We start from the raw sequence: 139,136 nt of genomic DNA on the forward strand, positions 1-139,136 counted from the left end.
ACAATCTACTACTCACTCCTAGGCATTAAACTACACAATGGGGCAACATTAAATTCAGCGGCAATTTGAGAATATAAGTACACCACTTTAATGTCTTACACTTTTTTTTCTTGTTAGTTTAAGGGTATCAGTAGTAGACCCGTAACAGACCCAATGACTTTCCTATAATTTATGCACCTCAAATAATAGGATAATTGACCCAAATATTTAAGATTGTATTATACCAAAAGATAGAAATTGAACCCATTTTCTTTAATAAATCTAGTTATATCTGATTGTAAACGGTACGAAATTTAATGCGTAATTGGTAAAGTAAGAGAGAATGAGAGAAAATGTGGTAAAAGTAGTGTTTGTGGATTGTAAGGTCCACATTGAGAATGATGTGTAGGATTAATATTGGTTTAAAACTTTCTATTTTTAGAATTTGTCTAATTTTGGCGGATGGCCCAAAATGGTCAAACTAGTCTATTTTTTTGGACAGATGTAGTATATTTTATTTTCTTAATTTTAGAGTATTTTTTTGCAATTTTATATTACTAATACAATTAAAAATTAATACATGTATAAAAATATTATTAAAAAATGTGGTAATTGTACCCTTTGTTCTTAACTCTTGAAACTCTAACTTCAAGGGCCCTATATATCCGGCCGATAGTATTGTAAGGAAATGAGTATTTAATCAGGGTAGATAGTGTCCTGCCAGAAGTCCATCTCCCAAAGTCTCACACTTATGTCTAAAAAATATTGCAACTACACGGCAGTTGTAGGAATCGATCCTTTGTTCTTCACGTTATCTGGCTGCGAGAAATGTCCTTCAACTTGCACGATCATATAAAACTTTAATTTTACGCATGAGCACAAACCATTTATATTTTATTTTATAAATAAAATAGTCCGCACCACACAAAAATATCTACTAGATTTTATATATGTTTTCAACTTTGGCAGCTATATGCCTATATATACTCCTCTTATGCGTGTATATTTTCACACATTAATTTCCATTTGAAGTGAAATTGATGGAGTTCAACTTACAACCCCAAAAGGCTGACACCACCGTATTTGAAGGAGAAGGTGGCGGTTACTATGCTTGGACTGCAGCCAACACTCCGGTGGTTGCGGAGGCGGTGATCGGCGCCGGTAAACTTGTTCTGAAGCCACAAGGCTTCGCTTTGCCTCACTATGCCGACGCTAGCAAGATTGGTTATGTCATCCAAGGTAAGTCCATATTAATATAAATAAAAGTATAATAAAATATATATATATATATATATATATTGAATATGAATTTCCAAGATATACATATACGTTCTATTCACTTAGCTACACAATTAAACTATTTATTTATTATTTTTTAATGGTTAAATATCTTTAAATTTTAAACAATTAAACAATTTATTAATACTAGTGCAAGAAGTGAATTCGGCTTTTATCACTTTTATTATACATGGACGTGGATGGAGTGAGTAGTACTAGTATATGTTTAATTTTTAAATGATCATTTATTTATACTATGAATACTGTTGTAGGTACTTGCACCGTAGGCCTTATATCGGCAGAATCAGACAACCCTCAAGAGAAAGTCGTAATCATCAATAAAGGAGACGCCATTCCATGTCCAAATGGGACAATTTCTTGGTGGTTTAACGGCGGAGATTCCGACCTCACCATAATATTCCTAGGCGAAACCACCCAATCGTATACTCCCGGCCAGTTCGACTACTTACTATTGACAGGTACCGTATAATTTATTCGAATGCACTCTATTAAATTTTGATTTATTATTCATTATCAAATGATTAATATAAAAGGTGAATATATGTATATATACTCATTCGACTATGAGTGATCACGTTCGACTTCTTCTTGATAGGAGCCGTGGGCATGCTCCGTGGATTCTCCACTGAACTCATCAGCAACGCATTTGGTCTCAGCCACGACCACTCCAAACAGTTGGTAGAAAGCCAATCTAACGTACTGATCATCAAGATCGACGATCACTTGCCTGAGAAATCTAACTACAAGAAACAAGAAGATGTCATCGATCTCAATGCTATGTTTGAACAAGGAGGATCCTCCAGTGTTGAGATCACATCGCGGGATTCTCCCCTGGTGGATGGAATTGGGCTTAGCCCGAAATTGGTGAGGCTCGAACCTGAGACCGTGCTTGGCCCTTATTATAGCACGGCACATCAGATCATCTATGTGACGAAAGGTGGTGGTCGGGTTCAAATTGCTGGGTTGAATGGTGCGAGGGTGTTGGAAGAGTTCGTGGAGGAGGGCCACCTCGTTGTTGTGCCCAAGTTCTTTGTGGCTGCGCTCATGGCTACCGATGAAGGGCTTGAGTGCTTCTGTGTTTCCACGTCTCCGAGGTACGTATAAGTTTAAGGGTGCGTTGTCTTTGGTTGTAAGAAACGAATGAGATAAGAAAAGATAGATAATATTTTTTTTATCTAGTCCTGTCTTTTCTATCTCGTGTTCTCTAAGGTGAAAACTAGAGTAATGTCATAAAATTACAACTCTACCCCTTAATAAAGTATAAAAAAACTAGTATTCACTTGTTATTCGTTCACTTTAGAGTGCAAATCATTAAATCTATGTCCTACCAAGATTATGTTCAATATTTGCCACTTGGATTAATGATAAGTAATTTTATAATGTTGGATTCTAAATTGTTATTTCTTGTCAAACTAACATAGTAAATGATTTATTTTATATTTGTTGTAGGCCTTTATCAATGGAGATAGGCGCAGCTTATAAAGCCTTGTCTTCATCAGTTGTGAAGGTTGCGTTGAATGTGTCCCCTGATTTGGTGAAGAATTTCAAGTCCGAAATTTGAAACATGCTCTGATCAGTTGGGTTCTAGCTGTTGAACGAATAGAAGAATTGATGTTGAATTTTAAATAAATTTTGGGGATAGTTTACTCACCCTTTATGGAAATAAATTTGTCATTTAATTTAATATGTACTTTGAAGCATAACTTAGTTGGTAAAACGTTTTATCTCCAACAAACAAACTAAAATTCGAGTCACCACAACAAAATTTTTATGTTCTTTCTTTCTTCATTCAATTTCAACCGCAGTTTAATCTTTAGTAGCGACAATTAGCAAGGATGGAATATAGTAATATTCAACAATTTCAACAAACTCCGTAATCGAAAAAATATGAAGAGAATTAGTAGGGACTTAAACCCCTCCCCTTACACGCCACGATGCAAGCTCACGGAAAGAGAAAGGATAACTAAACATGGACTATATCATAAATCAAGGGGTTCAAAATGAACGAAATAGGGAGGCCCTTATCACTCAACTTGATACAATTTACATAGATAGAGCAGTACTAAATTTTACCTTTGAAGAAATTGACTATATAGATTAGGACACCATTTTTCAAAATAATATTCACTAAAGTAAAAACAAAGGTCACAGCAAGCATCCAAGGACATAAACAGCAACCAATTCCAAGCAAGCCATCATACATTCCAATATTTCAAAAGTAATAAGATACTTAGAAGAAAACGAAATGGGTAACAATGATGTCTCCATCTCTTCCTTCTCTTTCAACAGCATGAAATGCTCATATTTAAAGAAGAAATTTATCGGCTGCTTTACCATGGTCGACTGCCCTATGGATCGAGATAAATGATCTCTGCAAACATGGAAGCTCGTCGAAACCGGAGTAACTCCTTCACTAAATCCCATCCGCTATCCACTGAGGATGGTTTAACAGTCATTCGTTCAAGAACGGGTGTATTTGCAAGCAAGAAGTTGATGAAACTGAGTTCTTGTCTAATGCCAGAAATTCCAACAATCTTAATAAGCCTCAGTTGATTGAAAGGGAAGTTCTGAAAAATGTCTGAGATGTTAGAAGCCATTCTAGCAGTAACCTGTTCCTCTGGGCGAGCCTGTAAAATGAGCAACGTTTCAATGTTGCGACGTAAAGGCTTTGTTTGGTCCTAAATATTTGCAAAAGGCCACGAGCCTTGTAGCTTAGAGGTACATCCACTTTAAAAGGGCAAGAACAGTACGAACTAATCCCCACATCTCGAATTCAGAAAAATTGTTACAAAGAGAAGAAATGTATATCCACTTTTCTATATTGTCATTCTGAAGGGCTAAAAGGAACTAAAACATAAGAACCGGAAACTAAAAGGACAGAAAAGAAAACAAAAATGAGCACGTTATATTGATATGATGATTTGAAGCTGAGTAAATATGAAGTATACAAAGACAAATGAATTGAAAGAAAACTGACCAGTAGCTCAAGCTCCTGAAGATTGGGAGAACTTCTCAAAAGGCAAAGAGCAGCCAAATTCTCTTCCATATCATTAAAATTGATGCGAATTGAAAGAAAACTAAGCTCAAGACATGGAGATGGTAGTTTCCCAGGAATAATACCAGCAGCCAAATACTGGAGATAAACATTAATGAGAGAAGTAAGAAAATAAAACATTAATGACATAATTACAATTATAAGCTGAGATGAACATTGTATGACTGCATGCATTAACTCTTCTGATAAATCTAGTTTTGTGTAAATTTTGGGGTTACATTAGAAATGCTTGGAAATAGTACAACAAATATCATCATATTCTGCTATCAAAATGCAAATGCCACAATGATAGAGCACTCTGAACAATGACAATAAAAGGAGATCATACCTTTAAGAAAAAGCTTTGCACCTCAAGCCGTTGAATATGGGGTAGACAAGCAAAGAACTTAATCAAATTCCCCGTGCTGCCAAAAGCTAGATTCCTCTCAATTCCAGAATTAACATACAAACCAATAGAAACAACGGCAAGATGGAGAGTATCCTGGAAACTGACGTCTTCGAACACACCTCCAACATCAAAGAAAAGGAGATTTGGAGCGTGAATATTAAGAAGGGCAAAGCCATCAAAGTTCATTAATGTCAGCCTCTCCAGTAAGGGGCAGCTTGATATCATATGCTCAAAGGCCAATTGGTCCATTGTGATGTGTTGAAGATCAAGGCTTTTCAAGCTCTTAAAGCCATTGAAGAGTGGCGGAGGTTTTAAGAGGCAGTTAAAAAGCTCCAAGTGTACGAGCTTTTGACACGAGTATATAGACGATGGAAGCCTGTATCGATGACCTTTCCATATTTCAAGAATAAAGTCTTTCACAGAACCCCTTGATAGGTATAGAATCCATCTATCGATATCGCTAACACCTTGGAGATCTTTATGGGAAAGCTTAAATTTGTGTATCGGACCATTGTGAAGTAGTAAGACATGGTCAACAATACTCACTAGTTTGTTCTTTGTAAGTGTTTGATCTTGGGTGGAGACTAAAACAGAGTGATTATCGAACACGAGATAAGGTAGGGTAACCCATCTGTATCTCCACTTGCTTGCCAAAATACTTGTTCGAACAGCATCCCTCAGAGGTAAATGCGACAGGATTTTGTCAACAATGTGCCCCGGTAAGTTGCTTATTGTGTCAACCTCTATATTTAAACTGCAAGGAATTTCATGATGTTCTCTTTGCTTCTGTAAATTTGAACTAAACAAGATGAGTAATATTGTCACCCAAAAACTTATGATAGCATGAACCTGATAAAACATCAACCTACCCTAAAAAACCACAGCAAAGATGCATGACACGTAACACCGATAAACATAAACATTTTTTATGATACAAGCAAGTGATGACTAAAGTACAGAAAATTAAAGTACTCAACCATATATATGTTTTGTAAATCAAATGCAATGCATACCATTTTATCACTTTGTCATTGCCTAACAACATCCAGAACCATAATCGAACCCATGAAGAAACCAATACAGGCTTAGTGAAACATAGAAAACTAGCACCCAGTGAAGGTAGAAACATACCATATTACTCATGAAGCACAATAAAAGTGCTCGGTGCTTCGTCTAAAGAAGGCTAAAACTCCAGCTGGATGATTGTAATGGTCATACCTATTTTTTCAAACAAAAATTTATGTGACGGATCAACACGAGTGTCCAGGAAACTCTACATTTCTGAAATCTCTACATAATATAATACACAGAGCATATACTCTGAATTCTTGCTACATTAGTATTAAACTGAACATCACTTTTTAAAAATCAAATTGAGGAGTTTAAACAAAATAAAGCCCTCGATTCCTCGTGAATAACATACAAACTCACAACAAAAACATCAAAACTATCCCATCACCATTAGTCAGAAAGTCAAAACACTCTAAAAATTGAACACGTCACAAACAATATCTTGAGTTTTTACTTTCTAAATTAGGTCCCAACCACAAAATTAAACCCCTAGCAAGTTCTTTCAGAAGTATTACCAAATATATTGAGAAGAAAAGACAATAATTTTAGGGTTTACCATCAACCTAATCTCATGAATACTTCAATTTCTCTTACATTTCATCACGATTTTGCGAATTTACCAAGATTAATGAAACTGGTCTAGTTCATCAACAATAAAATGGCCCAAAACATGTCTCCCAACATTATTTAAGCATAATTGTTTCTCTACACACCACAAAACCCCAGAAAGAGGAAAAATTTAGAAACGAAGTTATAGAAATTCTAGAAGTATCTACCATGCCGCCATTACACAGAAACAGAAAAAATTGTACTGTACTCCAGAATAATTAGAGCAAAAACGGAGAAGCAAGAACAGAGGAAGACTAACAGAGTTGAATGTTTCACATTACGCCCAACCAACCCGCATATTTTTAGGGGTAACAGTAACACTGAGAAGATTATGAGCTCTGGTGGGTTTTATCTGAATCGGTGAGGCGTTGATGATTTTACACAGACTACGGAAAAGATCATATTTTTCACTCAAAGCAGAAGTTTTTAACGAAATCGCAATGTCGGCCGGCTACAAAATCGTTGTTCATTGTTTCACCCAATTTTTATTATACTGTTCTCATCAAATTCTTGAGCAATTGGATTCAGCTCCATAGGTCCACTAAAAGCCCATTTTATTTTTGTTTTTTACTGTTCTTATCAAAATATGAAAATTAAAATTTTAATTATCTTGGATTTTGTATATCAATTTTTAAGATATTACCTACAAGTTACTAAAATTATTGATATGTTTAGATTTTACAATGGATTAAGAAAAGTATTAAGTTGACTTACTTACGTGACATTATTTGACGTAAATGAAAACAACGTCTCATTATAGACAATAAAACACCGTTATTTTATTATTGAAAAATAATACTTCTTCTGTCCCAAGATATTAGACTTCTTTTTTTTTTGAGCCGAAACGTCAGTTAATATTGTTCTAATAGTAAGGTTGAATGCAATGCTTAAGAAAATATGGGGAAAAACTAAAATAAAATATGGGACATGTGCAAGACATTAATTCAACAAATATAAACTCAAAGTTGACCATTAGTATTGCGTTATCTATACTTGTAAAATGGGCATGATAAAATATTTCTCCTTTATTATGTTTATCAATTGAACAATAATTGGACATAAATAAATTATCTTTCTTGTAAGATTGGACATATCGAATCAATTATTATGTTCAAATTTACAAGTAAACGATTATGCAATATTTGATTTGATATACTATTTTGCTAATCACGTGTTGGCTATATCACATCTCGCTTGCTTATTGTACGTATATATATTTTTTATTTTTTATAGTTTGAACATAGGTATACCTAGCGGAATCAGACTAATCCTACTCGATTAGGTTTGTGGATTAAGACAAAAAGTCTTTCAACGGGGGTGGGAAGTTTAAAACCCGTGATCTCAAGGTCACTACAGCTCTGTGGTGCCAAATATGTTACGACCGTAGGTATTGTATTTTTTATTTATTGAAATTACTTGTACATTTACGAATAGGGTATGTACAATGATTTAATTTGATGGCAATTTATAGCAGTTAAATCCTTTATTTTCCCCCCTTTCCTTTTTTGTTTTTACTGTGGAGAAGACCACTTGAAAGTAATTATGCTGTAGAATAGTTATTGAAATCACGGCCACATGTAGATTTAAAGTTCGAATAATTTTTCAAGCAAAATATCACACTTATCTCTTTTTTTTTATTGAATAATAGGAGTATCACTTAATGCGATCTTGCAAGTAAATAAAACTTGCATAATTGGTTTTATTTAGACACAAACAAAAAACCTTAATAATCACATGATGACATAATATAAGATGTGTTAGGTTAGTCTATCGATATCATATGTAGGGAACATTCGTGGGTTTCTTAAATTGGGGAAATACAATCAAAATTGTGGAATAAATATGTTACGCAATAGATTTTATTTCAAATATCTGGATTTTAAATACTTCATCCATCCCACAAAAATGTCATACTTGTTGGATGGCACGAGATTTTAGAAAGTTTTGTTTTGTGTGTTAAATGGAGAGAGAAAATATAAATTTTATATTCACGTGAGAGAAAACTTTTTTCAAAAAGGAAAATGTGACATCTTTTGTGAGACAAACTAAAAAGGAAAGTATGACATATTTTATGGAACGGAGGGAGTACATGTTACGCAATTAACATTTTTAGAGCTCAAATAGTTTGTATGTTATTGTTGTACGAGAGTTATCACACATTAAAAAAATGAGTGAAAAATGATTTGAAAAGAGACTAATTTAAATATACAGTAAGGTACTTTTTTTATTATAAATTATTTTCCTGATTAAATTTATTAGAGTTTGGTTGCTCTTGTACATATATTAGGTGTGTTTTAGTGAATGAGACCGCATTTAGTCCTTATATATAAGAGCTTTATACGGTATCAAGACAAAAGAACATGAAGTAAAAAGAGATCAATTGCAAATTCACGTATTGGATACTCTTCAATCAATAAGATCGAAACTAATCCCCATAAAATCAAACAATCATTAAAGAATAAATATCAAATTGAACTAGTATCTTACCAACTCCTGCCACTACACGTTATTATATAACCACACAATATAAACACAAAAGATATACTTATTAAAGAAAGAAATACCAATTGTGGTAGTATCCTTCCTACCAACTAATGCCACTACACATTATATATTTAAAGAGCAACCAAACCCTATAAACACAAATTAAGAAAAAAAGATTGCAAGTGATCACAAAAAATGTCTACACTCAACATGCATGCAACTATCCTCGGCAAGCCAGTAAGTTGTCTCCACAACTGGAGAGCTTCGAAAGCATGGCCCGTCTCGTGCACTGCACCTGTGGCTCGCCTCCGGGCTTCTTGCTCCGTACAACAAGAAGTTCGTCGATCCGGAAACTACCAGCCTACCCGTTGGGATTTTAGTTACATTCAATCTTTAAACTCTCCATATGATAAGGTATATCATTATCCTCAAATTGCTAATTTAATTAATACTCTTTTCATTGCTGGTAAAAATTATACATACTCCTATATCATATATAGGAGGAGAAGCACTTAAGTAGGAGAGAAGAGCTGATTGTGCAAGTGAAGATATTGCTGCAAGACGAAAAAATGGAACATGTTCAACAATTGGAATTGATTGATGACTTGAAATATTTGGGATTGTCTTACTTTTTTCAAGATGAGATTAAGGAGATTTTAGGTTTTATACATAGCCACCACAAATGCTTCCACAATAATGAAGCATGTGATCAAAGTGGTTTGTATTTCACAGCTCTTGGATTCAGAGTTCTCCGACAACATGGTTTTGATGTGTCCCAAGGTACTAAATATTGTTAATTATATGATCATATTTTTTTCTATTACAATAACTTAGAGATATTTGTCTGTAAATTCATAAATTTCGTTAAATTTTGATTTTGCACTCCAATTTTATAACGTACATGTAAATTGTTTAGTTATTGATTTGTTATGATTTTGGAACCAATCAAGATTTCAGTGTGACGTAGCTTCATAACTTGCTAATGCTAGCGAAACATCGTTATATTATTGTCATTTGGCATATTTCCTTCCATCTCGTTTCTCATTTTCTCCCTCCCATCTCATTCTTTCTTAATGGAAAGCTAGTATAATATGACCCCATTTTGATCCCATAATATGACCTTGTTTTAATTGACATTTGTTACAAAACTAGGTTAAGCAAAAAATTAGGAATTGACAGGCATATGATCATATAACTAATTGATATTAATTGCAGAAGTATTTGATTGCTTCAAGAACGAGGAAGGGGGTGATTTCAAGGCAAACCTTGCTCAAGATACCAAAGGGATTATACAACTTTATGAAGCATCTTTCCTTTTGAGAGAAGGTGAAGATTCATTAGAGCTTGCAAGGGTATTTTCCACAAAGTGTTTGCAGAAAAAACTTGATGAAGGTGGTGAAGATAATCTATCATCATGGATTAAACATTCTTTGGATCTTCCTCTTCATTGGAGGATTCATAGACTAGAGGCAAGATGGTTCTTAGATGCTTATGCAAGAAGGGCGGACAATAATCCACTTATTTACGAGCTTGCCCTACTCGATTTTAAAATTATGCAAGCAACATATCAACAAGAACTCAAAGATATATCGAGGTATAAAATTAGAAAAAAAAAACTCCTTCCGTTTCTTCATAGTTGAGGCGGAACTTTTCGGCACGAAGTTTTAGAAATGAATATTGAGTGTGTTAAATAAATAGATAAAAAAATTAGATAGAGGAAAAGGTAGAGAGAATAAAGTATAAAGTGAATAAAGTAGAGAGAATAAAGTAACAGAGAGTAAAGTAAGAAAGAGAAAATAGTTACCATATATGGAAATGACTCAACTATGAAGAAACTTCTCGAAATGGAAAAATGACTCAACTATGAAGAAACGGAGGGAGTATTTTTTATATGTCCGTCCCTGTATATATATTGCCAAGCTGACTTATTTGAGCCTTGTTATAGCTGGTGGAATAGATCATGCCTTGCTGAAAAACTCCCATTTGTGAGGGACAGGATTGTGGAGTCCTACTTTTGGGGTGTTGGGTTGTTTGAGCCAAGTCAATATGGATATCAAAGAATAGCATCTGCCAAAATGATTATGTTGGCAACAGTTATAGATGATATTTACGATGTATATGGTACGGTGGAGGAGTTGCAACTATTTACCGATACATTTCAAAGGTTAGTATATTATATATTGTTTTCGTAATACGTATTATTGGGCGTAACACTGAGCTTTTGCTAGATTCATTTTCAAATCAAGCCAAATAGTTTGTCGGTTCGAGTCAAACAATTATTGATTGATTAATTTAAGATTAACTTTCAGATGGGATACTGAATCAATAGGCCAACTTCCTTATTACATGCAAGTTTGTTATTTGACACTCTACAACTTTGTTTCCGAGATGGCATATGATACTCTCATCAAAGACCAACATTTCATCAGTTTCCCATGGTTAATAAAATCGGTACCTTTTCTACTCTCTACGCTATCTCTAATCACTTGTGAAAGCTAGCTCCGAGGCTTTCGCAAGTAATTAATTGTTGCTTTTATTTATAAGAACAATCACTTTTATCTAAATGTACAATGAAGAGAGCTCATACGAGATTTTTTTTTGTTTTAAATTTGGCAGTGGTACGATTTGGGTGCATCGTATTTAAAAGAGGCAAAATGGTACTACAGTGGATATATTCCAACCCTAGAAGAATATATGGACAATTCAAAGGTTTCTGTGGCATCTCCAAATATAATATCCCAACTTTATTTCACATTGCCAAATTCAAGTTATGACAAATCAACCATCGACAGTTTGTATGAATATCATGACATACTTTACTTATCAGGAATGATTTTGAGGCTTGCCGATGATGTTGGGACGGCACAGGTAAGTACCTAACGTATTAACGTATTCAAATTTTATGCAATTTATAATCCGAGTAGCATATAAATTATAATTTTAAGTAAAATTTAAAATCCAACCACTGCTAATATTATTTTCTGTATCCACCCCTATTCGCCTGCCTCCCCCTAATCCGCCGCTATTTGCAATCAAAGAGGACATGCCCTTGATTAATAAAACTAGCTCCATTTGGAACCAATTTATTTATATTTACTATTTACTATTCTTTGTTGAATTAATCTAGTTTGAGCTCAAGAGAGGCGACGTGCAGAAAGCAGTCCAATGTTACATGAACGACACAAATGCTTCGGAGAAAGAGGCGAAAGAACATGTGATGTCTATGTTGAGGGAGTCGTGGAAGGAGATGAACACAGCCATGGCTGCGGATCATCCATTTGAGGATATTTTGGCGGAGTCTGCAGCTAATCTCGGAAGAGTGGCACAATTTATGTACCTCGAGGGTGATGGTCATGGCGTCCAACATTCTGCAATTCATAAACAGATTGCCGGCTTGTTGTTAGAGCCATACGCCTAAATATCTATCTATCTATCTATCTATCTATAGATCGTTGGCCTGTTGTTAGAGCTATACGCCTAAATATCTATCTATCTATCTATCCATTTTTGTTGCTACATTTTGTCACTTGTCTACCATAAGATGGCCTTGCAATAAAGGTGGTGGAATTAATTTTTCTACTCCGTTTCTTAGTACATAAACTTCACTTTTTTATGTAATTTTTCTCAATGAAACTTAAGAGCTTGTTTATCACCAGAGTTATGTTCAATTTCAACTACATTATAAACATTAATTAATACTGTCATCCAAAGAAACATGTAATATAATGTTTTAGAGTATCTGCAGCGGTGCTCTTACCGCCGTCCGTCCGTCCATGCCGCTGAGCACCTATCGTCCGTCCGCCGCTGCAGTTCGTCCGTCCGTGCCGCTGAGCACCCTTACGTGGCAGCGTCTGATTGGCCAACGGCATAGCCATTGGCAAATTCGATTTTTTATTTTTTATTTTTTTAAAAATTTGAAAGTTATTTAAAAAAATGTTTTTAAATAAAAAAAAAATATTTTCACACTTCCCAAAAAATTATATCCATTTTCTACCCACTTTTAATTTATTTTTCATTTTTTTCCCCAAAATTCACATTTTCATCTATAAATACCCCCACTTCATCACCAAAAAATCACATTCTCTCATCTTTTTTCTATCATCTACATTCTCTCATCTTTTTTCTCATATTCTCATCTCTGTAGGATTTAATTATGTATTTTTTTATTTTCTAGGATTTTAATTATGTATTTTTATTTTTTAAGATTTTAATTATGGAATTTTTATTTTTTAGGATTTTAATTATGTAATTTTTATTTTTGAATGTAATTTTATAATGTAGAAATGTTTTTAATAATTGGAGTATTTAAATTGAATAATAGAATGGTGGGACCCTTGAGCTTGTCCTTAGCTAAGAGCACGGATGTGGGTGTTGTGCTCTTAGCTAAGAACAAGGAGTACAAGTGGGTCCAGGCCCACTTCCGTGCTCTTAGCTAAGAGCACGGATGGGGATGCTCTCAGTGTACTAAGTTTTACTAATAATTTTGATTGAGAGCCCCCATATTATTGTGTAGCAGAATGAGTCGTATACTCGAACAGTTGATCCTGAGCTGAGTATTATCCTACTAAAGCTTGGTTAATTTGAAACACATGGTAAGTTTTCGTAATCGAACCAATTAATAATTCAGTTATAATACCAATTAGTTATTTAAATTGTGATCAATTAACCTATGCTCAAAATCTTAACTTTCATTGATATTTTCCAACAAGATAAGTACTAATATACAAGGAATCATAATCCATGTAATCATACACTCCTTGATTAATTGTAATACTTTAATTATTAGAGCATCCGCAGCGGTGCTCAACGCACCGCTCGTCCGTCCGTGCCGCTGAGCACCAAGCCGTCCGTCCGTCGATGGAGCTTGTCCGTCCGTGCCAGCGGCACGGCGCTGCTCTTAGCTAAGAGCACGTCCGTGCCGCTGAGCACAATTACGTGGCAGCTGCTGATTGGCCAACGGCATAGCCGTTGGCAATTTCATTTTTTTTTAAAAAAAAAATTCGAAATTTATTTTAAAAAATGTTTTTAAATAAAAAAAAATATTTTCCCACTTCCCAAAAAAAATATATCCGTTTTCTACCCACTTATAATTAATTTTTCAATTTTTTTTTCCCAAAATTCACATTTTCATCTATAAATACCCCCACTCCAACACAAAAAAAATCACATTCTCATCTATTATCTATACTATCATCATCTACATTCTCTCATCTTTTTTCCTCCTACTCTATCATCTAAATTCCCACCACACTACACAATGTCCGGCTCCGGCGATCACCCCTCCGGCAATCGCGGTTGGAACCACGATTGGTTCGACTCCGAGGCCGGATATAGTCCGGAACCCAATTTACGGCCCCTCCTCAAACCCCGAGGTTCGCAAGCTCCGGGTGGCTACCGTCCTTACCCGGTGCACGACCTAAACGCCCCCGGGTTCGGGTGGGCACCCGAACCCGGATCGGGAGGGAGCAACAGCTCTACTCCTACTCCTACTTCCAGTCCTACTCCTCCCTGTTCCGTGGCACCCGCACCCCGTACACTCCGGGTGAGATGATGGCGATGTTCAAAGCCTACTTGGCGGTCTCCGAAGATCCGGACGTCGGCACGAACCAAACCGGGGAAACTTATTGGTGGCGCATCACTCGCCTCTACAATGAAACCCGGCCGGAGGGAACCATATATTGCAATGATAGTATGGTTCGCAATGCATCTGGATGCAACGAGGCAATCGGGAAGTTCCAGGGGATTTACCTCCGGGAAGAGCGGTCGGCGGGGGAGCGGCACGAACGGGCTCGACATCATCACTGCCGCCGCTTGGCGGCGTACCAACGGGAGGAGTACAAACCGTTCAAGTACCTCGATTGTTGGCAGGAGGGCGCCAACATCCGAAGTATAGGGGCGGCATAGCGGCATCCTCCTCCAGCTCCTCCAGCCAACGGTCGAGGTCGGTAGCTCTATCCTCCTCCGATGATGTGGCTACCCAGCTTGCCGGAACTAACTTGGGGTAGCCCCGACGCTGGCCCGAGCGGTTCCGCCGGGCCGGTCGGAAGGAAGAAGGCGACGACCACCCGCCGCCGCGCCCCGACTCCATCCGCCGCCGCCCCCGCCCGCCCTTTGTGCCTCCTCCACCCCCGACCAACTCGTTGTGGGCCATCTTGAGTCAACTTCATATGACCGATACGTCTCACATGACTCCGGAACAACTTGCAACACATGAGCAATTGATCCGGGGTCTCAAGAGGCAATTGGGGTTAGAGGAATAGTCTTCCACGTTTGTAATTTTTAATTTGTAAGATTTTAATTATGTATTTTTATTTTTAGTATTTTAATTATGTAATTTGTATTTTTTAGGATTTTAATTATGTAATTTTTATTTTATAATGTATTTTTATAATGTAGAAATGTTTTTAATAATTGGAGTATTTAAATTGAATAATAGAATGGTGGGACCCTTGAGCTTGTCCTTAGCTAAGAGCACGGATGTGGGTGTTGTGCTCTTAGCTAAGGACAAGGAATAAAAGTGGGTCCGGGCCCACCTCCGTACTCTTAGCTAAGAGCACGGATGGAGATGCTCTTAGTTATTACATTGATTAGCTAGATAGTTATTTAAATTTATTCCATTAACTAAGTTTAAAATTTAACAACTTTCTTTGATATTTGTAACACAGGGTACGTAATCCATCAAGAATCATATCTTCAGAAATCATAATACATAACACTAGTAATATTTTGCATTTATTTTGCACTTATTCTTATGGTTTATAATTCAAAGTTCTTTAGTTTCTTGAATTTTTTTTGTGTTTCTAAATTTTCACACACAAACCAAGATGAATCAAACTTTCAACATTTGATTAGATTAAAATCATTTTCCAGTTTTACTAATTAAATTATTTTAAAACTCAAACTCTCAATCTATTAATTAGAATAGAATTGTTTTACTGATTAAATTATACTTTATTGTTAAAGATTTATTCATTTTTTAGGAATGTATAATACGAGTAAATCCGAGTCCTAGATCCGTAAGCAATATAACTTAACATAAGATATGATAATGAAAAAATATGCATATCTTATACAGCAATTTTGATGATATATTTTATTTTAATTATAAATTTAATATTACATAAAAGTGAGACAGTAAGAGAATATAAGATAAATATTGTAATTAATTTTAACATTTAATTGAAGTCTCCCCAATTTTAGGAGTACAAGTATATATGTTGTTATCCAGCCATTGCAATTCAACAACCCAACGAAACGCCCACCTGCGTTTGATATTTCTTAGTCAAACGTTTATGGGGTTTTAATTTAGCATAAATCAGTCAAAACATGTTCATCTATTTTGACTTGGAGCAATTTTTCATGTGATCGCACTATTATAATAGTAGAATTTTCCCGAAAGATTTTGTTTTTAGCATCTTGGTGGGCTGCCTGAATTATAGAAATTTCTGGGTGTTCATCAATATGCAATTTTGTTTCGCAATTTTGTTTTAGTTGATGAAAACTTAATTTATTGCCGAAGAATTGAGGAGGAAAATACATTAGAGTCGAGTTTCTTTTGTTTGATATAAATCATTAAAAAAGGTTCTATCTTCAAGCTGTTCTTTGTTATGTTGTTGCTTTTTTGCTAATCCTTTTATTCCCCATTTTGATCCTTCTTTCATTCCTGCAGATTTTGCTGTCGATTTATATCGAGGTAAGCCGCTTCTCTAATGTGTAATTCATGGCACATGCATTTCAAGTTATGAATTTATAATAAATGGAGGGATCATTTGTTTTTGTATTCTTTGTTGCATACATTTTAGCTGCCAATTAGAAGTAAATACCTTACTGGTATCAAAAAATTCTGGGGTTTTAACCCTACCAATTGAAACATTTGGGGTACTTGACTAATTGATTTTTGGGGTAATATTGTTTCCAATACAGCTTTATGGATTTATCTGTTCTTATTTGGGCTTTTTATGATTGTGGATTATATGCGGTTGAAGGATTGAAATTGGGCGGCATAACATGAGTGATTGAAATTGTGTGATCCGTCCAATGTATCTCTATAAGATATAAAAAAACCAAATGATTTTAGTTCGATTAAGACGATGTAACACAGAGAAAAAAGATTGGTGCTACGGCTACAAACCCACACGTTGTTCATTATTTTTAAATCGAAGCAAACATATAAGAAGAGGGTTCAGTCAACCGGCATTCAATAGTTGCATTTCTCTCCTCTCTGGTTGTATATGCCCTCTCTTTCTTCTCAGCTTCTCGGTCAGCTTCTTGGTTGTATACTTCATCGCGTTGCATTATTCTAGAACGTTATCCAATTGTTTGGTGGCAGGTTAAGGCTTTGTTGAGCATGTGGACACTGCATTTCACCTAATGGGCTGGTTTAACAAAATTTTCAAAGGTTCAGAGCATAAAGTTTCAGAGGGGCAGTATGATTGGAGATATGGAGCTGTACCAGTGGATAATAATCCATCTACTTCATGGGTAAGCATTATTACATACTCTTTGTATCACGTTTACATGAAGCTTTAAATTTCATTGGATGTATCCAGATTTCTTTTACTTTTCCTTTTCTGGTATTGATTCTCAAATTATCTATGCTACTTCGGAAGACTTGGAATATGGTTTATCAGCCATCATGTGTGAGAATGTTATGTCTCCATGTCCTTGGGCATTAGTCATCCCCTGATATGCTCAATATTTCATTTGTGCAACAACAAGAGTTAGGTTGTTTAAACTAACTGCATTAGGGCGTCATATGCTGTTCACCCTAAGAATGTGCGCCAGTTTGTGAGCTGTTGATTGAAATTTATTTCACAAAAGATGTATGCCCAATTTACCAAAACAGGTTGCGAGTTAGGTGTTTTCTATCACAAACCACTGATATTTTTTCAGATTACTACTTTGTCCTTGGTGGTGGCATGAATTGCATGTACAAAAACAAAAAGAAACAGAAAAAGAGAAAACAAATCATTTTGTTCTCTTACGCTTTAGTTCCTTTAGGAGAGAACCTAATTTGTAAGGGTAAAATGGTGTAGGACTCATGGTCAGAGATGGAAGACATAGACCGTGCAATTGCATTATCTCTTTCAGAAGAAGACCCAAGAGGAGCTACTATTATTGGTGAGTGCTTTGAAATTTTTATATCTTGCACTTGTATTGCATTATATAGTTTACACTTTACATAACTTTTAGGTTTGGTAATTTATCTCTGGAATGCCTACTCTTGATTGTGTACAATCAATAATCTCGAATTCTACTATGGTACAACTTTCTGAATGCATGTAATTGTCTGTTTAAGAAAATTTCACTCTATATTGGCTTGGAATGTAGTTAATTGTATTGGTGCTATTTCCTGTTACTCACAGTTGGCTTCTCTATAGCGTGGTTAGTAAAAAAAAATTGTATATAACATAAGTATATAATTGCAATTTCTATCTCAGTTTTGGCATGCGCATTAGCTTATTTTCTACTATATTTTTTCTCATTATACCATTTATTTGCACCAGTTTATTAAAGTAAATTTCTGGATGGATAGATAGTGAACCGCAATTGGAAGAAGATGAACTACTTGCTAGGGCTATCCAGGAGAGCTTGAATGTCGATTCTCCAGCACAGCCAGGGATCCCAAATGACAGTGGCGTAGGACATGGATATGGGCATGGAAATGGGTACGAGCATGGAAATGGAAATGGACATGGAATTGGAATCGGAAATGGACATGGACATGGAATCGGAAATGGACATGGAAATATCCATGGAAATGGACATGGACATGTACATGGAAATGATAGCCTTTACCAACCTATATCTTTTCCTCATTCTTTAAGTCTCAGGTAAAACGATCTTCTCATACAACTAATCTACTATATAAACGAGTTACACTTTTTTTCTTCTTCATCAGATCTTAATGAAGGGATAAATGTACAAAATTTCATTTTGTTTAAGAGGCAAAAATGTTTTGGTCTTCATCAGATCTTAATGAAGGGATAAATGTACAATCCCTAATTTCAGCATCAGATTCTGTTGAACCGTTTCCATGAAAGCCTTGAATGCAGATCAGTGAACTACCCAAGTTGAAAAGGTTGGGGTTAATAATCTTATTTGCATCTGTTGGGTAGGATTTGTGCTGGATGCAACACGGAGATTGGCCATGGAAGATTTTTGAGTTGCATGAGTGCTGTTTGGCATCCGGAATGTTTTAGATGCAATGGATGCCGCCAACCGATATCTGATTATGAGGTTCAAACTTTTTACTCTTGTGTGCAAACTTTTTAATCGATTTAAGTTAATTTAAATAGCTTTATATCAATTTTTAAACTCTATTTAATGGCTGCAGTTTTCCATGTCCGGGAACTATCCTTATCACAAAACTTGCTACAAGGAGTCTTACCATCCAAAATGCGATCTCTGCAATCACTTTGTAAGTGTATCAATAGTTTGTCTATAAAATTTGTCTTGCAAGGATCTCTTGGTCCTTGGTTCTTTGGAAGGTTAAGGTTGTTTCTTATTTAGTGTATTTCCAGCGATTGAGACGTTTGGATGCTCAAAAAATGTAAATGGATGTTGTCATTGTTTAACATAAAACACATAGCTCAATGAAAAACTCATTCTCTCTTATTTGAAGAAATAATATTACAGGGTTGGTTATGTAAACTAAATGATGTCTTTAGAATTGGTTGACTTGTAAGATGGAAAAGCAGTGCCACTTGAATGCTTTATGTACTTGAATACCTGAACTTTTTGCTAGAGGTGATGCATATCTTAATGATCATTTTCATGCTTATCCATTCATATTTGTGATGTGTTTCTTCTTGTTTGTTTGAGAAGGCTTATATTATGTTTTTCCAACGCCAGATTCCTACAAATGCAGCTGGTCTTATTGAATATAGGGCACATCCTTTTTGGTCACAGAAATACTGTCCGAGTCATGAGCATGATGGAACTACTCGATGTTGTAGTTGTGAGCGAATGGAGGTAAGCTGGAACAGGCTCCAATCTTTCATGCCCTTTATTTTCCTAATGGGACTTCAATGCTTTTGTCTATTATCCATGTTTCCTTGATTTGCAGTCATGGGATGCTAAATTTGCTGCTCTTAATGATGGTCGAATACTCTGCTTGGAGTGCCTGGACTCCGCAATAATGGATACTGATGAGTGCCAGCCCCTGTTTCTTGATATACTAGAGTTCTACGAAGGGTTAAATATGAGAGTGACACAACAGGTACCGTTGCTTTTGGTTGAAAGGCAGGCACTAAATGAAGCAATGGATGGGGAGAGGCATGTAAGTAATGTTCTGGTTCAATCTGGGAAAAACCTAATTTCATTTCCGTTCTTATTTATCTCAGTGTTCTGTGTTTTCTTGCCAGGGGCATCACCACATGCCTGAAACCCGAGGTCTCTGTCTTTCTGAGGAACAGACAGTCAGCACAGTACGTTTTTCTGTCACCATATTTAATTTCTGTTCTCTCGCGATAGATGCAAGTTTGGCATCTATGTATGCTTTTGATTTAGTTACAAAGTCTTATTCTGGGTATGGATCTCCAGGTAATGAGACGCCCAAGGACAGGAGGAAACCGCATGCTTACTGAGCCTTACAAATTAACACGCCATTGTGAAGTGACGGCTATCCTTATTTTATATGGCCTTCCAAGGTTTTTGATTTATTTTGGATTTTGAACTCATCACAAGTCTATTTTAGTCTTGAGTCTGATATTTTTATTTGAAATTCAAAACGTGTTCAGGTTGCTAACTGGATCAATATTGGCTCACGAGCTGATGCATGCCTGGCTGCGACTTAATGGTGCTTTTTCACACCACTTAATTAAATTTTATCTCATAGTTTTTACAGCAAGCTATCAAGTTTTTTGGCATTCTTATTTTTTTGTTTCCTTAGTTGATCATATGGAACTTCAATTCGTTTTTTGTGTTTAATAATGTCTTTATATTGTGTAAGGCTATCGAACTCTCAGACAAGATGTTGAAGAAGGTATCTGTCAGGTCCTTGCCAGTATGTGGTTGGAGTCCCAGATTTTATCCATGCCCGATACTAATAATGCATCAACGTCATCGTCTTCCTCATCAAGCCTAGGAGCAAGATCTCCGTTTGAGAAGAAACTCAGTATCTTCTTTAAACATCAGATTGCAACAGATTCATCTGTGATATACGGAAATGGTTTTAGAGCTGGAAACGAGGCAGTGCTCAAATACGGCTTACAAAGGACCTTGGATCACATGCGAGAGACAGGAAATTTTCCTTATTGAGTTTGGTCCCTAAAATGGATAATTTATTGATTGTTCTTTCGTTCTTTTGTGAAATTATTGCTTGGCCTTTCGTTGTTAGCAGTAAGGCCTTCCTCTAGGACATACATGTCAGTACAGAAGTTTTCAGAATAGGTTAGAGCGTCATTCTTAAACCTTGTTTAATTTAAAGTCCTTACATTTACTACAAGTACATTGAAATTCATATTCATTCTTCTTTTGCTGTGACGGCATGGTTTCTCAGTCACCAAAACTCTGAAGCTCTGGCTTAACTGTCTCTACCCACGTTGAAGTGATTATTATGAACGTCAATGGAGGGGACTCGTTTATTTCTTTTGCAGGATTGTTTATAAATTACAGAGGAAGAGCAAATGCCCTCTTATTGTTAACTCCTTAGTGTGGGGTATGTATAATAGAGTACATTTTCTGAAGAATCGAGACAACCTCGACCATGTCTGGTCGATCGGAAGGGTCTTGTGTCAAACAGCTTAAGCTTAGCTTCACTACCTGGAGGGCATATTTTGTCCCACTATTTCCAGCGAGACCAGAGGCAATTAAACTGCATAGGTCGGTTTCTGCATTCAAGCTTTCCATAAGAGCAGCTATCGTTGTTGAAAGAAGTCTTCCTCCACCATCCTGCTCAAAAACTGGGAATTCATCTGTTATAAGCTCCAGCAGTACTACTCCGAAGGCGTATACGTCGACCTTGGGAGTAACTGGACCTGCACCAAGACATTCAGGTGCCATGTATCCTCTAGTCCCCACAACCCTTTTTGTATCACTGCAGTTTGCTTCTTTTGCAAGACTGAAATTCGCAATTTTTGCTCGCAGGTTTCCATCAAGAAGAACATTGCTGCTTGTTACATCATTGTGCACATAAGCTGGGTTTGCGAAGTTGTGGAGATAGAGAAGGCCATTGGCAACATCAAGTGCAATACGCATGCGTTGGTTCCAGCTCTTCGTATGCTGGGATCCTCTTCTGTTCAGCCAGTCCCGAAGGGAGCCGTTTGCCATGTACTCATACACGAGGTACAAGTCATCTTTATCTTGGCAGAATCCATGAAGTCTTACTATATTGAAGTGATTCATCTTATACAGCATCTTCACCTCGTACTCTGCATTCCCGCTACTCTTTTTAACAGCCAAAACTTCCCGTTTGAAAGTTCCCCGGTACTCGTGGTCTTTGATCCTGCTTCTGGACCCAAAATTTCTAGTAGCCTTCTTTATTTCTGAGAATTTGTATGCTTTCAGGGCTCGATGAATTCCTGCGATTTCAAGAATCAAGTCTTGAGGAGAAGTAGCATTTCTTCGTCTACCATCTGCAACTTGTGCTCTTTTCTTCCAAGACAGAAACAAGAGAACTAGCAGCGATATTAGCAGGAAAAAAGCTCCGGCAGTAATGCCAACAATCATTGGAGCCCTCTTTGGTTGGCTTTTCAGAGAAACGGGAGGAGGCAGAGGTGGTGAAGTAGTCACACTACGCTTCCTGCTTGTAGCTAGCGAATGTGACGGTTCACTTGGCAAAGGGATGAGGATGGTCGTGAAAGGCTCGATTTCAGCAAACTCGTCGTGAAAATGGTTTGCTACATATACACTCACTGCACTCACATTGAATCTTTTGCTTAAACCAAGAAGAGTATCACCATGGCCAACCAAGTAAGTTAGCAAAAATTTCGTCCCGGCATCAGCTTGTTCTGCGGTTGGACATGCACACCTCAGCGGAACTCGCAACTTCTGCCCCGGCAACAAACTCGTCTCCCGGTACATATTTGCATGTTTAAGCGCATCACAAGTGGACAATCCCTTGAAAGTCTTGTCTGCAATTAAGAAGTAAGTCTCGCCGGGTCGGATCTGGTAAGTGGTGGTGGCTTGATAGCTTCGACCTGAACACGAGCACTCAACTGGGACGACGACCTCTTGTCCTTCTGGGAGGACTCTGGACGCCGTGATGTTGTTGATTCGTGAAATTTCAGCTTGGTCTGACGAGGTCAGATTAGCAACGGCCGCAACTGTAACATATGGAGACTTGGCTGTGAAGATCAGGAAAGCCCGGCAAGAGGAGAATTGGCCGTTGCACGTGTGGAGGGACTCTGACAACATAGTTGCTTCGTTTCCGTTGCACCGGTAAATGGCAGCTCCTGAATAGTTCTGCTGAGCCATGAAGCATGGAGGAAGGAAAATGAGAGGTAAGACAAATTTCAGAAATGAGTTCATGGTGGTGAAGTTATTATCTTGAGGTTTTCTATAAGGTTTAAGGGAATCTTGTTTTAGAATTTATGTTGATTGATTTGCTACAGGAATTAGCGCGTTGAGTATTATAAAAATGATTTGGGGATAAACATAATTGACTATAGTAACAAGAATCAAGAACTCACAAGATAATATATGAAGCTCAGACAAATTCTTAATCAAAATGCCATAATTTGAGGGTGATGGAATAAAATATGGTTGTCTTGAAATGTTGTTTTCCTTTTGGAATGGAATGCTAGTGTCCCACTTTTGTAAAACATAAGTGACATGTGAATCAAGTTTTCCAGAAGGTCAAATATTCAACATAGTTTGTTTGTTAATCAAAAGACTAATTACCTTAATTAGGGTAACTAATTAAGATTTATTAGTACGTTATTATAATTTATTGATGCACAGTTGTAGTTCAGTAAACCATAATCGAATTTATTAATCTATAATTATAGTTATCAACTATTGTGTAATTATTTGAGGTAGAGACAGGTTAGAGTTTTTAAATCTTGCAATTGTGTATATTTATGTATTTTCATATGCGAATACTATTAAAAGAATACAAATTTTATTAAAGTTTTAAAAGTTGAATGACCAAAAGTAATTACACAATTTAAAGACAATAAAGAAGTAAACCTAGTGTGCGTATCCAGGTCAAGTGGTAGAGTGGTTAATGTTTGTAACGAAGGTTACAAGTTTGAGTCTTCCATAACCGCATGTGCCTTGCCTCAAACATAGTGTACTGTACTCACACTGTGCCATGCATCTTCTTATTTTTTCAATTATTGTTGCCCACAAAAATTAGCCATATTTTACTTTGTCATGTTTTTTTTCTCTATTAATGTCTCATTTCTCAAATAATAGTAGTATTTTTTCTTTTCTTTTTTTCTATTTATCTATTTTTTGTTCACTTCTAGACTGATAGTGAACGATAAGAATAAAAATTTTACTAGGTCCGCGCGCATTATGATTTGGACAAATCTGTCATCAAATCTCCGACAGAATCTTCATTGTCATAGAAACTTTGACTGTTTGACACATTCAAAGGCATATCCTATATTTCTTCATTTGAATAGTAGTACTACTTTTATCTGTGATATTGCATACTTTATCAGTGCAAATTGTGAAATACTAGTATATAGGCGTTATTGATAAATAAACAAAAATTAAAAAATCATGTTACGCAGGACTCAAACACTAAACCTTATTACACCACTCTACTATTAAGTCTACACATACACAAATTTTTCTTTTTGAACCTTTAGAAGGTGAAATCAAAGTAGGTTTTGATGGGCTCATAAAAATATCATGACTTATGATTATGAATCAACATCTAATTTTTGCTGACCCCAATATATGAAGCTCATAATAATGCCCAAATTAATGATTACAGCCCAACTCATTTTATTATCTCTGCCATTATTTAGTTAACTAGCTTGGCCCTATTGCTCTTTTAATTAGCTTTAGCAAATCTAAATTAAATCAGGCCCAAATACTACCACAAACTTGAGGCTACTCTATTTAATTTATCAGGCCCAAATATATCCCCCTTTTCCCTTTCTCGATTTCCGGCGACAGCTCCGACGCCAGTCCTCTAAAGGCAGTCAAAGTCACCGTCAACATTAACTACCTAAGGCTCTGTTCGCCGAATTTAGAAGACATGTAAAACTCGCCAAATTCTAGCGCATTGAAAGGTGGGACAATTGGCCCAAAAAATTAAGATCGCTCGGTACCCAAGTGATCGAACGTCTGACCATTAGATTTAGGATAACGAGTCCATGCCATTCGACCATGCAAGGATTAAAATAAATTCTTTTTTCCTTTATGAAAGATATGGAATGTATGCGTATCTAATTGATCTATCTTTGTGGGGCTGTTTCTATGTGCTTTCGTTGTTCCACCGACGCATCTTTAAACAAAATTTCAAACTTTTGACATAAGTTTATTCCTAATTAATCATTTGATATATTTTGAAAGTCATAAGCAATCATTTTCAAATTTGGAACATGCGACCTTTCAATGTTTGGTTCACCAGAAATAAACATGTTTTTTTTTTCTTTTCTTTTTGTTTGATGTTGTGTTTTAGACACGATATTAATTAAGTAATAGTATATAACTTAAGTTGGTACAGTACATTATAGTACTAAAAATTTAATTGAAAATGAGACTCACGGATATCAGATATAGTACTCCATTAAATACTAAATTCGTCTAACAAATTATGGAGACAGAAATTTATTTTAGTAGGACTGTATAAAATAAAATTTTAAGCTCAGAAATTTTAAGATACTAACTTATTTATATTTCATTATTTTGTTACGATGATAAGGGGTTTTCAACTAAAATTTACATAAAATATCAAAAATCGACGATTTTAATCAATTAGAAAAATTTTAGGTGGGATTTAAGCTCCTAGTTATCCGTCACTAGCTGTAAAATGAAATTTATTTTTCGTGATAAATTATGATTATATAGCTCTATATTCAAAATTAAATTAAAACGATGTGGCATAAAACCGTGATACAAGTATGAAGGGCAAAATTAAGTCAGAAGCCAAACTCTAATAGAAATTTGACTATAAGTGAAATACCCTCAGATAATACTTATTTAAATTAATCATCTCTAGATTCTAAATAACTGAAATTGATATTAATTCAATATGATATTGAATTTTAAATAAGAATAGCAACTGGAATTAGCTGTTCCATGTTAGGTGTGTTTTAAAAGGTCAGCATATGCATTGCAGGCTCTATTTTGTCCATTATAAAAATTAAAACGAATTTATTAGAAAACAACAACTAAAAGAAGCATCATAGTATTTGAATTTAGTTAACAGATAATCTAAGTGGCTGACTTTTTATGTATTAAAAAGAAGCCATCTGTTATTTCACATATACTAATGATGAAAGTTGAATAAAGGTATCACTATAGTTTATATTTATATGTGCTGAATCATTCCTCTTTTGTCTTTTTTATTTCGAGTTTATTTTTTTTTTTCAATCATTTCCACATTCATAGAGAGGCATTACTCTCGTTTCTGCGTTAATTCCCTTGCCATTTAAGCCGATCTCTTTTACTTCATGCTTATACAAAGACATTATGTTATCCTATATTAATTAACTTTTACTAGTTCACTGTATATTTCATACGATTCACCCGTAAATATTTCAATATATAATATTTGAACAGGATCACTTATGTCCCATCATTTCTGGGGATACATTCAATTTGAACATGAATCCAATTTGATAGCACATTAGATTTTACGAAGATGATGTACGATCCCATTCATTGACACATGAAAGTTGGCGGTACACTCAACTCGAACATGAGAACTAATCTAACCATATTAGATTTTATAAAAGTTACGTACGATCCCATCCATAGACACATAAAAATAGATCAATTATTCAAAACCTAATTGATATTAAGAGAAATGAGTATATGTTTAAATTTTTTGCTTTGTACTACTACTATTATCTATTCTTATAAGTTATCCTCCTTGCTCCTTAAGCTAATGTAATTTACCTTAATCATGGAAAAAGAACTTTCATTCATCTTCAAACAATCTAAAATTATGGCACATACAATCAAATTATTATACCCAAACAGGACAACATTATTTTTCAGTATATTGTGTTGTAGTAACATTTAATACAATGAAAAATTTATGAATGTAACATCTCTCTATACACGAAAAAAAACAGAGTTTACCAAGGAATTTACTTACAAACACGAAAAATTCCCTCATCAATCAAGAATCGAATGAATAGGGAGGCTTGAGCAGATCGTAGGGCGCCCAGAGCGCGTCGAGCGGGCAGGGCCTGCTGGCGTCGAGCCGGGCCCACGGCTTGCCCTTCCCGCTCCAATGCAGCAGGCTGACCGGGCCCGGATGCAGGTCCCGGCACAGCCCGCGGAAGTTATCCCCTCCGAGCCCGTGTTGGTTCCACCGGTGATCCACCGGCTCAATCTCTCCGGCGAACACCAGCAGAAACGGCGGCAGCGATCCCAGCTCGTAGATCCTCATCCTCTTCTGCAGCTCCATCCATTCCTCGATCCTCGCCGTGTACCCGCCGCCACGCCACCGCCGGAGATCGATTACCATGACGCCGGTGTTGAAGTAGCAGGCATTCCGGGCGGCGAAGGTGCCGGCGAGGGAGGGGCTGGACCAGAACGTCGGCGTGAAGTAGGCGGTGAAGTTGGCGTTGCAGTACTCCGGCGCCGCCAGGACCCTGCCGGCGGCGAGCGGGATTCCGGCGAGCTTGGCGATGTCGTCGACGAGGACGAGGTCGGAGTCGAGGTAGACGACGCGGCGGACGCAGGCCGGGAGGAGGTCGGCGAGGTAGCTGCGGGCGTAGTTGAGAGGGCAGTCGAGGGCGGACCGGATGGAGGTCGAGATCAGGCCCGCCACCGCGGCGTCGCGGAAGGGGTAGATCTCGAAGGCGAGGTACGGGAAGGAGGCCGCGATGGTGGAGCCGAGGAGGGGCGCGTCGGCCGAGGCAGACGCGACCAAGTGGAAGACCACGTTTTGCGGGCACGAGGTGTGCTGGAGGATCGACAGGATCGCGGCCATCGACCCGCGGATGTAGGCCGCGTCCAGGGTCATGGCCACGTGGACAGCGTCACTAGAGCAAATAAACTGCTTGCTGTTGACGCTGCCGCTGTCGACGTCCTCGATTGGAGGGCAGGATGGGGCATTGTAGAATTGGGGGGCTTCTCTAAATTGTTGTGAGATTGAGGTTGTCACATTTTGTTGGGAAGAGGGAGTGGCAAATAGAGAGAACATAATTAGAGTGAGAGAAAGAGAGAGGAGTGGTGGTTGTGTGCTCTTCTTCATGTGGATTGTAGATTTTAGGAAATGAGAGAGGGAGTGGGGCTTTATTTGATAGGGGGGAATGGGATGAGTTTGAAATTTAAATGACAAGTTTTGTCTCTCTTTTTGTATACCATTATTCCTTATGCTTATATACTTGTATAGTTGTGATGAAATTTAGTACTCACTTTCTCCTATAATAATCAACACATTTAATCTCTATATTATTCTTCATAATATTTTAATCTAACACATTTAATCTCTAATTTCTTTATCATCTTTTTATCTATCTATCTCTTATCTACTCTTATCTATTGTAATATTGTACTACTAGTATTTACCTTTTGACTATATTTCATCTTTCTTCATATCAGTATTTTATTAAACTTCGTGGTAAAAATAATAGTGAAATTGAATGGAGTGACAAGAAGTGCAGGTGTGGGGTTATGCATAGCTGGATGGCTGACCGGGCCGAGTCAAATATTTTGAAATGGAAGTGGTTTCATACACATTCTAGGTTTCAGCCATATGTGATAATTAGTAGACGACATGAAAGATATTTATGAATTTATATTCCTGGCCATTAGTAATGAATGAATTTATCCATTCCACTTGTAAAGGGTACCTTCAATGAGATTATTCTCCTTGTTATTAATGTACAAGCTGTATTTCATATATCAAAAACTTCAATATATAGTTACAAGTAACCACAGTAAGTGATGTTCGATTTACTAGTTTATAAGAAAATGTCAGTTCTGATATGTCAAGATTTAATTAAGAATACTCACAAGTTAGAATTTTTATCTTGTAAATTCAAATGAGAAGATAATTACTCCATAAGTTAGCATGATCTTTTAACATTTACATAATATTTTGGTTATTCTTTATATAATTAATACTCTATTAAACATTTACTTCTTGGACTTCATTCAATAGTTAATATTTTTGAAATATGGAGTATGCAAATTAAATTGTTAGATAAAGTGGTCGCAAATGGCTGCTCGGAGGGGGCATATAGTCCTAGGCTCCTGGCAATGTTCAATTTCAGCAGCCAGTGGCGGATCTCGGAGGGGGGGGGACTATTTTCCCTTTATCGGGACGTAAAATTATCATATCCGCCCCTTCAGTTTGCCTCCGGCGTCGCCCCGAACAACGAAAAGAATAGCTATATCAAACTAATACTATATATTCCGTCCCCTCCGTTTCCGGATCCTGGATCCGCCACTTTTCAGCCTCAAACTTTATTTTAGTTATAAATATTTCTGCAGAGTTATAACTTACCCGCATGCATGATGATGAAAATAATTAAGCTATAATAATAAAAATCCCCAATTACTCCTAATTAAGGTTAATTAATTAATCATAAAATCATAGTATCTAATTTGGACTAATCACTAATTTCGATTTTAAACAAGCCATCCATTTCATTAATTATTAATAATAGTAGTACTACTAAATTAAAATAAATTAGGACGAAATCCGATGCATAGGTATTTGCCTCTGATCCACACCCAAGGGGTTCAACTAAAGTTGAAGCAAAAAAATTTAAATATATCGAAAACACACTCCTCAAATTTGTCATATTTAATTTTTATTCGTTTGTTGAAAAATCTTTGTCTGAATTGATATCTCTTCTAACATATATCGACGTATAACAGTAGTTGATAATAATGCTTCATCAAACTTTCTCACTTACACTTTCAACATGTGGCAGATTCAAGTGGAGTCGAGGTAGTCCAAACTCATCGTATTAAATTTTGTATTTTGAGCTGTAGTAGGCCGCCGCACCGCTTGTGCCTTACTACGTACGTATGTAAATCTTTTTCAATGTGTCTGGCCCAACAAATTCTACTTTTTAAATCCGTCTTTATTTTTGTCTCGTGAAATACATGGATTTTTTAATCTATTACTCCTAATTTTTTTCTGTGTATCAAAGAATACTAGACTTTTGCTTTGTTTGCACATTGAAGCTTGCAGGCTGAGAGAGTCTTGGGAATTTTCCAAAAATGACAGTGCAACTGCAACATCCTCTTATCAAAATTTGTAGTAATTATATTTTTTGGTAAGCGACTCCATCTTCCTTTATTTTTATTAAGTCATACACTCTAATGCAAATTTGTGTATTAACTTATATTGTAAATGAAGATGTGTCAATTTTATGATATATGAGTTTTAACTAATGGTGTATCGTTATCATTTTTTAATTTTAGGTAAGGAAAATCTGAATTTAATTAGTATAGCTTATCTTCATATTTATAATTTTCTTATGAAACTTTTTTATATCTTTTTGCATTTTTTTTGTTGGATATATATTTTACAATTTCCTCCAAAGTCATCTGAGTTATAAATAAAACTAATTATTTATAAATGCGAATGACTTTTAGGTGAAATTTGACACACTTGAATACTCTCTCCGTCTGTGAATAAGAGTCCCCATTCATTTTTTACTATAAATAATAATAAGATCTCACATTCGATTAACTTATTCTATTCACATTTCATTTAACACTAATACTTATATATAAACAAGTGAGACTTATATTTTATTAAGTTTTTTCACTCACTTTTTTAAACATTTTTTAAAATTCGTACTCTAAGAAATTAGACTTTTGACGGCTGATGGAAGGAGTATAAAATAAGGTAATATAGTCCTCCAAATTTTGTTGATAATAATAATAATTATACGGAGTACAAGTTTTGGGCTTTAAAAACATTTCGAAAAGAAGCCATGCGAACAATTTTATTGGGCTGGCTTATTTAAGAGGTAAGTCCTGGACTTGGGCTCATTAAAATCTATTATACCTCTCTCACGAAATCAGATTAACTACATATACTAAAATAATGGGTTAAAATCAAATATTTTCACTGACCAATTTAAATAGAAGATATTTTTAAGATACAACAAAAATAAATTATGTGTTGTGGGTGTTAATAACAAGAAGGAATGAAACAACAGGGATTGAATATAAGCTCTTGTATTCTTGAACGAAGAAGACCGAACTAATAGTACGCACAAAACCTTTTACATGTGTCTTACTCCCTCTGTCCTAAGGAAGATGACTCCTTTCCTGGGCGGCACGAGATTTTATTCAGTTATATTTTGTGTGGTAAGAGGAAAGAATAAAGTAAGAGAGAGGAAATAAAGTAGAGATAAAAGTGTTTCCATTTTAAGTAATGGGTCATTTTGATTGGGACAAAGACAAACTAAAAAGGAAAGTGGACCATCTTCAATGGGACGGAGGGAGTACATTGAATGTATAGGGATCCAAATAAGTATTAATACGACAACATGAACGACCACACCATATTTTTTGAGCTTAAGTAACAAAGAATTAAGAAGAAGTTGTACTCCCTCCATCCCAAATTACTTGAGTCGTATTCTATTTTAGGTTGTCCCAAATTACTTGAGTCATTTCTTTTTTTTTTTGGCTAAAAACAAACATCTGATTTCACCACTTTATTTTTTCTTTTATTTTATTCTCTCTCCTTTCTCTTACTTTATTTTCTCCTCTAATTTATTTAACTCACCAAACACAATTTTTTTGAATTTCATGTAAAAAAAAGAAACTTCTTAAGTAACATGGGACGGAGGGAGTATTAATAGTATAACGAGGGGAACAGCTAATTAAACAAATCTAGACATATAAAACATTTAAGAATGTTTACAACTTTATAATTTGTCATTCAGATTTTAAAAATTATAGTAGGTAGTATATAGTATGAGAAATAAACAATAAGAGTGACATATTTTTCCTAATTTTACAAGCAATTAAATTAATTATTCCATATTAACCCGTGTTTCATAATCATATGCATATATATAGAGCAATATTAAGGGTCTGTCAAATTGGGTACCCGCGGATACCCGATCCCGAAATTCCCAAAATCCCATACCCGATACCCGACCCGGTTTTTATTTTGGATACCCGACTCGGATATCCAGTCCCGATTGAGACTGACCTTTTTTTTTTTTTAAATCAACTACAAAATTTTAGAATTTATTTCATATTATTTAGTTAAAATAGGGGCAGTACCTAAGGGGCATGCACCTAGTTGGACTAGAGCTTGGTTTTTATGTGGATGGCAGAGGTTGAGAGTGAATACATTCCTTACCAAATTGTGGCACTCGACTATTTTTTTTAAAACCCATGTAATATTTGATTTATCTAATATGAATAAACTTGTCCATATTTCACAAAAAAAACTATCACAATAACATCCTCCCTAATAAACATCACAATTCAATAATTCAAAAGTTCAATCATTCATCCACAATAACCTATCACAATTCATAAATCTAAATCACTAATATCTTACTTATATGCTAACAAGTATTAACTAAAAGATAATTAAGAAATTAAATTACATTTAATTATAATAAAAATATAATTTATTAATTTTAAAAAATAAATCGGGTATTTCGGGTATACCCGATCATCCAAAATTCTTACTACCCGATCCTGATTCGATACCCGAAAAATCGGATTTCGGATATTCAATTATCCGATATTTTCGGGTTCAGATATCGGGTATCCAATACCCGGTATCCATTTTGACACCCCTAGTAATAGGATGGAAAATGAAGCTCAAAATATGGCAAATGTTAGGAAAATATCATAATCAACTAGTAATACAATATACAGTAGTAACTAATTATTGAATTAGTGATAAGCTTAAAGTATGATGACATTACAATAAAATGAAGAAGCTATGAATTTATGATTCCTCAATACTTGGCGGACGGAATGGAAGCAGATTCCCAGTGAAACTGGTCGGCCGCCGCCACCTCCGACACACTCCACACCTTGACCGACTTATCCAAACTGCCACTATACACCACCCACTTCTCCCCCCTCTCCCTGTCCCTCTCCACCGCCAGGCACTTGACCGGGCCCGTGTGCCCCGTGAGCACCGACAGGCACGTGTGCGCGCACGTGCCGCCCTCCCTCCTCCACACGCATATCGCCTTGTCCGCCGACCCGCTCATCACCAGCCGCCCCGCCGCCGCCAGGCACAGCACCGCCAGCTTGTGGCCCCTCAACACCCCGCCGTGCCGCTCCGCCTCCCAGAAGTTCACCACCCCGTCCGACGACCCCGAGTACACCACCCTGTCGGCGTCGCTCACCGCCAGCGCCGTCACCGCCGACTCCTGCGTCAGGAGGGTTCTCGTTGGGGTGTGTTTGTACGATTTCCCCTTCTGCTCGCGCCGCCACGCCTTCACCGTGCCGTCGGCCGACCCGGTGTACACCATGGCGCCGGTGGTGGCCACCACGGAGTTGACTGCGTCGTCGTGGGCCTTCACGGACTCCACGCACTTGGAGTGGTCCGGCCGCCACACTTTGAAGGTTTTGTCCCACGAGGCCGAGTAGAGGATTCCGGCCTCCTTGTCCATGCTCAGGCACGAGATGGCGTCCGTGTGCTTGATCCACACCGCGCTCCTCTTGCGCCGGACCTTCATAGGAAAACGTTGGGAGATAAAAGAGAGAGTAAAGTCAGTTCACAACCAATAACCATATTTTTATCATACATAATGGAGTGATATTATTAAAATTAATCACTTCCTATTTTTAGTAGATTAAAATTCCCTCCGTCCCATAATAATTATCACACTTCGGTCTGTCCTATAATAATTATCACACTTCATTTTTACCATAAATGGTAAGTAGATCACACATTCCACTAACTCATTTTACTCACATTTTATTATAAAACTAATATAAAAAGTGTATCTCACATTCGACTAACTTTTCCAATCAATTTTTTTTTATATTTTTTAAAACTCGTGCCCATAATGATAATGACAATTATTGTGAAACGGAGGGAGTATAATTTATAATCCATGTAAATAAATCACAAAAATATGACTAAATAATTCCATCCATTCAGAGTGCAAGTATGTTTTATTTTGCCAAAAATGGACGTTTGTGATAAAATATTTTATTTCATTCTTATTTACTCTATATTATCAGTCCATCCAATTCACATTATACTTATATAGTACTCCTACCTCCCATATTAAAAGTTACTAATTTATTTTCTTAAATAGGTTCCACATTTCATTAACTTCGTTCCATTTATATTTTATCACAAAATTATTACTCCCTTCATCCCCATTAATTGACACCCTTTTTTTAACTATTCTTGTGAGTGTAAATTAATATATAAAAGTATGATTCATATTTCACTAACTTATTCCAACTATTTTTCACTATTTTTTAAAACTTGTGTTAAATTAAACCGTGGCAATTAATGGGGACAATGGGGGACAGAGAAGTACATAGACAAGTAGAAAACACATTTCACTACCCATTTAAATATACCATCCTTTGCATATTGCTAAGTTAAAGTGAGATAATTTATGATGAATGAAAGGAATAATATGTAGATTCTTAACTTCCTTAATGCATAAAATAAATATGACACGCACTTTAATGTGTTAGTGCACGTACATAGGCGCACTAATTATCATGCAATATTTAGTGGTTTATTACGCATGATGTGGCAGTGCTCATAGGAGATTTCCTCAATAAATAAATATATTCATATCACACCTCAACGTAGTTCGCAGGCTTGATCGACGCCTTAAATATGTCAAAAAAGGTCGGCATCGTCCCCGACCGCTTGTACACATTCGGGTTCTTCGGGCTGATCTTCCAAACCCGGATCTTCCCGTCCTGGTGCCCCGTGAATATCTTGTCATCCGCGATGATAATGGCCTTCACGAGGCCGCTGTTGGACTTGAAGGCCGAAAAGTCCTTCATGCCCTTCCACACGCGGATGTTCTTGCTGTCGGACCCCGTGTAGAGCACGTCGTCCTTGGCCGCGAGGGAGTATATGTGTCCTTCCTCGCGGACCAGGGAGCCGATGAGGCTGTTCTGGAGCTGCTCGGACGAGTTTTTGCTTGGCGCCTGGCCGAAGGGGCCAGGCTGGTTCCACGGGGACATCATCATCGGGGAGCCCTCGCCGCTGTTGCGGTTGGGCTCGTACCCGTTGAAGCTGCTGTTGCGGTAGTCGTCCATGTTGCCGCCGCTAGAGGAGGAGAGGTTGGGGTCGGGGTGGACCATGTTGCCGGCCATGGCGTTCTTGTCTGAGGACATTGGTTGATTAGTTGTGAGAAATTTGTGTTGGATTGGGAGATTGTGAGGGGAAAAGAGGTGGAGAGAGAGTGATGGGGAGAGAATTCAGGGAGATATTAAGGGCCAAATGAATTTAGGAAATGGACTAAACTAGCACTACTTAATTTATAAGTATGTATATGGTCTAAAGTAGATGGCTCATAGTACTATTTTTATCATCACAATTATAACAAATTAATGTGTCCGGATATAATATACTATAGGGGTGTTCGGTTGCCATGATTAAATCCCATGATTAAATATGTATCATGTTTGGTTCATGAGATTGAACCCTACAACTTAATCCTAGATGGATAGTCTCATGATAATTAGTCATAGCCTCCCCCTCCAATTAAAATAATCCCACAACTTAATCCTAATTGGATAGTCTCATGATTATTAGTCATGGCAACCAAACGCCACCTATATACTCTTCTCACGTGTTATAAAATATTAGTAATCTATAATTATTTAGATTCATCAAAAGATCTTCAATCCCAACTTTATAATAATCGCTGCCCGAGATGTTCTAGTGGAACCTTCCAAAAAAAATACTACTGCTATGAATCACACGAAATGGGACAAAGAAAGTGTACATAATTGATCTTTCGACTATGAATAATGTATGTCTTGACTTGAGTCTTGACAGTATAATTGGTGGTAATAATTAAGATGACATGACGTTTGTGTGTTTAGACAAAATATGCAGTACTACTAATTAACTTAGTATGAATCTTTATCTAAGATTTAAATTAGTACTGGTTTAAATTTGTGTTATTGGATTGACTAGATTGTTTCATAATTTTAGTACGGTGGTTGGTAAATAAGCGGGCGGAACCTAACCTATATAAATTTGGAATAAATAAGCATAAGCTCTTGCAATATTGTGTCACATCAAATGTATTAATAAAAGTATGACATATGTAGTGCAGGTACTTCTACGGGTAAATAGGTGACACATGGATCATTTTTTATAGCTAGGGATTGAGTACAAAGTTTACCTAAGAGGCTAAGACTTAAAATTTTCCTCACATGCGGGTGATATCATATTATCAATGATAGCCACCATCTCCCCTTCCTTTAATTAGTTCAATATGAATAAGTAATACAGCATATAAAAATGGAACTGTTTATTTCTATGTGAAAAATATGGCAAATGAGTATATAACTAGTACTCCCATGTAATAAAATCAAATATTTACCCAATTAATTACTAACATCGAATAAAATAAAACATTTATCCGACTGATTACTTTTAGTTCAACTCCCACACATTGCCTGTATCCATGCTCTATCTTAATTAACGTATTTCCATTAATTCCCTTCTTCTTTCTTTAATCTTTTTTATTTTTAAAACTTTGTACAGTTTGGTTTGTTATAATTTCAAAAACAATGTCTTAACCCCAAAAATTTAAAAGACAAATCAAATTTACAAATTAGATTAAATCTTTTATAATTAATTGAAAATTAACTAAAATTATGAGGGCCCCAATCCCTCCTGGGAATGGACGGCTTGAGGGAAGAGTCCATTTGGTTAATGCAATTCAACCACGTGTAAAAAATAGTAGTACATTTTGGCAGGTCATGTTGCTGTACATCCATGTGAATTTTGTTCTAATAATGAACCCTTGGTAAAAGTTAGAGCACTAAGGCTATCTCCATGACCAAACACGGATCAAGGAAGTTTAACACATGATGTCGGAACTCGCTAGTGTCAGGCAGGGAGTTTTTAGCTATGTGAATTGTGAAATTGCACTTTCGGTTATGATCACATATTATGATGAAGCCCTAAAAATCGCACAACAATAAATAGAGAAAGATGCAAAATTATTATAAGGCCAAAGACCGGTTAATAGAGTTTTCGGCCGACTGGGGGTTGGTCAACTCGCGCGACCCCATCTAGGTCTATCCCTAATGCTCATCTAGCTCAACATAGTTCGTCTTTGTATACATTTCATTTATATTTGATTCACCCTATAATCTAGACCATAATATAATTCTACTTATTTAATTATTTTCATTCAACTTAATAAGTAGGAGTAGAACATATCCTTAATCAGCATGATCGCAGCAGAAGAGTTGATACGGATGGATGTGTGATGCCACAAATGAGATGGGTACACGGTTTTCGGTTAAAAGTTTCGGTGATCATAAAAAATATTACTATTAAATATTGTATTTCATCCCTGACCTTTATAATGGCACCAATTCTAAGACATAAGAAGATAAAACTTAAAAAAAACAAATTACAAAGTAAGCAAATTAAAGAAACCCTATTTGGTAGAATAAAATAATATTAGAACTAATAACTTTCTATCTGCTTAGTTCAATCAAAACAACTTAAAATTTTTATGATATCCTAATTTAGAGAGAAGGAAAACAAATGATCAAAGTTATTAATGTTGAATCATGTCCCTATATCACTCTCTCTTTTCACACAATAGAGTTTTGGGCGACACTCCAAAGCACTCTTGTATATCTTAAATCATTTGTCTTGTATGATTGTCTGATTGGGCCCGGAATCAGAAAAGGTTTGCTACTATGAAATGATTTGGGGCCTTGTTGCTCTTCTCCTTCAAGCTAAGTGTGCTTTTCGAGGTTTTGGACTATATACACCAATGCACTTTATTATACTATCTCAGCTTTCAAGTTATCAAAACTAGCCAAATACCATCATAGTTTCACATGCATCCATCTTCTATAATTGATTTATAGACGTTAGTGAATTGAAAGTGTATATCACATTGCAGAAACGTTGGATCTTATATACGTTAGGTTGAGAATATTACAGATGATTTGTTTAATTGCAATTTGTGAAATACTAATTGAGTGAAAATCAGGTCCCAAATTTTTATTAGTTTTGTAGTGTTTAATTTGTTTAAGTAATTTGTATATGTAGATACAAAAAAATGTGATTTTATATGACTAAAACATTCATAATGAATAAATGAAATGATGTTTATGTGTATTGTTAGCAAATGGGGATCTCATATTTGAGAAGAAATTGAGAATATTTCCATTTACAATATTAGAGCTAGAAAGGAGTATAATGGATACCAAACCAAATTAAGATAACCATTTTACAAAATTAGACAGTTTAATTGTTTTAGAAGAATTGTATTGCAATCATTAAGTTTTTTTGCGCGTAGACAAGGATATTTTCATTTGAAGAAAATAACTAAAGAGCATAGAATGAGGTGTTGACACATTGGCAATAACAAATATGAAGATATCTAAGGACTCAAAAAATTCAACAAATTAGTTGAAACACCATGTCCTACTTATTTGCTATATTTAGGGGGCCTAAGGATAGGGAAATTCTTGTTTTTTCCCTAAAACTCCTAAACAAAACTTTCATAAATCCACGACCAACTAAAAGGAAACTAGGATGTGACTACAAGGCTATAGTTCACGGACACTTGTATCAAGTTCATAATGAAATATCAGTATTACTATACACTACTACTTTTAAGCTACGTCAAGTCATCATACATAGAAAACAACATTATTAATATTTTTCCTATAAGTGAAACTATATAATTGATTCATCAAATTGATACCATATATTATTGTCGATTATGTGTTGATTATAGTGGAAGATTCAGGTGGGTGTCAGTCATCTGGGTAGGATTGGGCTCGATCGACTCCATCGCCGACTCAAGGGTCGAAAAATTTTATTAATTTGGTCTTCACTGGAATTTGTAACTATTTTCAGGGATGAAATTTACTTATGATTTTTCTTATTATCCATTGTCAGTGTAGGTGATGTAAATATTAACATTTTAAGTTAATTTCATGAATTTTCTTTACAGCTATTATTATTATGATTAAACTTGGTTAGCCGATTGCGTTGTGTTGAGTAAAAACTAGAGTAATATAAATATTGTGGTCTTTATTTCCGAAAAAATGGTTTGCCTCATGGACTAGTTAATTGGGCCTCGTTTGGGCTAGGATTAAATTCTTGGACTAAATGATAAAAAATTATTGGATCATCAATCATTAAATATTGTGGCACAATGTCGCAAACGCGCTCGCCGCGCGGGTGGCCGTTAAATAGCTGTATTAATTTTAACATTTAAAGAAAATCAAATTTTGTATAATTTTCTTATTTTAAATCGTTTGGCACCGAGTAACAATGACTTCAAATTAAATTGGTTGATCACCGAGTAACAATGACTAATTAAAATTAAATTGGTTGATCATTTATTTAAGTCCATGAATCTACAAGATCATAATATTGTAATATACTCTTTCTTTTCCAGGCTACGAGTAATTTTTTTCTTTTAAAAAGTTCCAAAATAATTAAGTCATTTACTATGTTTTTTAGAAAAAAATAATCCTCTCTATTAATTTATTCTCTTTTCTTAATTATTCACTATCTCCTGACACATTATTTTTAATCTACGAGATATAAAGAATTTTCTCTATTACACCCTCCATCCCACAAAGATTGTTCCATTTTTTCATTTTCGTCCGTTCCACAAAATTTGTCTCATTTCACTTTTTATCATTTTTAGCAGAAGACCTCATTTCAACTAACTTATTCATACTCACATTTTATTATAAAACTAATAGTATATAAAAGTGGATCCACATTTCACATTTTTTCAACTCACTTTTTGTTACATATCTTAAAACCTGTATTCGGGCAAAGTGAGACAATCTTTGTGGAACGGAGGGAGCTAGTAACAAGGAATTAACGGAGGGAGTAGAAGTTAGTACTCTTATTTTGTATGATAAAAGTGGGAATTTTTTTTAGCTCTCTTTCATTATTTAGATTTGCAACAAAGATATACGGATAACAATTTATGAAAAGCAAGGTCAGCGAAAATCAATCTATTTATGATAAACAGATGATTATTATTAGCATTTGTGGTAAACGGCGTATACATACAATACTTTATTCTCGAAACATAATTGCAAATGCAACCAACCTTATTTAAATAGACGAGACTATATATAGTCCTTATTACACATGCATATTCATCAACTAATTGAAACTGATCGGGTACTTGGCTTGCCTATTCGGGCGAAAGATCCCGAAATTCCTCTCAATCTCCGGCCCCCCCTTCTGATTCTCATCGTACATAGCAAAAATATACGTCTGAATCGGCCTTCCCGGTCGCTTCGGGGTCCCATTCTTCACACGCTGGATCAAATTGTTGTTGTAGATTCTCGCGTATTCAACCGACGTCGTGTCTCCTCCCGCGGATGGCCACCCACTCTCCGAGACCACTATCTCCACGGCCGACCCCCCCGCCTTCTCCAGCGCCGCGTACGTGGCGTCCAGTATCGCGTAGAACAGATTATCGTACCTTATCCCGCCCGGAACAGTCACCCCGCTGTTGGGCTGCAAGAGCGCGTAGTTGAGGCTGATGCTCCCTTTGTTATCTAATTGGATACAGAGAAGATTAGCATGACCTCCGCGCATAAATCAAGAAATGTAGTAATTAATTACCTATGTAAGAGAAGTAGGTGTAAAGGTTGAGGAGCAGTGGGGCCCGGGTGTCGGCCAAGAACCGGACGATTGGGTTGATAAACCCGGTGACGTCGGATCGGAAGACGCCGTCGGCCGGAGGGTAGGAGTTCCCGAGCAGGCCGGTTTCGACGGCGGTGGAGACTTTGATTTGGTTGGCGAGGCCGGCGGCGGAGATGGCGTTGTTGACGTTGCGGAGGGCGGGGAGCACGAAGGAGGCGTATTGCGCGGTGTCGCGGATCGGGCTGACCTCGTTGCCGACGGCGATGTAGCGGAAGCGGACGGTGGGGTAGTTGCGGACGTTGTTTTGGACCCAGGTGTTGGCGTTGGCTTGGCTGGCAGCGAGCCTCTGGAGGTCGGTGTTGGGGACGCCGAGGATGACCTCGATGGGGGAGCCGCGGAGGGCTTGGAGTGTGGCCGGGTTCGGGTCATAGATTCGCATCCGCCGGATGTTGTACTGGTTGTAAAGGGCCACCGTGTCGGCCGCGGACGGGAGGTTGTTCCCGAGTGTCCCGTAGCACACGCCCGTCTGCGCGGCTGCGTAAGAAAATTCGTTTTCTTAGATTTTTACGAAAACTATGTACGATCTCATTTGTTGAAACTATTCTCACATAAATTTGTACTAGTATCATGTGAACCTATCAACTAGCACAATCGCGTGAATCTTTGATTTTCGCACAAATTTGAACTATCACGGGAATAAGTTCAACTCGTGCTCGCACGAACCTTTGATTCTCGACCAATTCTGGTTGAATTCTTATCAGAATTTACCAGATATAGTTTACATGGTATGAATTGGCTAAGTTCGTACCAAGATTACTAGGTCTGTAAATAACCTAGAGGACATTTTTTTCATAAATAAAAAATGGTGATATTTTAATTCTTTTAGTTAATGGCATCCGTTTTCATTGATCAATATCTTGTGGGATAGTTCAAAATTAGTCACTTTATATCTCATCATATATTATTTTATTCATTAATCAATATCGTTCGAAACAGTTTAATTGTGCTCGCGTGAAACTTTCACAAACACGACTTTTTACAAAATTAAAGTTCAGTATAAGTGATAATACTATTAACTAACTAACTTATTAGTGACTATGTTCGCCATTTCCACATTTAGAAATGTGTGTGACGATATAAAAATCTGCAAAAGGGACCAAGATTTTACTATAAAGAATTATTATAAGCTAGAAACTAATTTTAGTGTGTGGACTTAAGCTAACCTGTGAAATCGAGGGCCACCATGATCAGCAGCACTGATGAGAGCATTGAAGACATGACATGATATGCTTTGGCCATTGGGAAGACTTAACCAAATTTTGTTGATGAAATTTGTTTAGCTCCACTTCCTTTTTATAGTGGTTCGGATGGAAATAAATTACTTCTCCGTCCATGATTAAATGTTTAAATGTCTTATATTTGATCGGCATAAATTTTATAAAATTGTTTGACTTTATTAAGTAAAATGAAATGAAAAAGTTAATGGAATTTGGTACATACTTTTATAATATATTGAGTTAATAAAATATGAGAGGAATGAGTTAGTGAAATGTAGGGCCATTTACTAAATATAGTAAACATGAAATGCGATATATATTGATGGATGAACGAAAGTGAAAAAATATGATATTAAATGATGGAGAGGGAGAATATTAACTTTATATATCCCATTGTTTTAATGTCTAATTTAAAAATATCTCACACTATCGCAGGGGCGGACCTATATAGAAAGAATAGGGGGCATTTGCCCCTCCTCAATATATTTTTGTTAAACTATTTTATTTTTTAATTTTTTAAATTTCTCAATTTTCTTCATATATGGCCCCCTCAAATTTCAAAAATTCTTTATAGTTTATATTTTTGCCATTTCTGAATTGAATTCCTGGATCCGCCCCCGCACTATCGTAATCGTCTAAAATGTCACTTATGTCTAACTATGCCGTATCGTGTGCGTGTTTTAGCCGAAAACGTCCCATGTCCGAAAATGATAGGGTAGAACATTTTCGACAATTGTGATCGGGTGCGTGTATACAATATTTTCGAATCAAGCAATATGACAAAATTGATATTATGCTCCGAGTCTACGAACTACAAACATAGGCTAAAATTGTAATTTTAGGTTATTAATGGCGGCTGAAAATTCTCTTCTGCCAAACTAATTAATCGTCTCTATACGGAAACAAGAATGAATCAACAGAGTGTAATAATGGATAGAAATTATATGTAATTAAAGAGTATGTGAATGTATAGATTCTTTGAGTCATATTCAGACTATTCGCCTGTTATACTATAATTAATTACATTAGCCGCCTAGTATAGTGCATCACCAATAGTATTTGTCCAGACATATTCGTATGACAATTTTATTTGATATATATCTCAAATTATTTATCGTTTATCTGGAATATTTAGCACTATGACATGGGTTTAATAATATCTATATTATCAGATTAATTATTAAAGAATAGTATATGAATATTTAGCCATATGAATATTAAATATTATTACTCGTGAAAAAAATAAACACTACTATATATGAAAAAGAGTTGCTACGATTGTTCTCTCACGATTTCTTTTTGTTGGGGGTGGCCGACCTATAAGCCTTGGACTTGGACTAAATCAGACAAACAATCTCTACATTGGTTTCCAAGAAAAAATTACTAGAATTTAAGTCCATGATCCCCCAACCATTTTTAAATTAATATTAATATATAGCTCATTAAACGTTATATACTATACTATAATAACGATAAAATGTACTAGTATTTTTTATATTTTACTATGATTTAATGTTAAGTTATAAATGTATGTTTGTTGCTATTTTTTGTAGTCCACACTCCTATATTTTTTTGACATATTAATATTTAATCTTGTTTTATTATTTCTTTTATATATGAAAATTTCTTATAGTGTGATTCACATATTATCAACATTGTTATTTTTATAATTTATTTTTAAAATTACATTATTAACTCTTGAATTATGGTTTGAAGTTTGATCTCCAACAAAGTATTTATGCTTCGTGTCATCGTAGTAGTCAAATATTTTTTCTATTATTTTCTTTTACGCAATTGAGCCATCTTACACTTGAACCACAAACATAATCAGTGCATGTCCAACCTATTTGGTAATCCTCAACTTTAAGATGAACTCCACCATTTTTCTTGCCCACAAATTAAAAAAATAGAATATATTATATTTATATAATATAAACTACTCGATATTCTCCACCATTAATTCATGTTTCCACTTATTACATATATAATAACAATAAAGCTATGCAACCAAATTTTGTACAACCAAAAATTGGTTTATTTAAGAAAAAATATAATTTATTTATGCATTTAATTAAAAAATATAGACATACATATAGTATAGGGAACGTTCATAATATTATGGTATTTGTGTATAATTTTTTAATTTTTTTTTAATCATAAAATATAATTAATGCATGTTTTAATTCAAATTTGAAAAATAATAGAGAAATAATTTAAATATAAAAATAAAAAATTGAAAATGAGGCCAAAAACTAATAAAGTGTTTTTAATTTGTTAACCAACTATATTTAGTATCTTAATATTTAATTAACACATCAAAATTACTAATATGATCTTGTTTTGGTTGTACAAAATTTGGTTATTTATCATTACTCATATAATAAATACTTGGGCAAGAAATTAAATGTAATTCAGTTATAAGTGGAAGACTTAGAAAAACCTTTTCAATTTCCGGTCACTGCGGTTACCCTGATGTGACGCTCGTGACTAACAAAGAAAAGTCCTAAACTAGACTTATATTAGTGACTTAGCAATCTACTTCAGATTGAAATAATCTCCACCATTTATGGTACTCTAATCCTTGAATTTTTTGGTCAAAGATCTATGATTTATCAATTAAATCATCCAATAAAATGCCATATGCAACATTAGAATTTACGAATTTTAAAATTATTTATTTATCAAATACTAAATGGTGATAATAAAAAAAAATTATACTTAGGCACAAACATATTTTTTAGAATGGTTGTGCCTTTTTTTATTTTTTTATTTAATTCTTATTGAACCAAAAAAATGTCAAAATAATGAGTTGTGATCATTCACGTCATCCTTTTTTAGGCCTAGCCCAATAATTCCAGTAAGGCCCACATTAAACAAAATCAAGTACTAGGAGTATTCAATTTTGAAATGTTTACTCTGACTATTAAATAGTAGTATTAAATTATATTAGATAAAAATAAGTACTACTACTTACTATACCCACAATTTATATCCAATATTTGATTTACACAAGCTTTAAGAAAATAATTGGTAGATGTTTGAGTTGATAAAGGATATTGCCAAAAATGACACCACGTAACAAATATTTTGATAAATAAAGGGTGTTTATAAGACACCAACCATAAAACTAGTAAATTCGAAAACATTACAACTCCTATTATTTAAACTAAGAGTAAATGTCAAAATTGATCCTGAACATATGCTAATTTATAATTTTGGTCATAGACATTATCTTTTGAATTGTTGCATTCCAAACATTTCAACTCAGATCACAATTGGTGGTCATTTTATGATTTTGGTCCTAGACATCTTTTAAGTTTTTTTCATCCCAAACATTTCAACTCGGATCACAATTGGCCCTAAACTAACAGTTCCGTCAATTTTTAAACGGTCAAATTAGCTAAGTGTTTGTTCTACTCAGACATATTTTTTGAGTGACCCATTCTATTTTATTTTCTTTTTAATATTATTTATTTTATATTTTAAATGATAACTTATTAAAATAATTAAGGATATAATTAGGAAGTAAGTAATCATAGTTAACAGCTTTAATTGGTCAAAATTGGGTTAAAAATGTTTACCATTTAAAAATTGACGAAACTGTTAGTGTAGGACTAATTTTGATCCGAATTAAAATGTTCGGGATACAAAATTTAAAAAGGTAACGTCTAGGACCAAAATCGTAATAAAATGGACATATGTTCAGAACCAATTTTGGCCTTTACTCTTAAACTAATCTTGTTTGATTAGTATCCTGATGGAATGGTGGAAATGAACATATATAAGAGACTCCTCGGTTCAGGCCGAGGAACTTAACTCAACCATTATCAAACAAACTACAACTTTTTTCGGTCCGTGAAGATCCCACCCGCATAATCGCTTTCTACTTCTACTCGGCCATGAACTAGATCCTAATAATGATACAAAAACACCTTTATCAATCATGAAAAGTTTAGAGTAACTTTTGCAATACAGTACCACTAGGAGCTAAGAGGTTAACAAGTTGCAAAAAAAGCAGTCACATATGAACAAGAGACTAAGCTCTAATTGCTAACTACAAGCTGTACATACTTACCATTAGTCTCTTTGTCTTGTTTCCATTCAAGAAAAATGTAATTCAGAACAGACCCTAATGGAGTTTCAAGGCAATTAAACTTCAGTTACAGACACCAACAACATCCAGCTTAAGTTTACACTGTTAAAGAAGACATACAGTCAATAAATGTCTTCTCGTTTGCATTAACCAGTTATTCCCTAACAGTTCCAGTACAAATATGGTGCAGATGAAGAAGAAGACCTGCTTTCACAATCCTGGAAGTGCACTCCGCAAAGACTGAAAGCCGTGATCAAAATGATACATAGCCTGCTGAAAACAAGAGGGGACAACGAAAAGCATAAGTCGATGAACAGCACGCACTGAAAATATTCAATTAAGAGCCTAAAATAAGTCACCCATCAAGGCATCAACTCTACTATAATGGGTCGAATAGTCCACAGCACTAAATCGGCCCTTCCAAAAGTTCGCAACACAATGACCCACTACGATGGTGTGTATATCACGTTCAGTTACAAACATGAGGACACGGCACTAAATGTATAAAGTACTGCATTCACCGTTAGTTTAACTACATTCAGCATATGTGAAATTTTGATGCTTCTGTGAATCGAACATAGGAACTGCATGCATCCTTATCACAGTTCACAGCAAAAAAATCAATTAACAGCTTCTCAACAAAGAAAGGAAAACTATACTTGCATAAAATGACATTAGAAGTTGTGTTTTATTGCATTATTTACAATGTTATCAGGAGTGAAGGGCTATGACTAGGAAAAGACAGAAGCTCCACACAAGAACATAAAAGAACTTTGCCAATTTGATGATATGACAATGAATAGAAAAGAAACAAGTCAAGACCTGAACTTAGAAAGGAAAATAGTTGTGCCCACAAGGTAGATGATAGAACAAACATTTTCTTCCCAACTCTGATTAATTCCCTTATACAATTACAGTCATCGCTAGTTCCCAATTCTTTTCTTGGTTTATTTACATTATAACTAAATAAAATAAAGAATATCACTGAAAATGCAATCTACAATTACAAGTTAACTCCCACTTTATCCAATACTTACCGATCCCTTGACCAAATTATAGCTCAAAAAGTATATGTCAGACTCATTTAATAAATGAAAAATAGTCAATAATATAACATTATTTTTTTAAGGCAACAGTCAAATAAAGTAAAGCTAACCTTGGTAGTTACTGTACATATTAACTGGCGTCCAAATCTTAAGGCATGGGAAGATTCTTTGTGCCATGCTGGTAATCCAATCCTTTCTTCCCAATACCACATATGTGAACACGCATTTCACATTTCCCAACAAGCTCAAAGATGCAAATATCTCCCATTTGGATATCATTATCACGAACAAAAGCCATCCACCCTCCACAGAAAGTATGCAAAGTCTGGACCTTTAAAGTGGGGATAGAATTTACAGTCCAGCATTTTCCACTTAAATTACGAAGAACAATCTCTGTTTTGCTGTGTGGCAGGTGCTCCATAGAAAATTGATACGGAATTTTCTGTATTATATAGTACAAAATTTCTCAGCAATTGATCATGTACAAGTTAAAACAACACATTCATTATATTAGAACCATGGACTACACAGTAGATACATGACAACAATATAGCAAATAATATCAATCTACAGGATATATTGCCATCTTCAACAATAGTTACAATGATAATCTTATGTTACAAATGAATAACAGGACAACCTCCTTCTATTTAAGAGATTCGATGGCTCCTGAATTATCGGATAAAGTTCAGAAATCAGAGACTACATAAATGTAACAATTTACCAGCCGATCCCAAGATCAATGAAGTATTATAAGAGTTGCCTATCTATTATTAGAGGTGTCAAAGTTCTATTAGTCTCTCTTATATTTATGCCTGCATAAAACTCACCTAAGCTAAAAGTAGAGCAGGCGTTTAAAACTACCTACAATACAAATTCATGTGGTCAACAATGCTAATACTCTACACAAATAATAAAATACAAAAAACAGAGATAGCATGGGTAAAATGAAACCAAGAACTGCTCACCAGCGTGAATGAACCACTGATGTTGAACTTTTTCATAACTCGAACAAAATGGGGATAACTGGAGACGAAATATTGAGCAGCCATTTTTTCTTCAGGAACAGACTTCATTGACATACAACCTTTAAGAGAACCTTGTTTTTCAAGGGAGCCAAACGTTTTAAGGATATCTGAGCAAATTTTTTAATGTAACAGAGTTCAGTGGAGGTCTGTAGTATCTCAGAAATTGGAAGATAGAGCAACACCTTTAGCATAAAAAACAAGAGATATGTCACCTGATTCTGTGACGCAATTATTTGATAGAGAGCATGCAGTAGATCCTTTCATACTATGAGAAGTTTCACTTTTTTTCTTTGGTTTGCGTCGTGACATTTTATTTGATGTTGTTGAGCAACCATTGCTTCTCCCTCTATGATCTCCCTCACCATGATGACCATCTATCTCTTCCTTTCTTACTCTAAGAATTCTCACTTGCATCTCAAACTTGAGCAGAAGCTCAAAGATACAAATGTCTCCTACATCAATATTGTTGTCCCGTACAAAACTCAGCCATCCTCCACAAAAAGTATGCGATGTTTGGACTTTTGTTGTGGGAATTGAATTCACCGTCCAACTCTCTCCTCTTAAATTACGAAGCACAATTTTTACTTTGCATTTTGGAAGGTGTTCGGTTGCAAACTGATAGGGGACATTCTGAAAAGAAATCAAAATAAACGGTAAATATTAGTGCAGAAAAAAAAGGAACTGCAAATACTTAAGAGGTCTGGTCTTTCCAACACAATAAAATAATGCTACAAGTTCCACATTGAAGTGGCTTCACTAAAGCAAATTCTAGGAAGACATTGCATCTACATGTCATCGGCACACTATGCTCAAAAACGGCTTAAGAAAATACGTACAGATAAGTTCAGTAGCATTAAACAGCGAACTCATTAAAAGAAGTAAAACATAAAAGAAAATGAAGACGAAAAGAACCTTGAAAAGATGGCCATGCAGTAATTGAAATGCACTTACTCAAGGCATTATTACCATTTGTTTTGCCTAGTGTCATCCACTGCTGAATAATTATAATTTATAATTCAACATACAGAAAAAATGTTGGCTTAAAAATTGAGAAGTCAAGATAGCAGTATAGTGTTTACCAGAGTGTAAGAACCACTTATATTGAATCGCTTCATGACTTTCAGAAAGCTGGGGAAAGACGACTCGAAAGATTGCGCCATTTTTTCTGCTTCTGAAGCAGAAAGCAGTACATCTAGATTTGTGGTTCTGTGATCTGCATCAAAAGCATAAATTAGTGAATAAAATTGTTAAATCGGTTTGTTTAAAAAAAAAAAGAAAAGTCTATAAGTAACAAGATCCCAAAGCCAAGCTCCGTACAGTGTACGAAATTTGATTATGTCAGTGATAAATTTATATTGGCCATTATTAACTATAGCCTCACAACTAGCACCTCTAACCAACACTACCTGTGTAGTCACGTGGAACAGCTGCAAGAGGAAGTGCAACTCTAATAAGATTCTTCATGCTACTGTTTCCATCAGCTTGCTGCATCCAATCTTCTGTGTTGACCAAATTTGAATGGTTCTCATGAGCATCACACATGCTATCAGATCGTGGCTGGGAGCATCTCTTATTGGGAACTCCTTCAATAATGCTATCTAGATGAGCTGATCTTTCCCTTTGTCTTTTTCTTACCACAATACTATCATATCTACTCACATCTTGGCTGCTTTTAGCACTAAATGCAGCTTGCTTCTCACACATGCTCCGGTCAAAAATTTGCAATGTAAAATTCGAATCTCCATCATACCTAAAAACTATTGAATCACCATGTTCAAGAAAGTGATCTTTCGCAAAATCAGCCCAACCATCATTGAGGAACAAACCGTTTTCAACCAGAATCAGATCAGTAAACCAACTGTTCCCACTAGGACCTACCAAAACTGCTGTCCCGGGAGCTGTTCCTTCCATATATTTTACAAAATTACACGGTATGTTCTGAGGGAAAAGAGGTGCATGTTGTCAATAAGAGGTCAGAGCAATGAATTTAAATTGCAAAGAAATCTACAGACATACTGAATGGCCCCACTCGTTCTAAAAGACTAAAACACAGTTCATGCAAATGGTTCACACAAATGAAGTTTATACTGAACCGTTGATGGTTGAACTGCCTAATATATGTCCCTGCCAAAGCAAATCTATGAAAATTAACATTGTTGGCAGCCCTTCTTTAGTTCTTCCAGTGCATCAAAGCACAAAAGGCATAACTTCTAGATCATTTTTCAATTCTAAACTGTCCCTAAATCCATCATACACCATTATCTATTATACAAAGAAGAAAGATTTCCAAGTGATACAAACAGAGATTCAATTTGTATCTTACTAACTGTGAAACCTCCAACAAGATAATCCCCTATATAAAGTCTATACTTTTCTATAACTGCATATCTATTAGCTAGTGAGGTGTCTGAATAATGATTGGATTGCATGTCAATCAACTCTTTCATTCTGTAATGGGTGTTTAATCTAAGTGGAAAATGAATTTGAAAATTAACTCTCTAACCCATGATTCAAGAAGCTAATAAATTTGATTCTGAACCATCAGACACAATCTTGAGCCACATTACATCCTAATCCACTAATTAAATTAAATACATACATAAAACAAGCATGGTAATATAGAAAAGAAGAGATGAACACTGGGAAAATTGCAGAGGAGATATTTACCAGTCTTTCAGAGCAAAAGGATGGGTCAAAACCCAGAAGAAAGTGAGGCCTTCTCGGATTCCACATCTTCTCTATCTGTCTAAAAACCAGAGAAAATTATTGATTCTATTGCAACTCACATCTTCTCGAATTGTAATTCGGAAAATGTTGTGAAGGAATCGAGAAAGCTGACAAATCAAGGTGACTAATCGAATTGGAATTTGATGGGAAGGGTTTGTAGCATAATAAATGCAAGCTCGTGAAGTGATCGTTTGCGTGGGTCACCAACACAGGCGCGTGTAGAGATGGTAGCGATCCTCTGCAGCATTTACGGTGATTGAAACGACGCAGTTTAGCTCAAATTGTTTGTTTCGTTGATTAAATTTGTCGCAACTGATGGTCGAATACTTAGCAAATCCAAATTCACTAAAACCATTTCAAACAGAAATCCAAAATCATTTATTGCTAAACACAAATGAAAATAAAGCAACAAAATTAATAAAGCAAAATTAGGATTTACAAAATTACTAAAACAAAATGTAGTACTCCTACTAGTTCTATGTAGTAGTACTATGTGTTTTTAAGTAGATTTATTTAATTTCTAATTTAAATGAAATGTTTTAAGAAATTTGGTGAAAGAAAACAATCCATGATTGAGAAGAATTGACCAATTAATCAAAGGAAAAGGTAAAAACACTGATCCTAATTTCCACTTCCAAAACCACAAATTCACACACAAATATCATACACATGTCCCTCTCAACTCAAACCACATTTTAAGGATCAAAAACACATTACAACAAACATCTATTATCATAAACTACAAACATCAGAGCAACTCTTCAACCCCATCATCAGTTTGGTTTGAAAAACTTGAGCTTGAGGCCACTGTTAACCATGCTCCAAATCCCACCGATCGAAAACGCCAAGCTGAAGGCGATACCCAACCATCCGAGAATCCAGTTCGAATACCAGTTGAAGCTGTACTTCGGAGGCTTCTTTATCAGAACCCACATGAAACACGGGTATGCAAACGTCACTGGTAGCGTAAGTCCACCCAGTAAACCAGCAAGGCTCGACAGAAACGGAAGTGCAACGCCTATGAATAAGTTGACAAACCCATAGAACACCCTGAAACCCGACCTCACCCAGATTGAGCAGGGCCGGTTAGTCCTGCTCGTGTAACCTGCTTCGAAACTGTCAAACACTGGCATCGAGTATATCTGGAAGCTGCTCAAGCAGTTGAAGACGACGAGAAGGAACGTCATAGCCAGGAGACCCCTAGAGATGTCGTGACTGTGGAATCCGAACAGCGCATTTAGTATCCCTCCAGAAGGCATCTGCAATGATTGTCATTAGTATTAGGATAAGCAATAGCTTCTTGCATATCATTATAGTAAGCAACGGAAAAGGGAGAGACATACGAGGTTTCCATAAGCCCAATAGCCTCCAATTGCAACAGGAAATATGCACATAGCTATGAAGACATAGGCAACCTTTGCTCCTCTCCACATTGGCACATGAGCTGGTTTTTTGAAGGTTGATGGCATTGTTGCCTGGGAAGATATCAGATAACCGATTTCATAAATTTATTCGACACAAATGTGTATATATGTTTGTGAGGAGATGAGACAGACCTGAATTTCGAGGACTAAGTTGTGGCCTCGGAAAGCAAATGCTATGATTCCAAGTGCATTAAGTACAGAAAAAAAGGAAGCTGATACGGTGGGCATTGAGACCGGTTCATATGTCATGGTCGGGGGGCGGTTTTGGCTCACAGAAAGCACCCACACCATGGTGCAGTATGTGATTGCTGTGACAGCCCCTACGAGTGAGAGCCCCGCAATGGAGTTGAGATTCGGGAGTTGGGATAACACAATGCACAGAGATGTGAATACCAGATACCACTCGACCGTGGTCAGAGGATTCGAGGAACACAGTGGACCGCATACAGTTTGGAAGAACAACTTCATGGTCTCTCCTCCAACTAGAATTAGAGCAGTTGCAGTCCCAGCTGAAAGGTAAACGGTTGGAAACAACGCGAGCCAGACGCCTAATCGCTCCCCTAAAAGAATCAAGTAGGCATACCATAAGTAAACATGTAGAAGAGACATTTTGTGGCAAGATTCTATTTTTATCAGAAATGTCAAACTGAAATAACTAAAAAATAGTGGTGCTTATAAATGACAGTATAAAATTTGGTATTTTGAGTATATTTTGGTATGATAGAAAATTGTGTGATGGACCGCCATCACTTTGGATACTTTTGGCGGACCCAATTGAAACCGGCAACCACCAAAATGAGGTTCATAAAAATGAAACAATGTTGAGCTTCTAACAAGAAAAACAAGGCTTAAAATTAGCAGTGAAGAAAGAGAGAAAATGAATAGCAATACCATCCGAGAAAGGAAAAAGCGACGGGGAGGAGCAAGGCCTGGAAGCCGACGCCGGCGTTGAGGTTGTGGAAGGCGGCGTAGTGGGCGTTGCCGTTGCGGGACTCGGTGATGGGGAGCCAGGCGTCCTGAGGGTTGAGCTTGGTGAGGTGGCCCACCTCCTCCAGGTAGCCCTTCATGTTCACCAGCACCCTCTTCATGGGCGTCCCGATGGGGCTCAGGAACCGGGGCGATATGAAGGAGGTCGGCGTCCACGACTTCGCGGTGGCCCGCGGCGACCGCTGCCCCGAGGGGGTCAGTATCTCCGGCGTTGCTGGGATGGATATCAGCTCCGTCTCCGGCCGTTCTTCCATTGAATGTGATTGGAATTGGGAATGTGGGACTTTTTTGGGTTGAGAGATGTTAGCTCATGCGCGAATCTCGGTGGTTCAAGAGAGAGAAACAAGAGTGGGACCGAGGTCTGACTTCTCTGACTGAGGTTTGAAATTTTATGCCAAGAAAATGTTGGAGTGGGGTGGGGGCTAGGCGTGGTTATGCCATCATGCCTCATGGCATGTGAAAATATATTCAATCATCTTTTTTTGGTTTTTAAACAGAAAATCATTCATGTGAATATTAATGAAGTAATGTGAGATTGAGACACTACAATGAAATGATACTGGCGAGAGATAGGATTTAGAAAATGAAATTCGTGAGATCGGACAAGTCGAGATCATGTTATTGGCATTGGAAGATGCTGCTTTTTCAACTAGAATACATTATTAGGCAAAGTGAAAAAAGTGAACCACGACCCTTAGAGTTGCCGTTGAACCTATGGTGCGGCGACTCCGCCATTAATGCTAACCATTGTTGCGTGAGCTACGCTCTTGCGCGAGAATGAGTATTTACCCAGTTCGATATTATGTGTATTCATACATAGGGTCAGTACCGACACAAGAATTTTACTAGTAGTATAATTTATTAATTTGGTTTACAATGAGACAGTAACTCTATGTATAGCTAACATAGAGAGTCTTTAATTATAGTCACACTGTCCTTATAAAAATCTATTATAAGGAAACAAATTATAGTTATGATAGGAAATATATCGGGTCTTATTTAATGTCTTTCACGCTTCATACTCTAACATGTAAGCTTTTATGCATGCCACAAGGAACACATAAGCAAGAGGCGGCGACATTATATGAGAAGATTCAATAGAGACAACGCGCACATACATGCATGCAAGAGCGCATATGTACACTAATATTTTCCTTTAATTCTATATATAGAAGGAGTACATAATATCTTTAATTCTTTTTATATATGTTTCTCTTTCTCCTTGTGCTCTACCCTTTCTTCGGCAACAAAACATGTCGCCGTTGAAGTCGTTCCCGAAGAGAAAGCATAGTCGGAGCAAATAACCGTAGTCCACACTGACTTAATTTTGTTGTTAAAACTCGTGTGCATACTTGACATAATTTTTTGGGAGGAAGAGGGTATAAATTATAGTAATAAAAATTCATCAATTATTATAAATTCCAACTAGTTTGGTCACCCACGTACATATTTCAAAAAGAATTGATATTAGACATATTGGCCGGGAGCCGGGTGAGAGTATAAATTATGTAAAAACTCATTAATTAGTTATGTAACTAGTTTGGTCACCCACTTGTACAAATTTCAACAAAAATTGATGATAAATCAACATAAGAAATTGTGATGCCATGATAGCGTTTCCACGCTGAGAACCCCACCCACTTTTCCATACTTCCTCGCTACAATTGTAAAACTCAAGTAAGAGCTTAATTTCATATGCTTGATGACGGATCCATAAAACTAAATATTTATCATTTTAGAAATTAGAATTATGCATCTGATTTTAGTGGAACCAAAAAATATATTGGAATGATGTTCTTTATCAACTTTTTTCAAAAATTAAAAACTGGCGCATATATTGGAATGATGTTCTATAAAGGAATGATGTTCTTTATCAAAAATTTAAAACTGGCGCATATATATTTCCACTTTTTTATTTTTCAAAAAGTGATAGTTGGCAGCCTTGAAGTCTTTTTCGTATAAATAATCAATCAAAAGTCTTTTTTCGTATATACAATCATAACTTTTTTTCTACATCCTCTCATCTTATTGCCTTTATTTTCCCAGATAGAATCTTCGATGGTTTGGTATGATCAGTATTATCACCTTTAGCTTTGCCTCAAGTTCAAAGTCTTTATAAAACCAAACTGAAGTTAGGATGAATTTTTAACTAGCTATTAAATACACCAACTAAATACATAATTAGCATAAATCATGATACATATTATAGCAATAATTACTCTATCTTGCCGAAACATTTATAATCTATCAACCGACCCTTTATAAGTATTTTAAGTGTCCATCAACTTAATGCTTTAGACTACTGATCATGGGCTGTGTGTATTAATAATTTTGGACTTGCCTCATGGGCTATAACTTTTAGATTCTGGTCTTGTGGACTGTATACTCCTCCCTTTATATGCATTAAAAATAAAAAAAATGAAATTTTAAATCCTTTCTTTTTTCTAAATTAAAATATTACAAGAAGAGAAAAACTGTTATAGTATATACCTACGCATCACATAGTACAATAATTAGTTTAAAAAATTAACTACTTTATGAATGTACTTTACTTTATAATTAATTAGTTTTAAAACATGAAGTAGTTTACGAAATTAATTTAATTATGTAAGAATGATTTTTATTTTTAATTAATTATTTTATTTAGAAGATGTAATATGCATACTAAAGCTTATTCCAATGATTTTAAATTTGTACAAGATAATTAATATTCATGATGATCAAGCACAACTCAGTTGGTAAGACGTTTAATCATTTTTTATTTTTTAAAAAAATAATTACTAATATTTATCATAAATTAAAAGAGCTACTTTACGAAATTGCCGGTCTAAAAGCATCCTCTGTTTTTTTTAATGTTAGTTCACAACAGTTGGAAAAACATGTTTTCGATTATTGTCTTTAACTGAATAGCATATAGTTGAAAAAATACAGCATAATATTGCATCATTAGCTAAGCATGCGTCTCTCTCTCCACTTAATTAATAAAGTTATAGTAAAAGATTAAATTAAAATAAATAAATGTTGATGTCGGCCGGCCAATTGCTGACCCTCAGTATTCTTAAATGTGTAATTAGTCAAAGCTGAATGTGTTACTATATTGTATACATAAAATCATCATACATAATTGTTCATTAAATTCAAGTGGGAATTTAAGATCGGCGTTGTGTTATTAGGAAATAAACACACAAATAATCACCAACATAAACGCATGAATTGTTGTATATAAATATAAATATAATGTAAAGAAACGACTCGGCTACGGAAGGACGAAGAGACGATGAGAGTAGTAAATTATCTTATTTTATGTGCATTACATGTGTCATCCAACTATACATTCTTACAAATATGGTTATATTCTAAGATTTGTGTAATTTTGATACATCGCCCCAATCATATTTGATGGATGGCATCTATGAACTTGGCCGTATGCAACACCACCTAACCTCGGATTTCGTTTAGAGTCAAAACTAATCATATGAAAATAATTATGTCATACTAATAAACAAAGTCAAACATCCATGTCAATCTTCATCTAACTACCCATTTTTGGTTGTCTTAATATTGCTGGATCAAGAGAGGGATATTTACAAGAGACAAAAGATGACCCCTTTCAGTTAACTAGGGATAATTATACCAAGATTCCTCATCTTGAATGCCTATCAGTATATAAACACAGTTCAACAGATGGTTTAAGCCATCATTGAAACCCTCATTGGAGCAAACAAACAATTGCTTCAAAAATGGTAAGCAAACTAACCAAACTTGCTTTCTTCATTCTTGATAATATCCTCCAAGATGCCTTCTTTTGATCTTGATTATGAAGAACTAATCCACTAATTGCTGTAGGGGATTCTTGGAAATGAAAATATCCAACATAGGAAGCAAGCGGCGCAGGGAGGAAGACGAGCAACTCTGTTTGTTTATGGTAAGAAACCGAAAAGTGTTTGCAGCATTAATGAGTTTGATGCAGGTGGCCACGAATGGATTGGCGAAAGCTATCTATTTTTACAATTTTCTCTTTTAGCTGAATCGGCTAAAATGTGTATTCTCGAATAAAATTTAGAAAACGTAAACTTAACTATTCTTTTTTCTTTTATGCGTTCTTTACTCGGGTTTTGAATGATGATATGTATGATGCAGCGATGACAGGCCTGGAGACAATGACGTTCCTTGCGAACGGAGTAAGCTTAGTGACATACTTTTACGGTTACATGAACTTTGGCTTAACCAAGTCAGCGACAACACTTACAAACTTCATGGGGACTGCATTTCTACTCTCGTTATTCGGAGGATTCATCTCAGACACTTACTTGTCTAGGTTTAAATCGTGCATCGTCTTTGCAAGCTTAGAGATACTGGTAATTGATATATCATTCCATTCTTCATTTAACCGGAGTACAAAACTGCACTTCACTTAACAGTGTTCATGTTTCACGTCTCTTTTTTCTTCTCAATTTTTCTTATTTTACACTTTTGCTATTTTCGTTCTTCCAACAAAATTAGTCCACATCAATTTTTGGAAACTTTTTAACAACTTAACAAACTAATAATATAGATCTTATTGTTCACTAATACTACTTCAACTACTCTTTTCCCCTTTTATTTTTACCAATTTCACATTAAAATTATAATGTCATCAAAGTCACTATTTTTTTAAGACGGGGGAGTATAATCAATGTGCGTAAAAAGCAAAGCATGTGGTGCGTAACATTTATTTATGGTTCTCATCTCTCGTTCTTTTAATTCTTTCTTAATCCTATTTCATAGTATAATTTGCAATTATATGAAAAAAGAGTTAGAGAGAAGTGTGTTTATACCAGTGGGCTATGTTATGTTTTTGGATTACGGCTATCTCAGCGTGCGACTCCCCTCCAAAGCAGCACGCCGAGTCGTGCTTCTCCCCACTCCGTTGCAGAAGCTCTAACATAAACAGAAAGGATTTGTGACAAAATGTTATTGAATCTGCAGGGGTACACGCTGCTAGCAGTTCAAGCACACATGAAACAATTGAGGCCCTTCCCATGCAAAGATGTGGATCCAACCAAGGGCATCGAGTGCGAATCAGCGAGCGACAACCAAGAGGCGATCCTGTTCACAGGGCTCTACTTGGTAGCATTGGGCGTTGGAGGGATCAGGGCTGCTGTGCCTGCTCTTGGAGCAGATCAATTCGAGGAAGACGACACGGCTTCCCTTTCGAGCTTTTTCAACTGGTACATGTTCTCGGTCACAGTCGGTGCATCCTTTGGCGTCACATTTTTGGTGTGGATAAGTACCAACGAGGGATGGGATTGGTCGTTCGGAGTGTGTGCCCTGGCTGTTGCAGTGTCTATTCTGTTCCTCTCTATGGGCAGATCATCTTATCGGACCAATGTGCCAAAAGCTACGAGCCCGTTAGCCAGAATACTACAGGTACGTAGCATTCGGATCAGTTTCTTCCAAACACCAACTTCCTTTTTAATTCAAGATTTTCGTTGCATGAATAGGTATTGGTAGTAGCTGTTAGAAACAGGAAGCTACCTGCACCAGATATGGCACAAGAGCTTCATGAAGTTCATGACAAGGAAGTAGGAAACAAGGATGTTCTTCAGAGGACTGATCAGTTCAAGTAAGTACGATACACTGTTTTATTAATACACTTTTTAGAAAATGTCTCAACAAACAGGAGATTAATCGAAAAAGTTCCCGAGGATCCATAATTTAGATTTTACAGGGGCTAAGGGCTAAGTATGGTTCCATTCATTGAAGTGTATGTATCTGATACGTAAAAAGAGACAAACCAAACCCTAGCGGGTTCCATCCCAAAACCAGTGGAACGTCAACAGGGTTTGGTTGGTCTCCCTTTTGCCAATCAGGTAGCTACAACGAATGAAATCACACCTAGCCCCGTAAAATCCAACATTATATTATAGCTGACCCCATGCTTGAGCTGAATGTGCCATCGGAGGTGACAGGGCATGAATGATCATATTCAGATATTAACAATTACAAAGAACTCACATGTGGAGAGCATGTTGAGATATTCACAAAATAAATTGTTTCACATCGAGAATGCAAAGTAAAAAAATATCTACTTAAATACCTAGTAAATCACTCATCCTATCACTATTTGAGTTTAGGATGGAACCTCACTTTTGGCATGGAAAGTTGGAAACTCACTAGGGTTTGTTTAGTCACACATTGACATATATGAGACCAAAATCCACATCAACTAAATTATAATCCAGTTAAGAATTCGTTGTGCCGCCTCGTAAAAGTTAACACACAAAACATCGTAAACTGTGGACATTTTCTCAAAAACACTAAAAAGTACACACGAAGCCCACATAAACAGTGAACATTTTCTGGAAAACGCAAAAAAGTTTGGAAATTAAACCTTGCACGAACTCAATGTGAGAAAACATACCTATTTATTTCAGGTATTTGGACCGTGCAGCAATCCCGAGGAACTTAGAAGATGCAGATCCATGGAGGGTGTGCACAGTGACACAAGTGGAAGAGACAAAGATCTTGATCAGGATGCTACCAATCATAGTGAGTACTATTTTCATGAACACATGCTTGGCACAGCTCCAGACATTCACAATACAGCAAAGCATGACAATGGACACAAGCTTAGGAAGTTTCCAAGTCCCAGCGCCCTCAATCCCAGTCATCCCCCTTGTGTTCATGGCCATACTTCTCCCAATCTACGACCGTTTCTTCGTTCCACTGGCACGGAAGGTGACAGGCATCCCCACAGGCATCACACAGCTCCAAAGGGTTGGAGTTGGGCTGGTCCTCTCGATAATCTCCATGGCGGTGAGCGGGGTGGTCGAGACACGCAGGAAGAGGGTGGCTGTTGAGCACAACATGGTGGACTCAGCGGGGCCTTTGCCAATGAGCGTGTTCTGGCTCGGAATACAGTATGCTATATTCGGGATGGCGGATATGTTCACTGTGGTGGGACTGCTGGACTTCTTCTACGCAGAGAGCTCGGCTGGGATGAAGTCCCTGGGAACGTCGATCTCGTGGTGCTCGTTGGCATTCGGGTACTACACCAGCACTGTGGTGGTGAATGTGGTGAACAAGGTCAGCGGGGGTTGGCTGTCTACTAACAATCTCAACAGGGACAGATTGGAGTATTTCTACTGGTTGCTCGCGCTTCTGAGCCTCCTCAATTTTGGTTTCTATTTGCTATGCGCCTCCTGGTACAAGTACAAGAAGCTGGAAATGGAGAAAACAGATGATAGAATTGATATCACTGTTAGTAGGAAATCCAGCCACTAAAATGTGTTATATATGGAGATACATCCATCGTTACCCACCAAAATAAATCATCACCACATGGATTATATATAGCTCAAACTTTGATCCTATAGTGATTTATAAGACAGAGCTTAAAACGTTACAAATATAGCATGTAAACTATCTCCATTGTTCACTTAGTAGCGGGCTAGTTAGGAGCCCCTACTTTTATTCATGACTTCACCCCATGACGGAGGAGCTATCTATAAGACACTAGGAAATGAATTAAAAAAAACTAAGAATCCAACAAGTTCACAAAAATAGATGAATGAAATTAAAACAATATTAGCATGTATTAATATCAGCCATTTGTAACAATTGATTCTTCAAAAGGAAGATCCATCGATGCAGCCGTTGAAATGGAACAAATTTGACAGTTGCCATCTTCAAAGGCTCTTGCTAGTCTCGTTATCTGGCAGATTTTTACTGGTACTGATATGTGCGTGTACAAGAACAGATTAGATAAACCATCTGAATAAACCAGAAGGCAACGCATCAAGAACATGCAACAGCACTCCCCCTCTGAGATGCATCGTACATTGTATCAGAAACTTTAGAAGGAGGCCAATACCGGAAGACTGATCTACCAACAATGTTTTCAATAGGCAACGGACCCCTGTAACATCAAAAGTTCTCGATTTAAATCTACGCAAATCTTAACTGTTAACAAAAACACTTCTTTATTTCACCATGTGTCATTTATTAAAAGCTTACTTCCTCATTTTAGCAAGTTAGGTCAGACATCTTATATTCATCATCACCATACAAAAAATGGCTAATGAACAGAAAAGAAAGAATGAATAACAATTGATCATATATAGTCTCTTCCTGGCATTAAACATGAATAAATTGTTGGAGCTAGTAATCAGCTAGCAATGAACTTTTTACCAGTTATGAGAATCAAAGCTGTTATTCCTATTGTCTCCCAGCACAAACACATAGCCTTCTGGTACAAGCTGTGAAAAAAAAATACTGAATAAATTTCTTCCTCATTATATAGAGATGATAATTAATAAGATACAAACAAAAAATAAACACAAAACTATACCACTGGATCCATTTCATACTGAAGAGGTTCCAATATGAATTCTTCATTTTGAGCAATTCCATTTACCAACAATTTCCCATCACGAACCTGAATAAGGCAACAAATCAAACCATTAGAAGGACAAGATGACATAGATACATATAAATTCAACAACCATTTCATATCACCTCTACATAGTCACCAGCTTTTGCTACAATTCTTTTGATGAACACATCAGACGAACTAAAACCAATTTCCTGAAAAGAGATCATAAAAGTCATTAACATGTTAGTGTAATCATGTTGTCAATGATGCTAGAACTAAACCCGCATGACCACATACCTGGAGAATCGAAGGAGCTTTAAAAATCACAATATCTGAGACTTCGGGCTTCTTGAATATATAAGAGACCTGGAATCCCATTAAAAAACACAAGAACAATATATTAGCTTGTGAATCTCATTATACAGATGTTGTTCTCTAATTAAGGAAATCAGAAGGACACCAATCCTACCAATTTTAATTGGAAATCAATCAAGCAAGTTAGCTAAAATTGGAGAAATTAACAAGGGCCTTATAATATCCTAAAGTTCTGATCCATAGCAGATCAGCCTATACTATATCTATTTATCCAGGCTAAAGCTCAACAGTAAAAACCCTCTAAAAGCAATGCCGTGAGCCTCAATAAGTAAGTTCCCACGCTAATACACCAAAATTTGTTTTTCAGGCACATCAAAGTTGATCGTAAGCCTCATAATCACATCCATGTTAACATGCTGATAACAAAAAAAATGCAATTGCATATTAAGTTAACAAAGGGTACATGGTCCAAGTTCTTCATATAACACAGATTCACACCATGATACCGAAAATCCAGCAGAGATGGTTGAGTTTTTTTATCCAATGCAACTAGGTAAATAAGGGATTAGCCTACACTATTCTTATCTATTTAAGCTAATCCTCAAACGTAAATGCTCCCTAAGAGTGATAAATGAAGTCCAACAGATTGTAACTAGGTAAAAACCGTACCTTTTCTGCTAGAATCCGATCACCCACATCAAGGGTAGGGCACATTGAAGTGGTGGGAATAGACCTAGGCTCGGCCAAAGTTGACTTAAACAGAATCCGAATGCTTAAAGCAGTAAAAGTGGCCTTGGCATCTTCCGAGGTGAAGCCCAAATTCTTCAATTTGAACAACCAACTATTACTACCACCATCAGAAATCGTCTCCGGTGAAACGCCCAAATTTCGAGCAATATCGCTGCCATCCGCCGCTAATCCATTCAAACCACCGAGACTCTTTGGCTTGTCTGCTGCTTCACCACTGGCCGCCGCTAATCCATTCAAACCACCGAGACTCTTTGCCTTGGCTGCTGCTTCACCGCTGGCCGCCGCTAATCCATTCAATCCACCAACACTCTTTGCCGTGACTGCTGCTTCACCGCTGCTGGAAGCGAAGGTTCCTCCTCTATCCAGAGAAGGTTCATTACATGGAAACCACTTAGAAAGCCGGAAAAAGGAAATTGCCGACGACGCCTTCAGCGGCGAAATACTCATAACGCCTGAGGTCGAAGAAGTCCCCATTGACTGCATCACCAGCGACATTAATCCGACCATCAGCGGCGACTGGGAATCTCCTCCCAGAATCTCGCCGGCCAGTTTGGCGGAAGTAGGGCTGATCGGATTTCTCTTCCATTTAGTGCGGCGGAAGTCGGAGTAATTGGAGTCGGGAGAGTGCTGAAAGATGCGGGAGCGTTGTATGCAGTCATCGATGAAGTGGGATGCGACGAATTTGCCGGAGGCGGCGCAGGAAGCCGTCATGTGGGAGGCGACGGACGCCGAGTAGTTGACGGTGAACCGAATAGCCATGGCGGCTTATTCCGACGAATTCGATCAAGAATGAGTAGGTAATTGTAAAATATCGAGATATAGGCTAATCATCAATTTGAAAAGCTCGTTTCCCCCAAAATCTTCATCAATTCCATGAAAGAAGATACTGAGATCGATAAAAATTGAGAAGGGATGCTTGGTTCTTGAATTAGGGATTCAGTCAAAGGGAATGTTCAAAGTCAAATTAATAGGAGTATACATATGGTTTGAGTCTATATTCACAATATCATTTTTTACCATTTTTTTTATTGTTGCTTAGTCATTAAATTCAAGCATTATGATTTCAAGTAAATTACTTTTATTTTTTATGAACAAAATTAGAGGTTATTTATAAAGTTTCGCACGAAATTATGCACAAAAGTTAGAGGTAGTAAAAATTATTCAATTCTATTTTTGAATATCCACAAAAGATGATATTCAAAAATTAAATATAGTCTTTCAAGTTCCCCACTGATTTCGGTTGAGATTATGCACATTATTCAGTTTTAGCCTATCATATACCAATCGGAATAATACTCATAACTCATAAGTCATAAGTCAACATTTTATATTCAAGCTCCAAATGATCAGATGGTTACTCTTAAGTTATTTTTAGTTTTTCAAGCTTGAAACAAGATGGTTCTATAATTTATAAAGTCAGTTCTCGAATATCTTCATACGAAATAATGCTATGAAATAAATTATAATCCAATGATATAATTTTGATCATTCAAACTCCAGACCAAAAGATAATTATTTTAAGCTTCAAATGCGATAATGCTAAAAAGTTTGACATTCATAAGCCATACTATATGATCTATCAATTACCAAATTAGATGGTGTTTGAATGAGTTTAGAGAGAGCAAATTAACCAACTATTACCACCACCGTCATATTCAACGCCAAATTTATCGTACTATATTTTTAATTTATTTTCTAGAACTTTCAATCCAACGTCGATTTTGCATGAAATTTTATCAAATGAAAATGTATACTACTGTAAAATACCAATTTTATTCACTCCTCCAAAAAATCATTATTCATAAATACCATTTCATATGTAATGGCTATTGAAATAATATGTAAATCATTACACACTAGTCATGACCTTACTATACCAAAACAAAAAAAAAAACAAAAAAAAAAAAGTAAAAAATCATCGAAGCCTGAGAAAGAAAATACTAAGCTCTTGTGGCGAAGAAGCACCTTCGGGATTGATCATGTAAAACGACTCGGAATCCTTGGATCCAACAACCCTATCAAACCTCGCCCTTATATAGGTGAGTTCGCCGTCGGCCGCATACTCTTTTTCCGAGAGGCTGGGCAGCACCCCGGCGCCCATCGACACTCCTCTCAGCAGCTGCATCACATGCGCCTCGTCCTCGCTCATGTTCTTCCTCCGGATCGAGTACCCTACCTTCCGCCCGTTGCAGTACACGCCCCACACGTACTCCTCCAGCAGCCTCTTCTTGTGGCTCCTCGTCTCCGTCTCCAGCGCGATCCGCAGCATGTCCGAGGCCATCTCCCGGTGGAGGGCCGTGGTCAGCATGGGGAGCTCCACCACGAACACGGGAGGCCGGTGGGGGTCCTCCTGGATGGCAAGGCACAGCCTCGCCTTCCTGTACCCGAACAGGGTCACTGTGGTGGCCCTGTCCGTCAGGAGGGGCTTGCGGTGGAGGCTCCCCAGGAGGGCCGCCATCTTGCATCCGGTGGTGAGCATTGGGAGGAGCTTGAACATGCGGAGGAGGCCGCCACCGCCTCCTCCCTTGCCCTTGCTCCCACCTCCGCCACTACCACCGCTGCCCTTGGATGATTTTTTGGGGTTGGTGGTGTGGCGGAGGAGGGAGAAGAGGGAGGGGCTTTCCATGTGTTTGGAATGTGTGGATGGCATTTTGGGGGATGAATTAATTTTCAAGTGTTGTGGATTGAGGTTTTGGGGATGGATGGGAATGGCATATTCTTGGGGTTTGAAATGAGGGTTTGAGGGAGAAACACATGAGTTATAAGTAATGTGGGATGATTGGAGGAAAGTGTGAAAAAGGGAGTTAGGGAGGTTGATTTGTCATTGGAATCTTTTTAAGTGGGGAATGGAGAGCACTAAGTTAGATAACATATGGGCTCCGATCACAATTTCAGGTATTTTCATACACCTACTCTCACTTTCTCTCTCACACACTTGCATATGCAATCCTATCTTTATACTACCAATTTTAAGGATTAGTTACGTAACCAAGCATTATATTGCATCACATATATACATGGCATAACTACATCATCATAATATGAGGAATAATACCACATTGCACACAAACAAGATATTACCATAATAGGGAAAATGTACCATATTGATCATAAATTCTACACCACACACACATTACATAATATGAGATATATACTAGATCGATATCGTATGCAGATCTCCATAATGTGGGAAATATACCATCCGATCCTAAAGCACTATACTGCACACACAAGTGACACAACTATATATACTACCATGGAAATATATCAAATCGTATGCAGGCGAGACACTGCAATAATGTAAAAAATACTCATACCCCACGAAATCGTGCAAATCTAGCTAATGAGAGTTTTGTGATGTCTTACACTTATTGATTGAGATATGTTTCATTGGCAATAGTTTGGATAATAATGCGTAAACTTATCGAATTTTAATCAAATTCGATTTTGCATACCAAAAAAAATTATACAGTAATAGTACTTGTAATATTTTTAATTAACTTTTGTTTTACAATGCATATAGATTTACCCCTAATATACTACGATTGTAGGATTCATAATATTAGAGTGGTGGAGACCTCCAGTCATGGTTTATTTTTCTAATTTTAATTTGCCACATTGATGTATCCACATACAAGTAATTATATGCCACAATAGCAACAACCCAATTCTTATTTAGGGATAGATCGAAATCAATTTAGAATATAATAATTTACAAGAAATGTCATTTTGTGAGTTGATTGATACTTGTGAAGTAGTATAATTTCAAAATTGGATAAAATCTTCTCGATTGATTTGTTGGGCAAGTGTGTGTCAAAAGGGAAAAGGTGATTTGAAAACTAGGAAAGAAGTGGGAAGAAAGGGGAGTGTAAAGTGATGCTTTATTGGTATGTATGAAGTTTTGATGATGTGACAAAGTTTAGAAAAGAATGGGTCTTGAAATAAAATTTTGATAAGATAAGGATGGTTCGGACCACAATATTGGAAAAGCAATGTTCATAAGCATGTGATGTGCCTTTCCTCCACATAATTATATTATGCTCTTTGTTCGTTCTTTCACAATCCATTATCAGCCAAACTCTCTTACCACAAATATTTCTAGCCTCTTGTCATTTGCTACTTTTAAGTGATTTGCCTTTTCTTCCTACAAACCCTTCTTTTCTTTCTTTCTTTTTTGTGGAATAAGACTAGGCAACGGTTGGTCTTTAGATCTAGCCTAACAAGTATGATCTTAAAATGCACTTAGAAACAATTGCAATACAATATACGGATGAGAAACGATTGATGTCGTAGAGTGATTTAAAGGAAGAAGGGGCGAAATCAGTGGTGTTAAATGGAGTTTTAATTGATTGATTGATGTCTAGTTGTTGAGTATGTCGACATCAATTTCATTTTTTAACCTGAAAATGATAAGTTTGGTACTTTATGAGAATTACTTAAAGGTTGAGACATTTTCAAGTTATCGCATCAACTGATTGGACAAAGTCGATTGTTTAGCCAATAAAAAGAATACGAGTGTTATTAGAATAACTATCTAGTACAATCATTATAAGAACATCTTTGTGCCTGTACAAAAGTAATAAAAAATGGGTATTCATGATGCTAAAAGTCAAGTTTCTTACACTTGATTCATTGATCATTGCTTACTCGATCAATATGTGTTGTTTGCAAAGTATTTCACGTGAATGTGAATATTACTTAGCAATAATAGTATATATATACCTCCATGGCTCGAAGTGTCCCAATATTGTTCTCCAAATATGAAAAACATGTGTCTATGCTTCAATTCTACTCCAAATTAAATAATTCAGTCATGGAAAAAGGGGAAATGTAAAATAAAAATCTGTATGATTTGGTCCAAGAATGAGCTGGAGAAAGAAGAGAAATGTATATTGTCAAGACAGTTGCCTAGTCAATTTTCAAGTCGGGCCCATTAATATGAGCTTTAGGGCCTTAGGCAACCAAACTTGCTGGCTCTATGTATCAACTTTGATAACATAAACCTCACAATATACAAGATCATCATAGGTGTCTTGTATTGACAGGTGGCCACTGGTGTCTCGTATAATACGAATGGCAGATCATGAAAGATATTAGACTTTAATTATTTAAAGTTGAATTGTTAATCAATTAATGTAGACAAAATTATATACACTCATATGTTGTCTTGGTTTTTTTTTTCTTACATTTTTTTATTATCATATCGTACTTTTTTGATTGCCTTAGTTTGAGAAAATTATGGTGTTGTAAGAATGTGTCGGTTTCTGATTGACACAATTGCTAAAGAAGATGGACGAGCATGTCATTGTTGTGTGGTTTTTGTTATTTCTTAGTTATATTTTGTATCTTACTATTAGTGTGTTGCTCTTTTTTGGTTTCCTTTGCTGATTTTGTGCTATTTAGATTGTCACACGTCTTGGCGAACTGTGCTCGCCAGATCATTGTATGAACATTTTTACACTCATCGAATGTAAATATAAATTGATATGCCTAGTGTTCAATGAAGTATTAGTACTATATATGCATTTCTCCATAGTTTAGAAATTTGACACATAAAATAGAGTTCTTATGTTGGGCAAAAAGATACTCCCTACGTCCCACGATAATTGTCATGCTTATTGTGGGCACAGATTTTAAAAACCATAAAAAAAAGTTGGTTGAAAAAGTTAGTGAAATGTGGGATCCATTTATCATTCATGGTAAAAATTAAGTATGACAATTATTATGGGATGGACCAGAATGAAAAAAAATGGCAATTGTTATGGACGGAGGAGTATACTACTAACACATATACATATAGTTTATCAGAGATTTTCTAGCTTTCATAGGAGTATTAGATCAGCATACACATGAATTCATACGAAGGATTCTATCAAACAGTAAAAATAAATTACGCAACAAATAACGTTTTATGTTTCAAGAGTGTTTAACTGCTCTATACCACAATCTCTATAATGAATTGATATTTTATTATCACTTTGTTTTTTGCTGCATATCATGTAATGATAACAATAATTGCTAAAAAGTATGAATGATTGAGCTTATAAGCTAAAGAGATAACTGTGAGTTAGGGATAGGGCCAAAAAAAAAAAAAAAAAAAGTTGGAAAGGCATATATGTTGCGAAATGACAATCTGTTTTGCAATTTACTTTAAGATCGAGAAAAAAGTAAGCAAGAGCTTAAAAGATGTTTGAAAAGTAAAAACTATAATTTGACACAACCAAATGCCCCGTTACTTCGATTTAAACCATTTTTTATTTTTGAGAAATGTTATTTAATCATCAGGATTCAGGAATATGTTTCAAGATTTGTTTTCCCATCATGGATCATTATTCATTTATTTGAATTGTGTTTATCTTGAATTAATGATTTGTTACCTTTAGATTTGATGACATATTAGGCCCAAAAGCCATTCCCAAAAAGAATGCAATGCATTAAGTCTGAAATGGCATGTGCCTAGATTCCATGTATGTGGTGGGATCCTAGTTTAACATCTAGATTAATAAGCTTGGAACTTATAATTAATCCTGTCATCAATTTTTAAAACACAACCACGTTCCAATATATAAATTCTTTTTGCATAGGATAATTTTGTCTTATCCTAAGCTAATTTGTGGTAATGCTCAAGTAAGAAATGAGTATGTAAGGACAAGGTGGTGGATCCACAATATGTTTTGATAAAGCTATATAATAGTATAAATTTTGAGTTCGGAACTTTTTAAAAAAATATGTATGTTTTTGTCATCATGATTAAAATCTTGTACAACGATTCACAAAAATTAGTTTTATACAACCTATATATTGGCATGTTTCTATGAAATAAGCTTCATTCACTAGGACCAATCTGACCTGGACCTGATTAGACGACCAGCTAACCAAATTTTTTTTATTTCATAGTAGTAATTTTCTTTCTTTATTCAAAACACTATCACTGTAATTGTCACTTTTATTTATAAGAAGTACCACTTTTTATTTGATACCACAATCAGTTTCATCTAAAAAAAATTAAATTTAAAATTACATAGTCATTTTTTTTTGCAAAAATAATTATTCTAATTTTTAAAATGATTTTCTTTAGTAACATATACGAATATAATTTATTTGAAATGCATAACTATAACAAGAGTAAATAATGTCATATTTTCCCCAAACCTCATAGCATATTAATACTGATTCAAGTAATATTTCAACTAGGCCTGTATTATCGGGTACCCGCGGGTATCCGAACCCGAAATCTCAAAAATATCATACTCAATATCCGATCCGTATATGAATTTGGGTACCCTAATATTCGGCGCGGGTACCCAAACCTAACTAATCGGGTACCCATAAATCCGAAATTAGTATATTTCTAATTTATTCATTTATATAAATTATATTGTGATGACAATAGAAATTATTAAAAATAACACAATAATAGTACTACTACTATTTATTGACTATTAGTACTAAACTTCAATTCTAATGCTTTAGCTTTTCTCTAGATTATGATTCCATGACTATATATAATAGACATTAGACAAATAAACACTACTTAATTTTAAAATAAAGAATTTTTTGGCATAAATCTACATGTGATTAAATAAATTTACCCTACGGGCAATAGGCCCTATACTAAATAAAAATGTTTATCACAAATACATAATTAATCGGGTTTAATCGGATATTAGTCGGGTACCCTAATTCGGATTTTGGGTACCCTAAACTCGCAAAATCATTAACTACCCAAACCCGTACCCAAACCCATAATTTCGGATTTCGGGTTCAAAACCCGTCGAATATTAGGTCGGGATAGGATATATCCGAAACCCGCGGATTAAATTTGTAGGCCTAATTTCAACTCTAACTAAAATACTACTACTACCTCCTACTATTTTATTACTACCTTTTCTAATTTTAATTTGTCAAAAAGATTTTTTAACTAGTGTTATTATCCGAAAATCTAAAAATATTGGGAAAGGCAGTTTTGATCAACACATGGCATTATGCGCAGTCATCACTCTGAGTCGCCACTGCCGCTCTCCATATTTGCATATTTCCAGAGCCCCCAAATCGCCATTTTATTGCAGAAGACGAGCTTCGACGATTGCAATGTCTTCCGCTTCAGAAACCAAACTCACGGCTCCCTATGGTTCTTGGAAGTCCCCTATCACCGCCGACGTCGTTTCGGGCTCCGAAAAACGACTCGGCGGCTTCTCCACAGACTCTCTTGGCCGCCTCTACTGGCTCGAATCCAGGCCTGCTGAGTCTGGGTTGGTTTTTTACCTATGACCGGAAAGATGGGATTTTTATTTTGACAGATATGAGAAAAACGCTGTTTGTGCATATCTTTTTTTTAGATTGAGTTTGCTGTGCAAGCGTGTGTTCGGATTGATTTTATGAAGTACTTTCTATATGTTGATTTGGATAAATACATGAAGATTGTAGTGAATACTGAAATTGTATTTTAGGAACTTGGATTAAGCTGTTTTAGTGATGCAAATAAGAAGTTTGTCAGGCTAATTTTGATCATGGAATGATACAAGGGATTAGCCAAGAATTATGGGTTAATTTTGAGAATTTGAGAAGTGGCATTTAGTTTGCAAATGTAGAATGGCGAGGGGAATTTTCCCCTCCTAGCCAAAGGCTGGCTAGGTCCATGATTATTGTATTAGAAGTGTATGAATATGTACGAGTGTGAAGTAGAGAGTTCAGCTTGTTCAGTGCAAATGTCAAACTGGAGCACTGGTTATCTCACCTTTTGAAGTGTATGAGTGTCAACGCATTTTGGTTGCTTTACTAGTAACCAGTCATATAATATTGGAAGTTGTTTTGCTTTGTTTCATCGTTTTAGGAAGACTATGATCTGTGTTTATGGAAATGAATTCATTCTTTTGTACAATACTGGTTGTGTCTATGGAAATAGGAAATCTCATGTTGCATTTCTTAATGATTGGGGGTATTTTGGCATTACAGAAGAAATGTGTTGGTAAGACAAGCGGACAGTGAAAATGATGAACCGACTGATATTACACCGAAAGATTTTGCAGTGAGGACTGTGGCACAAGAATATGGTGGAGGGGCTTTTAGCATTTCAGGGGACTTTATTATCTTTTCAAATTATAGGGATCAAAGACTCTACAAGCAGTCGATTTCATCCAAAGGTCAATATCTTTTTTAGCCTGCTCTTTTATATTGATAATGCTGCATAGTGTTTGTCTCATTAAGTCTGTGATCCAGACACAGATTTTAATTTCATGTGTGAAATGTTGGTTACGAAATACATGTTGAAACTTATCTACATCAACTACCGACATCATGTCTCCATGCGGTCACAAGTTTTTCTTTGGGAAGAAGTGTGTTAGCCTGACTCTTAGGGTTCAGTCATAGCATGATTAGCATCAATGCAATTTTTGTTGGATGAGTTCTTGACCTCTTGTATAACAACTTATCTCTAGTATTATCCATTTGACTCAATTAATTTTGTTATCAAAATAAAAACATTTGGTCAGTTCACTAAACCTCTAAACTGAGTTTTGGTCTATTCTATTTATTTCTATAAATTTTTAGCTTCACTTTCTAAACCTTTTCGCTACCCTGTTAATTTATCTTAGCAGATTCAGCTCCTGTACCACTCACACCAGACTATAATGGACCACATGTGTGCTATGCTGATGGAGTATTTGATTTTCGATTAAATTGCTATCTGACAGTAAGAGAAGGTACTAGGAATTTCTATTTATATCAAATAAAATTTGTTCTTTTTTTTGTTTTTTATTCAGATTTATTTATCTATGGTTTGTGATTGCGTTTCTGTTAGATCGCCGTGAAAGTAGTACAAATTCCATCACAACAATTGTATCTGTTGATCTCCACGGAAATGGTATAAAAGGTAACAACTGCATATGTGTTTGTGCCTATATTATTATCATTTTTAGAATACTTAGAAGTGAATATACTATGTATTTGCAGAACCCAAGATATTGGTTGAAGGCAATGACTTCTATGCTTTTCCACGGATTGACCACAAAGGAGAACGAATGGCGTGGATTGAATGGAGCCACCCCAACATGCCATGGGATAAGTCTGAGCTTTGGGTTGGATATATATCTGAGAATGGGTAGGTAGATCTGTACTTATTTGCTATCTTGTGTGTATTACTTTCTTTCACTTACATTTGCAAAGGTTTGATAATGCGCCTGGAACAATTGCAAAAGTACAAACCTAGCTTTTAAGCTCTTGTAGACTATCTGAATGGCCCATTATCATGTTCAAAGTCAAATTAGGATTTATACTATTTTGCAAGTTATTTCCCCGGTTCCTTTGTTGACACCCCCATTCCCTTTCTGCTTTCAAACAGTATCTTTCCTTTTCTTTTTCTTTTTACCCTCTGCTCTTTTTTTTGCACTTAATCTTCACCATTTCCTGCCTCCCTTAATTAAAATTTTCTTCCAGGGACATAAAGGAAAAGATTTGTGTAGCTGGTGGCAATCCTTCAATTGTGGAATCAGTAAGCGAACCTAAGTGGTCACCGGAAGGTACCGACATATTTCACTAAACTTGGTACACTCTTAGAATGTTAAGATCAATGAAAATAAGCTTTTGATTGTGAACAAGGTCCAGTTATATGTGTTTCAATCATGATACTGAATTTGCTGCTTTTAGCTTGTTTTGTGAGATGCAGATGTCTATCAAGTGTCAAACAAAGATCTGTCTAGAATTCTAGAACATCATTTAGATTCTGAGTGAGGATAAACTGATGCATCGTTATGATGTCACTGTTACTGAAAGTAACAACTATTATGTCTGTGCTATTAATAAGTAGTCTAACATACCAACTAATTTCTTATGTGACTAAATGCAAGCAGCCTACTACTGTTACTGCACATTTGCACTAATTTTGCATTCCCTAATATTTCAGGAGAACTTTTCTTTGTAAGTGACAGAAAAAGTGGATTTTGGAATATTTACAAATGGGTATGTATTCAATTATTCATTTTATTTTTTTGTAATCTAGTTGTCCAGGAGACCTGTTTTTAGTCGTGGTTTGATTTTCTCCACCATGGAGTTTTGATGCATATTGTCATGTTTCTCTACCTATATAGTTGTACAAGAATCCAATTATTTCAAGTTGCCTCCCTGTTAAATCTTCAGTACCCAATCTTTGTACATGTTCATGGCTTTATAACTTAGAAATATCAAATGCCAAATGTAACCTAAGTGTATGTACAGGACACTTGTTCGGCTTAAAAATAGAAGTAATAGATAAACTTAACTTGTGATATTTAATGATAAAGATGTTGCTTGTCAAGTTTTGATGGTTGACAGATTGAGTAAAAGAAATTACCCTTGAGATATTTTGAGCAGTTAGGTTTTTAAAGCACGACTTTGATGCAAAATTAGACTTAATGAATACTGTCAAGTGTGATTGGGATGTTAATTTTTTCTTACTTTTTTTAGGTGGAATCCACAAATGAAGTATTGCCAGTCTATACTTTAAATGCGGAGTTCACTAAACCTCTATGGGTTTTTGGTTTGAACTCGTACGACTTTCTGCAGAAACCTGATAAAAAGAACTTAATTTCTTGCAGCTATAGGTATGAAGGAAGAATTGGTAAAATTAACATGTTCAGTATGGTTTGCACAAATTTGTTACTGTTGTGTTTTAATAAGACAACTGTCTAATTTTCATTTTGGTTCGTTATCTATTCGATGGTGGAAAATGCCTGCAGGATGAATGGGAGGTCATATCTTGGAATTGTGGATGTGATGCAGAGCAAATTCTTGCCACTTGATATCCCTTTCACTGATATAAATAATATAGTAAGTAACGTTCCTTTTGTCTGTTTCACTTAGTCCTTATTTTTAAGATAAAATTAGTTTTTTATATACAGTTGCAATTGTTCAAATTTATTCCCATTTATATGCAGCAATCTGGACTTGACTGCCTGTATGTTGAAGGGGCTTCTGCTAGTCATCCTCTATCAATAGCTAAGGTGCAGGTTCCAATTATTTTCCAATATAAACAGACATGATGGCTTGATGTATGGCAGTTGTAACTCTTGAAAATGAAACTTCAATATTTTGCATTTTTTTGTTTCTGTTTTCGTGTTTCATTTTCACTGGAACCATCATCATCATCAGTGGGCTCACATGCAAAAATTCCCATCATGTCTTCCCAGGTGATATTGGATGATCAGAAGTCTAAAGCAGTTGATCTTAAGATTATTTGGTCGTCCTCTTATATAAGTCCACCCATTCAATCATACATTAGCACACCAGAGCTGATAGAGTTCCCTACTGAAGTCCCCGGTCAAAGCGCGTATGCATACTTTTACCCCCCAACCAATCCTCTATACCAAGCTACACAGGAGGAGCGACCGCCACTGCTGTTAAAGAGCCATGGTACTATTATGTCCTTTGAAATCTGCATTTTATCAAATTTACTTTTGGCGGTTGAGCTGCATAATTACTTCTTTCTTCTTCACAAATCACCAGCATGACAGATTGTGACAGCTTGACCTCTATTCCTGCACTGTACAGGTGGCCCAACTGCTGAGACTCGTGGCATTTTAAATCTCAGCATCCAATATTGGACCAGCCGTGGATGGGCTTTTGTTGATGTTAATTACGGCGGAAGCACTGGTACATTTTCTATTTCCTCCTTCTCTTTCCTTGTTTTGGGTCAATTTTAGTGCTCTCTCCAGTAGTATAGTCTATACTTACCATAAAGTAAAATTTGAAGGTTATGGTCGTGAATATCGAGATCGGCTCCTTGGCCGCTGGGGAATCACTGATGTGAATGACTGCTGTAGCTGCGCCAAGTTCTTGGTATCAGAAAATTTTATGTGTTTCTACTTTCTAGATGATGGGTGCGATAATGACTTTTCTCTATATATGGTGATGCAATTATTGTTTCAAGGTTGACAGTGGAAAAGTCGATGGTGAAAGATTATGCATCACTGGAGGTTCTGCTGGTGGATACACAACCCTAGCTGCACTTGCATTTAAAGACACATTCAAAGCAGGGGCATCTCTGTATGGAGTGAGTGCTACTGACTGTATATTACTTTTTCCATATTATTCATAGTCGTCGTCCATAAAACCATCAGTGGTCAGTATCTATATATTGAATATATATCAAGTGCTTCTGCTGAAACAAATTCCAGTGCTTGCTTGTAGTATTTCTTATTTATCGCTCGTTTTCTGTGTAATGCATAAGTGATGGGACTAAATTGTGGTTCTTGGTTATATTTCCTATTTATCACAGTGCTTTCTGTGGTATCTTATCTAGAAAGAGAGCTTTTGATGGTTATGCTATGTTCGTTCTGCATAACGAATAGCTTTGTAACTTATATGCGCACAGGTGGCTGACGTGAAATCACTCAAGGCCGACACACACAAGTTTGAATCCCACTATATGGATAATCTCATGGGTAAAAATTTAAGCATACAGAGATGCACTAATCTTCGTGATACTGGATACTCAATGGACGTACTTAAAACATTGCAGGGGATGAGAAAGCTTACTTTGAGAGATCACCTATCAATTTCGTGGGCCAGTTTTCCTGCCCTATGATTCTGTTTCAAGGTTTAGAAGACAAGGTATGCAACTATGCACGGAATGGACAACCCTTTTTCCATATTCGTCCCCTTCAACTTCTCCAGTGCCGCACCATGATATCAAGTGACCAGCATAGTTATCTGTTTCATGTCACAGGTTGTTCCCCCTGATCAAGCTCGTAAGATCTACCACGCATTGAAGGAAAAGGGCGTCCCAGTCGCTCTTGTGGAGTACGAAGGGGAACAACATGGTTTCCGCAAGGTATGGTGCTCTATATTCTCTGCTGTCAATTCTCAAATGCTACTCTCACTAAGCTGTATATGCAGGCGGAGAATATCAAGTACACTCTTGAACAGCAGATGGTGTTCTTTGCCCGTTTGGTCGGGAAGCATACAGTTGCAGACGACATTATTCCCATTAAAGTCGATAACCTAGACTGAGAGGGGACTGATTAAGAGTAATGGATGGAGAAGTTAAGGTCATACTTTGAACTTTTTTACAGCTACTTGCATCTACTCTTCATGAGTATCTTGACTTAGAATGTAATGGTGAAATTCGAATATTATGTAACCTCATGGTCAGCTGTATGAGTTATACTTTTAATGTTTGTTTTATTTGGTCATTTTGGTATTTTTTACTGTATATTATTGATTGATATTTAAAAATATATTCCAACATGGATGGATATAATTAGAAATTAAAAATATAAAGAATATAATTATGAAGTTAATACATTTAGAAAACATACAAACTCTCAAACTTCTACTTGTTTAAAGCTGCCAATGGAAAACTAAATACTACTCCAACATGGATGGATATATTCTCCAAAAGTTGCCAACATCCGACCCTAAACCTTCTGCAACTTGTTTTGGGCCTCTAAGGCTTCCAAAATACTATCTATCCATCTGCAAATGCCAAACCAAATTCAGAACAGCATAGATAGCAGATGAGAGTGGTAGAGTGTAATTAAATATAACAGTACTTGCATGTCGATAGAGTTGAGAAGAAACACCACATAAATAAATAGAACAAACCAGAAATAATCATTAAACTAGAATAAGAAGTTAAGAATTGAATCAACACAACGATCAGGAGAAGGAATTATTTTGCCCAAGGGTCCTAGACGAGTTTCCTTCTATTTAGCAAGCGTAAACTATGTATTTGACCTTGTACACGTGTAATATATGATGGCTGATATATGACAGTTCAGTCCAGATTAATACTCTTGGCTGCAGGAACTTCAACATGGACATTTGATCGTAATACTAGATAGCTCTGATTTCATACATGTTCATGAGTAGTACAAAGGGACCAAGTACAAGCCTACAAGGGTGTAGGGTCATGGAATTTTCACAAAATGTCACATCGAAACAGAAGACATACCCTTCAATGCCTGGATTAGAAGGGAAGAATATATTCTTCATCCCCAACTTTTTAGCCACCAAAGCAGTTGTCTCCCCAATGCATGCAACGGCATTATCCCACTGTTGTTCTTCTGGTATTAAGCTGACCCAAGCACTGTGGGGAATTACATCACATATGCATGAGGTAAATAGGTAAACAAGATTTCTATGGGGATCAGTTAGAGGCAATCCAAGAAATTACATATTAAGGAGAATAGAAAGTTACCGAAGTGCAGAAGGTGATGCTACGGCTATAACAGGAGCTACAAGTGCCTGATCTAAAACCATTTGATCCACATTACTGACGGGTTCCTACATGAAATACCCAAAACAATTCAAGATAATTTAACTAATTAATACTCCATAAATTCCACCTTGCTTTCCTGAGCAAAGATGTATTACACCTCCACATGCATGAGAAAATAATTAAATATATATACAAAACTCAATTTGAATACATTGCAGTTCATCCTAACAAATGGAAATTAACCCAACACCTTCAAATTAATATGAGAGTGTTCTGCCAAGCAGAAGTATTTTGTTTAAAACTTCAAAATCCTCTAGACTTTATCACTACTATCATAAAATAAAGTTAAACTGAAATGGTGCATGAAGAATTGATTGTTTTGAGAAACTCATTACCCCTTCTCTTTCGTCAGTTCATCAAAATACTTACCCAAGATGGAGTGTCAAACCTAGAATAAAGTCAAACTCTACAAGACTCAAAACTTGAGGTATATTAATGATGTTACATAGCTGAATTTTATCCACTAAAATTATCGATAAAGAATAGATATATTATTAAAAAAGCAGATATCATCTTGTTCTCGGCCAGCGTGGAGAAGTGTGATCCACACAAAACAAAGCCCTACATGAGTAATAGGGAAAAGCAGAAAACTCTTTGAATATTGAAGACTAACTAAAAGCTTGTATTCTTTTTCTCACTGCATTTCTGGCCACTAAGGCGCTAACAATAAATAAATGGCATAAAAGTAACATAACACAAATATCATACCGTAGTATATGTGTTTAATCTCATAACCTCAAATCCACGCTTCGCAAGTCCTTCCTCTAAAATTGAAAGCCATACAGTTAGTTGAAATTAGTTTAGAATACTCTATAAAAAGAGGTTTTATGAGTATCGAAAATCCAATACTAACTTCAGTCGGTATTGATTTACGATGTTGATTACATATTTCATGTACTGCTAAGCAGATGATATATTCTAACAGCAACAGCAGAAAACTCCACTTTCGCTGCAATTATTTTATTTTCAAATGTCAAACTTATCATTCTACCATCTGCAACTACTTTGCATATATCCTTGCTATAGAAAATGGCAATTCATATCTTCAGAGAAGTGGATTCAACAAGTTCATGTGGCCTCTTGGATTTCATATTAACAAAATTTGCATGTGACAGATATTTTAATAAATTGCAAGCACAAAAATAAGTGGTAAGAGAAGGAAGAGCACTATACCAGCTGTAGACATCTGAAGCAGCAAGAACTCAAAAATTCTTATTGACATGCATTTACAGAATGTCAGATAAAGTTTAAAGCATTTGTTTCTACAAATCTAGATCAACTTCAACTATTTAAACTCAGAACATTAATTAATCAATTCCATGTTACATCATACTTTTTTAACATTTTTTTTTTGTTTCCTTATAGGTACTCTGTAATTATCATGTGAAAAAGCAACAATGACAGGGAAGGAAACTCATAATTTCAGAACTCACCAATCTCATTGCTAGCTTTTGCTGATGCTGGGTACAAAACAGTGCACCTTGCATTTCCAAGTTTTGGAAGCTCAGCTGCCAAAACCTTGCCAATAGCTGAAATTAAAAATGAAATTACTTAGCTTCAAGCATTCAATCTGACTGGTATACAAGCTGGTAAATGACTAAGTCAATATGGAAGAATATTACACACTGAACAAAGGCATTCACATATAAGCACCCTCACCCTCTTTAGTTGTTACTTATATTGCAGAAATCAGAAACTAGCTTAAAACACCTTTGGATGGTACAAAAGCTACATTCAGGATTTCTTTTAGAGAAGGCCCGATTTTCCCAAATACACTTGATGTACCAGCTCCAACAACTCCAACCCTAACATTTGGAGTTCCTGCAGCTCTGGAGATCAAAGAGAAAAGCTATGAAATTAGCCAACAGGATATCAACAGAATCCACCGATAACAATTTAATAAATAATAAGAGACTCAATGTTAGAGATTAATTCCTGCAGATTAGAAGAGAAAATCTCACGGTTTCTTTCCCTATCTTGTTTCCATAATTAGCTGATTTAGATAAACTAGCCATACTGTAATAAACAAGGATAAGCAATGACTGGACATTGGTTCTATTGAAAATAAAACTAGAGAGACAAGCACACTTGCGAAAAGAAAACAAAGTCAATTTGAGTATTTCTAAGCAAATGCCAAGAAAGTTCCAGCCATGGAGACTTGGAGCCAAACCAGGATTCATGATTTGGACCATGAGATGCATGCCAACGAGAATAGAAATGTCCACCACTGCTATAGAGATTAGAGATCAGAACTGAAATGTTTGTCCAAGAAAAATGATGGTTGAGTTATCTCCTCAATGTAAAACTTGAAAATCACTTAAAAGATGTGGATCATCATTTGAAATATGATCTTAATTGCATTGGAAACCTACGGCCACTAAGTGATTTTCCCTAGCGCTTAGATATAATTACTATGTATTGGTGGACGGAGGGAGTATATGATATCTTAAAGTCCTGATAAGGCAGCTGAACCTTACGTCCAAGCATCAAGAAAAACATTGCCAGCTTCAGGTGAGGTTATGATGATCCAATCAAATGAATTACCTGAAGCATAAAGAATAATCAGATAGAAATTACATATAAATAACTAAATTATTTTATATATTCAAGGAAACAGTACAAAAGAATAACACAATTTAATTTGGTCTAAAAATGCAGAGAGAGAGAGAGAACAGGTCATCCAGACAGCAACTTAAGTTTTTAGGAGAAAAATAAACATCCAATAGTCCCTCGCTCACACATCCATTGATCATCTCTCAAGAAAATAGCACATATTAATTTACAAGTTGCATGAGAGCAGCTCCAGTCAGAATGATCACAACATCATTCTAGTAAATATGAAAAATGATTATCCAAGAACATTACTTTTTATCCAATGGTTCATTTTTATTTTATTTTCTTACGTAGAATCATTTGGAGAGCTTAAAGGATGCCAATGTCAAACAATATCACTTGTTCGAAAAAGAAAAGTGACCAGCTTTAGCTTATATCTATCCTTTTCCATATCAAACACATAATGAAATCTCTCAAGAGTCAAAAGACGTAAGGGCAATGCAATGACACACATACTTTGCTTGTAAGTATATGACAAACAAAATGCAATCTTTTCCGACAACCATCACTTAAAAAGAAAAACGACAAGCGGTGCAATCATGCACATCTTACTGCGTAGTAAAGAAGAAAGCTTGTCAAAACCAGGCAACTGAGTATGCTGAACAAGAGGAAGCTCTAGACAATTAATGCCGCGATTTGCCTGAAAGATGACAAACATTACAGCTTCAGACCATTGTTCTATGATAATTTGCTTGAAAGAGTCTGTTCATTCAGAAAAGGCTAACTCGTCCCAGTCATAATATTCACAGATTAGCTAGCCAAATTGAATAGTTATTAATTACATTCGGAAACAAAAGAAAATGGCAGTTGAGAATTATAGGTCGAACATACACTCATACACTACAAAGAAAATGATGCTTGCACCTTAATTTAACATAACAAGTATTCCAAATAAGAAAATAACACTCATGATTACTATTGTAATTTCGATTATCATAATCATTTGCCTAAAATGATTGACATTGCAATCAATACACATTTAAGTGCAGAATAGAACGGAAATGCCCAAAAATTGAAGAGGTTTGAAAAGAGTGATTCGTGTAATTGGTAGAGTAAGGATAGAATTACCAAAGCGTCAATAAGTGTGCCATTTTTGCCGCGCTCTCTTGTGACAACAACTTTGGGATTTGAAAGAGATGTAGAAGCTGATGAGATTGTAAGGAAAATTCTTGTGCTGTTGAAGTGGCAAGATGAAAAGGAAGACGAAATCGAAAACGGAGAGCACCGATGTGGAGAGATCGAAGAGAAAGTGGATAGAGAGGTTTTAGCCATCATTTCGAGTTCGAGGGCAGCAGCTACAGATTGCACACATTTTTTTTGTTTTATGCTATAACCTTTTTCATAAACACTTCATTTCGGTGTTTTAAAAACCAGACTGGGTTTAGGGAAAGTATTAGTATGATTTTTAATTTTAAAATTATATTATAAGTATAATATGTCAAAGTTAGGATTCAGAATAATACAGTACTGTAAATGATTTTTGAATATTATGATTTGAATTTATGAATTTATATTTGCTGTTATGTTTAGGTATATTGTTAAAATATTTTATTCACTACTTATCATATAAACGCATGTGTAATTGTGTAGACTTATTGGCATTTAAATTATTAATGGAATAATATATATTTAATTATATATATGCTACAGTATTTCGGCTCAACCGATGGTCTGACCAATCCGACCAGTTAAACTAAGAACCGATAGCTACATCGGTTCACTTGCGGTCCAATTTTTTAAACATTAGTTTATTTCCATTGTTAGTCTACTCACCATCTTACCCATTAAACTACGAGCCATAACTAAAACAATTTGCATCAATAAATGAAAACCAAATTAACTACATTCAGATTTACTATCTTGCTCGTGTTCAATTCTTTATCCATCCACAAAAATTAGCTTTAGTAATGGACGGCAGCTTTTCAAAATTGACAAGATAAAATAAATAATGAAAGCTTTTCAAAATTGACAAGATAAAATAAATAATGATTGAAGTATTATTAGTTGAAAATTAAATTTAACTCGGAAAAATTTACCATAGTGAACTTACAAAAATACACCCACTTCAATTTTTTCATGGCCGGAGAAGTGCAAAACTATTGTTATAATACTAACAAATTAGAGCCATGAAAGAAATGAACGTGAAGATCCATTTGCAAACAAATATGGAAGTTGAAGAAGCTGTTTATGGATGTGTCTCTTGTAATACAATGTACATGTTCAGGGCTTTTCCCTGGGACCATATGAACTACCATTGCATTGGGAATTCAATCTATACTAGAAGACATGATTGGTACACAAATTTGATTTCCTTCTCCTTTTCCGAGTAATGATACTAAACACTGAGCTTCGGATGGAAATCTGAGTTGATGAATGGCGCTGTGAACTCGTCCACGCAAGCCATCCGTATGCGTTCAGGAGTTGCCGGATTATCCAGAGGAAACCAGCCACTAAGACCAGCATCTGCCCTCGCAGCTATGATAGCATCCTTGATTGCGAAGAATACAGCCGAGGCCAGAAAGAAGGGAGGCTCTCCCACAGCTTTGGATGAGTGGATTGCCTTTGGATTAGGGGCACCCTGACAAACATGGGTCCACAATGTTAACAACAAAATATTATACATGTGTTATGAATCCATAAAGCAAACAACACAATATATGGTTTATGCAACGAAATGAGAAGGTACAGAAGTATCTGAGTATCTCCAACAAACAGATTATTAACTGTCATCTAAACCAATTAAAATATGTGTAGAATACCCCACCCACCATTTCCCCAGACTGGCTTAACCATATGAGAATGAAGGGGAAAAAAGCTTATACTGCATACGAGAATTTTTGGCAAGCAAAAAGTCGCATTACTAATCTGATTACAGCTTGTTTAACATAGTTATGGGTTAGTAGTATATATTGCTCTTCTGTATCTGTCTACATCTCTAGATTCTAACTCTTTTTTAGCCTCCTTGGGTATTATTGCTGTTTCATCCCTTCTATTACCTTGACGACAGTTTCTCAAATATTGCAGATGATAATTTATTAACACTTTCGGCCAGCAGTAACTAATACCCAAGGAAGCTGAAAAAGGAGTTAGCATGTTTACCTTAAGGAGGGAGATACTGAATTTCAATGGGACGTCATCCATGGATGGAATCTTGTAGCTTCCAGGACCACAAGTGTACAGACATCCTGCTGGTAACCACTTATGAGCAGCATCACCCCATTTTAGCTCTTCCAAAGCCACCCATCCAAGGCCTTGTATAAATGCCCCTTCAATCTGTTGTCAAGGTCCAAATGAATTCTATAAATGAGAAAAAGCTGATTTTTTATTGGAAAGCAGGCAATAATGAGAATAGAGGAAATAGATAGTATAGTTGTAGGCAATGATGACTGAATTATTCCACAGATTATCATTCCAGAATCCACAGCATTAGAGTTTAAATTAACAGTCTCCAAATTTCAATAGTATTAACTCAGTTTAAATCATAAGAGATCAGCCAAATCACTGTTGAGCGTCCAGTCCCAGTTGGAAAAACACGCCCAAGGCTAGTATTATCTGTGCAACACTAAATGATTGGAAGAAAGGTAGAGAGATATTCAATGGAAGACCTTGAAATTACTGAGCTTATCAAGGTTAATAAATGCTGATCTCCAAGGACTAACTATCCCCCTATGAGTCTAGCTCTGCCCTGGAAGAGTAGGTGACTTAGTATATGCTCGTCATAAAAGCATCCCACTCTAGGTAACAGATTCACTCATTTCAGCATAAGAAATATTTGCTTTATTTCTTCAAGGATAGAGCTAAACATGAATGTTGTTCCTTTCGGAACTTCCTACAAGTGTACAACCACAAGTTGGATGATGTCCCAGACAGGTGTTGTACTCTGAAATACTTTTGGAAAGCTTCTCCGCGACTGTCACAAGGATTCATTTTTTTCTTTTTATGGGTCAAACTGGTAAGTTTCTGATATGTTTTATCTGGCGTCCAAGTCATATGGTTTCAAGGTGCATCACATCGGCTCCTGTTGCCGACAAGTCCATTTCCAAGTCAGTTTGAGACGGTTTAATTTAATTTTGTTTTTAGGGCATCATGTTCCAGACCAGAATGTTTTAGAGAAAAAGATGAATTGATGCATTGATTGCATAACAAACACAAAGGAAAAAATTATCAAATTAAATGAGTGCCACAAATTACACAAATAACAGAACCATTGATGAGTGATATAGAAACTCAATATGTCAGTGATGAACTTCATACAAAGAAGCAGAGATCATACCTGTCCAACATCAATAGCTGGATTCAGCGGAAGTCCAAGATCCAAAATCACATCTGCCTGTCTTGTATGGAAGTCTCCAGTTAATGTGTCAATTTCAACCTCAGCAAGTGCTGCCCCATAAGTGAAGTACCTGAATGGATTACCTTTACCAGCTCCCCAATCAAAGCCAATATCAGGGGTTTTATAAAATCCATGAGCAGAAAGGTCTATCCGCTCCATGTAGCATGCACTTACGAGCTGATAATGAAAGTAAACACTTGATGTTATTGACAAAAACTAATTAATTCGTCATCATAAATAAAATCCTGCATGACGAGTCCTGCAAAATGTGTATTTCAGAATAAGAATATACATAGCATATAGAGACGACGGGCATATATCCAGCTACTAACAAGGAATAAGAAGATGAAACAAGAGGACATTCAAAGCTTAAAATGCAGAACTTTGTGTCTTCACTAGCCCTATATTCAGTTTGCACCAGTCTCCAGTTTGTCAAGCTTAGCCCATCAATAGTTCTTCCAATCATCACAGTTAGATGCCAACAGCATCAGCATATATTAGAAATAGCTTTTTGTAGATTTATAAAATATTGATTGGGATATCATGCCGAAGTAAGACACAACACAGGGTTGCTAGGTTATGTGTCGAAGCTGAGTGCATAGCTGTGGCTCACACAGTTACTAAGATGATTGGGGTAAACAATCTGCTTAAGGAATGGGGGTTCGCTTGCAATGAACCTTTGCATCTGTGAAGTGTTTATTTAGTTATTTGGATATGATTTCACTCTAACATCAAAGACTGATAAAGTGCACCAAACATATATCCTTCAGTTCACATCATGTCCAATATCCTTTTCCTGAGTTTAGAACCTATTCTTTCTGGTTTCTTCACTTCATCGAATTTATCGAAGATGCTGGAGTTCCACTGAAGATATTTTATTATATTATAGGCTGAATGAGATCAATTTGGGCTATTATGGAATCCTATAAACTAAAGGTTTTTATTAATCATACAGAAGAGAAACTTTTCATTGAATGAATCTTCATGATCATTTTTACGTTTAATTTTGCAATTCCAATCAATGTTTCAACATGCCAGCATACACCATTAGAATGACAATTTTCTGTCAATAACAACACATCAGTTTACTTGATTTCTCCTTTTCAGCAACAGAAAAGAAAAACAGATCTCATAAATTTTAGTAATCTGCAAGGCAGCGGTGGAAATTGCAGTAGTGAAACTCATTATAAAAACTGCAAAACTATTACCTCGGCAAATGAAACAAAATTGTGTTTTGATGATATAGGTTCCATGCGTGCTTTTATTTGCTCACATGCATCTAAAACTGCAGCACCATATATATCAGAACTTGCAGAAGCAGCCGTTGGTGATGCATTTGGAACCTATTCAGGCAAGTATACAAGAAATTTTTTTTGAGTCTCACACAAAAAATGGTGAATCACGTACTTAAATGCAGGACATGTCAAAATTAGTATAAAAATAGTACTCCCTCCGTCCCTAAAAAATAGACTAGTTTTACCTTTTTGTGCCGTCCCCCAAAATTAGTCAGTCCAAGTATGGGAAGTTTTTCAACAAATAATAATCCTACACATCATTTATAATGTGGACCCAAAAATCCACTAATACCCATTCCACTACCTTTTTCATCTCTCTCTTACTTTTTCTCGCCTCTCTCTTACTTTACCAATTGCACATTAAAACCCGTGCCATTTACAAATTTGTTAATTTTTTGGGGACTGAGGGAGTAGTATTTATTTAGACACAGGGACATTTTTGTTAAACAATCAAACATTGGGAGAAAAAGAGATATATACCCCCAAAAAACCAATACTAATAAGTTACAAATTAGGCACCTGACGTCACTCAAATGTGCAACTTGCAGGTAGCAATTTTGGCAACATTGGTCATAACCACATCTTTAGAATGATCAAGAAGCAACAGAATGTGCAAAATCATTCACCTTATCTGTACTTGTCTCTGATATAAATACAGAACTCAGCGGAATGTCGAAAGAAGACGCAGCCACCTGTGCCACTTTTGTATGCAAACCTTGTCCCATCTCAACGCCCCCATGTGTGACTAGCACAGTTCCATCAGTGTAAACATGGACAAGCGCACCTGCCTAGGACCCACAATCATAGTACCATACAAACGAATCAAATTCACCACCGGAAGTTGAATAGGTTGAAGACACAAAAGCCTTACCAATGAGTATACAACAAAAGACTACCTGATTCATAAATTTTGCAGTAAAAGATATGCCAAATTTTGTAGGGATAATAGCTACTCCACGCTTCTTCCATCTATTATCAGTATTGAACAGCTTGGCTTCTTGTTGGACAGTAAGAAAGTCAGAGGATGTCTTGAGTTGATTCCAGAGACGCTCCAGGGTGCAGTTTTCAATTTTTTGACCATAATGCAACACCGAACCATCTCTCTGAAAATTCACCTCCTGCAAAACAGCAAAGAGAATAGATATATGAATATATAAATAAAAATATATATGTATATATCATAACCTATTACTGCATCAAACCACTAACCAGAAACATACAAGCATAAGAAAATAATAAACAATGACACTGGACACTGCTTCGAGATAAAACATTTACCCTGATCTCTTCCGGAGTTTTTTTCAGTTCCATTGATATCCTTTGAATCCAATTTTCAGCAATCAGCATACCTTGTGGACCACCGAATCCTCGGAAAGCAGTGTTACTAGGAAAATTTGTGAAGCAGACCTTTCCTTTGACCCTAACATTAGGAATCTCATAAACATTGTCAGAATGGAACATGGCACGTTCAAGCACCGCAAGTGAGAGATCAAGTGAGTTTCCTCCGTTGTTGAAGATCTCAAGATCCAAAGCAAGTATCTTTCCATCTTTCGTAAAACCAACCTACAAAATGTATTTCCACAGAGTAAGTTAACCAAAAAATAACTAAACTAAATGAAGAATCATCAGTAAAAACATGTTCTCATTAGTAAGAGAGGCATATTAAAGAGGTTGTACCATAACACTCTAGATCTTCCTACACACAGAAAGACAAGCACTCCCCCCCCCCCCCTCCGAGGCAGAAAAACAAAACCAAAATAAAAGCAGCTTAAGATGTTGAGGACTTCACCAAGTGCATATTGTCAATTTACATGAAGCAATCAAGATGCAAATTCTACATAATGATATCAGGAATGCGGAAACTGTTAATTCTTAACCATTCACAGAAATAAGGTATACCTTATACTTCCCAAGAAAGCTATGGCGTTGTCCTGTTATCATCATGTCAATATCCCTATCCAGTGTAAGCTTTACTGGACGATTTAGTAAATAAGATGGAGTGGCAGCCACGGCAGCAAGGAAAGCAGACCTTGTTTCTTTCCCTCCAAATCCACCACCAACTCTTTTAATCTTGCATACCACTTTTGACATCGGAAGACCAAGTACACGGGCAACATACTGTTGATGCTTCTTAGGGGCCTGGTGGAAATTCAAAACTTTAGAATGGACTTAGAAGGTCAATTTTTTCCACATTCATTTTGTAAAACAGACAAAAAAAACAAGGAAAAGTGCAATGGAAGTAGAGGCATGGCAAAAGAAGAATACAAAAATACTAAGTATAGAGTGCATCGGTCTGAACATGATGTGTAAACAATCATGCCAAGATTGTAAATTCACATGAAATCACTGCCGATTGAGGTGATAGTACCAAATTAATAAATTGAAATAGGGTGATCGGGAAGGGGCCAAAATAAGGTAAGCCACTTGTTCTAAGAATGTGGAATTCATTTTGCAATGATCTCCAAACACTAATGATTGATAATAGAACTTTGGAAGCATTTTATGGGTGAGTATTCTCTCAAATGAGTATGTATGTCTCCTGCCACAATTAAAGCTTGCGCATGGCAAGAAGACTCAAGGAAAACTCCATCAAAGGCCACGTGCGAAACATGCATCAGCCGTCAAACTCAGGTTAGTGAACTTACTTGAGTAGATGAGATAACTTACTTGAGTAGATGAGATCATATGAACTTCATTTCCACCATCAACAGTCCAAACTAAAGTGCTATTTGGCTCCAAGTAGAAATGTTCCTGACCACCAACCTGAACCTCTCCTTCTATTACTTTATCACACTGTTTTGATGAGAAACAGTGGTCTACATCACCTTTCCGAAGGAACCTTTCAGTTTCAGGGTGGAAACTGTTAGCTGCAATGGCTTCTTCAATAGATAAGATTGCTGGTAGTTCTTCATATTGAATTTGGACTTTCCGAGCAGCGAGCTTTGCATTTTCGTGTGTATCTGCCACAACCACCCCAATTACCTGAAAGGTAATGATTCAGCAACCCTAAGACTTTGATGATTGCAAATGAGGGGACAGCAAATTGAAAGTAAAAACAGTAGTTGGCCTCTTTTTTCTGCAAAGATTTTATTTCAGTGACAACATTCTCTTATGCTAGACCATGTATCTGGGATACTAAAGTAATTCCATCTTATAGATTTAGCATCTAACATTTTTGTTTAGCAAGAATCTAGTTTACTGTCTTAAACCTTCTAATATGATATTGCTTCATGACATTCTGGATAACATGTAGTACTACTACTATATGGAGTTCATTGGTCCAGCCCTTCTATGAAATTGCTATCTCCAACACCAATGAATAAGCTAGTATATTGTAATTACATCGTCGCAATCATTAGTACATACTATCGTGGAGGTCATGTATAGTTAGGTTCCCTTGTTTATCTAATTATTTCAGGATTAGATTGTAACCTAGTTCTCTGCTCTCCCTGGAGGCATTTGGTTTTGAGTTTTAAGGTATGATTGATAAATAATTCAACTTAATCAAATGTTTGGTTAGACCACTTACTGACACAGCTCAGCCACATACCCAAACTGATGAAGAAAATGTTTCCCAGCCATAGAAGAAATTGGATATTTACCTGACCCACACACGTGACTACTTCTGAAGCAAAAAGTTCTTCGTCCACGACAACTGGTCCAACCATATTGATCCCTGGCACATGTTTTGCAAAAAAAATTCCTGCGAACCCCGGAGAAGATTTTGCCACACTATTGTCAATCGCAAGTATACGTGCATGAGGCTTCTTGCTCAATATCAATGCAGCATGTAAGCCATTAGGAGGCATAGGAACATCATCTGTATACTCTGCCTCTCCTGTAACCTGCCATCAGATAACACTTGGTTTGACTTCAGCAGAAAAAAGGGGCTGGCCAGAGGAATCAGAATGTCAATTTATTTTCAAGTACCACAGGTGGCTTTATTTGTCTTTTTAACCTTTTTTGTGAATAATTAACAAAAAAAAAATATTTATTATTGATTTGAAGTATAGAGAGTGGACAAAATATACATCCTGATACATCACAAAGTAAAACAGATAGTCATATAGCTAGAGTCGGTCTCTGTACCAGCTCCTGATAGTGAATGCCTGAAATCATTATGTTTTGGACCCATAAAGCTACTCACTCCAAATGCTAACCACTCCAAAACAATGAAAATAAATGGTAGATAAAATAATGGATGTCATAAACACAGAACATGAGTCCTCAGGAAAATGATAATGTTCATAATCGTCTTGGCCGTTTGTGTTGAGAGTGAGGACCGATATAGAAAAGGACACCTATCAACCATTTCTATTATTTTAGATAAAGACTCTTCTAGCATGAGTTATGAGAAAGTTGCAGCATCTGAGTGATCTCCGAAACTCCACCATCCCCCCTGGAGCCTCATCCTTCAGGATAATGTCCTTCTCCAGTACTTCTAAAGAACCATGATACAACTCCTTGTTCCAATGCTTCCCTAGCAGAAACTTCTTGGTTTCAATTGCAGAAATAGAATAAGGAGCAACACCCCCATAAACAATTGATGCATCAGAAACTATCCATTTCTGGTCTTTCTTTTCAAGACAGGCGCGCATTCCCGCATTCACAATAGCTATGTCATCATCTCGCCTATGAGCTTGCTTAAATGCTTTCACAAATTCAAATCGAGAGTTCCAAGGGAGAAAAACAAAAAGAAGGATCTCATTACTTGCCAGATCAACTTTACGATAATCCAGGAAAAAATATTCTGCTGCACATATCCTTATGTTTCCTTTACAATCAGAAATGTGAAACTTCGCTCCAGCAGCCATCCATAGAGGGTTGAGGTCTGATATAGGACTTGCTGTACAGATATTTCCACCAACAGATGCAACATTCCTTATTTGTGTCCCAGCAAACCATTTTAACTGTTCAAGGATGGCTCTGCAAGATGAAGTTTGAAAAGGAGCACGCTGGTCTATGACTAATTTTAGTACTTTGACTAGTTCTGAAAGTTTAACGGCTGCACCAATCTCCAACCCCTCATCTTTTATATTCAATATATTAAGTTCAGGCACGTGAGCAACATGGACAAGAACTGGATAGTGGAAATTTTTAAGCCTTGTTTCAACTCCCACCTCGGTGTTACCAACAACTAATTTTGCATTGGGGTATCTTGTTTTTATATCAAATACATGCTGAAGGCTTAGTGGACGATGCCACTTAAGGCCATTAGACCCAGTCAAATATAAAGCAGTTGATTTCCTCATTAGAAGCTCCGGGGGGAAAATAAGTTCTTTACTAGTGTATGCAGCTCCATCAGTATCACTGTAAGAGATTGGCTTTAGAATGTCACGTCTACAGCTACTTATTGTGGTAGTTACTTCAGCATCCTTAATATTCTGCCCACATGAACATGGTTTACCTGTTGATGGGCAAACAAACTCACTGCTCGAAAGGCCTGAGGATTGAATTGTGTACAAGGCATCATCTGTTCTCGCAAATACACGGAAAGCATCAATTATCGGCCTATAACCCGTGCATCGACATAAATTTCCAGCAAGATTTTCTTTGATGTTCTCTTCTGTGGGTGGGTTTTTAGAAGACCTTAGTAGGGCATACATGGACATAACAAAACCAGGGGTGCAAAAACCACATTGTGAACCATGTGAATTTGCTAATGATTCCTGCACCAGGAACAAGTGTATCAAAATAGATGTCTACAAAGTATGTCATCGAGCAAATCCATCACGGGTATGAAATTAGATAACCTTGTCCTTGGTACAAAATTCATATGAGCTAGTACTTGAGAAAATAGCAAATATCATGAATTTACATGATGTCGCACAGGGCTAACTCCCAGCATCATCAACAAGCAAAGAAATCAGGAAGCAAATGTGTGTCTACATTTAGAAGAAATCCTTAAGTCTTAAAGGCTCCTTAAAGGTATTGCTTCCCTAAGAAGTATGTGAGAGTGACCAAATCTATCTTTTGAATGCAAGGTCAATCAAAGTACTTTGTGAACAGTAGAACTAAATTCCATAGATTGTAATGTTGGCGAAAACTTGGAACAAAGATCTACTGGTAAGTGTTTTTCTATCTCAGCATGTCCGAGTTTAAACCTCGAGCAACTGTGATAACATTACCAGAAAGTCTAAAATGGATGTTTGCCCACTTTCTGCACAATAACAGTGGCTAAGAAAATGGAAGAAGAGAAAAGCTACAAAATGTTGCCACTCTTTTATTCAACTACTCCATATTTATTGTTCTCCTTAATTTTTATGTATGATCAACTCACAGATATAAGGAGTCTATTCATTGACATGGAGAAGTAAGTCTAGTATTCAAAATTTAAGGTCATTGTACAAAGAGATAGAAACAAAAATGAAAGACAGAAAGCAGATTTACATCCAAGTTAAGATAACTACTAACCGCGTTATAAAATTGAAGGCAATACAAAAAACTTGCAATATCAGCAATGTTAGTTGAGCATCATTCAGAATATAACTATCATTGATGAAATAAGGATTCTACCTGTATTGGATGTAACCCATATCTGCAACTACCAATACCCTCAACTGTAATTACATGCATTCCTTCGACAGAATACAAAGGAGCCAAGCATGCGTTAATAGCAAGATGCCTGAAATATGTCAAGAAATGAAAATTAAGAGTAATTCCTGCTCCTTTTATCATTAATTACCCAAAAATAACAAAAATATTGGCATGTAGGAGAAGTGCAACATCACCAGAGAGAACATGTTCAGATGAAGTTTAAAAGCTAAGAAACTGTTATGTAGTACTATAACATAATTACATTAAAATATACAGAGTACTGTGCAAATGAAAGTCTGAACAGATCCAAGTAGAGAAAGACCACATGGCTCTGATGCAACAAGAAATTTGAGCCTGAACCTCACAGTAGAGGTGAAGCATAAACAATACGATAATTACATGACACCATTATCGTGTTAGTCACAACAATGATCAGTTCATCCAACAACATTTTATATCTGGATATTCATAAAAATTGGAGTCTTACATGTCTTGTTATTATTATTGTAAGAAACCTTATAAATGTATTGAAGATTTACTCATGTCTTGTTATTATCATTGTAAGAAAGCTTTAAAAAATGCATTGAAGATTAACTCAAATGCGCGCTCACTAACACCAGAAAGAGAGACTCACACACATTTCTTCAAGTTTTGGTCAAGATAGGAAACCATCACCGTGCATGCTCCACAACCTCCTTCACCACAACCAAGTTTTGTACCAGTGAGGCCTGTATCTGCATTGCAGATGAAAACAAAAGACACGCTCAAACACACATTTATCTTCCCATAAGCATCAAATGTAAGAGTTGTAAAGGGAGTAGCTTTTGAGACACATTCTATCATAAAATACAAGTCCTCTCCCCTCGCCTCCTTTAGCTTCATACTCTTCTTTTCCTTCCCAAACCTGTTCTTCTTTGTTAAGTTTTATTGAGTATTCTGAGTAACCCATCACACATGTTTCTATTCTCTAAGCTAAGCAATCGGAGCATGAACTGAACACATGCTTTCCCCTATTACTGACAAGCGAAATCAGTTTCGATTCACTTGCATCAAAATTATCGTATACAACAAACAGTAAGAGCTGGAAATTAAAATGAAGAAAGTAGCAGAAGAGTTGTGTTACCTCGGAGATATTCGAGAAGGGTGAAGTGAGCCAAGCCATCGGGCAAAACTCGACGGACTCCATTAACGTAGAGAATCGGTTGATTTGATTCGGATTCTGCGTCTACTCTCTCCAATTCGTTCTCTGTAAGCAAAGACCCCATCTTTCGCTCTCTGCTCCTTCCCGATCTTGCTCTACCCTCTTAAATGTATGGGATAATCAATTGACGAGTCGGTGCTTGCAGTGGAAAGGCGGTAGGAGATGACAGTAGAAAGCTTGCTTACGTTTCTTGTGAAATGATTATTTTGGAACAATCCAATTAGACTGTAATCATGCATTATTAGGAGTACTTGATCATCATTTTCATATCTCTTTAGTCAAAAGTTAGCAAGTAGGCCTGCCATATTTGTTAAAGAAATTTTCAATCTAAAAGCCAATCTTACTGTCTTTAAATTCGAACTCAATCCGCACTAGTGATATGATCCTTTTTTTATTGACACGGTACCATAACAATACAGATCATAATACAACAACCAAACGATAACGACAAAAATATATATATATATATATATATCATATTTAAACGATTAAAACCTTATAAAAAATAAAATAAATATAATTAACTCAAGCAATTGTTACAAAATCGATAATTGGCCGTCTTGACTGTGAAATCCACGATGGGAAGAACGGTGGCCTTATTCAACGGCACATGGTGCATCGATGATTGGTGGTCGTGGTGGACGGGCAACAGTCGAAGATTGGAAGGAAATAAAACAACTCTAATTCTAAATTTAATAAAATGTTAAAAAAATAAAAATAAAACTATATTGCTTAGTTCTTAATGGTTATATGAATCCAATTTAAAATCATCTTGTCCTCATCGAATTGACCTGATAAGATTCGTTGAGGCTTAATACTAACCATGTGTTCAATGTCATGTCAAAAACTGCAAACCCGTTCAAATAATAATAATTTCATACTATGGAAAACCTTGGTTGAAAGACAAATTTATAAAACCGAAATAAATTCCAGTGGTATAAGGGTGATTGGTATGGTCGATTGATATATAGAGTGAAATTGGCGTTATGTCTATTTCCATTGAGAGTCTTCCTCTCGAATGTAGCCCATATTAAGATTGAGGTGAGAATGATTCCAGCAACAACCATAGATTTACTATTCCATTGAGTAAATATGCATAATACAAACGACACCTAACATATATATAGGGAGAATTAGGGTCAAAGATATGTATTCAAACTTGTACATTAAAATGCTTCTACAACACATATTAGGGGTTTTTCTCACTAGAAGTTATATTGGCATCTTCATTTCCGCTGGGAGAATCAAACTGGTCACTCACTGCAGGAAGTGATGTTGGTGCGAATATTTCTGCAGCTTCAGCAGTACTCCGGTTTTCTTCCAAGTCATCAGAGTCGTTATGCGTTTCTGGCCGGCATTCTGAATCCTCAGCTGTTCCATGATTGTTGTCATCACTTTGAGAAAGCACAGTTGAAACCGAAGGACTAACTCCACAATGATCCCCATCATCATGTTGGGTTCCAATTCCAGGCTCTTCACATTTTCCTGCAGATAGATTCCAACACTTGAAAACCACTAACTGCAGCATCTAAAGTCGAAACTTAAAGCAAAGTATTAAAGGGCTTATTTCAAAGTAATAACTTCATTTATTCATCTGTCTAGGAAAAACTTCACTTATACGTACGCCTTACCATCCACTGTTTTTTCCTGAATTGGATCCTCTAGCTTCGCCACATCAATGCCTGCATCGTTGGCATGGCCTGCATCCACACCATCTTTTTCCACTGTTTCTTTTTCCTGAATTGGGCCTTCTAGCTTCGCCACATCAATGCCTGCATTGTTGGCATGGCCTGCATCCACACCATCTTTTTCCTGAATTGGACCCTCTAGCTTCGCCACATCAATGTCTGCATCGTTGGCATGGCCTGCATCCCCACCATCTATTTCCATTGTATCTTTTTCCTGGATTGGATCCTCTAGCTTCGCCACATCAATGCCTGCATCGTTGGCATGGCCTGCATCCATACCAGCTTTTTCCACTGTATCTTTTTCCTGAATTGGATCCTCTAGCTTTGCCACATCAATGCCTGCATCGTTGGCATTGCCTGCATCCACAACATCTTTTTCCACTGTATCTTTTTCCTGAATTGGATCCTCTAGCTTCGCCACATCAATGCCTGCATCGCTGGGATGGCCTGCATCCCCACCATCTTTTTCCATTGTATCTTTTTCCTGAATTGGATCCTCTAGCTTCGCCACATCAATGCCTGCATCGTTGGCATGGCCTGCATCGCTGGGATGGCCTGCATCCCCACCATCTTTTTCCATTGTATCTTTTTCCTGAATTGGATCCTCTAGCTTCGCCACATCAATGCCTGCATCGTTGGCATGGCCTGCATCCACACCATCTTTTTCCACTGTATCTTTTTCCTGAATTGGACCCTCTAGCTTCGCCACATCAATGTCTGCATCGATGGCATGGCCTGAATCTATACGTTAGATATGCAACTTCAATTAGGCAGGCAACTTAAGTTATGAGACAAGACAGAGGCCTAGTTAATAATCCACCAGGAAAGTGCAAGTCTGTATCAAAGGGCATTTTTCGAAGCAACAACTTCATTTATTCTTCTGTCTAGGAAAAACTTCACTTATACGCACGCTTACCATCCACTGTATCTTTTTCCTGAATTGGATCCTCTAGCTTCGCCACATCAATGCCTGCATCTTTGGCACGGCCTGCATCCATACGTTAGATGTACAACTTCGATTAGGCAGACAAATTAAGATATGTGACAAGACAGAGGCCTAGTTAATAATCCACAAGGAAAATGCAATATTCTGTATTAAAGGGCATATTTTGAAGCAATAACTTCATTTATTCGTTTGTCTAGGAAAAACTTCAATTATAGGCACGCCTTACCATCTTTTTCCACTGTCTCTTTTTCCTGAATTGGATCCTCTAGCTTTGTCACATCAATGTCTGCATCTTTAACACGGCCTGCATCCATACAATAGATATAAATCTTTGATTATACAGACAACTTAAGATACGAGACAAGACAGAGGCCTAGTTAATAATCCACCAGGAAAATCCAATATTCTGTATGATACTTTCCTTTTCACACAGACCATTCAGATGCTAGCATTTTGGAAAGGGAAATTATTACATGCTAACAATATCAAGAGTTAAAAAGTGTGCCACAATTGTTTTATGCCAGAATGCCACAGTATAAGGAATTCATTAGCATTTAAGATTTTAATTCCTTAAAGAATAAGAAGCCTACCCTCGGGAACTTGCCCGGCAGAAGGCTCTGAAATATCTTCTTCAGTAGCTCGGGCACTCGACATGCACAACGTGACAGGAGCTAGTTGATCAAAACTTGCCACATCCATTGGATTGGTTGAAGCATGAGCAGAAGACGTTAAGGAGCTCATCAGGATTCCTTTTTCTGAGTCTGGTTCAGTGCGGACTTCTTCTATTGCCGTGATAGCAGAATGATCCACATGAAAGTCAGAGGTAGAAACAGCAGGTACTTCATCAGGAGGACTAGTTTCATGTTCATTTATTACAACTTCTCCAGGTACTTCATCGGGAGTACCAGTGTCATGTTCATTCACTACAACTTTTCCTGGTATTTCATCAGGAGTACTGGTTCCATGTTCATCCACTATACCTTTTCCAGATTCATCTTCTGTGCTTTTCATTATCCCAGAAATTGAATTTGACTTTCCAGAGTCTTCTTCTGGTACTTCATCAGGACCAACAACTGATGCAAGCTGAATCTCTGCATTTTGTAAATGTTGGCATTCGGCTGTGTTGATGGAGTTGCTATCAGATACAGGCAAAGACTGGGTATATTCAGATTGTACCAGAGCATCTGTATGATTAGGTAGCTCAGAAATTGAATCTGTGGGATTATAATCAGCTGGTCCTTTTGATATATTATCTGATGCAGGAAATTCATCCAAGTTAGGGTTATTGGTAGGACTAAAAATTCTATCATCTTTGCTTTGACATGCAGGATACAACTTGTCAATCCCATCACCAAGAGACATTGATCCAGATGTTGCAGTAGCAGCCGCAGGAGCACCACTATGCAAGCCTTGATCTTTGTCAATCACAGCAGAGTTACAATTTGTGTCTACCAAGGATTGTGACCCTCCAGATGTTGCACAATTAATATAGCTCTGTGGTAACACGAGAACTGAGACAGCAGAGCCATCTTCACAAGGCTCCTTAATATCAAGTTCTTTACCACAAGATTCTACATTTTCCTCAGCAGACTTGGGAACCAGAGAACTACACGCTCCATCTGCTGGATCGTGCATCAAAAGTGGTGGAAAATTATCAGATATGTTAGATGTTGAAGCAATTACTTCATTCCTGTGATCGTTACTTGGTTTAAAATTTGCATCTTGCTCCTGAGGAGGGTTTTGTAACTTGGCTGCACCAATCTCTGTATCTAAAGTAGCGCCTGCAGAAATAAATTTAGCATCAAATATTTATCCATCAGTGTATGGAGAAGTAGGTAATCAAACAGAACATCCCATGTAAGAGCACAATTTACAATCACCAGAAAATCATACATTTAACATTTTTTATGTCCTTAAAGAATAAGAAGCCTACCCTCTGGAACTTGCCCTGCAGAAGGCTCTGAAATATCTTCCTCCGTAGCTTGGACACTCGACATGGACAAAATGTCAGGAGCCGGTTGGTCAGAACTTGCAACAGCCATTGGATCAGTTGAAGCATGAGTAGAAGCCATTAAGGAGCTCACTGTGATTCCTTGTTCTGACGATAGCATAGCGGAAGGTGAGGCCGAGTTTGGTTCAGTGCAGACTGTTTCCATAGCCGTTATAGCGGAATGATCCACATGAAATTCAGCAGCGGTAGAAACAGGTACTTCAACAGTACTGGTTTCAAATTCATTCACTACAACTTTTCCAGATACTTCATCAGTAATATTGGTTTCATGTTCATTCACTACAACTTGTCCTGGTACTTCATCAGTAATATTGGTTTCATGTTCATCCTCTACAACCTTTCCAGATTCATCTTTGTCAGTCACATGAGAGTTGACATTTGCGCCCACTTCATCAGGAGTACTGGTTTCACATTCATTCACGACAACTTCTCCAGATACTTCATCAGCAGTATTGGTTTCATGTTCATTCAATACAACTTTTCCTGGTACTTCATCAGTAATATTGGTTTCATGTTCATCCTCTAGAACTTTACCAGATTTATCTTTGTCAGGCACAGGAGAGTTGACATTTGCGCCTACTTCAGGAATACTGGTTTCACATTCATTCACGGGAAATTTTCCAGATACTTCATCGGAAGCATTGGTATCATGTTCATTCACTAGAACTTTTCCCGGTAATTCATCAGTAATATTGGTTTCATGTTCATCCTCTACAACTTTTCCAGATTCATCTTTGTCAATCACAGGAGAGTTGATATTTGCACCTACTAAGGATTGGGACCCTACAGATGTTCCACAATTAATATCGGTTGGTGGTGGCACAAGAACTGAGACAATAGAAATATCATCCCCACAGGGCTCCTTAATATCAAGTTCTTTTCTACAAGATTCTACATTGTCCTCTGCAGACTTGGGAACCAGAGAACTAGGAGCTGCAGCTGTTGAATCAAGTTCTTTACTAGAAGATTCTGCATTGTCCTCTGCAGACTTGGGAACCAGAGAACTAGGCGCTCCAGCTGTTGGATCAGGCATCGAAATTGATGTTAAATCATCAGATGGGTTAGATTTTGAAGCAAGGACATCATTCCCGTGACCCTCACTTGGTTTTTCATTTGCGTCTTGTTCCTTAGGAGGGTTTTGTAACTTGCCTGGACCAATCTCTGTATCTAAAGCAGCATAAGCAGAAATATCTTTAGTCACAATCATTTATCCATCAGTGAAATGCAGAAGTAGGTAATCAAACAGTAGATCTACAGAAAGAGTATAATTTACAATCACCAGAAAAACATACACCCTTTGCAAATGGATTGAGATATTTTAGCTGTATAGCTCTGTAGATTACACATTTATGAAAATGCGTATATTTTAATTCAGGACTCTATAAAAAGTTACTCCATACAGTAGAGAACAAGACATATTAGACAATAACTTTGTGATTAGAATTCAACTTACATGCTATACATGCCAGAGAGTAATTACCTAGTCGACTACAAATGAGAATAACTAAATACTCCTAGAATGAACAATAAATACGAACAGTATCCTACTCTATCAAATGCTAGTGCTACTAAGCTCCACCTTATTAAGATTAAAACAGGTAACTGAATCCCCCTTTCATTGCTCACCATCTTTTCCCCCTTCCAAAACTTATGATATACTCCGTACTAGACATATTAAAGTTAGGCTAGTTGTAATATATGACAGTCATTTGAAGCTAATAAAGAGTTACCTACCCTTAGTAACTCGTTCGGCCAGAGAATCTTGAATACCCTGTTCAGCAAATTGACTTGCATTAGTCACTTCCTGAACCTTCTCACGCCGTACGGTGTCTTTCCGTCCAACAGAAGCCCGAGTTCTTTTCGGTTGAGGTTCACATGACTCTGAGTCCTGACTAGTTAATGCACCAGAAACAGTGGATGCTATGGGCTCCTGCCTCCTTCGCCTTCGTTGCGGTGCCTCTTCGCGACTTGGAGCATTCTGCCCTCTCCCTCGTCCCCGTCCCCGCCCTCTACCTCTACCCAGTGTTGTTACAGAGAGAGAAGCGCTAATAGGCTGTGGGGGAGGTGTAGTTTCAGGATTTGAAGTGCGCACAATGTCTGGATCTGCCTGATTTACACTAGCTACGGCGACGGAGCCAGTAAAAGTGTTATCAGAAGCCATTAAAGAATTAGGTGTAACTTCTTTATGGGGCTCCACATCTGAATTGCTTGGACCAGAAACTGATGGAACCACTGGAGAAGGTGACACGGAATCCGGTTCAGAGCCCACTTCTTTTGTAATGCTAGTGACAGAGACAGAGGTACTGGTAGTGATAGCAGAGCTTGGGGCAAGTTCTCCTTTTATTTCAACATATGGATTATCAGTAACAACTGGCAATGAAGATGCTTGAGCAGTTTGTAATGCTGTGGTCTGTCTTTTGCCTCGGCGTCTGGGAGCAGGAGCTTCTCCACCTGTCTGTGACTTCCGACCACGTCCTCTACCTCGCCCAGATGATGGGGGTGAAGCAGGAATGAGAGAAGGGGGAAGAGGTGGCCCGGAGTTCAGAGTAGCAGGCAACTTCAACTCTTTTGAGCTCCCAGTGATACTTCCAACATCAGTAGTGCAGACTATAGAATCAGGACCAGGTTCTACAGGCATATTTTCAACTTTGGAAATTTCTTCAGGTTTCACAGGTCCCAATAGTCCAGGAGAAGTAACTGGTGGAGAAACTTCCACCACTCTTTTTGGCCTGCCACGCCCTCTTTTAGATGGTGGTGTAGCCTCTTTGTTCTGTACGGCCAGAGGCTCCACAGTTGGATGTTGAGGAAGCGAATGAAGTGGAGGAAGTTGAGGGACAGCCGGTGCCTGCATCTCACCCTTGACTACGACTGCACTGTTTGTAGTGACTGCCATTGTCTTTCTAGTAACTTCTTCCTTCATTGAGGGAGAATTTGGAGATTCAACCTGACACAGTCTTTCAAATTCTTCTTCAGTCCATTGCTCTTCATACGAACGAACCTAATAAAGCAAAAAGTAAACCATCACAACTTAAGTCTTGAATATATGGTGTCAGGTCAAATTTATGCATTGCACAATCAACATATATCAGAACAATAACTGTATACAAGCAAGGACATATGTTTATGAGATTGTGCTGTAAACAGACCTCTCTAGCACGTTTGCCTCTTCCATACTGATGGGTATCAAGACCTCCAAGATATCCACTTTTCCTCTTCATCCCTGAATCAGGTAATACAACAGGAGTTGTTGTTTCAGAGATCTTCATCACTTCATAAAATGATTTTAAGTCATCGTCTGTTATGAGCCGAGAAGGCAATTGAGGTATAAGCTTGCTTTTATCTGACCCTTTCACACCACACAAATTTTGCCAAACAACCTGCAAAAATTATTTATATCTTAAATAAATAGACAGTACCTTCTTATCCAAACAACTAGAATTACAGCACATCATTTCTAGGATTTGCACATACCATTTCATCTGCACGCCTCTGTTTATCAACCGATTCAAAGATATCAATTTCTTCTTCACTGAAGAAAAGTTGGTAATACAAAACATCAGAACAGCAAAAGAAACTCCCGCAAAACATCGGAGCAGCAAAAGAAACTCCCGCAAAAGAAAAGTTAAGAAAAAAAAGGCAGGGAGATTCTGAAAACCACACTTATTATTATTGTAACAAATTATACCTGCGCGCTATAATGTCATTAAGGGAATCATCATCCAGAACAGGTGCAACTTCCTCTTTCTTGCACTCCCGCAAGAGAGACTCTAAGTATTCCCTTCGATCCTCCGCACTATATTATATTGTTTAGATTATAACTGACTAATATCAAATACAAGTGTCAAATCGAAGTCATTTGTTTTACCATGTACTTCAGCATACCTCGTATTATTGTCAAAAAATCCAGCAGTTATACTCTGATTCGCAACCCCAAGTTTGTGCTCAGCTGAAGCTCTAACTTGCTCCTCCACAGTTTGGACCTAATTCAGATTTAAGCATTATAGGAAAAACATTCAACACAATCATAATTATGTTCAAACAAAAGGCATACATAAAAATAAATGTGAGACGTCCATTGCACAAAAAAAATCATTACCCTCTGATCCAATGCCTCCAAAAAAATTTGGATAGTAACTAACAATTATCTACCTATCCGCCATTGCTTCAAAACTACGATATATAGATATCACGCTCACGGGTGTTACTACAGAAAAGATATAAGACACAATACAATGCCTCAGTCTCCGAGGTGGCCTTTAAGTTCAAATGTTTTTGGTTTAATATGGTATTGATATAAATAGCTGTTTTTCTAGTTTGTTGGTCCCCGATTATATGTTCTCATTCCAGCAAGTTTTAGAAAGAATGGTCCTAGGAAGTGTGAGATACTTAGCATAAATTTAATCTTGCTACACACAAAATGGAAGTAGATAAAGTCCATAATAAATAGCATTCAAAATATTTATAGGAGCTCCACAGTTGAATCAGACATGTAGCAAAAACAGCACCTACACTAAGTAAGAAACAAAGAAGAAAACTAATGCCGAAGAGACTATATGAGTGTCATTTTATCTCAAAGAGCAGATTAATCTAGGAGTGTATTATTACAGTATTCAAGACTTCTGCAGTAAATAATTGTAGTGTTTAAAGCCATCAACTCGTGGAGCAGTCAGATTGCTGGTCTAGTACACAAAAAAATGATTTGTGTTCAGCTTTTATAAAGCAGATATTGAAATTGTAGCTTAATCTAATAGTTCTAAGTATCAAGGGAAATATTAATTGAAGAGAAAAGTAAACACTATAGCTGGAATCAAGTGAGAATGTGAGATTACCACATTGAAATATTCTATCAAGTAAAGAATCAATATATTAATTGCAATACAACCATTATATGGAGAGTATGAAAATATAGGTTATTATTATAGATTGGAAGTTTAATCATAAGAAATTATACTCAGTATATATGCAAAACAATTTAAATTTCTAATTCAGTGAAAAATAATCTTTATTAATTCAAAATACAGCAATTATGTTCTCATTAACAGAAAAAAAATCCAACAAGTTAATCAAGTTCAGGGAATAAAGTATTTACAGTTTCTAAACGAAGAACAAGAACTTCTTTCTTTTGCCCAATCCTATGAGCCCTGGCCTGTGCTTGCAAATCCACCTGAACAAACACAAACAAAATAGAATCAGACTTTATTTTGAACTCAAAGTGACATTAATGAAGTACTGAGGAGAACGGCATTAGATATAACCTGGGGATTCCAATCTGTATCAAAGATAATGACTGTATCAGCAGCTTGGAGATTCACACCAACTCCTCCAGCTCGGATACTAAACGACATATTGTAGTAGATCAGTGTGTGGATAGAGAGATAGTAAAAACAAATAACAGAGCCAGCTTATTGAAGAAAGTAACTTTTTGTGCAAGAATAAAGCCCTCTCAATCTTGAACAGTATTATTGCAGTAGCCATCTTTCCTAGTAAGATGGAACCTTACCTGAAATAGCGTTGAAACTGCCTAATATTACATAGTTAACAGCATGAGAAAATATCTCATTTTACTTCAATCTGTCATTACCAGAAACTCCTTGCTTTATTCAAGAGAACCAAGCCAACACAAATTTGGCAATCATCAAGCATCATACACAGACAATCTATATTTATATTATACTTTCCATAAGTAGTAGTAACATTTTTCTGCCCAGGATTACTTTCTGAATTTGGTAGTTATAAACAATGAATTGATCTCAAAGTGAATTCATAAATTTTTCATTATATGTTGTCATTCAAAGTTAAATTGTACTCCCTCCGTCCCAACTAAGTTAAGCCACTTCTTTTTTACACTCGTTTTGAAAAAATCTTAATAAATAGTTAAAGTGGATATATTGTAAAGTAAAAGTGACAATCATGGAGATAAGACTCTTGTCTACATTATTCTCGCTTTTACTTTACTATATATCCAGTTTAACTATTTATTACGATTTTTTTCAAAACGAGTGCAAAAAAGAAGTGACTCAACTTAGTTGGTAAACAAGAACAAGGTAATCAACAATCAATTTCTGTATAGTATTAGTTACTTTTATATAAATATTCTTAATTATAATTCATTGCTACAGCAATTTTTGAACAATTATATTATTTCTCCATTTTAATATATATATACCTTCCATTTCTCTGTGTAAATATAAAAGCCTGAATTATTTCATTTATAAAGGAATGCAATAATAATTCCCCAAAACCATTTCAGTCAATATGTCTGGGGAGTGCATCGCTACTAAAACCAAAGTAAGAATGCATGTAAGCATGTAACTCAAACAGAATCCTTAGGGGCTGTAACTACCTGAGTAAAAATATAAAGTACGGAGAGCTAGGATTATTGAACTTCTCGATGAGGCCACCCCGATCACCACCAGATGTATGTCCATCCAATCGAAGGTATTTATACTGTTTCCAGGTAAGATAGTCCTCCATAACATCAAGTAGTCTAGTCATTGTCGAAAAAAAAAGAACCTGAAAACAAAAGACATCCAATGGTGGAGTAATATTATAAAGCAACTTTTAGCTCATACATTCTTAAATATGAAGATGAGGGGTATTCGTATTTCAATGAGCTTATCTTAACATCTTCCAATTGCATCCACGTGATGCAAAAAAACAGACACGGTAAAGAAAATAGGGGGGAAGATTAGTAGCATATTTTTTAAGAAAAAAATAACAAAGAATCCAAGATCCTAAAGTAAAATTACTAAAGGAATGAACACAAATGTAATATCGAAAAAAAATATAGTAGAAAACTTTGTGAACACAACTTACTCTGTGATCAGTTGCCTTTAGTTTAGGTAATAACCTATCCAACATCTCAAGTTTCCCACAAAGTCTGATAATGTTTGGAAGGTAATGCTTTGGAACGAGGTCATGAACCTAATCGAGACAACAAAAGAACTTTGGTAGATTAAAGCACTGTGTGCAAACTGCATTCAAGAATACACAAAAATAAATGAAAGTTGGATGGAAAATTTTATCTAGTTCAAGAAACAAATACAAAATTTTAAGAAAATCACCACAAACACGCATCTTACTCATTAACCAAATGTATCAAGTTCATAGCTACAGTTGAAGAAAGAGAGAGTACCTCCTCCACATGAAGTTGGCTAAGATATGGGTGGTTGCATATATTCCGTAGCTCCATCACAGAGTTGTGCACAGAGCGAGCCTGATGATGTTGTGAGATCAAGGAATAAAAAATATGAATCATCACTCCACGCATACATTATATTTTTTTTTCCAGAATTTTAACGAGCGGAGTGGACATAACACCACAGTGCATACATATTGACAATTGTGGTTGCTCACCTAAGTGTCTGCATGCAACTACATATGTTCATCATTACATAACATATGAATAAGTGCATACCAAAACAGAGAAAATCAACTGCATATGCATGTCTGTATACAATGAAGACAATAAATTCTAAAATAATAAACCTACCTTTGAAGTTCCAATGGCACCAAGATTTTCTTCAACTCTCTTCATCAATAACTTCTGATATGCAGAAGCCTCGCATCTAATTAGTCTTTCAATCTTCTCAGGCAATTCATTCTCCACCTGTCCAGGTCATAAGTTCCAAGTGAATTAAGACAAGCCAACAAGCTTTGAAAGCATGTCACAGGGTACTTCCATGAAGTTCTACACTTTAAGTGACAAAATAAATGGTATATAGCAGAAGTAATCGGCAATTGAAAATATGTTTTTCTCTGTTTCACAAAGTTAAACAAAGAAGGGAAGAATTCAGAAACAGAAATAAAGAATCGTCATCTGATCTAGAACCAGCTACTGATGCAAAAGATTTCAGGTTAGCAGATGCCAATGCTGAATGGCTTTTGAACTGAACAATTAGCAGACTATCTGTCTTCACCCATGACAGCAAAACAAATCTGATTAACATTATAAATTCATATTTAAATCTCAAACAGAACTCCAGCAGCAAGTCTTTGGGGTGATTCTCCTGTTCAGAACAATTGCTATGCGCATATTTAAAGAATGAGCCATACTGAAGCAGTATATGATTCAGTGCTAATGCACAGAAGTTATCTTGAACCATATAATGAGACATCAGCCGGTACCTTGTGTTTTAATCTTCGAAGTACAAATGGCCGCAGAACTTGGTGAAGACGATTTATTATCAAAAGATTCTCCTCTTCAGAAAGTAAGGCCTAGTTGTGTTTGATATTTATATGAGAAAAATCTGAAGAATAATGAAGCACCAAAAAAACATAGTAGCGCATGACATTTTAGTTTACTTACTTCATCTGTGGTACTGTCACCATTACTCTCAAATGGCTTATTAAACCATTGAGAAAAATCTTCAGATGAGTTAAAGATGTTTGGTAACAAGAAATTAAGCAATGCCCAGAGTTCTTCAAGATTATTCTGCAAGCGCAACCAGAAAGAGTAAATATATCATAGAACAGACCAAATAAAGGTGTGAGTGTTGAACATCTAAATAGAAAACATGCATAGATCATAAGCTGATGAATTAGCAAATATAAAACCTGCAAGGGAGTTCCAGTCAAAAGTATTCTGTGATTGCTGCGATAATGTTTCAAATCAGCATTTAACTTGCAGGAAGCATTCTTAATGCGATGACCTTCATCAATAATAATATAATGCCACTGTATTTTACTCAATTTTGGACGATCATGTTTGTTCATCAAATATTCATATGTTGTCAGAAGAACATTAAATTTTTGATGAACAATTTGTTCCCTGCAATGAAAAAGTCACATATGAACAGCTGAAGCTAAATCGGAAATAGAGAAGCGACGAGATTATCCAATGATTTTATAAAGCTTACTTAAATAGCCTCCGACGTTCCTCAGGGGGGCCACAATAAACAATTTTGTGGATACTAGGAGCCCAGGTAGTGATCTCGGACTCCCATCCAGGTAGCACAGAAGATGGCACAACTACTAGAAAAGGTCCTCTGTCATTCTTATTTTCCATTAAGTAGCAAATAAGAGATATGACCTGCAAAGTGGATTTTATGCATTTCAAAATTGTTCCTCCAACTAAGGAGGTAGAAAAGAAAAGGTATGGTAGGTGTGCGGGGATTATAATTTCATATAATCAAGCATATGTCAAACCTGAACCGTTTTTCCCAAGCCCATTTCATCTGCTAGTATGCCATTCAAATGGTTATTATAAAGAGAAACCAGCCATCTAAGCCCATTCATTTGGTACCTTACAAGGAAACACAAACCAGAATATTTAGGAAGAAAATCACAGAACTTTGTGCTTCTAAATCGCCACTGACAAGGTGGAAGCAATAAAAAATTGGAATCAGAGCTCAAACAAAAAATAAAAATAAAAATAAATAAAAAACCAGAAAATTGAAAGATAAGACAGAGTGAATAAATGGACTCACTCCCTTAGTTTTCCCCCAATCAACCCGGTTGGCTGGTCAGTAATGTGCTCTTTCACACTGTAAAAAAATAATCACAATTTAAAATAAGAATCAGCATCAACAATAAAAGAAAAAATTATAAGACCTAGATATATTGGAAGTGAGTGGAAACTAAACCTGGACAATCTAATTGAGTGGTACATATTAAATGCATTTAAAACAGTACTGGTGCAGATATGTAAATCACAATACAATGTAACTAGGGAAAAAACAAAAGAAAATAAATTTATCTAGATGTTGGATCTACTTAAAACTAAATGTTAAACATAAAGCTATCTATTAAGTTAAGATATCCACATTACCTATGTGCCATCGTGTAGTATTTCTCATTGCTTTCCAAATAGTGCTGTAGACAAAAGGCCAATGAAAAAGGTAAGCAAAAGTATGGTGAGGTCTAATCAAACTTTTTCAAAGAATGATAGGAGAACAGTGGAATGAAATAATGTGCAATTGAAGAACAAAGGAAACCTTGGCCTGGTCCTTTTCATCTTCATTCTCAACATCTTCACTCTCCTCAATGGTACCACCCTTACTTGCCTCAATATCAGTCCCAAACTGTCCGGCCATTACCTTAGCATCCTTCAATTTGGACCCAAGTTTTTGCAGATATTTCTCAGTCTCTTTTAGCAGTTTATTAACTCGATCAGATTTTGCATCCTACAGCATATTACAACATTTCATAGATAAGAAAGATTACAGATGAAATTCAGTGTCAAAGAGGCCAATAGCGTTTAGGACCACAAAGCACCTGAACCATGCGAAGATATCCTTCAACGTCGTTAATTTTCAATAAATTAATCTTTTCACGCTGGATTCTGTCTATCTTCTCACGATGAAATCTTTCCTTCCTCTTGTGGAACTCTCTTACATACCTATTGAATCCTTTACAGCACTCTCTCTTTACTTTAAAACCATTTTCTAGTCTTTCTCTGAATGTAAATAGAAGGATCAGATAAAGGTAACTAGATTTTAGCAGAAATAAACAACCCAGATAAGACACTGCATAGAACAAATCTACCTGTGAACTTCAATCTCACTAAAGAATTCCTTCTGCCTTTCCTTAATTCTCCTATGTCGCTCCTCTTTCATTTTCTGCTCATATCTTTCAAATTGTTTTGATCTCCTTCCAATCCTGTGCTTCTTAATTGATTTCAATCTATCCATTTCACTTGCTATTGGTTTAAAAAAATCATTCAAGATGTCGCTGCACGAAAAAGTTATCAACCGTCATAACCAGACATAATATCAAATGGCCAAGTGTGCGGCTATAGAGTCAATGAAGATATTATATCAAATGGCTAGTGCACAAAAATTGAACCAAAATAGTTGGATTTAGCAAATTGGATGAAGCTCATCTCTGCTTGTATGAGGTGAGACAAAAGACGAAAGCGAAGAAAAAATAAATGAATATTTTATATAGGGCAAGCATAGACAGACTAAGATTACCTCCGAAGACGTCGCTGCAATTCTAGCAACTGAAGCTTTTTTAATTCAATTACACTTTTCGTCTTCGCAGAAATATCTTCAGAAGAGCTCACGGCGTCCTGCAGCATAAATGCGTAGGTGCAATAAGCACGCTTTCCACCGTTATGAGCTCATTGTTCAAGTTTGTTTAATTAGTATATTAACTTTCTACAATGCATTAAGTCAATGTTTACACAACACAATGAGGAATGCATATGCGCAATAAGCACACTTTGCACCATTATTAACTAAGGATCAGAGAGTTATCAGCCCCTTCGCAGAAAAATCAGAAAATTGGAAAAACACACGCATGCATAGAGGGAGAGATGCACAATTTCCTCAAACAAAGTAAACTATGTCAGTTATCAGTGTACAAGTCAAGGATCAATTTGACAAAAGGTTAAACTGCTACATACTATAAGTTAAGAACTTTTAGTACCTTCGGCTCCACAAATCCACTGACAGACCTACTAATGATTACGATGTTACAGAACTTAAAGAGCCAATAATATTCTATGATCCAGCACAAAAATAAGATTATTGTGATCTTATGTACCATTTTATCAGGGAAATATTAATAACAATGGAGAATTTGATAGAACGCAAACACTTAAAGGGGATATGAAGCTGATACGCCACAAGCAGGAATTTTTCAAATCCTTTTTCCATCAAGAAAATGTTTCAGAATATTTGTAAGATACAATTTTTAACTGTCTCGAGATATTAAACGTCCAATAAACAGACAGCTAACAAAATGATCAGTGTGGCATATGACTGTGAATTCTGAACTTTAGCCTGAACGTCTAGTAATAATGCTAACCTTTAGCCTATCAGAACAACCACTTATTTTTTGTGATGTCTTTTGCTGTTTTTTAGCCCAGTTGTGCTCAGCAAAGACTTTCCTTTTCTGCCGGCCCATGATCCATTTTTCTACAGTTGTATACTTCGGTGAAGGTTGCCTGTTCGTAGACTTTGAAGGATAACCCTCTTCCTGGTCTGTCTCTGGCAATGTAAATGAGCAATTGTGATTCAGTGCACCAGAATAATCATTCAACAGTTAGCTTATCATTAAAATATAGCACAGTGACTCTCCCACTTCAAATGATATATACTCCCTCTGTCCACCATTAGGAGTCCCATTTCTTGGCGGCACAGGTTTTAAGAAATGTTAAGAAAAGTGGGTGGAAAAAAGTTAGTGGAATAGAGGTCCCACTTGTGTATATTGGTTTTAAATGAAATGTGAGTGGAATGAGTTAGTGGAAGGTGGGACCCTATTACTACCATTTATGGTAAAGTGAACCGGGAGTTCTATTCGCGGACGGACTAAAATGGAAAAACATGACTCCTATTCGCGGACGGAGGGAGAATATACACACACACACACACACACACACATATTAGCTTCTTCATGAATGAATGAGATTGCTTATTTACTAACCTTGATAAAAGTTTCTAACAGTTACATTGGAATCCTTAACTGCCATGGCAGGGTAGTTTTGGCCACTCATTCCTGAGGCAGGCTTCCACTTGTCCTTTAACAGTAAACTTGAATACTTCTTGTCAGAGTAAGACTTCCCTGGATTATTGCAATCCATCGAATTCTGTGCAAGACTAGCACTATCTTCTGGTCTTTGTAGCACCCCATCACTAGTAAAAAAAGTGGTAGGCACTGATGCATTGGTAATATCGTTAGCAAAACCATCTACAGATGGACCACTATCCTCGAGCATTGATTGTTCAGAAGGGGTATGGATTTCCCTTATACTTGAATCATGTGATGCATGTGATTTTATAGCATCCTCTCTTGTAATTTCAATATCTGTTTTCCCTCTTGACACTGAACAATTGCCATCCTGTTCATTTTCAACTGGAACAACAGGTTGGTTAAATCTTTCATCCGGAAACTTCACAGCATCAGATTCTTTTGTTGAATTAGAATCCAAGTGAGGGGGGTTAGAGTTGCTTCTATCTGGCCTTTCAATCGACCTTGGGGCTTCTAGAACAGCGCTTGTGTCATGAACTAGCTGCTCCTTCCCTTTCTGGTCAAGGAGATCTCTGCGGGTCCCATCTGCAAAACACCATGATATTATTAAACGCAATAAAAGAAATACTTAAATAAAAAGTTAAAATTAAGCATACTACAGACCTTCTTTAGAATATATGTCTCCAAGAGCAATTTCAAGATGAAGTTTCTTCGGCATCAATCCATTTCTGAACATGTAAGCAACAGTTCTTAGAAAAGAAAAGGTAGAGTTCTTACTATAAAAACATGTCATAGTATTTCTAGCAAGCATTCACAACCTAAAAGCCAAAAAAACAAGGCACTGCGCTCTGAGTTGTTTTAATTGCTGTTCCTTAAATGGCAGGCCTGCATTGGAAGTCTGAGGAACTGGAGATTTCCCAGTATCCCTGGAACCAGCATTTCTGGACATGTTTTGCTCTGCTATACTCCCCTGAATAGAACTCTGCCAAGACAAGGTCAAACAACTAAATAAAACTGATACAGCCTGCAATGAAACTAGCGCATGAAAGGTTGTTTTATACAGTAAAATTTTGAATATCTCCAATTTTGCAGGGCAGCAATACCATATTTGCATTTGTCACTAGACTAGATCCACCAGCAGCTATTTTTCCAGTAGAATGGTCACCAAAGGCTTCCACACTTCTGTCCTTGGACATCTTGGCAGCAAGGCTCTGACCATCAAAGGAAGTGTTAGCAAACTCCATCCTATTTGTTGAGTCTGCTGTTAAATAAGAGCCCGGAACACCAGGAGGAACCCCATGAACCTTGACACCAACACCTAAAATTTGCTCCCAAGTTAAAATTAAGATATTCATCATAGGGAAAGTACTGCTACAAACTTGGTAATCTGCAGAAAAAAAACACACTTGGAAGGGCATAAGCTATAAGAAATACCAAATCAAGAACAAGTTCCTTCCATGTGCCACATGTTAAGAAAAAAAATACCGATAAATCCTTGAGCAGATAAGCAAACAGCTCAAATCTCAGTCTTAGGGAAACCTATCACCTTCTAGACTAAATGTTGCCATAATTTGATATAAAAAACAACTTGTGTTAGGTTTGATAGACCTTGTATCAGTTTAATGGACTACATGCTCTATTTGCTCAAAAGTGAGGATTGATCAGGGTAAATAAAATCCACGTCATTGGTCTAAAGACTCAAGAAAAACCAAAATTTATAGATGAACACTAACCACCTATATGAGCTGTAGAACCTTGATACACATCTTGCCCACCACTTACTGGACCACTAGGTGTCCTAGTTAATGCATATGTCTCCGGTGTCTCAATCTCATTCCCAGGTTTAGAGTCTTTAGCAGTCCCAGCCCGCTGAGAAGATCCTGCAGTAACATATAGCAATCATAAATTTGAGAAATTATATCAATTATACATTTTATTACCTAGTAGTTAATAGTTCACAACTTCTTATATATATTAATTTGTACTTCTGATGCTATAAAGTGCATGCCTTTGGAGTTGCGATAAACATAAATATTTTACCAGCTAATTGTTGTGATCCAGTATCTCCATCTTGAGCTCCAGCAGCCAGAGGCAGGCGCGAAGACATTAAAGTTTCAATATCAATATTGTGTTCTTTGATAACAGTTTCCATTGCCCTACATAGATTGCAGACAGAAAGAAGAGTGAAATATCTAAGCAAAAAGAAGATACCTACTGAGAGAAAAACAAATGCCAGAATATCATCAAAAGCAACATAACATGAAATAATATGATAGTTTAGATATGTTCTACTACATACTAACAAGGAATCACAAACTAAATTATTACTACTTTCAAAACTAATGATATTGTGAGGACGTTTTGACCGTTTATGTTGCATGCAGATTGCTGGTTAAAACTATTCCAACACGCCCTAGGATCGCCTATTGATGGTTAAAACTTAAAACTATTCCAACATGCACTATTGGGCCTGGGCTCAACCTTGGCCCAATATAATCTATAAATTTGCACTCTAAACATGTAATCATGTAACTGTATGGTATTGGTAGGTGCCTTTACTCAAAAAAATGTTATAGGTATCAGTCTCAAGCATATAACATGAGCAAATAAGCAATTAAAGATAGCGACATAAAAGGCTAAATTAGTCGGTCATTTACAGTATATTGGGCATCTTACCTCGATATGACTTGATAAGGCATGGAATTTTCTTTCCCACTAGACCTCATGTGCTGCAAAATCTGTTTGACCAACATATATCGCCCATGTGAATCAATCACATAGGCATAGAGAACGAAACAAAAGTAACAATATGATTCAGGAAAATTATGACACACCACATAGAGCTTTGTAGCCAGTTTCGAAGGCTCATCCTTAGACTCCTGGATGAGTTTATGCAGAAACTTGGCTGCTTCCAGCTCCACGTTCTGAGGATTAGCCATCTCACCTGATATCCCAATACACAATGTAAACCCACTAAAAAACTCTTAGTGTTGAGTAAAAAACAATTAAAACCTGCTCTAAATATATTGTACTAAACTACCGAACAATTTGGGTTCGAGGGTTCCAAAATCCAACTAAACGAAATTGCATAGTACATATGTGTGTGTATAATATTGTCACTCCAGATTTCCAGAATAAGAAATCAAGGAGGCATCCAGATTACCAGCAAGAAGATAGCTGGAAATGCATGCCTTAGAAGAGCTCGAGAATGACTCAGCAACTGTAGGCGAATTATTGTTTTGCCTAAGAAAAAAAGTGTTATGATTTAAAGACACGAAAAAGAACCTACAGCCGTGAGCATCAACTCCCGGGTGATCTTAAACCCGTGATGGATTGATGATTCCGCGGGGAAGGGCTACAGCCCGGTGATCAGATGAGTTGGTGGGTGAAGTCCGTCGAGCTTCGAAGCAATGAAAGAGAGGGTTTCAGTCTTTCTGATTTGGGTGTTTTTGCAAATTTTAGATTACTGTTTTTTCATTTATTTATTTTCATTCCGTACGGATTTTGTGGGTAAATATAAATTTTATCGCAACGACCATTTGAAGGAAGAAAATGATGTGAATCTGTAAAGTATATAAGCATCAACAAAGTGAAATTAAAAGAGGGGTGATTTGCCTACAAGTTCCAAAATTTCTTTAGTATGGTTTTAGGTGGTATATTATATTAAACTAAATAATTTTATTTGTTAAATTATGATTTGTAGTATTAAAAATAATGAGATGGGCTGCATAAAATGAGCAACGAGATAGAAGGGGATGTAACAAATGACTCCTTTTAAAGATATTGCCAATGTGGCAACCTGGAGTATTAGACTCATATTTGCTAGTGTAATTTTTTAATTTTTATTCTACTTTTATCTATCGTAATAAATTTGTAATTTATATTTATATAGGGGTGTTACCCATTTTATACAACCATGAGTGCAATCATTGTTTAGTTCACGTTGTCATTATTATTATGCTTATACACATTTATTTTGATTATAAACAAAATTTATTAATGACATCATTAATTTATTAAATTACATAAAAATCGAAAACGTGATTTATTTATTTTTACTATAATTACAAATAAATCAATAAAAGAATGAATCAATATTTAACTTTTTGTAATTTATAAAATTAAAAGTGTTATATATATAAAGCAAAGCAAGTAATATCAACACGAACTTAACAAGAGTAGTGATGTTGACCTACGAAGTTTAGTTATAACATTTCTCATTATCACATTAAAAGGAATATTAAGTAAATTTCAAATATGACACGCTGAATATATACACACCAATGTTTTAAAGTTCCGACAAGTGTTATAATATACACATTAGCCTAGTTTTGGCAATTATTTATGCCTAGACTTTGAGCCCCAAGCTATGGCTTCCGCAACTGCTTTATCTCGTTCCCGCGATGTTGTTGCATCACTCAAGCGGGGTGAGGGTGGGGATATGGGGCAGGAGTACCCCGCATCCCCTTGCAACGGAAGGCAACTAAGCGCAGTCACTACATCACTAATCAAAGGTCGAACCGTCGTATCTTCTTGAAGACACATGGCTGATATCGCAACCGCCTGGTTGAAGCTCTTCTTCGGGAAGTCGCCTCTAAGCATAGGATCTGCCAGCTCCGAGAATCTACTCGGCTCCATGAAAATGGGTTCAGCCTTATCATCGCAAGAGTTATTATAAAAACATCTATCAGTAACTAGATTTGTAGGTTTACAGTTTAGGATTTAAGAGCATCTCTAACCATTTACACTAAACTCAAACTCATTTAAGTGTAAATGTTATTGCAAATAGTGATTTTGCTCTAACCATTTACACTAAACTCAAATTTAAGAATATTCTCTATCCATTGTCTTTCTTTTTACTCGAAAAAATTGAAAAAGTGATTTGGGTTTGTTTTAGTATAAACCCAAAATAGGTATATTTTACTCAAAACCAAACAAATGAGACTGGTTTTGTAAGTACCATTGAAGCTAATTGTATATTACACTTTAGGTTTTAGTGTACCTTATAAATGATCTAAAACAATTATAAGGTGCACTTACTTACCCATGTCACAAGATTTTGTTGGTCAGGGCTTCTTCTATTGTCAATAGCTCTTTTTCCTGTGATTAGTTCCAAAAGGACAACGCCGAAACTATATACGTCCGATTTTACAGTGAGTTGGCCGGTGCGTTGATACTCAGGAGCGCAATAGCCGTACGTTCCCATGACCCTTGTAGAAACATGGCATTTGTCTCCAACAGGCCCAAGCTTGGCTAGTCCAAAGTCAGACAGCTTAGCGTTGTAGTCCTTGTCGAGCAAGATGTTAGATGACTTCAAGTCACGGTAGATCACTGGAGGGTTTGCCTTGTCGTGCAAATACTCCAGACCTTTGGCAGCATGTAACGCGATCTTCATCCTTGTAAACCAAGGTAGTGGAGACCGCTTGGGCGATATATCTTCACCCAAATGAGATTATATATTAATAGTAGTCGATTCAAAACATAACTTAGGAAGGGTAAATGTAATACTCTAATTGTAGAACTTAGAGTAGTATCTATTTTTTTTTCCTTGCTATATTGATCTGGGTGATACCCTATTGGGAAAAAAACTTAAATTCCTTATTAATTACTTTTTCATAACAATCAAACCAATTCATGAGTTTATAGGATTGAATAAAATTCAATGAGTGGTTGAATATAAAGAACTGGTCATGTGAAAAATTAATTCACCACTTTGTACTATCTAGATCTAAATAAATAATTACACTTAAATGTTTTTGTTTTAAAATTTCAAGCAAGTTAAAAAAACACAATTTTTTGTTAAATCACGAGTCGTCATTTGACGTTTCTTTAAAAAAAAAAAATATGGATCGTGAAGGGAGACCATGGTGTTTTCTCAACCGACCTTAAGGTAATATTAGGCCCCCAACCACCTCTGGTCCCCCCTAATTTCGTCACAGATTGTTGGTAACTGACTTCAAATTTAATATGCATTTACAATTCAAGAGATATGTATAGGTGTACCAAGTAAATGGTCTTCGAGAGATCCCAATTGCATATGTTCATAGACCAAGAGCCTCTGTTCACCATCGGCACAATAACCGATTAGGTTCACCAAATTTTGGTGGTGTAGAAGGCTCAACATTAGAACCTCTACAAGAAACTCTCGGTTCCCTTGCAGCCCATTGCGATCAAGTTGCTTAACTGCCACTAGCTGAACTAAAAAGGATCAAATCTTATGAGTGATTTAACCCTAAAAATAATCACAAATGCATGCAGATTTCTCATAAGAGGGTAGTAAATTAAATCACCTGGTCTGTTTTGTGGAGACGACCTTTGTAAACACGACCAAATCCACCTTCACCGAGCAGATATTCTTGCCTGAAATTCTTTGTGGCTGCGGCCAACTCCCTAAAAGTGAAAGTTTGAGCTGCAATATTGTTGTTGTCTCCTCCTTCTTTGTTTGTTGCCTTGTTAGTTGTTGTTTCTGCTGTCTTTCTTGGATTTTCTATATATACACATAAATGAATATAATTAGAAACACTCCACCATCATTTGAAATACTTAGCATCAAAACTTTAATGATGCTTTACTTTAGACTCATTAAGAGATCGGATTCTTAGTTGGATATATAGTTCATGCAAAACTCGGTTGCCAAATTTAATAAATTGCGATAGTTTTTATAGTCAAGAAGTATATAAAATCACTTGTTCGGATGAATGGAGATGTTATAAGCATTTCATTAGTTACCTACGAGGGTTCAAACAAAAAATACTCGTATGCGTAACAAACCCAAGTTTGGCGGGGTAAATGCATTAAAAGAATAGACAAATTTTAGCAAATGGTGCTACTTCCAACGAGTCACATTCTAGATAAAATTCCTACATGCATATATATTACTCCCTTCGTTCCATAGTAATGAGTCATTTTGCCATTTTGGTATGTTTCATAGTAATGGAGTCATTTCCTTTTTTAGTAAAAATCAACACATTTTTTCTCATTTACTTTATTCTTTCTTACTTTATTTTATCTTCACCTCTCAACATTTTTCATTTTTTACTTTATTCTTCTTTTACTTAGCGCACTTAACACATTTTTTTTAAATTATATGCCGAAAACACTACTATGGAACGAAGGGTGTATATGAATATACCTAATGAACTTGTAGTGGCTATAATCAAATGAATTTTCCTAAAAAGTGGGCAAATGAACTGTAAAATCAATTTTCTAGTCACCGTTTAGTTAATTGAATAACTGATCTCCAAATGAAGCTTTTTACATAATCGCTACATGTATGAACTTAATCTGGTGGTAATAATCATAATACCAGTTGCATCGACATTGATCTTGAAAAATAATTGGCAACATTTGAATTAAATACATAACAAAACATGCAATTTTTGTGAGAGATATCCATAACAAAGGGAACAATATTTTTTCATTTCTTATGTAGAAATTAAAATGATAATGAAATTTACCATTGCATGGGTGTTGTGTGCAAGAATTAGAGCGTGGTTGTGGAGAGGGGTCTTGATGGGGATTGGAAGGGGGGACTGCTCCTTTTCTCTTTTCATTAGACCTCTTTGATGCTCTCCTTTGACATGAGAAGCATGGAAAACAACTCATTGCTATAGCCTTTATTTCAAAAAGGCATGCAACATTCCCTGATCAATATTCATATAAACCAAATCGGAAGGATTATTTTTTTCATTCACAACATACATATAAAAATATAAATATAAACAATCATTGTCTTGAATCATTAGACATGTATCTAAATAATTGTTTAACGATGAATACATGTATGCTGAATTAACACGACGAAATATATTTATTATGTGGGCAATTGTATAGAGGAAAAAAAATCAGGAAAGATTTGAAGAAATTAATTATAACCTGGTCATTTCCAGGAAAGATGGCAAGGAAGAAATGCTTTTATTTTTTTACACATTTCTCGAGGAAAATGGATATACATGTGAAGGAAATGGCTAAAATGGGGAAAAAAATGAAAAAATAGGCTATTGATTAGGTGTATCAATCTATCTCAAGGTTTTAATTAGCTAGGCCTGCTACGATTGTTTTATCTCGGATATAATGGTTTGAGTTTTAAAATTGTTATTGCCTCCAATCTGGATCACCTAATGCATTCCCTAATTCATTTCCTACTCCACCCCTCACATACATGAGAGTGGACCCCACTATAATATAATATATTTGTGAGGGGTGGCGTAGGAAATGGATTAGGGAATGCATTAGGCGATCCGGACTGTATTGCCTCTCATAGGCTTATTAGAACCGCACAACAGTTTTATCAATTTAATTTCAATTCAAGTTTTTGAATAGCAACCAACAATTAATGGTCGGTTTTGGGCCAAAATGAAAAGAGCGAAAGAAAAATTCCAAAATTGTCCCCAAAAAATGGAAAACAATTAAAAAATTTAGGAAAAGAGTCACCCAAAAACACAAAAACTGCCATTTCAAAATTGGAACCGGAATTGATTCAAAATTGAAACCGTTATTTTACTTGTCAGACTGGTAACTGTTCCGATTTATTTAGAATTGGACAGTCAATTCCAAACTGCAACATGAGTTGTGTTGTTTTAAGGATTTCAAGTTCAGATATTTCTGATTCATTTTTTATTCATACATATAAGTATTTATGATGTTTTTATTTATTTTTTATATGTAAGGTGATATCGTTTCTCCTTTTGCCACCAGTGTGTATGATAAATAAAAAACATGAAAAAATTGAGGTTATTGACAATCTCGAACTACACACTAAAACTCATTTTTGGTGTATAAAACTTCTTCAAACATACACCAAATTGAAACTCATTTTTGTGTCTTTCTATTGAACACCACCAAATATGGTACGATGCTATTGCAAAAATTTTGTGAGACATATACTAAAAAATGGTGTACAATTTGAATTGAACGTAGAATGATTGGAGTAAAACTACTTTTTGGTGCGACATATACTCTAAAATGAGTTTGAATTTGGTGTAAAATTGTACTAAATGATTGTCAGTGGCCTTATAACTAGCAACAAAAGAGCCAAAGAAGATTTGGATACTTTTCTATGATTGGAGATTTTTTTTAAGATTACATATTATCTAAATAAAATTAAACTACAATGAAAAGATTATGATTAAATTTTCAAAAAAGTTGGGATCGATCAATTCTCTTGTCGGCCTACAAACACCCTGTCCCTTTATATTTGTCCGTTGTGATTTATTTCTATTTTCGTCCCCTATTTATTATGAGCGAGGATCGCTACCGCACCGACTATAAATTTCTACTACCACGTTCTTTATTATGTCCGATACTATTAGTTATAAATTACCTTTTTCCGGATCATTAATATAACTGAAATGAAACAATTAATACTATATGATTAAACTTTTAAAAAGTTGGAATCGATCGATCCTCTTGTCGGCCTACAAACGTTTGAAAATTCCCATTTTGAATTTGTCTGTTTTGATTCATTTCTATTTTTCGTTCCTCATTTATTGTGAGTGAGGATTGCTATTGCACCGACTATAATGTTCTACTCCCTTTGTTCCATAATAATTTAAAACATTTCCTTTTAATTTGTTACACAAAAAAAAATATTATAATTCATTTGTAAAAAAAAATCCTCACACATTAATATAAATATAACTATTTTTTTCTCACTAAAAACGTAAAATTACGTCTCCTAAAATCTTGCACTAAGTACTCCTACAAAAAGTTATAAGTTCCTCTTTCTGAAGTAATAATTTTAGAGGAAAAATAGAAAAGCGAAGAGGGCAATAATGTCATTAACATGACATCAACTCATGACGCCCATATCAACGCGTTCCGAAATTCCAACTCCTCAAAATACTCGCCCCATATTTTATTCCAAATCCTAAATATAACCCACACATTCCTCCACCATTCCAAATTCACTTCCCCTTTTCCCTTTCGAAAATCCAATTCAACATTTTCCACTCATTTCTCTAATTTTTCTGCCTCTATCTACGAACCAAGGAACGCCTCCTTATCTCTCTATCTCTCATCCAACAAAAACAAAGGCAGATGGGGCATAAGAGAGACAAGGAAGAAACCGAGCTGAAGGTCGCGGAAAATCTACCGATATGCAGTCCACCTCAGACGATCGCCGCTCCTCCGCCGCATCTCCCCGCCGCCAGGCTACCGGAGACCGCAGATGCGGCGTCCGACCGGAGAGCTGGATCCGCGGCGGCTCCGGAAAGGCCCGATCTGGAGATTCGAGTAGCGGTGAAGAGGCCTAGAGAGAAAGAGGTCACCCGCTGCTCCGGATCGGGCTGCAGGAAGCGGATCGGGTTGGTCGGTTTCCGGTGCAGGTGCGGCCACATGTTCTGCTCGGAGCACAGGTACTCAGATCGGCACGACTGCAGCTTCGACTACAAGGCAGCCGGCCGAGACGCGATCGCGAAGGAGAATCCGGTCATCAGAGCGGCGAAGCTCCTCAAAGTTTGACGCGGATTTTCGATGAATGAATTCTGTGTATCGGTGCGAGGCGTGTGATTTGTTTGTTGTAAATTTGGTTGGGTGTTGGGGGTATTGTTGTCATTTCGTTACTTTATATTATCAGATAAATGGCTGTCGAAATTCTTGTAACGAATATTAGTAATTAATTTATTAAAGGTATATTTTTTTCATTGGCTAACGAATTCAAATGGGTCGGCTGCAATTGTATGGTCCACACCACAATTAAACATACTAGTGGTTCAATTGGCTACCTAATTAAGAATGGCCATGTATTTCTTATTTGGATGGATATGAATCACACAAATATTTTAGTAAAAACTATATTAACCTATATTATTGTAGCTATTTATGTAGGTGTAGCTTCGAAGATTAATCACTACCTAAAGATGAGTTAATGGGTTAGAGTAGCCTATTTCATCTAGGTGAATGAACATTATATGTGAACATAATGAATATAAGGGAATACTATTCATTTTATGTGTAAATAAACCAGTATACCTCTATTAAAATTAATTTTAAAAAATCGGTTTACTTATAAAAATGCAAAACTATGCCCAAATCTTTCATGGAGATTGTAGAAATGATTAGATCCTTAAAAAATTTACACCTTTTTAAAAAGTTGCAAAGATAACCGGAATTACATTTTCGAAAAAGAGAACACAATCATAATTTCTACAAATATTTTAAGAAGTAAAGTAGCTATTTTGTAAATATAAAATGTCTTTTAAATATTTATCTTTTACAGGTAATATTTTTTTTGTACTTATGAGACATTTGAATAAAGTGACAATTATCATTCCATCTTGGTTGTTATTTATTTTAGATTAAAGTTCATTTTTTTATTTAAAACATGTTTTATATATTTGGTTTAACGATAGGACCATTTTTGCCTATTTTTGATTGAGGTATCACGTGTTTCAAATAAAAGATACTACTACAAGATTGTCAATGATTTCAATTATACAAGTATGGAATCGGAGCGGATCTCATACTCCAACACTCACACCATCACTTACATGTTTATAACATTATTTTATTTTGTTGTGAATGTTGGAGTAGGAGATCCGCATAATTGGTTGACACTTTAATTCTAAGGCATGTCTTATTGACCTTGTTTAATATTGAGCAATGAAATAGTTAAAAAGTTACCGTCGAATAAAATTAACAAGATTAATTACATAGCATATTATCAATCAATGCTAATTCCTAATGGATGAGAACAAGTCTCCGTGTTTGTGGCTTGTTACTTTAATTTATAGGTTGGTTTTGGTAGATTTTCACGTTTCGGGAATTTGATCAAGAACTTGATGAATTACTTTTGAAGTTAGAGATTGTGGGAAAAATGAGGAAATTGAACAACGTCGTCGAAACATCTTTGCAAACAACATACGAAACATCCATGATCAAGATATGGAGAAAAAAGAGACGAAAAATAGCTCAATCATCAACTGCAAGTGGAGCTTTGATGAATGAAAGCAAACGTGCAAGACTATAATGTAATCAGAAAAATAAAGTTCATTTATGTGTGTTTTTAATCAATTGGTATACAACCAGTACACCATCTAAAAGTAACGCAGAACAGAAACGTAACGAGGAATAATTTCTACGAATTAAACATCCAAACACACAGTCCGGAACCCACCAGAAAAGTATGATAAAATTCTCAAGAAAATAAAGTTCAAAATTTGTCAAAAGTGTCTATGCCTACTGCCTATTTATACTCCTAAGAAAATTAAACCCTAAATGCAAAAAAGGAAATACAAAGTAGAAAAGGAAAATTATAAAATAGGAAAATATAAAAATTTGCCATTTGGAGATTGTCCCTAATTAGACTTTCATTTATCAAAAAGGATGAATGTTTATGTGTGTGAGTTGGCCATGCGATATAGTGTTAATATTTGAGACCAAAGTTTTCAGGTTAGTCTACAATGACATGTTCTATAAATTTATTCATTTGCCTATAAAAATGGATGAATGTTTCACTATTTGCAATTAATTAGACCCTTCATGATACTCATAATTCCGATGAATGGATGGTAAAAAAAACATGCTTGAATCCAACAATAATAAATTCGAAGACACAAACAAAGACAACATATTAGTAAATACCTTACTAATTTATCTATAATTGGTGATAAAATCAAACCGATACCTGCCCTTTCAACTCCGAGACAAGACATATATACATACAATATGAAGTAACGTTGTCGTCTTGACCATCGATCGACACACATCACTTGAAAAAATGACATTTTTCAAGTTCCACAAACGAAGTACTTCTTGTTAGTTTCCAAAACTTATGATGATTCAGAGTGAAGCTACCTTATAACAATAACAATAATCATATTGTAACCGGGAGTCACGTTTGCTGACGCCGACGTCACTATTGAAAATGCGAGCTCCACGTGAGTTTGCGTTTGAAAGAAAATATAATGAAATGATACGAGAGAACAAGAAAAGAAACAAAAATTACTATTATATATAGGATATACTACTTGAATCAAAATAAGTTACATAGATAAAATTAGATCAAATCGACAAGTAAACTCGTAATCCGACTATAACAAGACTGAATATTTTTTTTTGAATATGAAAGTGAGTTTCTTATTACAAGATTCTTAGCAGTACAGATTTCCTAAGTAATAGACCACCTACCCAACACCATTCCTTCACAAAAATCCAAAAATTGCAATCCCATCTCTTTCTCTCTCTTACTTTGTTGCAGCTGAAAGGCACCACTGCTGTTGCACCCATAGCCTTTTTCACCCCCTCAAATCTCATCCTCACTCTCGCTTTAGGGTTGCTGCATTTATCTCTCCAGCAGCACAGTTCCTATCTCCAACTCAATCCACAACAGAGCCAGCAAGTAATGCACGCAGACAGGAATATCCAACCGCCTTATATTAGTGCTGCTGTGTTTTCTGTGCTTATTTCTGATATTTACGGGCTTACAGCACCGACATTGGTGATGCAACTCTGATCTACTTTTTCCGAGGGGTATATACTTCATTTCTTCAAGTCTCGATTTCACTACTGCTAGTTACTCTCTACAATCACTTCATTGTGCATTCTGGCTGTGTGTTTCTTTATGCCATTGAACTAAAAGATCTGAGACTGATGAGTGAAGTTCTTGGTGTAATACTCTAATGGCTTCTTGAAAATAAACTGAATCTATTCCAAGTACTTTAATAATTAAATATTTGTGCCACCATCTTGTAAAGTTCATGCTCCTATCCCTTGTTACTGAACGCAGTACTTCCTGTATTGGTTTTCTGTGTGTTTTTCATGTGAAAGTTGAGATTTCCCGTGATAAGTTTATTTATTTATTTTATGGCGCATATCTACATTTCCATGTTATTTTCCGTGGTTTTGATTGTTTGAGTGAGGATGTTGATTACAGTGTCTTACCATATGGATTTTATGTATTTTTCGTATTTGGGGGTCCGAATGTTCAGGGTTTTATATGAAAGCATGGAGCAATTTGTTTGTTTATTTTTTGTTATAGGCACGTACAGTGAGATACTTGGTTGGAAAGGGGTGTGCAAATTGAAATGGCATCACGAGGTGGGCCCTCGCAGCAGAATCCACAGCTGCAGCGGCGGATCACACGCACGCAGACGGTTGGGAATCTTGGAGAGTCTATTTTTGACAGTGAAGTAGTTCCTTCGTCTTTAGTGGAAATTGCCCCCATTCTGCGTGTTGCCAATGAAGTCGAGCCCAGCAATCCTCGTGTTGCATACCTATGTAAGATTGGAATTATGCATTTCATAGATATATTTGATGGTATATGATTGTACATGTCCATGTATTCTGTGTGACCTACTGACCTAAGAGATATTACTTGGACTGCTTAATCATTGATACCAATAAAGCTCAGAGACAACAACGCTGGTTGGTGATTGGATTGGAGTGCTTATTTGGCATTGTGATTCTATTGAGCATTTTCCTATTTTTCTCCAAGTCAAACAAAACCTTTAGAAGCTACTATAAATCATGTGTATATTTTCAGGGATTCAGCATGCATTTTAATTCAAATTGTTCTAAAACTTATACATTCATGAAATGCTTCAACCATGTGTGCTAGAATATCAGTTATCCTTTACGGTATTTTATGCCCTTTTTCTGTTGCACCAATCCTAGTTGAAGTATTATAAATTTATTAACAATTCAGTTTTTATTAGCATAAGCATCAATGATTTAATAACGCAGGTAGATTTTATGCTTTTGAGAAAGCTCATAGGTTGGATCCCACATCGAGTGGACGCGGTGTTCGTCAATTTAAAACGGCTCTTTTGCAACGCCTAGAAAGGGTAAGTATGAGAGTAACTTCTATTTTATGATTGAGTTAACTGTTTGGTGCACTATAAGCTTTATCAAGCTTATCATATGTGCTTTTAGATCGAGTAAGAGGAACAATGTCTTATGTTATGAAAAACTTCTCTAGCTACAAGTTCTAGAATCTTGTAGTTTATAATCATCAAGCATCTTAACTTTTTTTTGTGAGTTCCTCTATCTTTGTTATGTGTAACATTTATTAAATAAAATAATCTCCCTTTCTTTTCAAGTTTTTTTGTTTAATTTATCTTCATGTTCTTTAATAATGCGTCATCATACATGTCACTAGTCATCCTTTACCTTCTTGAATTGCACCACGAATTTCGTACCACCTTATTTTCATATGCTTCTTCTTCAGGAAAATGACCCAACCTTGATGGGAAGGGTAAAAAAAAGTGACGCGCGTGAAATGCAGAGCTTTTATCAGCACTATTACAAAAAGTATATTCAAGCTTTACAAAATGCTGCTGATAAAGCTGATCGGTAAATTATTCTATCATTCATCATCTTCCTTTGCTCGTGCAAATACTCCTAATAGATTGATGTATCTACCAATTAACTTCTGAATATAATATGTCCAGTGCTCAGTTGACAAAAGCATACCAAACAGCTAATGTTCTGTTTGAAGTTTTGAAAGCAGTTAATCAGACACAGTCCGTGGAAGTTGACCGGGAGGTAAATAATACTGTTCCGGTTGATATGCATATGTGTATTCAACTTTTTCTTGTATACAGGATTCCATGAATCACCATGAGCAGAAGCTATGTACATTGCATTTTTGCTTTTGTTGTGGAAACTGATTGTATCCACTTTTTTTTCATACAGATATTGGAAACGCATGATAAAGTTGCAGAGAAGACAGAAATTTATGTCCCTTATAACATTCTACCTCTAGATCCTGACAGTGCAAATCAGGCAATTATGAAATATCCAGAGGTTTATGTTTAATATTATTTGTGTTATTACTTACTGCTTTCTAGTTGCTTGTTTTCTGCTTTTCATTATTTGACTTTGATATTGTTGTCCGACATAAATACTGTACAGATTCAAGCCGCTGTACTAGCGCTTCGGAATACTAGAGGTCTGCCATGGCCAAAGGATTACAAGAAGAAAAAGGATGAAGATATCCTTGACTGGCTTCAAGCTATGTTTGGTTTCCAGGTGAAGCAGCATAACTTCTGCTAACATCTATGATCTGCCCATCTTTAGAATAAAGATGCTGCTTCTATGCATCAGATGGCACAAGGATGTATCGTTAAGTCCTGTTGCTGTTGATTTTGATTAAATTTTCAGAATGATAACATTGAATCACATTGCTATTGACTGCCCATTGATTTGCAGAAGGATAGTGTGGCTAATCAAAGGGAGCACTTGATTTTGTTACTTGCAAATGTTCATATACGGCAGTTTCCTAAGCCCGACCAACAACCCAAGGTATACCTTCTGGGAAGTATTTCCCTTGATAAGCTTTCTGGATCACTTTCATTTGCTGTAGCATGGATTCCATAGCTTTACAGGAGCAAACTCTTCTCCTACCTCCTCTAGTGGAAGTTGTATATCATAAAATCTTGTAGTTTCTTTGGTGTAATCTAATTGGCAAACATATGCTTTCTGTTATTTCAAAATAGCTTGTTGCTATTGTCATGTTTTAGATACTTCACAGCTAGGCAAAAGAGTTTTGCCCAGTACGCTGTAGAATTGCTGCAAATCTATAGTTCATTTAATTTTTGATAAATAATGTCATGCTGACCCTGATTCAAATAAGAGAGCTGGTTCCCTCATCTCACTCAATATGTAGCAGTACATCTCAAGTCATGATTCTCGAATGGCTTTACTGATACTATTACTGTGCGTAGTCAACATAAGTGACCACTACCCAACTGGTCCTAACACTAAAACAAACAAGGCAGATATAACATGATAATTTGGCATTCTAAGCACTGCTATTATGAGGCAGACATAACTGTGTATTTGATTCAGGTTTCCTCCCTATGCATTTGCTTATATGTTTGACAGTGTAGAGGGACCAAGTTATTTGCCATTGGTTGATGAATGTTAATGTTAAGACTAAAATCAGACTGTTTTCATAATTTTGTGGCAAAGAAAACTGTTGTAATGTTTTTTGGCTGAATTCAGTTGGATGACCGTGCTCTTGACGAAGTTATGAAGAAACTTTTCAAGAACTACAAAAAGTGGTGCAAGTATTTGGATCGCAAAAGTAGCCTCTGGTAAGAATCAAATGCAAAAGACTGTTGTCCATGGCTCCATGCTCTTTCTATCAACTTCTGATTACAGATTCATTTAGGCGTGAATGATACTAATTTTACTGTCCATGGATTATAAACATCATGAGAATTGCATATAGTATAGTTCGCCCATAAGTATTTGCCAATGAAGTCAAGTGTAGAAACGAACTATGTTGTTGAGTATTTGTAAGTGAAAATTCATACAGGTTTAGCATCTGTTCTGGAAAAGTGTGATTCTGTCTTTATGAAAATTTAATGCTGGAAAGATGCGGATTATATTCTAAATATCAAATCAACTTAATATCTTTCAATAAGATCTTAATTGGTGTAAAATCTGGCCATAGCAGATTAAGCAACATTCGCTTTCTAACAGGTTGTGGTGAAGTGCTTCAGGCTACCACTCATAAATCACAAATCAGCTAGTGTCTTTTTGATATATTTCTTCTCCAAAGATTATTACCTGCTTCAATTCTTATCATATACTAGCAAATGCAAATAAGAAGTATTGAGAGGATAAATTGTAATGAATGCTAAAAAAGAGAGAGAGTATTTAGTCCTATAGACCTGCAACCATGAAGAATTAAAATTATTTTAAATAGAGTTTTGTTGAGTTTCAACTTCCAATCTTCAGTATGTACTGTGTAGTTGATCTATAACTTAGAGATCCATGGAAGAAAATATCAATACAACCACCTATTGTTTGTTCTATTAATCTGTTACTTAGAATATGTGAAACAAATGTTACTCAGTCACACTTTATGAGCTATCCACAACTAATTTGTTGATTGTTTTTCACTTGTTTAATTTGCAGGTTACCCACAATACAGCAGGAAGTGCAACAGCGTAAATTGTTATATATGGGTCTCTATCTTTTAATATGGGGTGAAGCTGCCAATTTAAGATTCATGCCAGAATGCCTCTGCTACATATATCATCACGTATGCTTTTAAGTAGATTATTTCCTTTACATCTAATGGTCTATAGTAAAGCTGGGATAATAGTTTCTTTTAAAATTATAAGATGTCGCTGTATCATGTCATGCTAACCCAGGGATGAAAACGAACTGCAAAAAGAATTGCATGCATGAAATATCTTATCCTTTCTGCTTTGTTTCTGCTAGTTTTAGTTGTTTTTTCTACTTTAGTTTTAGATGAATTAAGAGAGGAACAGCATATTAGATTTAAGCACATATAAACTATTACCTTTGTTTGCTATAGAAGAATCAACATTGCTTTCTGTTATCCTGGTAGTTTGGCAGTGTGAAATGTGCATTTTATCTTATATTCCACAATTCCATGAAATAATAATTTTGGCAGTTCTAGCATGCATAATACTGTTCTTTGGTTCTAGTAATCTGCTTCTATTCTCTTGGGCTCACTTAATCATAATTGAATCTATATGTTATCTCATTCTACATATGTATATCATGGCGCTGTATAAATTCTTTTCCGATCTTGATATTACAACTCATTTTTGAGATTTTATCTGTGCAGATGGCTTTTGAACTTTATGGGATGCTTGCTGGGAATGTTAGTCCAATGACCGGTGAAAATGTAAAACCAGCCTACGGAGGAGAGGAAGAGGCTTTTCTTCAAAAAGTTGTCACTCCAATTTATCAAGTCATTGCTCGGGTAAAGCCCAAATAAAAAAATTTCATTTACAATTTTATTTCTCCATGCGCAATGATAATTTTATTCTTTTTCCATGCTAAATTAAATTTTTTTGTTTTTCAGGAAGCTGCTAGAAGCAAAATAGCAAAATCAAAACATTCACAGTGGAGAAACTATGATGATCTTAATGAATACTTTTGGTATACTTGTTTATTTGATGAATATGCTTGACTATCAAATCAGTTACTTATTTTTTTAAAAATTTAGGTCTGTGGATTGTTTTCGTTTGGGATGGCCAATGCGTGCTGATGCTGATTATTTTTGTAAGCCTATGGATCAACTTCGGGATGAAAAGAATGGGGTAAAGAATACATTGCCATTTTCACCTTATGACCTTATAATGTACAGGTAATACCACTGAATAAAATCTTTTCTTAACTAGGAAAGCAGGCCTACAAGAGATCGATGGGTGGGAAAAGTTGATTTTGTTGAAATCCGGTCTTATTTTCATATCTTTAGGAGCTTCAACAGAATGTGGAGTTTCTTCATATTATGCTTGCAGGTGTGCATTTCAGTGCTTCTCTTGTTTTTGTGTACTCATTATCCTTCTTGAGTTTCATCTGCTCTTTGATGCTGACATTGTGAACAACTGCCATATATGAAGGCTATGATCATTATTGCTTGGAATGATCCTGGTCAGCCAAGTTCAATTTTTGAGGCCAATGGTTTCAAGAAAGTACTAAGCATTTTTATAACTGCAGCAATTATGAAACTCGGGCAAGGTATGTGCATTACTTTTTTACTGTAATAGATGATTATAATCTCTTTATCTTTTTTGAAAGGTTTTGGTCATATATACAAATATAGTTTTGAATCATACATCTTCAGTGTCGATGCATATAATCTTTCTCTACTGTGATAACTAAAAGGTTCTGGCAGGAATAAAACTCTGGCTGTGGAATACATTATAGTACTTGTTATCAAAATCTAGGCATTTTGGAACTGATCGAAATGTCTAATGGGCCTCAATATGTTTATCGCCAAAATAGGTGATAGGAGTATGTAATAACTTTGGCATATGCTGGCATTCTGGTAACATTCATGACATATAATTATAGTACTAAAGTATTTTTTAAACCAGAATTTACTTAAGTTTAGCGCATGCTTGTGTTTTTCTGCTAAAGATTTTGTATTGATTGATTTGCAATTGTTTTGTCATCCTTTTTTAAAAATATTAGAACGTTTCTTGCAGCCATCCTTGATGTGATTCTGAGTTGGAAAGCTAGGAGGAGCATGTCTTTCCATGTCAAGCTCCGCTACATTCTAAAGGTTGTGTCTGCTGCTGCGTGGGTGGTTATTCTCCCTGTTACTTATGCTTATACATGGGAGAATCCACCTGGCTTTGCTCAAACTATCAAAAGTTGGTTCGGCAATAGCAATAGTTCTCCTTCATTATTCATCATGGCCGTTGTTATCTACTTGTCACCAAATATGCTTGCTGTCACTCTCTTTCTTTTTCCCTTCATTCGCCGATTCCTGGAAAGTTCCAATTATAAGATTGTGATGCTAATGATGTGGTGGTCACAGGTATGCAATACATTCAGTTTATTTTTTCTCATGTACCCCTTATGGGATGAATTAAAATTCAAATGGTAATTTCCTGTTTCCATAAATATTATTACAGCCTCGACTTTATGTTGGACGGGGAATGCATGAAAGCACCTTCTCTCTCTTCAAGTAGGGCCCGAATCTATTTCGTTGTATAGAATTATTTCACGTGATATTCAATTATTATCTTTATTCTTTTATATTTGCCAGGTATTCTTTATTCTGGGTGCTTCTTATCATTACAAAATTAGCTTTCAGTTTCTATGTTGAGGTACCTACCCTATGCCCGTACCCATTTCTTTGTGTTTTATTTTTATGCTCACTGGATATATAGTAAATGCTGAGATCTTTACTTAAAGGTTTTTCTGCATTTGTAGCTTTAAGATTATCTCATCACTGAGGCATTCCCTATTGATGTTTATATTTTAAAACATTTGGGGTTGGAATGTCACTAGTTGTTGGTTAAACTTAGGCTCTCACCATTCTTTTCTCATAGTCAATTTACATGATTTAACTATGTTTGATTTGTGGACAAAATCTTCTGATTCCAGATTAAACCTCTGGTGATTCCAACCAAAGATATCATGGAAGTTCATATATCAACTTATCAATGGCATGAATTCTTTCCCCAAGGTAGTTAAGAGGACTCATCTGGAGCTACAGTATGCGCTTGCAAAATATGTACAAGAAAGAGTTGGACTGAAATAATTGTTTTGACATTTGTACTAATTATTAAATCCATGGGTTTTTTTGCAGCAAAGAATAACATTGGCGTCGTAATTGCACTATGGGCCCCAGTTATTCTTGTATGGGTTGATCATTTCTTCCAGTGCCGAGTTTTACCTTTTGATGCTATACCTCCAATCTGGAGACTTTTATACATTTGGAGATAATTTTTGTTTATACTTTCTTTCCAGGTTTATTTCATGGATAGCCAGATATGGTATGCTATATTCTCTACACTTTTTGGAGGCATATATGGTGCATTCCGCCGCCTTGGAGAGGTTAGGGGAACATCTTATGGCTATATTAACATTCATAATTTCATATAAATTATGATCAGTCTTCATCTCTGTATTGGATATCTATGTATATATTGTGTCTTATGGCATTCCCAGAACTCTCAACCTGAAAATTTTAGTTTTGTCCTTTCAATAGAATATGAATAATGATAAAATTGAAAGCTTTGTCTACTATAGGAAGCTTTCGCTTGTTGAAGGAAATTACTAATATGTTTCAGGCAGAAAAAGACCTTTTTTCCTCTAGAGCAAACATATGGTTAAAACTTAAAAAGTGTTTTAGCTACTAGGATTTTGAACTTTCCGTGGTTTTGGGTTTCCTAGAAAATTAATGGGTTCACCATTGGTACACAGGTGAATAAAAGTAATTGATAACATGATATTTCCAAACCTGTTACTTCTGGATAATGAATGTTTAACATGCCTTGTAGTAATCTATAAAGAGGATAATATGTATATTTATAGTTTGGTTTTTAACTTCTTTCTTATTTTCTTTTTGTCCCTACTTAATTAATTTTCTACTTATTGTGGTTTCAGATTCGAACACTAGGAATGCTTAGATCCCGTTTTCAGTCGTTGCCTGGCGCTTTTAATGCCTGCTTAATCCCAGAGGAGAGAACCGAGACAACAAAAAAGAAAGGACTGAAGGCCACCTTCTCCCGCAAGTTTGATCTGGTAGCATATTTTTTAGTTCCCCACTAGTATTTTGGATTATGCATGCATCTGACATCATTGACTTTTACCTCTCTGATTATCACCCTCTCAGATTCCTTCAAGTAAGGAAAAAGCTGCTGCAAGGTTTGCTCAGTTGTGGAACAAAATAATAACAAGTTTTAGAGAGGAGGATCTTATAAGTAACAGGTAATATTCTCCATGAATGCTGTGAAAAAGTCATCTGGTTGGTTGATTTGTTCGTTCTCTCTCATTATCATGGACAAAGAAGAGAGGAGACAAGATGTATATATTTTTATGTTATTTCTCAACTTGCTTTTGTTAGGGAAATGGATCTGTTACTTGTTCCATACTGGGCTGATCGTGATTTGGAACTGATGCAATGGCCTCCATTTTTGCTTGCTAGCAAGGTTTCTTTTGACCATTTGTTTCCTTTTTATATTAGATATTTACTATCCATGTTGGTAGTTGGTGCTGTGGTTGTCCCTTATTTTCCTTCTTGGATCCCTGATAAATTATTAAATTCATTTTCATCTCCTTACTTTAGCTACATTGGCTAATTAGACAAATGCTTAACCTGAAAATACCATGGCATATAGGGCAAACTTTTCTGCCATGGTGTTCAAGATAAATAAATAGGTGATGGGAATATCAAAGAGCGTCTTTACCAATAATACTGGGGAAATTATTATCTGTTATATAGTCACTTTTGTGTTGTGTTGATTATTATTTTATAATAAATGAAGAGAGGAAAAGAATAAAAACACAATTACATGGTCTGTCCTTCGACCTTAAAATACGTACCTTATTCTAACATCATCCACACAGATGTAATATGTATGTTGGGAAGACACTACAGAACTAAGATCAGTTAAGGTAAAATAAATGATAGGGTGTTCATTTGTAATCACACCCATCTTCATTTGTTTGTTATTCTGTGTGAGTAGGCTATATCATTAACTTACTGTGGTAATTGACAGGATTGTGGCACTTTGGGTAGAAAGAAGATGCGTTTTTGTTTAATTGTGTGTATCATTTTGAATAGGGGTTTGGAGATTGATAAGAGAATCTTTGGAGATTGATAAGAGAATTAGACATCATTTTTGGTTTCATATCCTTCAATGATAATTGAAGTGATGAGTTGGCATTTGAAATAATTTTTTCTCATGTAACTAATTGGATTTGTTGATTATACAGATCCCTATAGCAGTTGATATGGCCAAAGATAGTAACGGAAAGGATAGTGAACTGAAAAAGCGGATAACGTCTGATGATTACATGTATTCTGCTGTCTGCGAGTGTTATGCTTCATTTCGGAACATTGTTATGTTTCTAGTTCATGGCAATCGTGAGAAGGAGTAAGTATTCGTGGATATTTTGATCCCTTAGTTATTTACTTCCCTCTGTTCACTCAACTTATCTTTCTTTTCAGGGTTATTGAGTATATTTTTACTGAAGTTGACAAGCATATAGCGGATGATAAGCTGTTAACTATCTACAAGCTAAATGCTCTTCCTATTCTGTATGACCTCTTCGTTAGGCTTGTCAAATACTTGGTAGGGATTTCCCTTGTTTTCTTCTATAATACTTACTGTTAGGCTTGTCAATTACATTACATGGTAAGGATTTCCCTTGTTTTCTTCTATAATTACTTTACAGCTAGAAAATAAGCCGGAGGATAGGGATCAAGTTGTAATCCTCTTCCAGGACATGCTTGAAGTTGTGACCCGAGATATAATGATGGAAGATCATATATCCAAGTAACAGTTCTTCAGAATACACGTGTTGAACTTGAATTTTGAAGCCTTAATGCAATGTTCTTAGTTACTACATTTGTTTTGAATAGCTTGCTAGATTCAATTCATGGTGGATCTGGACATGAAGGCATGGTCCCTCTTGATCAGCAATATCAGTTATTTGCATCAGCTGGTGCCATTAAATTTCCAGCTCCTCAATCTGAAGCTTGGAAAGAGAAAGTATAGAGTTGAACTGTATATTTTGATAAGCTTTTTTTTTTTTTTTTTTTGTTCTTGATTGACATTTTCATTTTCCCTTCTCAGATCAAGAGGTTGTACTTGTTGCTGACAGTCAAGGAATCTGCAATGGATGTACCCTCAAACTTGGAAGCTAGGAGGCGCATTTCATTTTTCTCCAATTCCTTGTTCATGGACATGCCAGCAGCTCCTAAAGTCCGCAATATGTTGTCATTCTCGTGAGTTTATTTTACACTGTGCTTTTTGTTTCATTGTGTATGTTGTCAAAAGATCAATATCTTTGGCGCTTCAGTTATTCTCTCACCTTGTGACCATTCATGTAACTTGTAAGTAGTTAATTCTGCAAATTTGAATATAATTCAAACAATGTTTGCGAAATATGCATAGTAGATCAGCAGTGCAAGTGCATGTAGGATTTCATGAGAAAGGTTAAATTTTAGGGTTTAGGATTGTAACCCTTGCCCAGAATAAAGAAATAACTAGGGGTTAAATTTTAAATTATAATATTAAAGATATATACTCTGGTTGGTTTTATTGGACAAGACTTTTAGCAAAGTTTAGTTTTAGATTTATGCTTCAGTGCAATCGAGAAAATCACAGTGCTCAAAGTCATTCCCAGCTTTATAAACACCTTGTATTATGTTTGATGGTCACTAAAGGGTTATTAACATTGAAGATAGCAAAAAATGTAATGATGTACTACTATAATTTTTTGTATGATCTTTTGCCTAGGCTTGTAATGAAATAAACTTTGTCAATACTTTATTTAAATACTCATTTGTTTATACCCAGCTGAATAAGTCTTAGTTACTCATCTGTTTGTTCTGTGTACTGATACATGATTAGTCAGCCGTACAGTGTAAACGCATCAGGCATGCCCCTATTGTTGTTTCCTTGTGTGAATATAACTTGAGCTTTCCCGACATACAGTGTTTTGACTCCTTATTACACGGAGGAGGTACTTTTCTCATTGCCTGAGCTGGAAGTGGCAAATGAAGATGGTGTATCCATTCTCTTTTACCTGCAGAAAATTTTCCCAGGTTTGTGTTTTAGTTGCTATGAGGCTTGTCTAATTTCTCCTTTTCCACTAACCTTACAATACAATCCCACAGATGAATGGAACAATTTTCTTGAGCGTGTTGACTGTTACAATGAAGAAGAGCTAAGGGGTTCTGATGAACTGGAAGAGCAGTTACGACTTTGGGCTTCATATAGGGGCCAAACATTGACCAGAACTGGTATGTAAAAGTCAAATGATTAGTGTTCTCATTTACATTGTAGTTTCTCTTTGCTTTTCGTATATATCTCTATTCAGTTGTGCTCTTCGGGCAGTCTCTGAGTGTTCATTTGACAATTTTAAGCAATTGGCATGATGGGATACCTCGATCAAAGCGCCTTTCATTAATTTCCAATTGATGATTTATGTGGCTTATTTACTAACTTACATAAGGTTTAAGCATAAATCAAAGCAGATTGTTACCATGTTGTTGATTCACTAGATGGTTTCATGAATTGTTAGCTGTATCCTTCATGTTTTTATATGTTATACCTGTTCTTGGCTGGATTTGATTAATTGCACGAGCAAACCCTGAAGAATTGCAGAATTGATATTTATTTTAATTATTTTTGTAAGACATATTTTTGGAGACTCATGCATTTTATACACTGTGACAGTTAGAGGAATGATGTATTACCGCAGAGCTCTAGAACTTCAAGCGTTCCTTGATATGGCCAAGGATGATGGTATTACATCTTATACAGTAAATTATCTAACTGAAAACTAATGAGAGTATAAGCAGCTATATTTCTTGGTTTGTACAGATCTAATGGAAGGTTACAAGGCCATTGAGACGAGTGAAGATCAGATTAAGGGGGAGAGGTCGCTGCTTACACAGTGTCAAGCCGTAGCTGATATGAAGTTTACATATGTTGTCTCCTGCCAATTATATGGCATTCAAAAAAGATCTGGAGATCAACGAGCACAAGATATATTAAGACTTATGACAACGTACGGGATTAGAGAGCTTTGAATGTGGTATCCTAATATCCTCCAAGCACATTATCTAACTATTTATTTGGGCAGATATCCATCTCTTCGAGTAGCATATATAGATGAAGTTGAAGAACCTAGTAAAGACAGAACCAAGAAGGTCAATGACAAGGTGTACTACTCCACTTTAGTGAAGGCTGCTCTGCCAAAATCAAATGCTTCAGAGCCAGGCCAAAATCTAGATCAGGTACTTGAGATTATTTAGAATTCAACATCTGAAACTAGCAGTTAGCTAATTTTAAGATATATTATAGGGAACTTACAAGATTAAAAAGTAGGTATGTTTACTTTCAAAGTTGTTTCTTGACTTGATTTTTTCATACAGCATCATTGTGTTTTTGTATGGAGCTCTTGCACCATGAGGACCTTATACAGAAATTTCTTGCAGAAATTTAGGTTGACAACTCTACATATTTGATGGCTGATTGTCTATAATGAATTTCTGTTTGTAGATAATCTACCGTATAAAACTTCCAGGCCCTGCTATCCTGGGTGAAGGAAAGCCTGAAAACCAGAATCATGCCATCATTTTCACGCGCGGAGAAGGCTTACAAACAATAGATATGAATCAGGTATGTTATTTTTAGTCAGTCCAAATATGATTTTCGTCATTTTGAGACCTGACATAATTATCCAACTTAGGATAACTACATGGAAGAAGCTTTTAAAATGAGAAATTTGCTCCAAGAATTTCTTAAAAGGCATGATCTGAGACACCCATCAATTCTCGGCCTGAGGGAACATATCTTCACTGGAAGGTGTGCCACTCTACCATAATTAGCTTGCTTTGACATGTGCCTGTATATTCTCTCCTTACATAACTCATTGCTCTTTTATTACATGATGATACAGTGTTTCTTCTCTTGCTTGGTTTATGTCTAATCAAGAGACTAGTTTTGTTACTATTGGACAGAGACTGCTGGCCAATCCCCTTAAGTAAGTTCTCTTGTTTGCATCACTCTCTACTCTTCTACCCAGTAAACCATGTTCTTGAATATGTATCTCAGTCTGCTTGACCTGGCAAATGCAATTAATAATTACAGTTATTATTCGGTTTTACTGTTTCTTGTGAGATTTGTCACACACATGTACAATGTTTGAGGTTCTGCGTAGTTGACAGCTAATAGATGAGGCTTTGTCCATGTAATTCAGCATGGCTGGAGGAACTGAAAACTAATTTCATATGCATGCATTGCAGCCTTTTTTTGGTTAACTTTCTCTTTTTGCTATAGTTTATAATGAAGGTCTCTGTTATTTTCATTTCTATCATGAACAAGAGTTGAACCCCCTAATGCTTTATTACGCAAAAGAAGCCCCAATGCAAATTATAACTTTGTTTCTGGTCATTCCTATTTTGTTTTCTATATTTTAGATAATCGAATTGCATTATTAAAATATGCATTAAAAATGGAATTTCATGAGTTAATCTTTCATGCATAGTGTTATTCGCCTTGCCAGGGTTTATATATTTGAATTTTGCTTGAACTCATAGAAGGCTGACACATTTCCTAAATGTTCAGAAACATTGTTTCCTTTATAAGTTCCTTACAGGGTTTTATTCACTTATCTTCAATATATTTAATTTTGTGGTGGGAATGCTGCATCGAACACTCTTACTTTTGCTTCGTTTTTAGTCTCTGGGTTTCACATAAGTTCAATTTGCCAAGGTTTACATTTCAGCAATTTCGGTTGATTCTAATTTGCTACCCTTCTTTTATTCTTTTTATGGAATTGGACTCCTCATCTTTTCAAGTCGACTGACTGTCTTGTATCATGCTTCCTTCTTCTGTTCTTGCAGAGTTCGGTTTCACTATGGCCATCCTGATGTTTTTGATAGATTGTTTCACCTTACACGAGGTGGGGTGAGCAAAGCCTCCAAGATCATCAACCTGAGTGAGGATATATTTGCTGGTATGGTCATAAAGTTTGTAGTTCTTATTCCATATGTATCTATATTGAAACTCTTTGGTATGGATATAATTGCTTGGCATTTGTAATTCTGTAGGCTTCAATTCAACACTCCGTGAAGGCAATGTAACCCATCACG

At 36.1% G+C, this 139,136-nt stretch overlaps 20 protein-coding genes across 36 annotated transcripts in view; 7 read left to right on the top strand and 13 right to left on the bottom strand.

Annotated features, from left to right (window-relative positions):
• The first annotated feature begins 1,009 nt into the window (after positions 1-1,009).
• Positions 1,010-2,962, top strand: LOC125224157 (cocosin 1-like). The gene is made up of 4 exons (XM_048127514.1): positions 1,010-1,218; positions 1,530-1,736; positions 1,874-2,372; positions 2,728-2,962. The coding sequence occupies exons 1-4, from the start codon at positions 1,020-1,022 to the stop codon at positions 2,837-2,839; spliced, it is 1,017 nt and encodes a 338-aa protein (XP_047983471.1). The 5' UTR covers positions 1,010-1,019; the 3' UTR covers positions 2,840-2,962.
• A 424-nt stretch (positions 2,963-3,386) lies between these two features.
• LOC125217523 (F-box/FBD/LRR-repeat protein At1g13570-like) lies at positions 3,387-6,865 on the bottom strand. The gene is made up of 5 exons (XM_048119040.1): positions 6,661-6,865; positions 5,853-5,939; positions 4,662-5,507; positions 4,256-4,411; positions 3,387-3,905 (listed from the first exon to the last, which is right to left on the bottom strand). Exons 2-5 carry the CDS (start codon positions 5,862-5,864, stop codon positions 3,627-3,629), a joined length of 1,293 nt encoding a protein of 430 aa, XP_047974997.1. The 5' UTR covers positions 5,865-5,939; positions 6,661-6,865; the 3' UTR covers positions 3,387-3,626.
• A 2,082-nt stretch (positions 6,866-8,947) lies between these two features.
• On the top strand, positions 8,948-12,464 carry LOC125185637 (sabinene synthase 1, chloroplastic-like). The gene is made up of 7 exons (XM_048082197.1): positions 8,948-9,299; positions 9,386-9,665; positions 10,101-10,479; positions 10,831-11,049; positions 11,195-11,336; positions 11,502-11,753; positions 12,013-12,464. Exons 1-7 carry the CDS (start codon positions 9,081-9,083, stop codon positions 12,301-12,303), a joined length of 1,782 nt encoding a protein of 593 aa, XP_047938154.1. The 5' UTR covers positions 8,948-9,080; the 3' UTR covers positions 12,304-12,464.
• A 3,657-nt stretch (positions 12,465-16,121) lies between these two features.
• LOC125185362 (protein DA1-like) lies at positions 16,122-21,371 on the top strand. 3 transcript variants are annotated; one of them, XM_048081887.1, is made up of 13 exons: positions 16,122-16,466; positions 16,555-16,578; positions 17,215-17,366; positions 17,921-18,005; positions 18,421-18,718; positions 19,004-19,124; positions 19,222-19,305; positions 19,740-19,859; positions 19,954-20,166; positions 20,252-20,314; positions 20,430-20,536; positions 20,627-20,685; positions 20,839-21,371. In XM_048081887.1, exons 3-13 carry the CDS (start codon positions 17,256-17,258, stop codon positions 21,144-21,146), a joined length of 1,569 nt encoding a protein of 522 aa, XP_047937844.1. In that variant the 5' UTR covers positions 16,122-16,466; positions 16,555-16,578; positions 17,215-17,255; the 3' UTR covers positions 21,147-21,371. The 3 variants fall into 3 exon arrangements, with proteins under 3 accessions (XP_047937844.1, XP_047937843.1, XP_047937845.1); XM_048081886.1 differs by having other exon boundaries at positions 16,122-16,578; XM_048081888.1 differs by lacking the exons at positions 16,122-16,466; positions 16,555-16,578 and having other exon boundaries at positions 17,232-17,366; positions 18,425-18,718.
• Positions 21,372-21,536: 165 nt separating this feature from the next.
• LOC125220888 (lysM domain receptor-like kinase 4) lies at positions 21,537-23,303 on the bottom strand. Its single transcript, XM_048123020.1, has one exon. It carries the CDS (start codon positions 23,301-23,303, stop codon positions 21,537-21,539), a length of 1,767 nt encoding a protein of 588 aa, XP_047978977.1.
• Positions 23,304-26,917: 3,614 nt separating this feature from the next.
• Positions 26,918-28,294, bottom strand: LOC125185363 (probable galacturonosyltransferase-like 1). The gene has a single exon (XM_048081889.1). It carries the CDS (start codon positions 28,216-28,218, stop codon positions 27,136-27,138), a length of 1,083 nt encoding a protein of 360 aa, XP_047937846.1. The 5' UTR covers positions 28,219-28,294; the 3' UTR covers positions 26,918-27,135.
• Positions 28,295-32,797: 4,503 nt separating this feature from the next.
• LOC125223529 (protein JINGUBANG-like) lies at positions 32,798-35,385 on the bottom strand. The gene is made up of 2 exons (XM_048126714.1): positions 34,746-35,385; positions 32,798-33,646 (listed from the first exon to the last, which is right to left on the bottom strand). The coding sequence occupies exons 1-2, from the start codon at positions 35,289-35,291 to the stop codon at positions 32,921-32,923; spliced, it is 1,272 nt and encodes a 423-aa protein (XP_047982671.1). The 5' UTR covers positions 35,292-35,385; the 3' UTR covers positions 32,798-32,920.
• Positions 35,386-40,130: 4,745 nt separating this feature from the next.
• Positions 40,131-42,106, bottom strand: LOC125219816 (glucan endo-1,3-beta-glucosidase, acidic-like). Its single transcript, XM_048121890.1, has 3 exons — positions 42,012-42,106; positions 40,768-41,322; positions 40,131-40,700 (listed from the first exon to the last, which is right to left on the bottom strand). Exons 1-3 carry the CDS (start codon positions 42,085-42,087, stop codon positions 40,300-40,302), a joined length of 1,032 nt encoding a protein of 343 aa, XP_047977847.1. The 5' UTR covers positions 42,088-42,106; the 3' UTR covers positions 40,131-40,299.
• Positions 42,107-46,133: 4,027 nt separating this feature from the next.
• Positions 46,134-51,203, bottom strand: LOC125222942 (B3 domain-containing protein Os01g0723500-like). 2 transcript variants are annotated; one of them, XM_048125845.1, is made up of 7 exons: positions 50,900-51,203; positions 49,639-50,170; positions 49,312-49,445; positions 48,445-48,862; positions 48,173-48,339; positions 47,315-47,646; positions 46,134-46,428 (listed from the first exon to the last, which is right to left on the bottom strand). In XM_048125845.1, exons 1-6 carry the CDS (start codon positions 50,963-50,965, stop codon positions 47,353-47,355), a joined length of 1,611 nt encoding a protein of 536 aa, XP_047981802.1. In that variant the 5' UTR covers positions 50,966-51,203; the 3' UTR covers positions 46,134-46,428; positions 47,315-47,352. The 2 variants fall into 2 exon arrangements, with proteins under 2 accessions (XP_047981802.1, XP_047981801.1); XM_048125844.1 differs by having other exon boundaries at positions 46,134-46,431; positions 50,900-51,201.
• Positions 51,204-51,549: 346 nt separating this feature from the next.
• On the bottom strand, positions 51,550-53,740 carry LOC125185584 (lysine histidine transporter-like 8). The gene is given in 4 exon segments (XM_048082144.1): positions 51,550-52,218; positions 52,303-52,434; positions 52,516-53,038; positions 53,218-53,740. Coding segments are annotated over 4 exon segments (1,548 nt in total). The 5' UTR covers positions 53,625-53,740; the 3' UTR covers positions 51,550-51,732.
• Positions 53,741-57,044: 3,304 nt separating this feature from the next.
• LOC125221580 (protein NRT1/ PTR FAMILY 4.5-like) lies at positions 57,045-60,901 on the top strand. Its single transcript, XM_048123723.1, has 6 exons — positions 57,045-57,113; positions 57,217-57,295; positions 57,511-57,728; positions 58,339-58,779; positions 58,854-58,975; positions 59,787-60,901. Exons 1-6 carry the CDS (start codon positions 57,111-57,113, stop codon positions 60,634-60,636), a joined length of 1,713 nt encoding a protein of 570 aa, XP_047979680.1. The 5' UTR covers positions 57,045-57,110; the 3' UTR covers positions 60,637-60,901.
• Positions 60,702-63,747, bottom strand: LOC125221582. The gene is made up of 6 exons (XM_048123724.1): positions 62,711-63,747; positions 62,024-62,092; positions 61,870-61,938; positions 61,703-61,789; positions 61,543-61,610; positions 60,702-61,270 (listed from the first exon to the last, which is right to left on the bottom strand). Exons 1-6 carry the CDS (start codon positions 63,548-63,550, stop codon positions 61,150-61,152), a joined length of 1,254 nt encoding a protein of 417 aa, XP_047979681.1. The 5' UTR covers positions 63,551-63,747; the 3' UTR covers positions 60,702-61,149.
• An 809-nt stretch (positions 63,748-64,556) lies between these two features.
• On the bottom strand, positions 64,557-65,575 carry LOC125185391 (protein MIZU-KUSSEI 1). The gene has a single exon (XM_048081915.1). It carries the CDS (start codon positions 65,439-65,441, stop codon positions 64,707-64,709), a length of 735 nt encoding a protein of 244 aa, XP_047937872.1. The 5' UTR covers positions 65,442-65,575; the 3' UTR covers positions 64,557-64,706.
• Positions 65,576-70,760: 5,185 nt separating this feature from the next.
• On the top strand, positions 70,761-76,956 carry LOC125221746 (dipeptidyl-peptidase 5). Of its 3 annotated transcripts, none has more exons than XM_048123969.1 (18): positions 70,761-71,043; positions 71,747-71,934; positions 72,388-72,492; positions 72,591-72,662; positions 72,743-72,890; positions 73,226-73,308; positions 73,692-73,747; positions 74,231-74,367; positions 74,503-74,593; positions 74,701-74,766; positions 74,953-75,175; positions 75,314-75,415; positions 75,516-75,601; positions 75,693-75,815; positions 76,137-76,206; positions 76,284-76,375; positions 76,491-76,595; positions 76,661-76,956. In XM_048123969.1, exons 1-18 carry the CDS (start codon positions 70,769-70,771, stop codon positions 76,772-76,774), a joined length of 2,136 nt encoding a protein of 711 aa, XP_047979926.1. In that variant the 5' UTR covers positions 70,761-70,768; the 3' UTR covers positions 76,775-76,956. The 3 variants fall into 3 exon arrangements, with proteins under 3 accessions (XP_047979926.1, XP_047979928.1, XP_047979929.1); XM_048123971.1 differs by having other exon boundaries at positions 70,785-71,043; positions 71,821-71,934; positions 72,385-72,492; XM_048123972.1 differs by having other exon boundaries at positions 70,785-71,043; positions 71,821-71,934.
• A 59-nt stretch (positions 76,957-77,015) lies between these two features.
• On the bottom strand, positions 77,016-81,987 carry LOC125221747 (uroporphyrinogen-III synthase, chloroplastic). Its single transcript, XM_048123973.1, has 9 exons — positions 81,726-81,987; positions 81,210-81,297; positions 80,522-80,588; positions 79,755-79,873; positions 79,478-79,573; positions 78,753-78,808; positions 77,964-78,049; positions 77,718-77,852; positions 77,016-77,239 (listed from the first exon to the last, which is right to left on the bottom strand). The coding sequence occupies exons 1-9, from the start codon at positions 81,930-81,932 to the stop codon at positions 77,182-77,184; spliced, it is 912 nt and encodes a 303-aa protein (XP_047979930.1). The 5' UTR covers positions 81,933-81,987; the 3' UTR covers positions 77,016-77,181.
• Positions 81,988-82,789: 802 nt separating this feature from the next.
• On the bottom strand, positions 82,790-94,233 carry LOC125223138 (xanthine dehydrogenase 1-like). Its single transcript, XM_048126142.1, is given in 14 exon segments — positions 82,790-83,235; positions 83,757-83,930; positions 84,931-85,167; positions 86,199-86,333; positions 86,912-87,073; positions 87,182-87,403; positions 87,564-87,848; positions 88,185-88,424; positions 88,953-89,267; positions 89,888-90,138; positions 90,469-91,954; positions 92,802-92,910; positions 93,457-93,556; positions 93,946-94,233. Coding segments are annotated over 14 exon segments (4,101 nt in total). The 5' UTR covers positions 94,088-94,233; the 3' UTR covers positions 82,790-82,992.
• Positions 94,234-95,071: 838 nt separating this feature from the next.
• LOC125223130 (chromatin structure-remodeling complex protein SYD) lies at positions 95,072-114,531 on the bottom strand. Of its 11 annotated transcripts, XM_048126131.1 has the most exons (40): positions 114,372-114,531; positions 113,917-114,026; positions 113,759-113,820; positions 113,123-113,238; positions 112,816-112,962; positions 112,186-112,400; positions 111,901-112,064; positions 111,746-111,810; positions 111,038-111,667; positions 110,420-110,601; positions 109,582-109,679; positions 109,154-109,339; positions 108,884-109,064; positions 108,604-108,792; positions 108,438-108,481; positions 108,097-108,153; positions 107,816-107,912; positions 107,527-107,699; positions 107,225-107,438; positions 106,977-107,102; positions 106,796-106,885; positions 106,161-106,277; positions 105,804-105,884; positions 105,485-105,592; positions 105,012-105,181; positions 103,924-104,002; positions 103,758-103,832; positions 102,551-102,648; positions 102,354-102,461; positions 102,140-102,197; positions 101,815-102,045; positions 100,403-101,666; positions 98,591-99,835; positions 97,248-98,438; positions 96,884-96,961; positions 96,628-96,699; positions 96,357-96,452; positions 96,141-96,248; positions 95,655-95,978; positions 95,072-95,508 (listed from the first exon to the last, which is right to left on the bottom strand). In XM_048126131.1, exons 2-40 carry the CDS (start codon positions 114,019-114,021, stop codon positions 95,213-95,215), a joined length of 8,940 nt encoding a protein of 2,979 aa, XP_047982088.1. In that variant the 5' UTR covers positions 114,022-114,026; positions 114,372-114,531; the 3' UTR covers positions 95,072-95,212. The 11 variants fall into 11 exon arrangements, with proteins under 11 accessions (XP_047982088.1, XP_047982085.1, XP_047982089.1 ...); XM_048126128.1 differs by having other exon boundaries at positions 95,655-96,248; XM_048126132.1 differs by lacking the exon at positions 96,141-96,248 and having other exon boundaries at positions 96,249-96,452.
• An 838-nt stretch (positions 114,532-115,369) lies between these two features.
• LOC125223133 (probable serine/threonine-protein kinase PBL26) lies at positions 115,370-118,980 on the bottom strand. 2 transcript variants are annotated; one of them, XM_048126135.1, is made up of 6 exons: positions 118,958-118,980; positions 118,540-118,725; positions 117,373-117,569; positions 117,086-117,275; positions 116,127-116,518; positions 115,370-115,735 (listed from the first exon to the last, which is right to left on the bottom strand). In XM_048126135.1, exons 2-6 carry the CDS (start codon positions 118,685-118,687, stop codon positions 115,421-115,423), a joined length of 1,242 nt encoding a protein of 413 aa, XP_047982092.1. In that variant the 5' UTR covers positions 118,688-118,725; positions 118,958-118,980; the 3' UTR covers positions 115,370-115,420. The 2 variants fall into 2 exon arrangements, with proteins under 2 accessions (XP_047982092.1, XP_047982093.1); XM_048126136.1 differs by having other exon boundaries at positions 115,559-115,706.
• Positions 118,981-120,936: 1,956 nt separating this feature from the next.
• LOC125223137 (zinc finger A20 and AN1 domain-containing stress-associated protein 5-like) lies at positions 120,937-121,725 on the top strand. Its single transcript, XM_048126141.1, has one exon. It carries the CDS (start codon positions 121,121-121,123, stop codon positions 121,541-121,543), a length of 423 nt encoding a protein of 140 aa, XP_047982098.1. The 5' UTR covers positions 120,937-121,120; the 3' UTR covers positions 121,544-121,725.
• A 2,497-nt stretch (positions 121,726-124,222) lies between these two features.
• LOC125223132 (callose synthase 3-like) overlaps positions 124,223-139,136 on the top strand; it is a 17,277-nt gene continuing 2,363 nt past the window's right edge. The window contains exons 1-39 of the mRNA XM_048126133.1: positions 124,223-124,552; positions 125,061-125,299; positions 125,765-125,865; positions 126,249-126,373; positions 126,472-126,565; positions 126,716-126,826; positions 126,935-127,051; positions 127,232-127,324; positions 128,027-128,118; positions 128,948-129,074; positions 129,630-129,767; positions 129,870-129,946; positions 130,014-130,107; positions 130,189-130,308; positions 130,411-130,528; positions 130,999-131,333; positions 131,431-131,483; positions 131,565-131,625; positions 131,906-131,987; positions 132,111-132,160; positions 132,272-132,358; positions 132,911-133,048; positions 133,140-133,234; positions 133,371-133,455; positions 134,243-134,403; positions 134,478-134,601; positions 134,705-134,805; positions 134,892-135,021; positions 135,106-135,257; positions 135,970-136,079; positions 136,152-136,277; positions 136,714-136,782; positions 136,861-137,047; positions 137,123-137,276; positions 137,542-137,661; positions 137,732-137,847; positions 137,942-138,025; positions 138,888-139,000; positions 139,095-139,136. The exon at positions 139,095-139,136 is cut by the window's right edge and continues 188 nt beyond it. Coding sequence (XP_047982090.1) covers positions 125,107-125,299; positions 125,765-125,865; positions 126,249-126,373; positions 126,472-126,565; positions 126,716-126,826; positions 126,935-127,051; positions 127,232-127,324; positions 128,027-128,118; positions 128,948-129,074; positions 129,630-129,767; positions 129,870-129,946; positions 130,014-130,107; positions 130,189-130,308; positions 130,411-130,528; positions 130,999-131,333; positions 131,431-131,483; positions 131,565-131,625; positions 131,906-131,987; positions 132,111-132,160; positions 132,272-132,358; positions 132,911-133,048; positions 133,140-133,234; positions 133,371-133,455; positions 134,243-134,403; positions 134,478-134,601; positions 134,705-134,805; positions 134,892-135,021; positions 135,106-135,257; positions 135,970-136,079; positions 136,152-136,277; positions 136,714-136,782; positions 136,861-137,047; positions 137,123-137,276; positions 137,542-137,661; positions 137,732-137,847; positions 137,942-138,025; positions 138,888-139,000; positions 139,095-139,136 — 4,375 coding nt within the window. The 5' untranslated portion in view covers positions 124,223-124,552; positions 125,061-125,106. The remainder of the gene's footprint in view (positions 124,553-125,060; positions 125,300-125,764; positions 125,866-126,248; positions 126,374-126,471; positions 126,566-126,715; positions 126,827-126,934; positions 127,052-127,231; positions 127,325-128,026; positions 128,119-128,947; positions 129,075-129,629; positions 129,768-129,869; positions 129,947-130,013; positions 130,108-130,188; positions 130,309-130,410; positions 130,529-130,998; positions 131,334-131,430; positions 131,484-131,564; positions 131,626-131,905; positions 131,988-132,110; positions 132,161-132,271; positions 132,359-132,910; positions 133,049-133,139; positions 133,235-133,370; positions 133,456-134,242; positions 134,404-134,477; positions 134,602-134,704; positions 134,806-134,891; positions 135,022-135,105; positions 135,258-135,969; positions 136,080-136,151; positions 136,278-136,713; positions 136,783-136,860; positions 137,048-137,122; positions 137,277-137,541; positions 137,662-137,731; positions 137,848-137,941; positions 138,026-138,887; positions 139,001-139,094) is intronic.

Source organism: Salvia hispanica, chromosome 4 (genome assembly GCF_023119035.1).
Source record: "Salvia hispanica cultivar TCC Black 2014 chromosome 4, UniMelb_Shisp_WGS_1.0, whole genome shotgun sequence".
NCBI classification, from domain to species: Eukaryota; Viridiplantae; Streptophyta; class Magnoliopsida; order Lamiales; family Lamiaceae; genus Salvia; species Salvia hispanica.

Bases quoted from the DNA above. Each gene is read 5' to 3' on its own strand.
- LOC125220888 (XM_048123020.1), bottom strand. From the start codon at position 23,303: ATGGCTCAGCAGAACTATTCAGGAGCTGCCATTTACCGGTGCAACGGA.
- LOC125217523 (XM_048119040.1), bottom strand. The intron at 4,412-4,661 runs GTATGATCTCCT...GTTTATCTCCAG, and splicing joins TGCAAAGCTTTTTCTTAAAG to TATTTGGCTGCTGGTATTAT. The intron at 3,906-4,255 runs GTCAGTTTTCTT...CTCATTTTACAG, and splicing joins TTCAGGAGCTTGAGCTACTG to GCTCGCCCAGAGGAACAGGT.
- LOC125221747 (XM_048123973.1), bottom strand. From the start codon at position 81,932: ATGATGGCTAAAACCTCTCTATCCACTTTCTCTTCGATCTCTCCACAT. The intron at 78,050-78,752 runs GTATGATATTTG...TATTTCATGTAG, and splicing joins GATTAAACACATATACTACG to GAACCCGTCAGTAATGTGGA. The intron at 77,853-77,963 runs GTAACTTTCTAT...AATTCCCCACAG, and splicing joins GCATCACCTTCTGCACTTCG to TGCTTGGGTCAGCTTAATAC.
- LOC125223130 (XM_048126122.1), bottom strand. From the start codon at position 114,021: ATGGCTAATCCTCAGAACGTGGAGCTGGAAGCAGCCAAGTTTCTGCAT. The intron at 109,065-109,153 runs GTAGATTTGTTC...ATTTACATTCAG, and splicing joins AGTGAGATTGAAGTTCACAG to AGAAAGACTAGAAAATGGTT. The intron at 95,509-95,654 runs GTAAGGCGTACG...ATCTATCTGCAG, and splicing joins TCAGGAAAAAACAGTGGATG to GAAAATGTGAAGAGCCTGGA.
- LOC125222942 (XM_048125845.1), bottom strand. From the start codon at position 50,965: ATGTGGAATCCGAGAAGGCCTCACTTTCTTCTGGGTTTTGACCCATCC. The intron at 50,171-50,899 runs GTAAATATCTCC...CTTTTCCCTCAG, and splicing joins CCTTTTGCTCTGAAAGACTG to AACATACCGTGTAATTTTGT. The intron at 48,863-49,311 runs GTAAACACTATA...ATTTCTTTTCAG, and splicing joins TAAGTGGTTCTTACACTCTG to AATGTCCCCTATCAGTTTGC.
- LOC125224157 (XM_048127514.1), top strand. From the start codon at position 1,020: ATGGAGTTCAACTTACAACCCCAAAAGGCTGACACCACCGTATTTGAA. The intron at 1,219-1,529 runs GTAAGTCCATAT...ATACTGTTGTAG, and splicing joins GATTGGTTATGTCATCCAAG to GTACTTGCACCGTAGGCCTT. The intron at 2,373-2,727 runs GTACGTATAAGT...TATTTGTTGTAG, and splicing joins TGTGTTTCCACGTCTCCGAG to GCCTTTATCAATGGAGATAG.
- LOC125221746 (XM_048123969.1), top strand. From the start codon at position 70,769: ATGGCATTATGCGCAGTCATCACTCTGAGTCGCCACTGCCGCTCTCCA. The intron at 72,663-72,742 runs GTAACAACTGCA...ATGTATTTGCAG, and splicing joins CCACGGAAATGGTATAAAAG to AACCCAAGATATTGGTTGAA. The intron at 76,207-76,283 runs GTAAAAATTTAA...AAAACATTGCAG, and splicing joins CTATATGGATAATCTCATGG to GGGATGAGAAAGCTTACTTT.
- LOC125223529 (XM_048126714.1), bottom strand. From the start codon at position 35,291: ATGTCCTCAGACAAGAACGCCATGGCCGGCAACATGGTCCACCCCGAC. The intron at 33,647-34,745 runs GTGTGATATGAA...TTTCCTATGAAG, and splicing joins AGCCTGCGAACTACGTTGAG to GTCCGGCGCAAGAGGAGCGC.
- LOC125219816 (XM_048121890.1), bottom strand. From the start codon at position 42,087: ATGGCCAAAGCATATCATGTCATGTCTTCAATGCTCTCATCAGTGCTG. The intron at 41,323-42,011 runs GTTAGCTTAAGT...TTTCTTACGCAG, and splicing joins GGTGGCCCTCGATTTCACAG to CCGCGCAGACGGGCGTGTGC. The intron at 40,701-40,767 runs GTAATTAATTAC...GTATCCAATTAG, and splicing joins CACCTACTTCTCTTACATAG to ATAACAAAGGGAGCATCAGC.
- LOC125223133 (XM_048126135.1), bottom strand. From the start codon at position 118,687: ATGAGTTGTTTTCCATGCTTCTCATGTCAAAGGAGAGCATCAAAGAGG. The intron at 117,276-117,372 runs GTGATTTAATTT...TTTTTAGTTCAG, and splicing joins GTCTCCACAAAACAGACCAG to CTAGTGGCAGTTAAGCAACT. The intron at 115,736-116,126 runs GTAAGTAAGTGC...TGCGATGATAAG, and splicing joins AACAAAATCTTGTGACATGG to GCTGAACCCATTTTCATGGA.
- LOC125185391 (XM_048081915.1), bottom strand. From the start codon at position 65,441: ATGCCATCCACACATTCCAAACACATGGAAAGCCCCTCCCTCTTCTCC.
- LOC125223137 (XM_048126141.1), top strand. From the start codon at position 121,121: ATGGGGCATAAGAGAGACAAGGAAGAAACCGAGCTGAAGGTCGCGGAA.
- LOC125185637 (XM_048082197.1), top strand. From the start codon at position 9,081: ATGTCTACACTCAACATGCATGCAACTATCCTCGGCAAGCCAGTAAGT. The intron at 10,480-10,830 runs GTATAAAATTAG...GCCTTGTTATAG, and splicing joins GAACTCAAAGATATATCGAG to CTGGTGGAATAGATCATGCC. The intron at 11,337-11,501 runs GTACCTTTTCTA...TAAATTTGGCAG, and splicing joins TCCCATGGTTAATAAAATCG to TGGTACGATTTGGGTGCATC.
- LOC125185362 (XM_048081886.1), top strand. From the start codon at position 17,256: ATGGGCTGGTTTAACAAAATTTTCAAAGGTTCAGAGCATAAAGTTTCA. The intron at 19,306-19,739 runs GTAAGTGTATCA...TTCCAACGCCAG, and splicing joins GCGATCTCTGCAATCACTTT to ATTCCTACAAATGCAGCTGG. The intron at 20,315-20,429 runs GTACGTTTTTCT...ATGGATCTCCAG, and splicing joins AGGAACAGACAGTCAGCACA to GTAATGAGACGCCCAAGGAC.
- LOC125221580 (XM_048123723.1), top strand. The intron at 57,729-58,338 runs GTAATTGATATA...TTGAATCTGCAG, and splicing joins TTGCAAGCTTAGAGATACTG to GGGTACACGCTGCTAGCAGT. The intron at 58,976-59,786 runs GTAAGTACGATA...TATTTATTTCAG, and splicing joins CAGAGGACTGATCAGTTCAA to GTATTTGGACCGTGCAGCAA.
- LOC125221582 (XM_048123724.1), bottom strand. From the start codon at position 63,550: ATGGCTATTCGGTTCACCGTCAACTACTCGGCGTCCGTCGCCTCCCAC. The intron at 62,093-62,710 runs GTACGGTTTTTA...ATGGGATTCCAG, and splicing joins ATCGGATTCTAGCAGAAAAG to GTCTCTTATATATTCAAGAA. The intron at 61,611-61,702 runs GTATAGTTTTGT...TTTTTTTCACAG, and splicing joins AGTATGAAATGGATCCAGTG to CTTGTACCAGAAGGCTATGT.
- LOC125185363 (XM_048081889.1), bottom strand. From the start codon at position 28,218: ATGAAGAAGAGCACACAACCACCACTCCTCTCTCTTTCTCTCACTCTA.